This window comes from Argiope bruennichi, chromosome 11 (assembly GCF_947563725.1).
Source record: "Argiope bruennichi chromosome 11, qqArgBrue1.1, whole genome shotgun sequence".
Classification (NCBI taxonomy): domain Eukaryota; kingdom Metazoa; phylum Arthropoda; class Arachnida; order Araneae; family Araneidae; genus Argiope; species Argiope bruennichi.
This window is the reverse complement of record NC_079161.1, coordinates 11,004,462-11,135,997: the sequence shown is the minus strand read 5'-3', so window position 1 is coordinate 11,135,997 and position 131,536 is coordinate 11,004,462. Positions and strand designations below refer to the sequence as shown.

Sequence of the window (131,536 nt, the reverse complement as noted above, 5' to 3'; positions counted from 1 at the left end):
GGCGAACATTAATTTTGGAACAACCTATAAGCGTGCCATCTTTTGGCAATATTTTTGGCTATTAATTGTTGGTATACGGTTAATATTAAACATCGCATGTGCATTTTGGATGCATTTCTTCCAAATGATGGGAATCAAAATTTGACATAAAATTGCAATTCAAATCACAAACCAAATTCCATAGTCGTCACGTTTATATATTTGTGAAAATGCAGACTGACAAACGGTCAATACCTTGACAGATTTGGTATCGATTTTATAGGTATTATCTACTCTTTAAGTGCTAAATCCATCTTCTTCTCTTCGTTTTGCAGTTAGTGTGTTAATTTATATTCGAAAAACTGGATACGCAGACTTTTTTTTAAATAGATTCCGTTGAAAATTGAATAGAACTGTACAAATTTGGTATAAAGATCATATATCAAATTTTGTCACTCTTGCTCAAGAAGTTTTGGAGTTGTCCTAGTCACTCAGACAGACATAATTCTATAAATGTGTGTTTCTGATGTAGGATGGTCTGAAACTTAGAGATGCGTTAAAATCACCAGTTTGACGTTTATTTTTGACGTTTGCAATGCTTTCTCTTAATTAATTCCGTTTACGAGAAAGTAAAATTTCTAAGGATAAATAACTTGGAGTCTATATTTATCCTGGTGATTAGATTTTTTTAAAATTTTTAAATCCTTTTCAAAACTTCAAAAATTCGTAGGTTTTCTATTTACTTTCAAATACACAATTCCCACTGGGAAAAAGAAATTAACGAGATTACGTTTTTAAATTGTTTGTCAGGAATTCTCTTTTCTAAATTCAACTGTATAGTGAGTGTATTGCGATTTTCTACTGAACTGGCCGGTTTTAAATATAACATTTTTAATCTACACAAACACAGATACACTACAAAATTTACAAAAAAAAAAAAAAAAAACATAGGCAGGTAAGTTAAAGTAAACAGTTTGGTGGAGGGATTCCACCGTTTCCAACCGAAAGCATTCGGCGTTAGCGCAAGGGTTGCGAATAGAAAAAATGTCGACCTCTGGATGCAGGTCTCCCGTTCAACTGCTTGTCTGTAAACGCCACAAGGAGGCGCTCTCTGCTCATGGGGGAAAAGAGGGGATACAACTGTAATATCCCTTATTAAAGAATAGTAATTTAATATCAAAAATTATTTCAAGATTTATAATATTTTTCTCCAATTTTCACATGGGCTACTATTCTACTATTCTCTTCAAAGAGACAGCGCAATCAAAATTGAGAGTGAACCGTGTTCGAATTCCTGTAATCATGAAGAAATCGTAATACAGCTGATGACAAGCCTGGATCGCATATTTATTCTTGTGCAAATGCTTGTACCAATGCTTCTGTTTCGGTCTGCCATACAAATTCGAACTGCCGTATTCAATATTTTTAATACAACATATTGAACACTTCCCACTATCTTATAACAATATTAAGTATTTTTGTGAATTTTGAAAACAACAGAGTAGATTCAAGCAAGTCGCATTAAAATAATGGTAAAATTTCTATCATGAAAATAATTTTCTGTTTAACAGTAAAATTATATAATTTATATTAATAATAAAATATAGTTAACGGCATATTATAACGGTAAAAATATAATTTGAACATTTTTGTGAATATTTTATTAACCTCTCACGCATCGAATTATTGAATTTTTAATTTTAAATCTGCAATTAATTGAATGTATTAATTTAAAACAATCAACAATCGCTTAAAAAACACCATTATCTGAAATATCCTTATAACGTTATAGAAATTGACATAATTGCTCCAAACAGGTTGTGTCATCTAATCATAAAGTAAAATAAATCCATTGGTCAAGGAATTAATTTGATAAGTTTAAAACTGCATTTCTAACAGTTTTGAGGTTTTATGAGGGTTACTGAAAATGCACTACATAATTTTGATTCGAGATAAACCCCGTTCTGGCGACCCGTTCCTTTACGGTTATGGTCGTAAATCCTCCAATTGACCCATTGTAAGACCACCCCCGCCTATGGACGTCGATCGGGAGCTTCCTACAAATTGTCGGTGAAATGAACAGACATCAAAGAACACCGGAAAACCACAAGAGAGGGGAAAGAGGGCAAAACGTGCCTACCTCAAGAGGCTTTAAAGTATAAGGATCAGTGGAGTGACGAAGGTAAGCTGTGGCTTACTGGAGAGACATATTTTCATACCCTCCTGTTATCATCAGCATTTTAAAAAGTGTATATATCTTTTACCCTATTAGCACACGATTTTATACGATATCTTCATGATGTAATCCAAAATTTTGAATATCGGAAAGGAGGTGTTTTGAGGTTATTGTGCATTTTCTATTAATACAGAGTATGTATACAAGGTGATTCATATTGAATGGGACAAAATTAAAGCAAACCTATAAGAGCTGTAATTAATTTATTTTGATAAAAATTTATTATGAAACTAGTTAACAAGGTTTCTGTAGATAATCTATGAGAGCCCGTCCATCGTATGGCAACTATGTATATGGTGTTCCAGCTCATGCCTCACTCATGATAGATTATGCTCTTTTAATGAGACCAACTCATCAATTAACACACACTACACCATTGTTTAACCCACGTTCAGTTTTACACAGGCACAACGCATTGATTTTTCGAGAATTCCTTAATATGTTTCACGAATTTTTCAATCACTTCGTTTTGGACTGGTTTTCTTACATAAGTATCCCATGTCCTGGTACTCTTTCATCCTTCGTTCGACATTATGACAGTTCGTTTGATTTTTTTTACCAAATGAAGTGCGAGAAATTCTTTGAACAAAGAAAATGAAGATGATTTCCGTCGTTCGTTTAATAGTTTAATAATGATGGCGACAACGCTTAATTTAGTGACTTTTTGAAGATTTTTCCAATCCCATTGTGGTGAATAGCATATAATCCAGTTAACAACTACGCTACAAGAGTGTACGCTTTTGTATCATGGTTTAGTTACTGGACTGCTAACCAAAAGGTCCCAAGTTCTATCCTTCGCGCATCACATACCGCTTCAATATCAATTTTGTTAGGTACTTGTAATGGGTTTCTTCAATAAGCACTTCGAGTCCTGAAACTGCTTCAGCCGCCGTTCGATATTGCGGCAAATGTCGTGAGAAAATAATCTCTTTGAACAAACAATTAATGAAGATACTTTGGCCTTTTCCAAAACATGGAATCCTTTTTCCTGCAAGGATGACGTCATTTCGATAATGACGGCAGTGTGCCTCTAGCGGCGATTTTGCTACTAGAAGAATTTTTGCTTTTGCCAGATAAAATTCGTTTAATTATAGTATCAGAATAAATTTATTGCAGTTAAATATATCAATTAAATAATTCGCTATATACATCTTTTTTGTCCCATTCAATATGAATCACCTGATGCATTTTACCTTTCAACATATACGACTTCAAAAAGTTCCATATATGCACAAACGTTTCGTGATCGTAGCGCCCTCTAAGGCCCATTGAATTTAAACAACCTTTGCTACCTGGTCACTATGCGACTGATAAGGACAACATTTCAGACACTTAATACTTTTAATTGTTTTGACAGTATACCGTGAAATATTTCAACTATTCTCCCCAAAGATTACTAAATCTTGATTGCTGGAAATTAGTGTGCACGATGCATTATACTAATGAAGTGTTTCAACCATTTCCGTCAAATATTACTCAGTCTTGGCTATTGGAAATTAGTGCACATAATATTTATTAACTGTGCATGATGCTTTACAATCCCTGCTTCCATGAAGTAGAATTATTTGACAGTATCCAATCATATTCGATCTCGCATTTAAGAACATATTATGTAACTTTAAAAACATATTACGTAATTCATTTAAAATACTTCTAACGAACTAGGAAGTTCAAGAAAAAAAATATTTTACGACACATTTTAAAGGAAATTTCCTATTGTCTAACTTAATTCCATGAAAAAAAAAAAAAAAAAAAAAAAAAAAAAAAAAAAAAAGATGTTGCAGATTATATTGAACGAATCTGGGGGCACGGCAGTGCCCCCGCCAAGTCGAGCAAAAACAAGCGGCACGGCCCTACCATCCTTTTCTCGAAGCAGTTCAGGCTATTTTCGATCTTCTATAACTTCGTTGTGGATAAAACTAGAAGCCTGAATTTTCAGTAACCAAGCAGGCATTATATAAACACGGCATATTTCTAATTTCATTAAATTTGAACCAGTAAGAATTATAACTAGTCAAAGTTTGTGAATTTTGTCACTGATTGACTGACTGACTGACTGACTGACCGATCATCAAAACTCTAAGGCACTTCTAGCAGACATAGAAGCTTCAAATTTAGAATACAATTAGTGTTTAGTGTATAAATCAAGGAAAAACTAAAATATGCGTTTAATAATGGACGGAGCGATAAATTTCTCGAAGTTTCGAGCATTATCCATTTTGTCTGCAAATTCGTCGCCAAATCGCCAAATGGTCGCCAAGTTTGGAATCACTGACTCGGCATCCGACAGCATCCAATATAGATTACTGTAAAACGGTTTTTCTTATGATGGCGCTATTATATTGAGAAAAACCGTAGCTGAAGCTCAAGAAGTAGTACCGGAAAAGAAAAAGAGGAAGACTACATACAAAAATAAGAAAAGGACTATCTACAAAAAGAAATGAGATGCCATCAAAAACATAACTTGTAAAAAAAACCAAGTCTCGCAACTCAGTTCTTCTATCGTAAAAAGTTGTGAGATCCATGTAATACCAAGTCAGTCAATTTATTCAGTCCCTACTTAAGGGTCCTTCTGTCTTAAGTTATTACATAATTAGCTAACCTAACAACATCTTATAGTGACCATATCAATATTAAAAATCTTTTATGGTTTAAATAAATAGATTGACTTGGCAATCGCACTAAACAATCTAATTTAATATAATATGTTAATGTAATCTAATTTAATGTAAAGATACATTGTGTTTTCTTGCAATGGCCAAGTCACTCTATTTATTTAAACCATAAAAGATTTTTAATATTGATATGGTCACTATAAGATGTTGTTAGGTTAGCTAATTATGTAATAACTTAAGACAGAAGGACCCTTAAGTAGGGACTGAATAAATTGACTGACTTGGTATTACATGGATCTCACGACTTTTTACGATAGAAGAACTGAGTTGCGAGACTTGGTTTTTTTTACAAGTTATGTTTTTGATGGCATAGACATATTTAAAAAATAAACTAAATAATAAAATAAAAAACTTTGGTTTAGTTCATACAAAAAAAAAAGCACTAATCATTTTTTACAATTCGTGATTACTATGTTTTAAAACTTAGATAGTTGCTAGAGGACGAATATCGGACACTTTAATATCTTTTAAGAATTAAAATCTGTTACAAAAAATTTGAAAATTAATGCAAATTATGTATATCTTGATAAGAAATATTTATAGAAAATAAGACTCTCAAATTTTTTTGTTAAGTAAATAGTAATCCATAGGCCTATTTTACAGAATCATCTCAATTGTGTAGTATAGAAATCTTGGTTAGAATATTTGCAAATTAAAAGTATTTTCACCTACGGAAGATATTCATTAGCAATTGGTAATATGGGAGAACTCAAATAATTTGAACAATAATTGAGAAAAATTAAAAATTGTGTACCGATGTTCAGTCAATAATTTTACAAAAAAAAGAGAAAAAAAACTAGTAAAGGGGGGGGGGGGAATCACAATAGGGTTTAAATCATCTTACATTATAAAACAACGAACTTTTCAAATTCTAACAACAAACTCTTTTCTATAATCTTAACTATACAAAATCAATTATTTCTTTGAAACATGGAACTCATAAAACGAGCATCAGTAAGAGTGAATGGGACTCTTGTTGTCTTTATATCAAAATTATAGATTTCTATCAAGTTTTGAACGAGTTCAGTTCAAAGGAAATTTGGGTTCTTGTCGGTTTTAACTGCGACGAAATGTCGCTAAGAAAAATTTCGCCAATTTGGCGATTACAATCGTCAAACTATATAGAATGTGATTGGCACGTATTTTTGCATTTGAGTATATTTTTATAATTTGGCGAAATTTTCTCTTGACGTTTTTTGGTAGCCTTTAAAACTGACAAATACTTTTGTTTGCGATTATCCAAGTATAAGTGAAAATAATAACTACCAAACATAAGGATTTAAATAAATAAAATTTGGTGCGCAGGTTTAGAACTGACATTGGAGGTTCCAACCAAATTAGAAACAAAATTCCTCAAGGGGTTGATCCTCTGTTGAATTTTATTTTCACTAATATGTGAACGCTATAACTCAATGATTTAATTGAGTGAAATGTATTATATGATCTTTTCTGTACAATAGAAAGCTTTATGTCGAATTTGCCTTTCAATCGCACAGAAAAAAAACGGTAGATACATAATCGTGTTTCTGCTAATTGTTTCTTAATCGCAAGACAGTGAGTGATTACTCGTCGACGATCGTGCTCAATCAATATTCAGCACTCAAAATCGCCAAATAATCAGTATAAGAGCTCGAGTCACAGCTAAGATCGACCTTTCATAACTGTTGTTTGCAAGTGGCATGAATTCAATACACGAATACCAATTTTATTTACTATACTACATTATATTACATAATGTGAGAAGATCATCATGTTTCCAAAAAGTAAATACATTCAAATGAAAGTTAATACAAAAGAAATCAAGAAATAGTCATTGAATAAAGTTTAAACATTCACGAAAATAAGCTTAACCATTGCCAGATTGGTAATTGCTATGACATACCAATGGAAATAGATGGCCATATCTTCCAAAATTATTATCTCGCAAAAATGAATTTTGTATCATCTTAAAACTAAAAACGTTTCTTTAAGGGAAAAATGGACTTTAAATTAAGCAAAAATGGACGAAAATATGAAATTTTACTTTTAGAGTTTTATGACTAAAACATATGTTTATATCCAACTAATACATTGTTATAAAATGTATTGTACAATAAAAGAAATATTTGAAGGGCCTACAAAAAAAATGTACAACTTAATGACTTTTCTCAAAATGATATTGTAATTCGATTTAAATATGAGTGGAAACTACACTTGAAATGTTCCGCCTTAATTTTTAAAGAAATTGTGGTGGTAACATTATAAGCCAGATAACAACTTCCGGTGAAGAGAGTACTCTTTTGTCTAGTGGTTATGTTACTCGGCTATGAACCCTAACGTTGCGAGTTCGAACCTCAACTCGCACATTGGTGACCCTGGTTGATAAGATTGATAATAAAGATTTCTGCCAAGCATTAAAAGAAAATAGGATATGTATTTTATATTTCGAGTCTTTTTAGATAGTTAAAAGTGAATTTTAATTCAGAAAAGCATAAAATTCCCATGAAAATTCAATACGTGTGCATAAAATTTCTTCTTAAAAATTAGTATTTAATTGGAATTACAAAACCATGGACAGTTTTGTTCTAAATAAATTAATATTGAATAATAAGGAAAAAATAATAGAAAAATTAAAAATTAAGTCGCCTGAAATGTATTAAATTTTTAAAAAATTACTTTTCTTCTAATTTTTTAAAAAAGATAACATTTTATTTTAAAACGTTTTAATAAATATGCATACAAAATTTCTTAACCCTAAGTGAACTAATGCACAAAAGTACCTATTAGAGTCCACTGTCCTCTTAACGATATCAGTTTCAGTTCTGCATTATGTTTTCTTTATTTTTAACAATTCTTTTCTAAATTTAGTTCAAAATTTGAGTTTAATAACAATAAAAAATTTTGTAAACTCATCACATTCAGCCGCGTGCTTTCATTGTTGTTAAAATTAAGACTTAAAAATGCATTCTTTAGATATTAATTCTGAAATAGGAATTATACTTCCAATTTTATTTCGTAACATGGGCATGTCTTAATTAGAATGCCTTAAAATTTATTTTGGAGTAACTCGATTCAATTCATGTTTTTCGGTCTTTTCAAATAACAAGGTGACATTTAAAAAATATACATTCCACATTCATTTTTAACAACCCATAAAGTCAATAATCCGGGCGAATGAGCTGGTCACCAAAGGCGGCTGGTACCGTGAAACTTAATACAAAACTTGCTACATTATGCCGCTGGATATATTACGCAAAAATATTTCACTGCTTTAATCATTTCAATTGAGACTCTAATATGATTATACACTTTACGACGCGTTGAACTTCAACTACGTGGGGAAAAAAATGATGTGTTTTTTGTTTTCTTTCTAAATAATTCGAAAAAAGCGACATTTGCTCATAAAAATACCTGAATTCTTCCTATTTTTATTAGTAAATGTCGCTTTTTTGGAATTATTTAGAAAGAAAACAAAAAACACATCATTTTTTTCCCCACGTAGTTGAAGTTCAACTCGTCGTAAAGTGTATAATCATATTATAGTCTCATTTGAAATGATTAAAGCTGTGAAATATTTTTTATATAAATTCAGTATCTCCAATTAATGTCCTAGATTGTTGAAATGATTTCATCTCCTCCCCCCTTCCACCTCCCACAACAACATGTGAAGTGTGCTACAAGATGTCAATTACAATGACATAAATAAAATGAAAACTGCGAAATATAATCTTGCCTTAAAATTTTTCCGAAATAAATTTCTGAATTCACTGGATTTATATGAATTATCTCCGATATCAAAAAAGTCTCCAAGAAAAGTTTATTCTCACCTACAAAATCCTTTTTCAAGATTTCTATAATGAGAATAATCTCCCATTCGAAGAATTGTTTCGTTCCGGAGATTCTTATACAAATATTCGTTCACTATCTATTAAAACTGGTGCTAAGGCATATTTCAATTGTTTGTGTTTCAATCATACGTAGCACACAATGGATCTAAGAGTTGCTCTTCTTTGGGGGAAGGTGTTTTGTCTTTTTAATTAATATGCAGTGGAAAAATTTTTAAGGTAGAATTTCCAACAGAAGTTTTTATGTACATATAGTTAATAGATAAATGTATATAGAACACTAAATCCTTTAATCAAAAATGAAGTATACATGAGTTAAATTTTTCTTGTTGCTGAATTGTTGATAATCCTATCCCTAGATGGCGCTATCTCCCTTTCCACTTTCTTCTGCAGACTGATTTTCAGTATTTAATGAAAAGTATTTGTTAATGATTTATTTTTAAAGAAAACTATTTTTTTTATTTTAATATTTGTAATTTCAAATAGGTAACTGTAAATAGATTTTATAAACTTTATAAACAGGTTTTTTTTACACTAATTTTCAACAGCGTATTTCCCTATCGGGAATGTGCACAGTAAGTCGAGACTGTGTATAAATAATATTTAGAAAAAGTCTCGTAATTATTTTTGTTGTAAATTAAATGGGAGTCCGCGATAGCTTAATATATATATAAAATAAGGCTTAAATATTTACATTCTTAACACGAAGAGATTATTTTGACTTTAATGATAATTGGGGGAGAATAGTTTTATTCTCAGCTTTAGAGAACATTATTGTTTCTCAGAATGAAGTAAGAATGTGTTGTAATGATCAAAGAATTCGAACTCGAAATTTTGAGGTTTAATTTAGTTCAGTTTAGTTATAGTAGCGATCCGTTTTAAAGCAACACTAGAATTATTTTAGGACGGACCTAGTAATTTTCAACTGCGGACAGAAGACGAGGACTACACCCGAGCTGACTTTTTGATCCTGGCGGATTTAACGCTCACCAGACTCACTTACACAGCGGTTCTTTGGTGGAATCGGGTCTTTAACTGGAAAACCTCCGGTTTCGAAGCCGAGACCTTACCACCAGGCCACCGCGGCCCTCGAGATTCGGAGGAATATCCGTGTTTCAGACCTAACTGAATACAAAAAACGCATTTTGGGAATGATGTCCCTTTATCTTTGAACACGATAACTGAAAAACACTTTGATTCGAAAAATACATTTTGGGAATGATGCCCCTTTATCTTTGAACACGATAACTGAAAAACACTTTTGAGAATGATATCCCTCTATCTTTGAACACGATCACTAAAAAACATTTTGATTCGAAAAACACATTATTGGGAATCATGTCTGTCTTTGAACACGATAACTGTAAAAAGTTTTATCTAGACTTCGATTTATAAGCTCAACACTAAATTTTTAAATTATATCAAATTTTGAACAAAATTCATTCAAAAAAGTCAATATGAGGAATACAAAACAAAAAGCCAGGCAGATGAAACTTAATATACAAATTTAAAATCTGAAATGTAAGATGCCTAAGAAATTTGAAAATGAATCCTTCACGAGGTGGGCCGAGACTACGGGTCCGTCGGTTTTATAAGCATCCGTCGGGTTTACAAGCATGTAAACCCGATAACTCAAAGACGCATTGACTTAAAAATGAATTTTGTATGTGATTTTGTGACTCACATTGTAGTTTTGTAACCAATTTTATTTGCAGTTAGTCGGAAAAAAGATGTCCAAAGTACATGATAGCATGATAGATATGATAAAAATTCTAGCTTCACACCAAAAATCTATATTTCTTAATTATAGATGGCCAATGCCGTGCATTTGTGACCTTTCGGGGGGGGGCACCTCGAAATGAGGATGAGATGCTTCCGGCATGCTGGTTGGATCTCGCCACCCTGGAGGATACACTAATAGGTGGGGGATCTGGCTCCTCCCCTCGATGACGGGATGTACTTCCTTCGGGGAGGGTTGTACCGTGGCCGGTGACGGCCCTTAGGACTCAACCACAGTTCCCGCCAATTGCTGTTGAGGCGGTCCGGTCATTCAGTTTTATGGTTTAAATCCGTGTGCCTTCGGGCGGGTCGGAGAGTTAGATGGTTGACTTACCCAAGGTCCACAGTTTTATGCGAAGGGAGTAGGACAAGCCCTTTATAGCGATTATACTCAAAAGTTTTCGAGGGACGCTGGTCTCCCCCTGGGTTTTGAATCCATTTTCAATATTGGTTATAATGATACTAGCCACCTTTAGAGACCAGTTTGATCGCCTAGATTATTGACAGTTTAGGCTGTTAAATAAATATGGGTGCATTTCTTTAAAAAAAAAACCATTTCACTTTATAATCACTTTGTAATTTCACTTTAATTAATTTGTATAATCACTTTGCAATTTCACTTTAATTAATTTGTATAATCACTTTGTAATTTCATTAATTAATTTGTATAATTACTTTGTAATTTCACTTTATATTAACATTGTTTACTGCAAATAACAAAGTGTAATATTAAATAAAATCGGAAATGAAAATCCTACTACGTATTGAATAATTGGCAATAAAAGATTATTAATAATTATTATTAAAAGAAACTAGCATGTAATACGAATTTTTCTTCTTAAATGTATCGCTGTGTTGCATTAGTCATCCCAGAAGCAATTAGGCAAACCATAAATTGTTTTAGACTATTTAATAAGTGGGGCACCTGGTAATAAAAACCGGGATGAGGATCCTTTTGTACCCTGCTTTGCTCAATACCATTCTCTAACAGCAAATTAAAATAATAAATTAATTTTTTATGTTTCTTTTCGTTCATATGCAAAAAATATATGTAATTTTAAGTAAATAAATAAATGCGATTATCGAAATAAAAAGTCATTTCATTAAAACATAATTTCATATTACACATACTCTGTGTTTGACGAGTGTACTCGTCATCGCTCAATTTTTGCGACACAATTTAGAATACGCATTTTCCGAAGAGGTCGAAACAGTTAACTGGTAAGTTATTTAGCAAATATCAAACTAGTGGACTTTTAATGAGTAAAACTTCATTAAAAAACGTACTTATTCTTATATGTCGGAAATCAAATCGGGATTAATATCGATTAATATAAGAATTACTAGCAAACCAGTGGACTTTTAATGAGTAAAATTTCATTAAAAAAACGTACTTATTCTTATATATCAGAACTTATGCTTATTACATAAAAACATTACAAAAAATCATTCTGAAATTATCTTTACTAACAACCAACAGAGGTGATCTTATTGAAACTTTTATTATGTTCGCCAATAACCCCCCCCCGCATAAAATTGTAGATTTTGAGTAAAGTCGCAAATTTATTGCTTAGCATTGTCCAACAATAGTTACGAAATATAAAACTTTCATGTGAGTCTAACATTCTTACTGAATCTATCGTTCGATATGTATTTTGGACGTCTTTTTGACGACCCATTTGAACCAAAATTTGATACAAAATTACAATTGTAGCCATTGATAGATATAATTAATCCTTCTCTGCATGATTTTTTTTTCTGTGAAATAAATCAGGGTGATATAATTCATGCTCTAGATGAAAGGAAAAATGTTTTAAAAAATTCCTAATATAAATATTTAATATAAAATAATTAAAAAACAGTATGACTGAAATATCCATCATCATGCGAATTTACATGTTAACCCTTTAAAGGGCCATTTTTTTCTAGTCATATTCTGTTAAAATATTTTTAGGCTTGAAATTAGAATAAGAAAAGGGATTCATTTAGCTTATTAGACAAATTCAATTTGATTAATTAATTTATGTGGTTCATTATTAATTAAGTAACAAATCAAGACATCATTTTGTGTGAGAAAAAGAACTGAAGTATCTTAATTTCTGTTTTACTGAAAAAATTTGACAGAACTTATGCCAACCTACATCATTTCATACAAATATTGATAAATTTGGTGGGAAGCATACTTTCCACAGCTCTTTTACAAAATCTTCAGTGTTTCTCTCTTCTAAATTTCTCCACTCATTATCGTTTTTATTAGCAAAAAATTCAGATTAGTTATAAAAAATATTCAAGAAATAGCATGTTTATTTTAAACCATACAAAACAGCGGAATGACAAGTTCAGACCCACTAAAATGATTGTGACATTTTTTTTTTTTTTTACAGCAACGTTCTTTATTAAAGCAACGTCCCTTCCGCAATAGTCGTAAAAAAAGTTGCCTACAATTTTCACATACAATTTTTTGTTTACTAAATGTTATGATGGAAATTTCCATCATCATGCAAAGAAGTGTTAAACCATTGCGTTTACATTGTATGTGAAAGCGCAAACCGATAAACGGTGAACTGTTTGACATATTTGTCAATCAAGATTTTCAAGACAATCAAGAAACCTACGTATCGAATTTTGTCTACCTAGCTCTTTGCGTTTTGTAGTTATTGTATTCAAACAACCAGCCAAAATTCCCGTGAAGGAATCTCGTTCAAAATTTGACAGAAATCCACAGATTTGGTCGGAAGTTCAAATATCCATTTTCACCCCTTTAACTCAAAGAATTATCGTGTTCACGAAACAGACTTGCAGGTAGATATAAGAACAAAAAAGTGATTTTCGAATTCAGAGAGGTCTAAAACGAGGAGATTCGTCAAAATCACTAATTCGAATTTTTTAAAGATAACATTCCTCATATGTACTTCGTATTCATGAAAGTAATAGAAATGTGTGTGTGTTTAACATTGATTCACTTTTACAAATGGTAATGTGTAGCTCGAAATATTTTGTTTTTGGAATTCCGATTAGAATTTTAATTAATTAAACTTTAAGCAAGATTTTGACGTTTTTCCACTGCAATTAAATATTGTTGTGGTCCGAAATTAATTTTCCAGCATTTTAAAATTTCCTCTTGACAAATTAAAAACCAAAATGTTTGATTGCCTATCACTTTAAAGATAGCTAGTTTCAGTATTTTTTATATAAAATACATTTCAAATTCAACTTAAAAGTAATTTTAGGAAACAGAAAAAAAATTATTAAAAAAAAATTTTTAACAACATTTAAATACTATAGAATCGGATTAACCAAATTATAGAATTAGAGATTTTTTTTAAATGATAAAGCTTTATATTTTAGGGCAAAAAGCTTGTGAAAGGTAATTATTAAAAATTTTTAATAAAACAATGTCTTAAAATTTAAACGATGTTTATAATACTTGACTTTAATTTGAAAGACAGAATGAAAGATTTTTTAAAATCAAATTTAAGTACAAAAATTATTCTGAAAATGTCTCACAAATTTTGCATCTCCCAGGTGACCTTAGTCAGCTGCCTATTTTTCCTACTTGATAATCTGACCATAGTAAACAAATAATATCACAATAATACAATTTTTAATATTAGTATATTTTCAAGCTAAAATTAGCTATGAAAATATATTCTTTCTCAGGTAGTCGAAATATATTATTTGGAAATACAATTAGCATTCAATCTAATATGAAATGTTGAGTAAAATATGAAATTCTATAAAATCTTCTATTTGAATATTGAATATTCGTATTCTTATTCGAAGGATCACGAATTTAGAATGAAATTTGGTGGAAGAATGTTCACTCTACCATGTAAAACACCTTTGCTTCTCGAAGAACAAAAATCTATCAAAAAAGAATTAATTGCAAATGAGGTCAAAGACTTCTATGGAATCGAATTCGTGTTGAAAGATCTCGAATACTTATTTCTTCAACGGTGGAAGAAAGAACAATATGTTCGCAGTGCGTCAATGAAAGTAAAATGCCAATTAGTGACGGCCTTTCACTTCCATTTTTACCCAAGAACACAACTTCGAATCCTTTGATGCCATATTGTGCTGAATAAAAAGATGCAGACGATAATGGCATTCAGAAGAATTTCTGATGTTAATTCCTTTCATGATAAGCTTTTCATACGGGGCCATTTTTTTTTCAGTGTTCTTTTTTGCAATATTTTCTAGTTCTAAAATTTAGGCCAAACATGTTTCGTTATAGGAAATGATTTAGGAACAAAGTCTTTATTTAGATGGTATTGTGATCCGAGGTATATAAGCAGCGGCATGCCAATCAGAAAATCAGTTCGCAGCCGTTTTTCTAAGTTTCAATTAGCTTTCTTTTCGAACGAAGGGATTAATTTTGCCAACATGCAGTGTCAAGTGGTAAGTACTAAAAAACTGGGAATATTCTTAAATTTATGATAATTTAAATTAGGGAAATCTTAAAATTATTAATAATAAAAATGTAAATCATAATTTTCATAAGAATTATAAAAGTATTGAATAAATTGAAAGCTTATCAAATTAGATTACATGTATGTTCATCTTTTATAATGCATATAATTATGTGAATTAGGTTTAACTGTTTTGTTTGTACAAAATTATGTTGATGAAGGCAGAAATCGCAAAAAAATAAGAAAAATAATGTTTTGATTAGCACGAGTTAACTGAGATAATGAAATCATTTTAAATGACGTCACAATCCCAAAAGAAGTATAATTGCGCATGTCAGAAAACGTCCACGTTGTTATACACAGTTCATTGACATGATGTTTTTTTTTTACACCACTTCCGTACGATGAACAATGGATTCAAAAATTAAAAAAGAAATTATATACACGTTAATGGATTCTATTTACTAATTTAGAAAAATTATATTTTCTTTCCAACTTAAGCTAACTACTTGCACTGACATATTTTGCCAAACATAGAAATAATATGAGAATTTAGAGAATTTCTAAAGAATTAGAAATTCTCTAAATAGATATTTTTTTTTTCTTTAGAGAATTTTGTCAAAAAAATGCTTGTGAAATTAAAATATTTCAACTTAGATAGACTTTGCTTTGTATAAAATTGTACATGTTATCTATTATTTTCATTCATAGGTTTTTATTTTTAAAAATCAAACAAAGCTTGTTTATCTGTAAATTCAGTTTTAAGGTTTAAGAATTTCCAGCGTATTTTTGAATGAACGCAGTTCATTTTAAAACTAATTAATACATATAATTAAATAAGGATGAATATATCTAATAAGTAAGAGCAACTTATATTTTTCTGATCAATGTATATTAATTCTTGAAAACTATACTGAAGTGCATGTGGCTTGCCACCAACAACAGATTTGCAATTCGTTTTACCAACAAGTGATCCTACTCTTTTTGCAAAAATCCCCCACAATTCCATACTACGTAATTACTCTTTTAATAATCTTTGATCTCATCTGAAATCATACATACTACTACGAAAAGTACCTTTCTGTATTTATTTTTCTGTACACAGATTTGACAAATTTTAGAATTAACAGAAATTAAACATTCTCAACTCCTTCGCATACAATGGCGGGTCTAACTCGCAGATCGAATAATTGAATTTTTCATTTTAAATCGGCAATTAAATGAAAGTATGAAGTAATTTAAAATGCAAAAATCACTTTCAAACATTTCAATATTTCGAATGCCTTTTATATTATAATTGGAATTAAAATAATAAATGCCCAAATGAAAAATGCCATCTAAGTAGGAAATCAAGTAAATTCGTAGGTTAAGAGGTTAAAAAGAATACTTTAATATGTCGATTAAAAAATGGCACGTAGCAAACTAAATGTATCAGTACACAAACTCTAGATTGTATTTAGTTTCTAAAAATGTTTAATTTTTCAACAATTTTTAGCTAACCTCGCGAGTTTCATTCTTGAATTCTATTTTATTAACACAATAGACTGCACCCAGCTAACTCAAATATTTAAAATGGCGTATTTTGCTAATATGACATGCGATCAAATGTGCAGCAAATGATTCTAAAGGAAATTGTTAGAATTAATGGCATTAATTCTGACATAATTAACGGTAATGATATAACGATAATAATTTTATATTGGTTCTATCAATAAATTAACAATAATTAATTCAGTGGTACTGCCAAATATAAAATTATATAATTTAGAGGCCATCTCTAATTGCATTTTGTCCAGTTAGAAATAAAATTAAACTTATGAACCTTGTTAACTTTTTGTTTAAAAAAACTTTTGCTTACATCGAAAAATTAAGAGATTTTCAAAGAATTATAGCAAATTTAGAATCTAACTAGAATTAGAATCTAACAAGAAAGCAGATATAAAATCTAACAATAGCTCCTATGATAAACAGGATTTTTTGCATTTTTTTGAAACACATTTTCTTCAAATTTCGGTACATATAGAAAGCATTCTGTTCATCGTACGAAATTTTATGCAACAAATACATTTGACATCTGTTAATCAGTTCAAGGTTTCGACCACTTCGGAAAATGCGTACCTAAACTGTCATAAACTTATATATATTACATAAATGATAAATAATTAATTATAAATATAATAATTAAAAAATTATTCAATGACAATTATTTTTATATAATAAACTCCTCATAATGCAAAATATTGTACTTTTTCCATAGCGAGTATACTCGTCAAAAACATTTAACTGGTTAAACATATTTTTATTTTTTCTGCACAATATTATTAATTATTAAATGCATACAAAATATCATATTTCATACATTTTTCAAATTATACGACAAATATTTTCTTTGAAACTTTTATTATTAACATATTTAAATAAAAAAAATCAAAGTAATTATTAAATCTAAGTTTCATATTTTATGCTAATTCTAATATGATTTTACTCAGATATTTTTTTTTTTGAGCGAACAGGTTTGTGATTGTGAATTTGAAAATGATCGCATCAGAACACATATTTGATTTGCTATTACTTTACTTTAAGAAACGAATATTTTTTCTACTGTTTTATAATTAAATAAATCATTTCTTCTGTATGTCCCAAATTTTCTATCATATATTAAATTTTACTCACGAAAAAATCTATTTAACTTACAACTGAAATTTCGGCCATTTTCATTATTGAGAACGTCTCAGTTTCCTTAAAATGACTTAATTTTAGAATAATTTTTAATAAATTTTTTTCTTTCGTTCTTTTGTTGTTTCCGTGTTTTGAATTCATTATGTTGATGTTCAATCAAAAATAAAATATAAAGCAATAATCGCTAATTCAATGTACTCCAAAATCGGAAATTAAAATGAAATAAATATTTCTTTTTCTAATGTATATATAAAAGATGAAACTGAACTTAAAATGCTTATTTTAAGATGGCATTTATACGTTTTATAAAATTAAATATCAGTAAGCTGTTTGTAATAATGTATAAAAAAATTCTCTCAGTGCGAATGTAAAATAGACACTGTCACCGTTTGTTTAGAATGCATTGCTGTAATTGAAAGTAACAAACAAGTAATATCAAGTAATTTGATGACAAGTTTGCTGTTAGTAGGTTATTCTGAAAGCTGTTGTGTATATGATAAAATCCAATGTAGAGAACGCAGTTTGACTTTAAAATTACATTCTAATATTTACAAATTCTTTGAGAAACACAATTCGTAAGAGAAAGAGATTCTTAAGACGTTAAGAATAAACATAAGTTGCGTATTACAAGAATATGATAATTAAATCATTAAAAAGTTTGAAAACACTAAACGATATTCGTGCGATTCTTTTTGGTGCGAGATTAATTAATTAAAAATAAGAAATCAAACGATAAATTAATAGCACTATTTGAAAGTGACGTCATTTCATAGAAATGCTGAACAAGTACAAATGTAAAATTTTATACACTTTTGAATGATTTTTTTTTCTTGTCTTAGATGTTTGTTTGAATGTACATTTCTTCAAACAGTGTATATAAACGATATTTTTCTGATAATCTCGGAAATTTAGCTTCAAAAGAAATTTAAGCTTGGCTGGTTAGAATGAAGTTCGGAAACAAAATTTTATAAAGGATTAAATTTTTTTAAAAAATTTTTTAAGGTGCTATAAAAAATTTCAAATGCAAGATGGTAGTTTACACTGTTCCCAATCAGAATGGTTTGAGAGAGATTTTTTTTTTTTTTACTTTAATGTGTAAAAGCCTATTCCTTAAAAACATATCGCAAATGTATTGCTCTTTTTCTATCTCGATAGGTAACATTTAAAAAATCTCACTATTATCATATAAAATGCGTAGAATTGACATTGTCATTCTCTTTGAAACGTATTAGTAATTAACATTTTTGGGGAAAGGATTAATAGCACATTATAATTTAAATAAGTCTAGAATTTATTGAAAAAATGGGTTTTATGTCATTCATATTATAAAAAAGATTTTTACATTTAATTTATTAAGTTTTCATAGGAGCATAATTCAATATTTCTATAACTTTAAATGAAGCAAAGTTTGACTTTTAAAAAATTAATTCAATGTAGAAAATAATTTTTCAAAATCAAATGATTCAATTAATTTATTATTTTCATTTGGAATTCATATGGAAGAATTTTTGTGTAATAATGCATTTAAGCTGGAACAGTATTAGTAGAATGTTTGATGTAAAAATCATTCAAAACGCTCTATACAAGCTCCAAATTTCATATAAGGATTATTCTTGTTTAATAAATACTCACAAAGAAAAGATATTTCCATATTCTAATTAATTTTTTTTAATTTATTAAATATTAATATAAATCTAACATTTTTAATCAAGAAGAGGAATATGTTATTGCAAAAAACTCATTTTTACATTGCATTAAACTTAATTTTTAAATTTTACTAAATTTATCAAAATTTAATCTGTTACATTTAGACCGTTCATTCACTATTGAAATGCTTAGTTGCCAGTTTAATGAGGAATATTCTTTCACAATAAAACAGTATGCGTTTAAAAAATTCGTAAAATAGCATTTCAAAAATTTTTAAATTTCAAGAGTTGATTAAATATTTTTCTTTAAAATTTAATAGAAGCATCTCCCAATTTGTATAATTTTGATATTATTTTATGAATATTTAAAAATGATATAGAAACTTCAGTGAAGTAAATTTGTAAAGATTCTGAACCATAAAATAACAAGACAGCATTATCATGCTTCCTATGTTGTGGGCATTAGGTTCAGATTTCCGTTGTATATTCGCATTCCTGTTTTTGTGTGCATGGTTAAAAACATATAAAGCTAGTCCCATATTTTTGTGTGCGTTTGAGCATAATGATAGTATTATAGTTTAAAGGTAAGATCTCGGTTTGAAGGTTGGAGGGTTAAAAATCCGAAATCCTATTTCACTAAATGAATCTTCATGTACGTGAGCCAAGTACTCATTATATCTAACACCATAACGATCTCCGTTGATATGGAGTGGAAACTTGATCAACGGAGCCGATGAGCTCAGTTAGCTTCCTTATCGTCTAACTGAAGTTCAAAATGGTGGCGTGCATCTCAAAATAGCTTTCGAGTTGCTCCGATAACGTATATGTAATATAACTAAACTAAATCTATTTATGTAATTGCTTAACAATTCCAAATTATCTATGTTAAAACCCATCATTGTTTACATTTAAAACCTGGTTTATTTTCAGAAATCAAATATATATCCATAGTCATCAATCAAATTGTTAATTTAAGAATAATATCGCATTGTGTATTTATAACTTTTTCAACTTTTTTTCCCGCTTTAGGTGTTGATTCTATCTCTGCTGGTACTTGGTGCCATGGGATCGTCATACCACCCTTACCATCCCTACTATCATCTTGATCACCATCACCACCATCATCCTCACCACAAGCACCACCACCACTACGTGGATCACCCATTTTATCATTATCTGAAGCATCACCATCACCACCACCACAAAGGATATCCCTACTACTATGACTACTACCACCACAAGCACCACCACGATCTCCATTACCATCCTTATGGTAAATACTACCATTATCACCACCACCATTAAAACTGGCAAAATGAAAATAAATTTGGATTATTTGGGTGTAAGATAAATTTGGTGGAATATTTTTACCTTGTATGACGTAGTTTGCCGAATCGAGCACTTAAAGCTGTTCAATGCAAACTACTATTTAAATAAATGATATCTGTAAGGAATCATTTGAAATGTCTCTTTCTTTGTAAGAAATTATGCTTGGACTCGAGAATACGGTACTGTCTCCAAATATTCATTTCACGAATCTTTTCAAGTGATAAGTTTACTATTTTAATAACTATGGCTATCAATGATTGGCGAAAAAAACGATGATTCGCCAATTTGGCGACGAGACATTACCGTATTCTCAAGTTTTAACCAAGAAAAGAAATAAACTTGATGGAAGTTCCATTGCTCAGAAATGAATTGAAAATGAAATTTTAGCCATGAAAACCGGTGACGGATTTAAGAATTTTTTTGGGCTTAGGCGATGAACATTATTAGGCTCCTTTTTTAATAAATGATCAATTTAATTTCATATTTTAGACCTTTTCATTCGTAAAAGTAATTGGATGCAAAATTATTCGCCTGATACAAAGACTTGTTTATTGCTTCGGAAAATAAATATGTATAATTGTTTCAATTGAATTTCTCCGAAAAATTTATCTACATCTTTTTACCATTCTTTCGGTATTTTTAACAATTAAAATTAATAAATAAATAAGTAAATAAAACGTCAAAATGATGCACCGTTTTGAACGGTGAGTGAGAGGCACCATCCGAGTGCAAAGGTTAACACATTTTTAAAGTGCTAATGATTTTAGTTATTTTTATTTTATTAGCTTGGAGAAAATAAGTATTTTTACTTAATTTTTCTAATTAGCGTATGATGAATAAAATAATTAAAGTAGTGAAATTTTCGAAAAATTAGCTTTTAATATTAGTTAATACTTCCCTTATTTACAAATATTATTAATTTTAAGATCCCGAAACTAGACTTTTCGATGATTGGACTACGATAAGAAGTTGTGAGCAGAAAGAAGAGCAGATTTTACACCTCCTGTTTCCGCGAATAATCTGAATTACCCTATTACTGAATGTAAAACATCTCTTTTCATCTTTCTTGTCAACTATTTTTTTTTTGGTGCGAAAGAAACATCTATTGGCGTATGCGCAAAACCACGGAGGGTTTCCGAAACCAGAACGAACAGTATATGCTTTTAATGGTTATAAAAGGATAACAAATGTTGGATAAATATAACAATAAAAGTTATTATTTGATAGGACTTGTCAAGTGGATTACAACAGATAATTAATTGATATTTAATATTATAATAGAGAATGAGTTGAACTTTAATTAATAATATGAATAAATTAATGTGTACACGCCGCAGTACTAATAATTTAAAATTTAAAAAAAAGTTGCATTTCTTGCATACTTATTTGACGGCCAGATTAATATTTTTAATCGACCTATCTACACCCCCTCTTTAATCTAGTGTCCCCAGGCAGCTGCCTACATATTAGTCTATGTCACTGATAAAAAAATATCACCTCAAAGTAGACAACTCAAATCTGTTGTTCACATTACGCCGGCCCGATTCATTAAAAATAATATATATTACATACTCCAAGGGTTAATTTTAAGTTAAATATTACTAATTCAGTACACAATGTAAAATTCAAATGCTTGCATCTCGATAGGATATGTTAGTTATATTTCAAAGAAATTTACAAATAATAAGTTTACAGATTTAGTCTTGCAATTCCAAATTATAATAAAATATAGCTAATTTTATACAACGCTAAGCCATATGAAAGAAAATTGAAAAATACAATAAATAAATATTACGACAATGAATTTTAAATAAAGAATGCGACTCGATTATCTGTTCAAACCATGCTGTCTGATCTACCGTCAGCAAGGCAATACATTACACATTCGCGGTTGAAATTTAAAGTTATATGCTTATAAATGTAGCATGTAGCAATGCAGATTTAAAATGATTGAATAACTGTGTAATTTCAATAACACCTATTAGTTATATATCAAAAATGCAATTTCTTTTTGAACATAAGCTTCCTAAAACATAATTGGAAATAAAACAATAATTATAACGATATATATATAATTTTAAAGGCAATAACGAAATTGCATACCTTTCGTTTGTCTCCATCGGATTCTTTAATAAGTTAATTCCAATAAAAGCAGAGTCCATAAGTCTTATACACCACACAATCCCTTTAACGATGCATTCTATTTACATGTTATTTACAATGCCGCTAAGTTGGGTTTACATTCAGCTAATTCCAGTCAATACAGTAAAACCACGCATGCGCAAAAACTAAGCAATTAATACTTTTCCAGTTGAAACAAGCAATTGCTATTGTCCCTTTTCTAGCGCAAGTGTAATCTTTCTGAGCATGCGTGATTTTACTAGAATCTTAGGCTGAGAGTAAATCCACCTCTCATTTCGGATTCATCGCTATCACGAGAACACTTTATCAAGAATCCTTCATTCATAATGCCGGGTTTACACTCATCCAATAAGACAACGCATGCGCAGAAAGGGACTGATTTATGTTTCGCACAATTTCATAAGATAGATTCAGGCATTCCATGTTTGGATATAAATTGCCGTTTTTGCGACCCTGAATTTTTCTTTTTCACTGCGTATCGTATTAAAATGATGGATATTTACACAAAGGAACATGGTAAAATAAAAAAAAAAAAGGTGAACATACCAAAATTTGGGTAACTATAAAAAAGAAATGGCAAATAAAATGAAAACACGCACACGCAACCTCACATCATAAAGGACAAAAAATGTCGCAATTAATCTATGATAAGTGATCAATTACTTCGCACCAAAAAAACTGCCAAATTCTAAAAACGCATCCGCAGTAAGAAAAATTTACAATACAGGGGCATGGTGTTGTCCCGTTGGGACAATGACTTGCCATCGACCGAACAGCACTTTTCAGCCTTTCTACGCAGGCGCTGCCTACTTATAACTGGTGGATTGTAAAGCCGGTATAACAACGCAAGACTGGAAATTACCCGACAATAAGGCTGTGGACATGCGCAGAAAAAATTATATTATATCCTATATTTCCAAATATAGTAATGTCACGGAATTTGGAGACAGTTTGATTTAAAATTGAAAAATGCAAGATAAAAATATTACTATATGTTAAGAGCGAGAAATTGGATATAAAATACAAGATCTAAACATGGCCACCAATGACTAACTAATGCAAGTTTCCTCTAAGAAATTTACAGTTAAATCCTAGCGCACTACGGTCACTCCAAAAAATATCTTCTAAGGAAGATTTGGGTAATTTCGAAAGAACCTTCTATTTATATGTCAAAAAGGTGTATTAAACATGACAATGATCTTATAAATTTAAAGCTCTTATAACGATTTCAGAATGAAATAAAGGAAATATTACGAAACGCGAGGCCATAAGAACCTAATCCTTCCTCTTAGGAATTCGAGAAAAAAAAATGTTGTAACATTACGGAATTTCGAATCACACGAATGAAAATTGTAAAATGAAAAAACAAAAAATCGGGTTAAAAAATTCGTCATAAAGAGTAAATGACTCGAACCGGTGTCAACTTTAAATTGGATCGCTTTTCTAACCACTCATCCACAATTTGCACATCAGATTCTTCATTATAAAGCTTAATATTTTTTGTTCAATTATCTTCACTGTATTAAAATGCTAGTCTATTTGAAAGTAATGTGCCATTTCAATAGAATGAAATAATCATAGCATAGATTCTGCTGAAAATGAAATATTATAAACCGAGCCTTCTCCTAAGGAATTCTAAAGCATTTATTGTAATGTTACATACTTAAGAGTCATATGAATAATCATAAAATGAAAAGAACAAAATTATGTCATCAAAATCCCTAATAAAAAAAAATAATTCGCGCTTATGTTCCATTAAATTAGCCAGATACTCTAAACTGCCGTCATTCTTGCGAATATCGGTATGTTAAAGCCCAACTCTTTTTTATTGTATTCTTCTTAAAATTCAAAACAATTTGACGGTGTTGTGCCATTTTAATTGAATATACTAGATATTATATAGATTCTGCTGAATCTATATAAGCATAGACTTTTATCTGAGGAATTAATATAATATAACAGAACTTGAACTTTTGCTTCAACAAAATTAGACCGGTTCCTTGTCTATTAGGTCGATTACAATGCGTTAAAGTTTCGTGTTTTTTTTTATTCAAGTATCTTCATAATATTCAAATGCTTACCTATTTGAAGGCATTGTGCCATTTTAATAGAATGCACTAGTTATAATATAATTGCGGCTGAAAATGAAATAAGAGCTATAAATTCGTTTACGCAAACGTTTCAGCATCTTAAAGTTTAATGTTTCTTATTCAATAACTTTCGCATTTTCAAATACTTGCCTTTTTGATAGTTGTATGCCATTTAAATAAAATACACTAGTTAAAAAAATGATTTATGATAATACTGAAATATATAAAAAAATAATATTGAAAAATAAAATTATTGAAATATTGCGAAACATACATTCATATTATTAATAACTGAAAAAAAAATTCAACTACAAAATCTACAGTAAAAAGGGATGGACTAAAGTCTGTGCAAGTAGGGCGCCAATGTGATGGAATGCAGATTATTATAGTCTGTGCAAGAAGCAACAAGACGTTTGTTTTCGGAAACATTTCTTTAATAATCACATTCACACGAAAAAAACACAAAGACAAGACAAGACATTCAAACGCGCATCTTAACAGAACAGCACACCATCCCATTTTTATTACCATTCCAATGCACTATGGGATAACCTAATCAGGCATCGCCATCTAGTATCCAAAAGAGAAGATAAAAATAATGCAACTGCTTCACTACTATTATTATTATTAATAATTTTTTTATTATTTATTCACTGTATTAATGAAAATTTTATTAAGAAGAGTTTTAAAGCAAATTTCCCTGAAATTTCATTACCCCAGTTAGTTTTTAAAAAAACAGAACCGAGTGTTTACAAAAAATAGTCATTAATTTACACTACACTGACAGTAATATAAAAAGAGCAGTAGTTTGAAAATCGACATTTAAATGCTAAAATTTCTAATAAAAACAGAGAGAGAGATATTTCAAAAACTTTTTATTAAACACTCTTTCAAAAACACAACAAAAATATGATTCCTATACATTTGATTATTTTCGCCAATTTGGCACAACACTAAATGCAATTACTTTGATCCAATGCGTACAAACAAAATGCATTGCAACTAATTAACAACTTCAAGTATATTTTCAAAAATAATGCCCATAAAACATTATTTAACACATTTAACACTTACTTACCTAAATATTTTATCATAACAGACCTGAAATATTTTGCAGACATATACCTAAAAAGGATTTAATATGACTGAATTTTCTTCTATAACTTACTATTTTTAATTCTGTTCTAAGATAGGATGAAATTTAAAGTAGAAATATGTGAATTTAATTATTTAATATAGTGTATTATGTAAGTAACTAAGAATACTGTACCTTACTGTGCCATTATTTTTGCATTTTGATTAATAATGCAAATATGATAAAAAATTAAAACTGTTTGATTATTTACTTTACTATTACTAGTTGAATGCAGATGTAGTTCATTTTTCTGTAAATAATAAAATGTTTCGTGCATAATTTAGCTATGGTTAAAATTTAATACAAAAATGAAATATATTATGGTAATATAACAAATTTAGATTAAGTTCACAAAATTTAAAATTCTATATTTTTTAATCTGAAACAGGTTTTGCCTCTAATATATAATAAACATATTAAAATTATTATATAATTTCATTTATAATGATAATTTTGTTATAACAGAAAATGAAAGTGAAGAAAATCAGATTCATGAAAAAGCATACAATCTTTATTCTATAACAAAATATATATTAAAACAGTATATTAAATCTGCAGCGACAAGCATTCAAAAAGTTTCGTATTTTTTTCCCCCTTGCCAAATAAAGATAAGAAAAATGGCACAAAATGTTATAAATAAACAGATAAAGATTGGTAAAAATGTCTTTAAAAATATTTTCAACTGCATGTATAGTTTAAATACTGACTAGCTTTTAAGTAGTAACTTTGATCAAACATTTTTTTTCCTTCAATAATAATTTAAATTAAAAACATATAATAAAACTGCTTGTCACTAAAATTATTATTATTATTATTATTTTTTTTTTGTGAAGAAATGAAAAGCAATTCTTCAAGAAATACATTTTTCTTTCAGATATTCAACAGCAAAAATAAATATTTCACAAATCTCTTAATGGATAGTTCTGCAAATTGTCAAACCTTGAATTATACAGAAAAAATAATCACATGATTTTTGATCACATTAAATTCTGATAAAAGTAAACACTCATATGATAAACAATCATAATAGTATCATTACAAATTCATATAATTTCAACTTTTATAAAAAATAAAAGTGGCTCCAAGCAATACACTTTAACTCAGTCCTTAACAAGCATTTCTTTTAGAAGAAATTTAATTAGAATATATACAGTCAACAGATATTTATTAAATTTGTTTCAGAGCATTCTCAAAAGAATTTACAGAAACACTGATTATTCAAAACAATTGTTAAATGTATTACTACAAACTGGAAGACAGTATTTTAAATGCAAGAACATCTGCCCCAGTAAGGGAATTATAGATAAAAATTATCAACAACTCACCATGCTTACATATGAAAGAATTACATGTAAGCGAAGGAAGCACCATCCAATCACAAAACATAACATTTAAATCTTTATAACACCAGTAGATACTGAAAATTGTTTTGAAGAGTAAGCAAATGTATCTCAACATTATTCCTTTCTCTATAACAAAAAACTACAGCTGCTTCAGGAGCTTCAAGGATACAATGATAAAAGCTCCTTTAAAACAATTTCCATAACAAAATTCAAAATTATAACAATTGTTCTTTCCAAATACATTCAACATTCTTAATTTATATTCTATAAATATCATCTTATTTCTGCCTAATTATGGCCTTTATAATTGCTAAATTCTATCTATAATAATTTATAATAATAATTAATAATAATTTTTCTGTAATATTTAATAGCTCTATTTATAAAGAGTATAAATTAAGAATATTTTGAACATGAACAGTTTCAAAACAATGTTTTTCAATAAGGAACTTCTGAAGTAAAACATATTTCAAAAGACTTGGCACATTTTATAGGCATGAAACAATTTTTTTATATATTTTTTTAAGACGGGAAGGGAAAATTTCAGGTATAAAATGTATTTTCAACTTAAGTTAAATGTTTAAAAATAACTAGCAAATCAACTAACTTGATTAGTTTTTAAACAAAATATTTGGTTGCATTTTATATCACAAATTTTTCTACAAAATTATTGTTATTATAATAAACTGCTTTAAATTTCTATTCAATCCATATATACAGCACATAATCATATCACACATATTATTATGTAGTATAGCACAAACTACATAAAATCAGTTCTTTTTTTTTTCAAGATTTTTCTTCTAGTAATTTTCATTTAATATCTTAAAATCAATCTACAAAACACTAAATGCTTCAATATTAAATAAACAATTCTCTACACCAACAGAATGATCATAGGTAATTTTTTAAAAAAATAATGTATAATAATGAGAAAATTAGAAAAAATATGCATAATGACAGTAATTCAGCTGATACTAAATAAAATCTTTTACATATAACAAATAAAAAAAAAGAGACAAAGTTAAACTAAATTGCAAGGACATCATTAATACAATTACAGGGATTTAATAAAAAAAATTGAGGATAAAAGAAGGTAGAATTAAAAACATACAATTAAGGAAGCATGAAAATCAATCACTGTATTAAAAAAGTGAACACTTTAAGGTTTTGTAACAGCAATCAATATACTGAAACAGATTCACTGCTGTAAATGTTAAGTAAAGGTATTGAAGTAAATTCAGTATTTAATTCAATTCTGTAGTTTATTTTATCTTATTTTTGCTGTACACTTTAATGTAGGCATCCTACTAACCCTTTTCCCTCTTACTTATCACAAAGTTATTTATTCCATTATCTTGTTTGTATTATATAAAGGGAAATTATTTGTCTTTAGACATTTCCTAAGACACATGATTCCTAGTGCTATCAGTATAATGTTACTCATATTCTACTTGAATTTCTTCTTCATTTCAGATTTTGTTCTTCAATTTCAGAATATACAAGACAACAAATGATCATTTCAAAATTAACAAAAATATAGCTATTTACACTTAAAGCATCTTTAATATAAACAAAGATTTTTTTTATATATCTTTTATAAAACATACATGAATAGACTATCACATAAAAATAACAACAATAATGCATATGCAACAAGATTACATCTATATTCAAAGGCAGAATAAAATTTACAGAGATATTCCAAAAGTAGTTTGTACTATTGAGATAGAGAGAATGAGGGATATGTCATGTTAAAAAAAAAAAAAAAAAATCAAATAGTGTAATTAGAGAAAAGTAAATTGGATTTAAAAAACTTCTTTAAATCAACTCTGGAAAAAATAATGCAGCTCAAATAAAATCACATTAAACATAACAATAACATCCAAATGCACTGCATTTATTTCAACATTAATAGTTGAATTGGATGAATTCAAACACCAGCTCATATTACTTTCAACAAACTAAATGATGATTGTATGTATTACTTAAAATAGATATAATTAACAATCACTTTAACAAATTGTTAACAGATGACTAGCAGCATTTTCTTTAACAATTTATTCAACATGCAATATTTTTCAGATTGAAAAACATAAAATTTATAACAAAATAAAATTATATAAAACAAAATATTTAAATATTAATACAGCTCACTAATATTTTATGATAGATACTTAACAACTATGTACATAAAATAATGCGAGATTCTGAAAATAATTAAATTTTACTCATTTTTAAGACAAATTATATTTCATTTTTGATGAATAACGAGGCAGCTAAATGACTTCATAGGTTCAGAGACCAAAAAAATGTTTGAAACACATATAGAAATTCAGTTTTGAACATTTGCGTTTGGTTACATGCTTACAGCATTTTTGGCATCACCATTTTCAGCGTGAATGAGTTTTCAAAGTCAATAATAATATATTTAGAAGTATAATATAAAAAATTTTATCTATTCAATTTTTTTAAAATGTCTTATAAAAATCGAAATTTTAAAGTTCTATAAAATTAATGATTGTACTTGTTAACATTTCAGTTCATAAAAAAATACCAATACCAAAAAGGATTTTATACATATCAAAATCCTAATTAACTGAAATCCTAAATATTCAATTTTAGAAAATTTAACTAAAATAAGCAGAAGAAATCAGTTTATAATTAAGGTATATTTACTAACTGGACAATTAATGTGTTTCATTGAAAATATTGCAATTATACTTACAAAAGAAAATTTCTTTTTCCATATTTATGATAAAAATGGTTAATAATCAAAAGAATTTTTTAAAACTTAAACAACATAAAAAAATGAATTTTTAAAAGTCTATTAACACTTTTAAAAAAGAATTTTAGCTGCCACAATAATCAGTTACATATATTTAATGATTCATTTTTAAACTTGTAAGAAATAAAAACATTTTTCCAATTAAAGTGATACTATTGTTCATTGAACTCTTTAAATAAGTTACAAAGAACTTGAGTTTTATAAAATACAATAAATAGTTTTGTTGAATAAAAAAGTCCAAGATTTTTTCAAATTTTAAAATATGCAAACTGAACTAAAGTTTACTTATTATAGTAATTTTGCTATATTTACAAAATCAAAGTAAATTTTTTTATTTATGAAGTTAAGTGAATATTAGTATGTAAAAGTATTGCTGACAATTATCATCAAACATTCAGACAATAGCATTGATTCGATGTTTAATATGCAAATTGAGGAACACATGCAACAAGAACAAAAAGCACCACAAAAAGCAAAAGATTGTTATTACATTACGTAACCTGAGATTCAATCAAGGCAGTAAGAAATAAAAAGTAAACAATGGAAACCAAAACGCAAATCATACAAAAGACATCGATTATAGAATATTTTGCATGCATTCGTTGCATAAAGAGAGTATAATATTGCATAAATATCTGTAATGGTTTACATTAAGGATATAATAAACACTGAAAAGCACACCTTTAGTATGAATGTAGTATATACTTATCTTTCAGTATAAAAATTGTGAATTTCACATATATTTTTTATGTAATTGAATTTGTTTCTATTTTGGATAATTTTTAGAAATTTTAAAACATTTGTCTAACTATATTCAAGTATGTTTTTGTCGAAGTAAGTTGGTGTTGCATATTTATTAAGACTTTATTGTTTATTCTTTTTAGACATCAACAAAGTTGAATCAGTACTAAAAAATTTCTTAGTTTCCAAAATACAAGAATCAAGATAACACAATTAAAAATAAAATTTAATATAGTTGTAATGTAAAAATTCTATAAAAAAAGACTAGTATAAAAAATGAAGTAAAATAAATATAGTTGTGAGAAAGAAAGTTCACTCAACTCACTGAGTTCAATTTTTTCAACGTGAAATTGAAAATATATTTATGATTTCAATTAATTCTGACTAGGTAAAATAAAATAAAATCATTTGTAAAAATCCCTAATTTTAGACTAATTAAAAATTTCAGAACAAGTATGCAGATAAATGAGACAAGTTAATTATATAAATTTCTAAGTAATATGTGGTATATATACCTTCACCTAAAATTTATTATTTTTTGAAATATTGATGCAATAATATTAAATTTATTCTTATAGTGCTATTTAAAATTTAAAAAAAGATGCTTCTAGTGTCAATTATTTCCTTAATTCAAGTGCTAAAAACCATGTTCTATACTCTCAAACATGTTAACTGTTCAAAAAAATATACTCTAGAACCTTGGATAGTCATCATATTTGGTGCATAAATACATATTTCTGATAGAACAACAATAACAACAATGAGATCTGATAGGACAGAATCTATTTCAATGTTATGGCTATTGTTTAGGCAGCACAATCAAATATTTCTCGGTCATTTAATGATTGTGGTGGGCGATAATTTTTCAGGATGAAGCTATCTTCCTGGGCACAAGGCTTCTTCATGCGCCTGAAACAATCCAGCTGAAAAACAAATGCGACAGAAAAAAAAAATCAATGATTTCAGTTCTTGAAAACAAAGATATGTGTTATAATTATGACATATCAATAAACTAAGAAATCATAATAAACCAGTAGGAGTAGTATCCTCAAAGCTTTCTCGTATACTCGCTAATATAGGTGTTGTTCCACAGAACGCCTCGCTTGGCATTGGTGAACAATGGATACGAAACATTAACATCCAGCCTGAATTTAATATTTTTACAGAGTCTATAGAGGCGAGTTTTTTAGAAATTAATCCCAAGCATGATGTTAATAGCATCAGAAAATCGAATCTGTGTTTTAGACGCATTTTTTCCAATCAAATGAAACCAAAATCTGACACAGGACTACAATTGTAAGAAATATTGTTGACAGATATATCACCGTACGATATCATTTTCTTTGACCAGTTTAAACGTCCAGTTTTGTGGTTACTTTTAAACATGGTTTCTTAAAAATTATTCGTTTAGATTCCTGTATTCTTCTGTGTTTTTTTTTTCTTTTTTTGGTGCTATTCCAGATTTGGATACAATTTGTCGAAATGTCATATTTTTCTAGATCCCATTCTTTGAATGATTTTGTCACTGTGCATACATATTATTCGTTGTCGACAAAGTTTTTATTTAGTAGACCACTAGTCGCCATTATGCAAAATTCTGCAAACATCTTTTAAAGGTCTCTTTAAAATCTTGAAAATATGTTTTGAATGATTACCTTTAAGTTTTAAATCCAAAACTTTGACGATCATCTCTTTCGAAATATCTTTACCTTCAGACATTTCTTCGAATTTATAAAAATATCAATACATGTTTGTCGTTAACAAGTGGAAAAATTATTCTAAATCAATAAAAGAAAAACACATGATAAATACTTTCAAGAAATGTTAATAAATAATCGTCTGCTAAAAAAAATATTTAATAATATTTTTAAGTAAAATCAAACAATGTCCATATTTGTGGGACAGCAATTTTTAATTTTTACACGGTTTTTTTTTTCTTCTTTTTTTTTTTTTTAACCTATGTTCTAATATTTTTTTTTTTTTTTTTTTTGCATTAAAATAGAATAAATCGATTAAAATTATATCTGAATCATTTCTGAAAATAAATTAAAGGTATTTTAGCTTGGGTTGTCGTTTGTAGATCCTTGTCAATAATTTTGGAACAGGCTGTTTTATGTTCAGTAATCGCTCACTACATTCTTTATTTTGAGAAGATTCATTCTTCATTCGAAGAAATGGAATTAAGAACTGAATTTGTTACCTGTTCCTGAGACACGGTGATGGGATTCTTGAACACAATCCAGGTGACACTTTCATAACAAGGCGGAGTAGTAAGAGATCCGGAATAGGTCCAAAAGGAATGATCAGCTGGAAAAAAAAATTAATGAATGACCTACATATTCTATAAAATATTTTTTTGATGAGTTAGAAATCTCACATTTTATACTCGAGTGATTCTCTTTATGTATAAAACGATAAATTTAAACTCTCCATTGAAACATTCAAGCACGTGCCTTTGCCAATCATTCAATCAGTAATAGGATTTTCACTTTCGCTTTTATTATGTAATACATATACTTTGTATGCACTAAACTACTTTAATTGAATTCAAGTACTTTAACTGGCAAGGTGAATTTTTTTTTTTTTTTTTTTTTTTTTTTTTTAAAGAAATGCACCCCATATTAATTATTTTAGCCTAAAAACTCAATAACCTTGGCGAACAAACTCGTCGCCAAAGGCGGCTAGTATTACAAATGCTCTGAAAAAGGTTTGTTAAAAACTCCATTCAGTCAGAAGAAACAAGATATAAAAAAAATCAAGAAGGAACCCAACAGAAAGTTCAATCAAGAACGAAAATAAGACTTAACCGTCGATAAATGAGTAATCATTACAATTTCAATACGAAATTCGGTGACTATATCTTCCGAAACTATTATCTCACAATAAAAGGTTTTCGTATTATATTAATATTGAAAAAATATTACGTTTTAATGATAAAAATTACATTTCTGTACAATTTTTTAAAAAATTTATTTCTAATAATTTTTAAAATTTAATTTGATATTCAACCTGTAAAATATTTTTGCAGTTAAAATGAAATTCAAACTCATTTTAATTCCCCCATCAAAACATTCCATTGTGTGCTTTTGTCGATGTTTAAATTAAGATTTAAAAAATTGCTTTCTTTGGAACTTTTAACTCCAAATAGCAGCCTCTTCACCTCCGCATTTATTTCGTATTCGATAAAGCTTTTTAATTTACATCCACCATGTTTTGAAGCAGATTGATTCAATTAAATTAATGTTTTTTAGTTATTCAAATAACAAAATGCAGTTAATTTTTTTGTTTTTGTTTAAAGTTTTAATTTAACAAGAATCAAAAATATAATTATCATAAAAGCACTGAAACAAAAGTTATTTAGATATATCTCACAATTAATAAGGGACAAATATATATGTGTAACAAAAAAACAGGATATTTCTTGAAAAGTGAAGGACCCTATGTCTATGAATTTAATAGATTAATAGTTTCACTTTATAGCTATGTCAGAAAACAGTCCCATGAAGTCAAAACAAAAATCTAGAATTATTTAAATTCAATTATTCAAAATTTTCATAAAAGCATCATAGTTATTATACACTAGCCGCTTTTAGCGACCATCTGATCCAAAGTGAATACAGGTTTATTTAATTTCAATAAAATCGATTAGACATAACTTCATGTCGACAATTTCTGTCACACTGTCTGATACTGAAGCCGTATTATTTTAGTAGCCTTATATATCTGTTCAATTTACAAATGAACTATCCAAATAAAGTCAAATTCCATGACATCTTAAAAACGTAAGTGCTCACTTCGTTTGACTTTCGTGATATATTAGCCTTTCTTTTTTCTCACTAGACGACTTCGACGACCAACTGATACATCAGGTTATTGGTTATATTTAATTTCAGTTGAATCGTTAAAATATAACTTCATGATCACGATTCATTCAACTGGTCAGATATTATAGTCATGTTATTTTAATTGTCTTCCACATGCTCTGATCATTGCCTAAATGGATCTTTCCAACGAACAGCAAACCCATGATATCATAACGCTAAAATATATAAATATGATGTTCATCCATCATCTAAATTCGGCGCAATTGTAACCACTTTTTTATTCATTTTGTAGACAACACAAATGCTAAACATAATCTTTCTTCCTTAACTTCAAAGAATGCAAGAAAACACACGATGGAACACTTGATTTAAAAAAACGGTTCGAATTTCATTGCATCAATATAATTTATCGTTGGAAATTAGGCAAAAAGTATTTTTTAAAATAAAAAAAATTGCTAATATTCAGGAAAAATATGAATGAACATTAAATTAATAACATAAAGAGCAATGTTTTAAAATTTTGAAACGGCGTGAAATTCATTTTTGTGTAGTAATATATTTTCTGAAATTATGGCGAAAAAACGCAAAATTAATTTTTTATTAATTAAAATTTCATAAAAATCAATCGCTCCAGTGCACATTTCCACCTTCCAAAGTATGTATGTGCGAAATTTCATAGCTGTATGTCAAACGGTGCGGTTTATAAGCGCCAACAGAAACACATGCAGTGAGAGAGAAAGAGAAAAAGGGAATCTGTTTCATCAAATATTTAATCGCAGGATTTTCTTCCATTGTTGAAACTTGAAGAAGATAGATTCTGTTTAACATCTGTATAGTTTGAAAGACGAGTAAAAGATGAAATTGCAATTTTTAATATCGCTATGATGCTTTAACACTGGTCTCCTTTGAAGAAACAAGAACCTTCCATTAGAAAGGTTCTTGCACGCAATAAACAGAATGCATGAAAGACGATTAAAATAACACAGTTTCAATGCCAGATAACTTGGCATAAACATGGACACGAAATTACATTTTTACAATTTAAAATGGAATTAAAGATAACCAATATCCCTGGCGAATTAGCCGGTATCCAAAAGCGACCTGTTTATATAAGGGTTGTCCAAAATGCAGATACTTGCGATTGTGTCAGAATAAATGCAGCTACAACAGCATCAGGATATGAAGGGAGGTAGGAGGTGCTGCATACGGTGTTCAACAGTGAAAGCTGTTCGTGGTAGAGGAAGCTGACCGAAAATAAAGTCGTGCAATACATGGATGCGTCCAGATCGGAACAACGAGCGGTAATACGGTTTCTGACGCTTCGATTGCCGTGGACCACTCTTGACTGATTTTCAACCCCAAGTTTGGTTTGGTTTGGTTATATTAACGTCCCGTTTGAAGCAACACTAGGGCTATTTATCCAATCCCAAGAGAGCCCTATCAATGCAACACAATACTGCTCTACTCTGGCGAAACTACGAAAAGTAATCAAAAGCAAACGGCCAGGCTTTCTCAAACAGCAGTGATCCTTCTCCATGACAATGCCCGCCCACACGCCTCCCAGAAACCCAAACGACCTTAAAAAATTCCTTTGGGAAGTGTTGGAACAGTCTGGACTTGCCACCCTGTGACTTCCACATCTTTCGGCACTTAAGAGAGCATTACAGGGGACACATTTCCATTCGGACGACGAAGCTGTGTAGGACTTTCTCAAGAATCAACCACCATCTTTCTGCGACAAAAGTATCGACCTGCTATCTAAACGATGGAACTTGTGTTACAACGCCCATGGCAATTTCTTTCGATTACCAATAAAGGTATTCTTTTCATTCAGCTTGTTCGCATTTCATTTGAGCAACCCTTATAATAATTTATTTATTTATTTATTCGAAAATTAAATTTTTACTCTTATTCAAATATATGAACGAACAATTATATTTCATGAATAAAAATTACTAATCTATACTTATAATAAAGCTCAATGTGTGTGTGTGTTGGCGCTCTACAGGCCAGACCGTTTGACCTACAGCTACCAAATTTGGCACATGTATACCTTGGAGGTTGGGAATGTGCACCTGGGGTTCCTTTTTTCGAATTTTTAATTAGAATTTTAATTATTAATTAAAAACTAACTTTCCTAAAAAATCTTCCATTTTCCCCAACGCCAACTTTTCCGCCAAAAAAATCTTCCATTTTCCCCACCGCCAAATGAGAAAGGCTTCAATTTTTTTTTTCTCCCAACAGTAATGAGGCTAGGGTTAAAATTTTTCGACGGATTATTTCAATAGATTCTGTTTATTTTCTTAATGTTTGATGCATTTAAAATTAAACATTGTTAATGAATCGATCTTTCAGATTCATTCTGAAGTACTTTTGAATTAAAATAAAACAGAATGAAGGAAATTAAAAATTTCTAATCCGCATAGCGTTACCCCAACTGGCGTAGAAAAAAATCACGTATTTGCGTTACGTAACTGGGGAAGAAAATTCACGCATGCGCATTCTGTTCTGATTGTTGCCATGACAACCGTTATCAATGGATGATTTAAATTATTTTTGAGTTAGTCGCATGCTTTTGTAAGTAAATTGTATTTATGTTAGTTATATATTTTTTGTATATGCTTATAGTTTTAAGTAGTTTTTTTAAAACCTGTTTTCAACCGTTTATTTTAAACGATTCGTTTTATTTTCTTAGTGTTTGATGCATTTAAATTTAAACATTGTTAATTAATCGATCTGCTCATAATGAATCTGAGAAAATTTTGTTGACAAACTCTTGAAATATTACATAAATTAAAAAAGATATTCTTTAGTGCCCATAAAGTTTAAACGCTGAGTGACTCTATTTTCAGTAATCAGATTATTAAAAAAATGCTTTGTTTCAGTAAAAAATATTATTATATTAATTGAAGATTAATTCTTTCTACTTTAATTTAAAGCATAAATTCTACGGGTGCGAACAGAAAATGAGAGATACATATTACGTTATGACTGAAGGCCTTTATAATATTATGAATGAATTATATCACAATCAAAATTTGAAGTTTTAAAATATTTTGATGAAGAAGATATTAAAGTAAAAATTGCATAAAATATTTAATTATTAAAATTTTAACGAACATTAAGATTGGCGAACCGGCTGGTCGCTAAAGGCGGCTAGTATTTTTATAAAAGTGTGTTTGCTAATTTAATTTGGAATGATTTTTTTCAGAAATTAGAAGGGGGGAAAAAGTATTAATTCAAACTAACTGGTTGAAGGCCAACTGTTTCGTATTCATCCTTGCTGTTTCACTACTGTTCAAGAACAAATTAATAAATTATGACAAAAATTTGAAGGACATTTTCCCGTAAATTCGCTTTTTCATATAATACAGGCAGTAATCTTAAATAATATACAAAGTCTAATCTCAAACTGAATTTTCCACTCAGTGCCCTCCCTTTGTGAGAAAAAAGTTGTAACTGACAGATGGATTAAAGACAGGATAATAAATAACAATACTGGCATGTGTTTAAAGCATTGAAATATAAAAGGTTGGACAAAACTTATCAAACGTCTTGTAACTAACACAGTGTAGATTATCATTTCTAAGATTAAAATTACTGCAAAATAATAATAATAATAATACTAACAATCAAAATACTTTGTTTTAAAATATTCAAGTATTTTTTTTACGTACATTTTATAGTTAGCATCGAAAATTGAGAATTTCCAGTATTGTCAATACTTTATAGTATTCATACAGCAATCAATGAAAAAAAAAAAAAAAAAGAGTAAGAGCTGGCCTTACCGGGATACATGGCAACCGGGTCTAAATCTTCGGGTAATTCAGTTCTATCATCCTTCGATGGAATCTTGGACAAAACATCACACAATTTGTCCATCTCAGGGTTCTTTTCGCCTTCCTGCGTGAAAAATGACAGTCACTTAACATACTGATGACGATATACAGTGAAATACAACGATATACTGCATAGTCTTGCCTCTAGCATGTAATGAAGTCATATAATAAAATAAAATAAAAAAGAGGCAGTAAAATTTAGTAATGTTTTTACATGACGAAATGTTCAATGATCATTGACCAAGAAGCACATATAAAAATACGGTGTACATCTTATTTTGATCGTGAATGGCATGCGCGAATTGTGATCACAATTTATTACGTACATTATTTATAAATTTATTTCACTTATATTTACTAAAAATTATATAATCAATTAATAAATAAAAAGTGTGGTCTCTTATCAATGTGCAAATTAAAAAACACCCCTCTCCTTTTGCCCTCCCTCTTAAATGCATAAGGTTTTCTCTCACTCTCTCTGTATGTGTGTGCGTGTTTAGCCACTGGTTGTATGAAAAATGAATGCATCCAATAATGATAATAACTAGAGTTGAACTTGTGTTTTAAATTCGTTTTTCCCAACCGACTGAAAACAACATTTGCATAGAACTACAATTGTAGTCACAAAATTACATAAGACATTTTATATATTTAAATCATTTTATTTTTGAGTTATCGCGTTTACATGCTTCTAAAAGTACAATTCAATTGACGATTAACCCTTAGTTGGGTTTGGCTCAAAATTTGACAGATGCTTACATAATGGATGCTGAATCTGAGTACCAAATTTCATACATTTAACTACCTTCGTATTGTAATTACCGTGTTAACTTATATTCGAACAGCCAGTCATATTTCTCCAGAATCGACTTTGTTTAAGCCTGGAAAGAAATCTACAAATTTGGTATAAGGAGAGTATATCAAATTTCACTCGTCTAGCTCGAAATGTTTTGTAGTTATCATTATCACAGACAGACATAATGACATCCCCCCTCCCAAATTTAGGGAGGTCTAAAACATGTAGTTTCATCAAAACCGATAATATTACGACTGTATTGTAATCGTTTACGATTACGAGAAAGTAATAAAAGGATGTGATATATCGTGGTACATATTATATCTAAGTAAAATTGTTAATATAGATACAAAATGGATGATATCATCCATGCTTTTTTGTTCGCGTACCATAATACACCATGATGGTTTAGATCTTTTCCTTTAAAACACTTAGATCTTTGACATCTTCATATGACCAGAGGCCTCTTTTTCTCTCCAGTTATGCAAGCACAAAAACTAATGGTAAGTCGCACCTTCGTATTTTTCCACCTATGGCTTCTTTGGACTTTTGAATCATATTTTTATTGACCAAAACTCTAAAAATGCACCATTTTGTCCTTGTTCTAATATCCAGCCAAAAGCAATGGCAGATATCCAGACACTCTCCACGTGGAGATTCTTTCTTTGTTATTGATCCTGTTGACTATTTCATTATATACCGGACTCCCTAAAATTATTTTACTACACTAAGGGGATTTTAATCCCAAGCAACGCCGGTTATATTGACTAATATTTATATAAAATCTAAAGTCTTTTTAATGTCTTTTCAATTTTAAACTTGATGTTGTTGCTTACGGTACTTGTCATAGACAAGTTCACTGAAGAAGTCAGCGATTTCAGCAGAGTTTTAGCGCCTCTTGTTTCAGTAGAGCAATCTAGTGCCAAGAATACGTCTTAGCTACTGATGCGTCTTCATGCAAATGAAGTCCTTTTCACGGGGCGTACTTCATTCACTCATCCACAGATCGCAATTTAGACCTGAATCAAAGAAGATAACTTCTGATCCAGTATCCCCAGTGGTATTGTCTCGATTTGGAAGATTTTCTGGCCCCGACAGATTTATACGCGCACCGACCACCATGTACACGGTGAGTATTCGGCCAACGGGGTTCGAACTCACAACCCAAGGGATGCGATCCAACGCCGGACCAGGCTATCCGGGCCAAATAGACCTTGTTTATTTTTCTCTTGCCAGCATTTGAATTTAAAAAGATATTTGAATACAGGAGAGACTGAAAGAAGGTCTTACCTCCAGGAAGACAGCGATGACAGTAAGGCCAGACGGTGATGGAACTGCTTCAGCACAAGACGGGAATTTGTCTCTGTTCCAGTGGACGAAGTGGAGCTGCAACAAAACACGCACACATTGAATTTTAAAAAAAATCAGGGAAAAAATAGCAAAACACAAAACACAGCTTGCATTTCTATTTAGATGTCAGAATTAAATTGAAAGAAAAGAAAAAAGAACCTCTCCAGCATAAGCTTTTCCGTCCACAGTGTGCTCGGAACCACAGGTATTGTCATTGCCCCAGTGGCTATGGAACTGGACTAACTCGTACGACTCGGACAAAGGGCCTCCGGTAAGCTCTGGAAAAATATCAAATGGACGTTAAATCGGATGCATCACTGACTACGAGTGCAGGGCGTATCAGGAGCAGCTTTAAAAACTTATAAATGAAAGAAGATAGAAAAAAAAAATGCCATTTTCACAAAAAAAGGACAGAACAAACAAACAAAAAATTATTGGTCACATATGTTCGTAATTCATACCGCCAAATGGCTCAGAAGCTACTATATTGACTGTTACATTAAATAAGACAACGAACGGAATAAAAGCAGTCTAAAATTTCTTGCATATAAAGAAATGCGAGAAATTTGTGAGTGGATCATCCGTGCTGGTTTATTATCCTCTTCAAATATTCGTAATACATGCACTGGCTAGCCAGCTTTTTCGTTACAGCAGCCTAATATGGCGGAAGGGCAGGCCAGATAGGCCGGAGTTCTATTCTCAATTCTTTGCCCACCAATACTAGAAGACAATGTTTTTATACCAAAATTCAATGTTATAATACGTATTTTTTCACTCCTTATTGAGTACTAAGCCCCCCATTTATCACACCCGCGGCCCAATTTAACGCAACCGCAGCCCGGTGAATCATAAAAGCAGCTGCCGGTGATGCGCCGGGTTAAAATAGAATACTCTGTACTGGTAGTTTATATAATGCACTACAAGCTTCAAGAATTTATTCGAGAAAAAGTAAGTTAGAGGATATAAACTGTTCACATTTTAACATAAATTCTGTAATGCCCAACTTAAATGCAGGAAACATAAACAAAACGTTAACGTAAATCGTAGGTCTAATTCTTAAGAAAAATGACTCAAACTGATTTTATTTTTCATTGATAAATGATTACACAGATATGAAAAGGTAACCCTAAGATAAAAGTCAAAACTTACAGTTTTTAGTTTTTGAAAAAATTCTTAATAAATGATGCTTCTGCAGCGCCTTCCCTTCCTCATTTAATTGCGATAAAAGAAAACTAGGCCGGATAGTCGCGAACCGGTTAAGTTTGTTTAGTTTAGTTATATTAACGTCCCGTTTGAAGCAACACGAGGGCTATTTTGGGACGGACCTCGTCATTTTGAACCGCGGTCAGATGACGAGGACGACACCTAAGCTGGCACCCCCCTCTCCACACCACACCAGCGGGTAGTCGTGAACCGGATACTCGGAAATGTACTGTACTTGGTAAAGATTTAACGTTTCAGCAAGGATGTATAAAAATCACTTATCCCTTTCTTTGATACAGAAAATGGCGAATATTTAATCTAAAAATAAACTGATCATTAAAATGAAAAGTTCCAAAATGTATATTAAGCTATCGCATTTATATATTAAACAACAAGGTTGATGTCGAATTTTATAAGAAAATTGTGTAATATCAACTCTAATATTTCAAACGAAACGCAAGGAAATGATTTATAAAATTTGATCTTTATACAAAATTTATAGATAAATATCAAATTTTGAGCAAAATACATTCAAAAGAAGTGTGTCTGTCCGCCTATTCAAATATAAGCTAACAAGATAATCACGGAACGAAGAAAGCTAGATGGATACAATCTGGCACATACATTTAACATCTATTATAAGAGTTTGTCGATTTATCTCTAGTATGCGGTTATTAGTATCCGAAAATCGAATTTATGTTTTAGACGCATTTTCCCAACCGATTGAAACAAAAATATGACACTACAACTGTCTCACAAAATCTCATGACAAATTTTGTAAATTTAAGTCATTGTATTTTTGAGTTATTGCGTTAAAAATACAAGTCGACAAATTCATGAATTTGACTAAAAAAATCTCACAGGCGTATGCACTATAGATGTTAAATCTGTGTACCGAATTTTATCCATCTAGCTCTCTTCTTTTTGTAGTTATCGTATTGATTTATATTCGAACAGCCAGATAGACTTTCTCTAAATGCTCAATTTTGATGTAAAAAATATATACCATATTTTATCTGTCTACCCAAAGCGTTTTTCAGTTATCTTTTTTAAAGATGTACAGACATTTTTTTAAAAATGTGTTTTACGAACTCAGACAGGTCTGAAATCTGAAGATTCGTCAAAATCTCGATATCGAATTTTTCGACGATTACAATACTTTCTCTTTACTTATACGAAAAAGTAAAAAACAGTCTTTCATTTTTCAACTCTAAGTAAGTTTATTTAAAATAAATTCTGTTTGGTTTCAGCCAACACCTGTCCAGGCTGCTGTTGGATGTTTACCCACGGGTGCGAGAGAGAACTGATGATTGATCGGAACTTGCTGTTCCTCCATCCAACTTTCAACACGTTTAGCGAGGAAACAAATGTTTTGCTTCGACTCCAATCGGTTTCAACATGGAAATAAAACTTCTGCACTTTTATTACAAAAATCGTAAAAACAATCCCATTTCCAAACTGAATAGGAATTTAAATAAATATTTCCCTTGCGAGCTTCACTGAAAACAGCGTTTTCTGCATATACAAAGTTTAGAAACGCAGAGAATAGTAAAAAATTCGAACTCGAGATTTTGCGGAATTTCCAAGCTTCAGACTTGACAGAGTTCGTAAAACACACTTTTGGCATTGTGTCTGTCTGTCCGTCTACAAATCTGACAAAAACAACTAAAAAACGGTGAATTTAGTAACCAATTTGGTGAATGGTCATTACATCTATTTCTATCAAATTTTGAGAAAACTCCGTTCAGAGGAAATCTGCCTGTCCGTTTGTTCGAATGTAAATTGACAACGACAACTACAAAATGAAGAAAGCTATCTAGATAAAATTTGATACACATGTTTAATATCTATAGTGAAGTCATCTATCAGATTTTGAGCCAGATTCAACAAGGGATTGACCATTTATCGGTCTGTGTTGTCAGAAACATGTAAATGCAATAATTCAAAAACGCGATGACTTAAATAAATCAAATTTGGTATGTGATTTTGGGACTTTAAATGTAGTTTTACATCAAATTTTGGGTTAAATCGATCCGGAAAAAAGAATTTCAAACACAAACTTGATTTCTGATCTGATCAAGAATCGATGATTTGTGGTCAGAAAGTGGCTACATTTTGCAAGTTGAGAAGGCGGACCACAAAAAATGCACAATTGTTCTTATATTACTACTGATTCAAAGAATGATGTAGATACGCTATTTTTATTGAAAAGACTGCATTTCCAGTGAGACTAATTTTCGCCATGACTGTCAATAAGTCACAAGGTCAGAGTCGTGTCAAAAGTAGTCTGACTATTAATGATCAAAGGACTATTAATGACAAAGGACCAACGGATCTTTTCACACTGACAATTTTATGTAACGATGCCCAGAATTAAACATAGAGCAGGAATTAAAAGAAACAGACAGCATTAAAATTATTGTTTTTAAAGAACGCTCTTAGTAAAAATTAGGGAATATGAAAGTAATCAATGTAAAAAGTAAAGTAAGTAAGGGATCAGTAAGTATTTTTAACGGTTTTCAGAAAGTTTTAATTAATCTGTTTAAAATTTTTGGTTCTAGTGTAGATTTGGGGGCCCCTTCGATTGGCGACAAATTTCAGCGACGAAGCACTACTTCTGATTTCCATAATGCTTTGTTTTCATTGACGTTACTGTTGGATTACCGAACTTGGCGTCAAAAAAATCGCCAAGGAGCACCAAATTGTAGACGTTTACCAAATTTCTTAATTTCTTGTTTTAATTCATTCTTGCCAATAAAGTTAAAACTATAATGAGATTTCTACTGAATTTTAACTAATGTTAAAATATTTTTTTTAATTGAAATTAACCTTTTTTGATCATGATATTAAAAAAAAAAAAAAAATGTTTGGTATAATTCAGTTTTAATGGCGACTAAAAAGCGACAAGAAAAAATTTCCCTAAATTATAAAAATATACTCAAGTGCATTATTATTTATTACGAAAAATTTTGAACATGCGAATCACATGCTATATAGTTTGACGATTGAAATCGCCGAATTGGCGAAATGTTTTCTTGGCGCTTTTTGTTTGCCGCCACAAACAAAAATTACCGCTTGTTACCATTTACTTTTGTTGTTTGCAGGGAGGAAATCAATGCCTCAGTAAACCCTACTAACTTGTGTACATGATTCGAGAACAACAGTGGGGTCGGCGAGAAAAAAATGAGCAGGGAACGAGGCCCTTTAGTTACCTATATCAATGCTTTTAAATGTTATGCTGGAATTCAATCCATAAAAACATGCAATCGTGTGTTTTTACCAATCATTAATTCCGCAGCAGGAGTTCCACTTCCGCTTTTATTTCGTCATATATACACATTTGAATTCGCAGTAAACTGATTCTATTGAATTTATGTTTTTCAGATTATTGAACAAAGTGAAATATTTTTTTTTAATACTTTTCATATTAACCATTTAACCGCCTGAAAACTCAATACTCTGAGCGAACAAATCAGGTGTCAAAGGGGGCTAGTTTCATAAAAAGCAGCTAAATTTGTTGTTAATCTAAGTCTAATGTTATAATAAATTTTGGTATTTATTTTCACGGATCCCGGGTTGGCTAGGCGACATTAAGTTTACGCCAAGCTCAATCAAGCATAAGATGCCATGCTAAGATTTCGCCAAGGTTGACGACTTTTTTTTCTCGCTTTTTCCTTTTTGCGATTTATTAGGAAGCCTTAAAAATACACACGCACCTGAATTTAGGACTTTATACATTTTAAAAGATACTTTCCCAAAAAGTTCCAGCGACAAAGAAAAATAAATTATGAGGTGTACGGAAGCGAAAATGTTAATTAAACTGTTGTATCGATACATTATTTTTTTTAAAAAAATTGAACAGAATAATATTTTATTATTTATTGATTATTAATAAATGATAACTCACCCGAATCATTTCCCTGAACATCGACCCGCCATCCGCAGCCCGTGTTGACGATGGTTTTGCAGATGCCGGGCCCGTATTTCCAGGTGAGGGGAGTGTCATAAGATCTGGATTGAATGGATGACGTCACGATGTCCACAGGAGATTGGTGCTGGCCACCAGCCTGGGGGTACTTAGAGGGCCATGTGTCTGGACCTAAGGGGAAAAAAAAAAGAATAATTAGAACATTAACTTCTACTTTTGATCAAAATACAATTAATCCTTTATGGGGCACTGGGATATTCCATCCTATCATTAAAACAGACCACCACCCCTCTATTTTAGCCTTATAAAAACAAGGACCTTTTTACCAATTCCGTCAATGAATAATATGAATAGGTTTTAAAAGCCGACAGCTCATGAATTATTTTTCAATTTTTAAGTTGTAGCGGTTATAGAATTTTTCTACCTTCTCTTTTGATACAACAGATGGCGTTACTTTATTAACATCAAATATATTTCTCATGATCCTTCTTGGGGGTCATTATTAGATAGCATTCAAAGTGAGTGTCGTGTATTTTCGTGTTTGTTTTTGTTTTGTGAAATGAGGAACTTAGAACATCATTAAATAACTGTTCCTGAAATTCATTTATTGTTTTCATCTATCTCATAATAAAGTCAAAGAGTATTGTCCCTCTACAAAGTCATAAAAACATAGTTTTTTTTTTAAATTTTATTTTCCTCAAACAAAAGTTTTATTTCATTTTTTAAATTTATGTTCTCAGGAGCAAAATTTGTTTTATGGCGCACAAAAAAAAAAAAAAAAAAAAAAAAAATACTCGTTTATATTTATGAGCGATATGCTTCGGTTTCCAACTTTTTTTTCAGAGAGTAATACATTTTTTTAAATTAAGATACCATTTATAATGAATAGATTTCTCAAATTTACAAATTATATTTATTATTTTTTAATTTTAAAAATATCAAAATGAACATAAATTTATTGTAATTATTGAAAATTTCACACTTATGATAACTTGATGATGATTTAATTTTGAACTGTTTTCTCTGGACCATAAAGATAAGTGATTATAAACTTGTATAAACATTATAATATAGATAGTTTTAGATAAAAAAAAAAAAACTACAGTTTTATAATGGAAATATTGAATTATTTTTATATATGCTAAATTTTATTTAAAGAAAAATTCCTATGCGTTAACAAAAACAACAATACTGATTGTTTATGATACTTACAACATTCAAATCCATTAAACTAATTGATACAAATAATTAATAATTTTGGAAAATGGGGAAAGAGAGTTCATGAAACATCTTTCCATTAAATAAAGGATAAACCTTTGATAATTAATTAAAAGCAAAGATTCAGTGTTGATTTAAAGCCCTTTCATAAGAATTTTTTTTCTCAGTTCCAATTAAATTCTTATATCTTAATACGTCATAATAGCTTTTCTTTTTAGAAAAAAAAAAATGAATCCGATTATTGAAATTTTGCTCAAGTCATTATTGATTTTCTATTCTCTCCACCAACTTATTCCTTATTTCTGTTTTCTTCCAATTTATTCATTATCTTTTAGAATTACATATGCAGTAAAAATAGGCAGGATTAACTTATGAAACCACAAAAATTCTTTTCACAAAAACTGTGATAAACAATTACATAACGAGATTGTCACACAAAAGTTCGAACAATGAAATTTCCTTACTGCAGGTATATCAAACGTATAATTTGCTCCTAGGAAACATTTCAACATTTTTTCCAAAAGGACCTTGGAAGAAGTGGAGGGGGCGGGGGGTTCTTTTAGTATTTGTGTTTTTTAAGAGAAAAAATATTCAATGGTATTCTTTTGTGAAAATAAAAACAGTGCCTACATATTGTATTGTAAACGAAAGAAATTGAGAAAACTTATTTTACGAATTGACATTTAAGAGAATTTGTTGTAGTAAAGATTTTTATCGCATATAAATGGCAACCAAATATCTTTCTTTTTGGGGGGGGGGAGGGTAATTACTCAGATCTTACCAGATTATTTACCAGACCGAAGTAACAAATACCTCAACATCTCATTTTGAATAGGCTTCTTAATCAATTTTTTAAACTTAGTTTAGAGAGTAATTTTGTAATTTCATGAGAATTAATTTTCTTAATAATTCTGATGAGCTAATGAAGTAAATTTAAAAAAAAAAGATTAATACTAGTTACTTTTAAAATATAATTACAAATTTTTTTTTATCTTTCCGAGATGTGGGAATGCAATAAATAAGTAATATAGAGAGTAAGTGTTGAAATCGACAAAAATGTCAACGTCGAAATTTTGACGTAATTTAGACCTCTCTGAAATCATAAAGATCATATTTCGAAATTACATCTTTCTGTGAAGAAGGGGAAAAAGCCATAATTAGTTAGTTAGGCACAATTTGTTACGCAGTTTTCACACTAAGATTGCAATTTTTTAAAAAATTTTTAGAGGAAATATGTGAGAAATAGTTTTGCCTGTTTCAACGTGTCCATATGAATATGATAACTGGAAATTTCAACAAACATTATGAAAGAGATTTAGCATAGTGCTTATCAATAGAACTGAAAATATGTTCCAAAGTTTGAACCAAATCTGCAATGCTATTCGTGAGTACAGGGAAGCGGGCATTCACATACGCAAAGCTATATATTTCAATCTTTGTATATGATCATTATATGAACATTGCAAAACTTATTTGACCGTATTTTATTGAAAAAAAATAAACAAAATAAAAGAAACTTGGTTTTACTTAGAATATTTAACGTACATATCAAATTTTGGAGCCAATAGCTACAACCAGAAGTCAAAAATAAATAATCGATTATCTTACTTAAACTAATGGAAGTGGTCTCTGAAATTTTCTTGTGCAACCACTAATAAATATCCATTGGCGAACAATAGTTACGAAAGAGTTTATTAAAGTGCGTTTTTTGGCGATTAATCCTGGCGCTTTTTGGCGATTTATCCTCAAATAATACACAAGTACTAGAAAACTGAATGCATATTTTGGATGCCTTTTTTCTGATCGACTGAAAACCAAAATATGAAGCCTAGCAATAATTGTAATGACAAGATCAAATACCAAATTTTATTTATTTAAGTCTGCGTTTTTGAGTTATCGTCTTTATATGTTTGTGAAAGCACAGATGATAGAGAGTCAATTTTATTCCAAATTTAGCAGTTATATACACTTTAGATGTTAAATCTGTATAAATTTTGTTTTAAAATTATGGCATTAACTTACGTTATTATAATTCCTTTTAATGGACTACGTTTAAAATGTGATAGAAACCTACAAATTTAAGCTAGAGACTACAGACTAAATTCCATTCGCTTATCTCAAAGCATTACAAAGCTTTCGATTACGATACTGAAGACTACAATACTTCCCTTTGTGTGCTTTTTATATGAGAAGGTAAAAATGAAGCTTAGCGCCAAATGTAATTTATTGTGTAAAATATAGGGGAGATTACATACCAAATTTCATTCGTTTATCTCAAAGCATTACATAGCTTTTGATTACGATACTGACAACTACAATACACATAACTCTTTGTGTACTTTGTAACGACAAAGTAAAAATGAAGCTTAAAATCAAAAGTAATTTATTGTATAAAATATAGGGGAGACAACAAAGCAAATTTCATCCGTTTACCTGAAATCTTTACAATACTTTCGATTACGTTTACAATACTTTTGATTTGTGTGCTTTGTATACGAGAATTGGTTCGGTTCCGTTTTGGTGTTTAATGGCGCAAAAGTCTTCTATGGCTCTGGTTAAAAATTTGAGAAGCGGCATCAATGCCATAAATGCTTTTAAATGGGAAAAGAAAAAATGCAAAAAATACGAATGTAAATCAGATATAAGAAAAGAATGGAATAACTTTTAAGAAAGTAAAAATATTTGAGTGGTATGTTTCACCCACCAAGTCTTGCATGGTTAAAGACGATGATTTACATAATTGCATACGGTAAGATTTAAAAGCAGGACATTCGATTAAAATATGGTTTACAATAAAATCAATCTGACACGTGGGGCACCTAGATGCCCGTTCCCTAAAAAGGAGATGCTTATAGGTGAAACGTGTGTGTCCTATATGGAGTTGAGTCAGTTTGAAAACCAACTCTCGTCTTGTTTGCCAATGGATTCTAAAACCCGCCGCGCTTGCATTAGGATGAGTTTAATTCGACAAAGTAGAAATAAGAGGAAAGAGATGTTTATATCTAGCAATAAAGTTAATTCCGGTTTAGTATTGCTTACATCCTTCCGCGTCTAACCCCTTAGTGAGACAGAATCGTCGAAAAGTGGTCGTCTCAGTATACTGAAACTGAACAGTATGGGAAGAACAGACCTGATATCAATGGAAGGTTTAAAAATGCGCAATGCTTCGCAACTTTGCGCAGGGGCCGTGCTAATCTTCTCTGTATCATTCCATTTTTAGTACATGTCCTACCGAAGCGAGTATTTCGTATACGCGGAAGTAAAAATAAAGCTAAACATAAAACGTGAATTAGCGTGTAAATATTCAAGAAAATATTAGGGAGAACACCTTTAGTAAATAAAGGTGAGACTAGTCTGTAAAACAAGTTATAAAAAGAATTCATTACACAATTACAATCAAGTAAACGACCCCCTAAACGGTTACATGATCACGATTTCAACACAATACCCCGAACCATTTCAGAATCGCAATTTTCCTCACTGCCAGCTAAGCAAACGTGTCATTTACACACTGAAAGCGTTTCCTCGTACCTTTCAGAACAAGTCCTTGGAAGGGGGTGGGGGGAATCTTCCTTTCAGTAAAAGCGTTCCATAGAGGACTAGCAGTATTCAATTTGTGAAAAGAAAAGCCCCGAGGCATGAAAAAAGAAGAAGCGCTTCTTAAAAGAGAGGAAAGCTCTTCAGCAGACAGCGGGCGAGCGTCGTCCCTTCCTTAATCCCATTAGCTACTTCGCTGTCAAAAGAATCTGCCAACTCATCATCTCGCATCAAAAAAAATTATCAGAATAAATAAGAGTGACAATAAAAATTCGCGCTTTCAAGTCTTCATTCTATTACGAGCGTTACCAATCGCATTTTCCCGTTTCAGACGAATATTTCGCGTTCCTGGACAGTCGTAAGAATAAATGCCACCGTTCGTCTTAAATAAATATTATAATCGCGTTGTAAGATTAAATATAAGCCTTAAGCTTCATTTTGAAGAATACTTTTTTCTCTTCATGGTTCACGGTCTTTCAGTTTACATTTTTTTAAACTAAATTTATACTTTGCAGGAAATAAAATACAAAAGAATCATGAAAAATTTGAACGGAATTTAAATAAATATTAAAGGTTTTAGTAAAAAAAAAAAAAAAAAAAAAAACCATTTATAAAATTATGTCAGAGATTAACATAAATATTTTATTAGATCTATAACTTTTCTCAAGGCCGATTTTAAACCATTAAACAGATAGTGAAATTAATCCAAAAAAGGTACGCAATGTGTGTGTGTGTGTGTACATATGTAGTTAATAGTATCTGAAAATCGAATCGAATCCAACGAATTCGAACCGAAACTTGACACAGTACTACAACTGTAGTCACAAGTTTAGTTAGTTATATTAACGTCCCGTTTTAAAGCAATACTAATTACTTTGGGGGTGAGCTGGTAACTTTGAGCCACGGTCAGATGACGAGGACGACATCTGAGTTGGTACCCCCTCTCCAAACTTCCGCACCACACCAGTGGGAGGAAGTTTAGCCTCGACGGATTTAACGTGCGCCAGGCCCTCTTACATGAATATTCTTCGCTGGAATCGGGCCTCGAACTTGAAACCATCCGATTCTGAAGCCGAGACCTTACCACCAGGCCATACGAATTTCATTGAATGTTTTTACAACTGCATTAAATTCAACGCTTTGCGTACTAATTAACGGACTAACAAAATATTACTAAATATGTTCTGGAAATGTTTTGTGTCATCAATTAAAGGAATGAAGATATAAAATTAATCAAGAAATAGGCTTTTAATAGAGAACTTAATAGATCGCTATTACCAGATGGGCAATAGTTAACTTGCTTACAAAAACTGATGTTCATATTTTCCAAGAATATATTTTCATAATTTAAGAATCAATTTTATTTACTTATAAATTACCTTTTTAATGATATCAGTTTTGTTTCCGCAGAATTTTTCTCTTCATTTTATTAGTATTTTTTTATTTGAATTTGATACACAATATGAGACAATGTTTTTAAATGCTATGATCGAATTCAAACTCATCCATCAAAGCATTCAATCGCATATTGCTGTCAATCTTTAACTATGTTGTAAGATTTTCACTTCCACATTTATTTCGTAATCCATATTGTTACGGATTTCCCTCTATCACTATTAATCCATCGGGTTCGTTTGCTTGTGTGTATTTAGTGGTTGTGTATGGTATGAAGATGAACACAGCACAAAGATCAATCCTTTCAGTAGACGAACACACAACACGTTTATTGACACTACGACACACAGGACAGCACAAAGACGACAACTATCTACAGCATGGAGAAGACAATTATCTTCAGTCGAGACGGGCACACAGCAGCACACAACAAGACTCTACTGAAGACAGTAGCGCACAGCTTAGTTCAGCACTAGCTTGATTCCATCGCTGCTCTGCTAATCTCTGGAAGACCCGTTGTTTACCGTCGATTCCGACTACCACCCCGGCAGCTGCAGACTGCCTCCTTTTATAGGCCTCAGGAGGCGGGGCTAGAAGCCTCTCAACCAATCAGGAACGTTCGAGGCGTATCTCGGTTCCTAATGGAAGGATCGGGAAAATTCTCGATGTTTCGGGTATAATCTATTTTGGCGCCAAAGTCGCCGCCAAGTCGCCAAATGGTCGCTAAGTTTGTCGCCAAGCTCTGGGACCTCCGACTCGACACACGGACTCCGTCCAATACAGATGACTGTAAAACAGTCTTTCTGATGATGGAACCAACTATGCTGGGAAGCAGCATCACAGATTCGTAACAATATGTTACTGCTAAATTGAAGAAAACAATTAATCTGCAGATTAGTTAGCTAATCTGCGCATTAAGTAGGATTATCCGTTAAAGTGCAGAAAACTTTCATTTCTCAAACTACCAAGGTAATTTGCGAATTATGTCGATAATCTGTCAAACTACATACTCGGTACTCGTTAAAGTGAAAATAAGATCTTTTCTGGAATAAAGCAACGTTTCTGTAGGCTTAAATTAAATGTTGTCTTTAATTTATTTTTTAAACTCTAAAGAATCAATTTAAAACAGTAGAACAATCAACGCATTAGTTGATAGAATCAATCATCCATCAAGTGAAAAGCTTCAATATACAAAGAATCAAATTTTTAACATATTATTGCAATTAAGGAAATGGATTTGTGAAATATGTGATAAAATTATGCTTTCTTATTAGTGCAATCCAAAGACTGGCGACATTTTGAGCCGCCAATTGAGGAGTAGGGAAAGGAAACGAGAGAAATAAATGTTTGAACTTTAACGGTTTTCGAGCTTTAACAGTAACATATACACTTTTCAATTTGCAGGTAGCTGATTTAATTTAATTCATAATTTTCAATAACATCAAATGCGAAAGTGAAATGTTTTTAAAAAATATATATTCCAAAAATAATTTAACAGCCTAAAAAGCCAATATACTGGGCGAACAAAAGGGTCGCCAAAAGGCGGCCATTATCTAATCCTAATAATTCTTTGATCTTTGTTTATGCAGCATAAAATACCCTTCTCCGACGTTAAGAACTTTTATTCAAGACATTCATTCGTTATGGCAACAATCATGGAACCAGCAGATAAATAATAAATTGCGTAGCATAAAACCAACAATTACATCCTGGCCCTCTCATCCAATGCGTGAGCTCGATGTCAAACTGACTAGACTCCGCATTGGTCATACTCGTATTACTCACAAATATCTTCTATTTGGTAACCCAGTTCCTCTCTGTTCGAGATGCCAAGTGCTTTTAACGATTCGTCATATTTTTATTCAATGTCCTGATTTTAATTTTCATCGTTTACGGTATTTTAACTCCTCATCACTAGACATGCCATCACTGTTGGGAGAGAATCCTCACAAAAACCTTTTTAAATTCATTAGGATAATTGGTATTTATAATTCCATTTAAACTCCATAATTTTAAATTTGTTCAATATTCCACCGTTTCGTTTTAATTCTAACGTCGATTTTTAATGCATCTTTTATTCTTATTAAAAAATTTTTTTAGGTTGTATTAGAAAAAAAAATTATTAACCATACGTCTGGCGCAGTATAGGCTATTCTGGCTCTTGTGCCAATAAAACAACCAACAACCTAATAATTCTAGCGCAATAAAATTTTATTGCGGAAACTTATAATTATATAAAGAAAGAAATTTAATCCACCCTCCTCATAATAATACGAGGATCGGGAAAAGCACAATAATTTACCCCTCGTACCATTGTCCTTGCCACAGTTGATTAACATGATGGATACAAAATCCGTCACACGCAACCCGCATTGAAAACAAATTAAAACAGAAGAGCACGCGAATTATAAAATTTAAACACCAATAAAATAAACTATTGCATTTGGTTAGCACACATTTCCATTTAAAATGTCATAACAATGGAGAGAAAGAACAGCGGCGCAACCAATAAACATTTTAAACCAACCACCGCGTTCCAATTGAAACATTTTGAGATACTCAATAAAAGTCAAAATGACAGCAGCTCGCTCGGCGAATGGCTCATTATCCGCCGCCAATAAAAGGCCTCTTAAATGTTCTTATTGCATTTCGACGTGAAAAAGTCTCGCTCAACAATGGACAATTAGAGGGGATTTCGGAATGAGCAAAAGGCTTGTTATTTGCAATGGAAGCCTTTATGCTACCGAGAAAGATTTCGATGCTCTGTTGCGCATGTCAGTGAAAATAAATAGAAAATCTATGATTAAACGTAACGTTAACTTAAGGAACAGAATGAAGATAATAAAGTTCCAACTTTCTAAAAAGAAAAAAGAATTATTCTATTCGATTTGATAAATATGAAAATGTTTTTACCTCATTTAAAAATTAAAGTTAACAAATGCATTAACCTATGACAACATTTTTAAATGACCGAAGTTACGACAAAGATTTCAAAAAATCCGCAAAAGCTGTCTTTTCAAAACATTCTCGCAATAAAGGTGTACTTCTGAGCTGTTACACGCAAACAAACAACAGCACGGATAAAAGGATTATTTATCGAAGCCTTCAACACAAAATGGCTGACATCGAATATATAAAATTGAATTTTTGTTTGTTTTGTATTTTATGCGCTGCCGTACTGTTTACCTGATGGCGATAAAAGATGCCAACTTATTGCTTTGAACCTAGAAAATCCTTGTTTCTCACATGGTCATTTGTATATTGGATGCTCACGAGTTGGACAGCCAAGAAATTTGTTTTTACTGAAGACCGAAAAAAAATATTGTTTACCCTAAAGTATACTTGAATAATACAGTCAAAAAATAGAATAAATATTATTCGTATTTCTCCTTTACATATCATTCAATTTCAATGAATGTATTCATTGCCGACAAGAAAATAAATATCAATCTTTCTATCATTCCTAATTAAACAGGACAGCTATTTTAAATTTCAAACGATATTTCCAAAATTATTTCTTCTGCGGCAGCAACGCGCCGGATACAAGCTAGTCGAAAAATGCTAAAGTCGACTATGTAAAAGTCGACTAAAAATGCTAAAAGGAATTTTGAGTTTTTTTTTTTTTTTTTGAACATTTAGTTACATTGTCATTTTATTTATTTATTTGGTCGTGTGACTATTTTAAGCCAAATTTTTGCGCAGTAGCTTCTGAGGGTAAAGACCCCTGAGCACCCGAAGACAGAAGTCCGACTTCTAGCTCATATGAAGATAGCACACACACACACGCCTGCACAACCCCCTTTTTACAGGGTGGGGGGGTCATTCACGCACCTCACAGAGAGAACACAAGGAAAAGAACAACCATGCCCGAACCAGGACTCGAACGCCTAGATCACGGACCATGGACGCCTAGATCACGGGGAAGACACGCTACCCCTAGGCCAGGACGTCGGCGTCATTTTAATTTAATTGAGATGTAAAGCTGACGGCTTTTGATCCAAGGAGTGATATGTCTTATCGTTAAAACCTCTGAATTTCCATCTTTAATGTTTCGAATTATTTTTACATTTTAACACAAAGTCAACGTATTGAAAGCAAAGGGAAATGTTCTTTTTCTATTTTTCTTGTAAACTATCCGCACCCATTAACTATAAAATAATCAAAACCTAACCCGATTGCCTTATGTTTTAAAATGTGGTTCATTTTAAGATTGATTTCGTTACATACTGAAAGAATCTAATACCTCATTCATCGATTCAATCTGTAAATTAAAGCAAATGAATGACACTGGAGTACATACCAAATTTCATTTATATAGTTAGTTGAATTTTATTACGTTCATGAATACTAAAGCAAGTGGGCAGTCAACACCTTTGCTTATTCATATAATTCTGGGAGTAAAATGCAACCTGCCAAATCTCATCCATTTAACGCCTTGCATTATCTAATTATCATTGGAAAGATCGGATTCCAAATCTCATTGTCCGATTTTGGGATTACAGATACAAGTTCGATCACAGACAGATATACAGGGCGGTTATAATTAAACTTCCCCTATAAACAGCATCATAAAACGCAAATGGGTGGACGGATTGCAACGAAATTTAGTATATGGACTAAGCACGAGGTGCGCTCACAGAATTTCGAAAAAAAGTTCCAAAATGTCCACCAGAGGGTGGTTTTTCTGGAAAAACTTTAAATTTAACACAATAAACGACCAAAACGGAATACAGAAACAATATTAACAACACAGAAGAAAAATTATGAGTAATAAAATGTAAAACCGGGAAAAGCTGTCAGTTCTAGGAAAAAATGTCGAGATTTGCATACTTGCAAAGAAGATGATCTTTTATGCAAAACAAGTTAGGGTAAGAAACCTTTGCAGTCGTTGTCATGTTTTATGTCGATGTTTCCGGTTATAATGATGATGGTATCTAGTTGTGATGGTGTTGCAAAGTTGAATAACTTACAGAACTCCGATAACGCTTCATGTGCGAAGACCACAACTGATCAGTTACGATCTGCTGTTTAACACACTGTCCATAGACTTGAAATTTTGCAGGTGAATGAGGGTGATGACATGAAGCACCTTTCCCTACATCGCCCTGGGCACGATTAACAACTGCTCCTCTTGTGCAATTTTATAATAATCTGTTCTTGTTTCTGCAAACTGAACGTACTGTTATTTTTTCCTTATCTTTACTTATGACAAAGCGATCAGAAACTAGTCAATAAATGTTAATATTGTTTCTGTTTTGGTCGTTTTATTGAATTAATGTTTTTTCGGAAAAGGCACCCTCTCATAGACATTTTGGAACTAAAAATTGTTTTTCGAAATTCCGGGAGCGCACCTCGTGTTTAGTCTACACACCAAATTCCGTTACAATCCGTAACTACGTGTCACATTGGAAACTCTCGATTGCACGGTCCATCCTAAAGACAATTTAGAATGAATTCTTCATCATGTATATCGCAATTCACAGATATCATGCCAGCCTATGAACACAATTATAGATAAATGATAATTGCTTTAAAAGTAAATTCTCAACTATAATTTTCATCAAATCCAACCATATACATCAGCAATGAAAAATTCACGCCTTGAATTTTAAATTTCTAGAAAATAAAATAACATTCGCAAAAAAAAAAAAAAAAAAAAAAAATGGAATGGACTTCTATGATGTCTAAAAAGATGTTTTCTTTCTTGATATGTGCCAACACGTCATTTTTTTTTTTTCCTAATGCAAGAGGCAAAGGGATTCCAAAATTAAATCGGAGCTGTGCACCTCATATAAGCATGCACTGACCTCATTACCCAGCTGATTCTGTAAACATGACATAACTATATGATCATCTCCCTGAAATTTTCTCATCTGCTTAAAAAAATGCGTCATCCCCTGCAAAAAAAAAAAAAAAAAAAGCAAACTTTGGGCATGAAAGCGAACTCCGGAGTCCTCAGGTTTCTATTTTCGAAAACCCGCACATTACCGCTTTGGGATTAGTAATATTGCGCTCCAAGCGAATGCAGAGCGAATATATACAGTGCGCGAAAAAAGTATAAGGACAACATGTAATTGCATGAAAATATGCTTTATTTCCATTTCACCTAAATGAACTTTTTATATTTCTTACTTCTGCTGCATAATTTTGTGATAACACTTATACCACATAAAAAACATAAATTTTGTAAAATCAATATTTTGAAGCTAAATTAACATTAAAGGAAATACGGAAAAAATTATAAAGGACATGTTGTAAAATACTTAAAAAATGTTTCAATAATTAAGAAGACTACCTTTTTTTTCAATCACTTGAATAAGCCGAGAGGTCATAGATCCTGAAAGATCTTTTAAAATGTCCACAGATATTTTTTCCCAAGCGTCTTTGATAGCGACGACAAGATCTTGTGTACATTGATACTGTGTGCCGTTTTTATGAACTTCTCGGGCTAGAAGTCCCCATAAGTTTTCGATTGGATTAAGATCGGGACTTCTCGCCGGCCAATCAAGTAAATTTACAGAATTAGCTTCAAACCAGAGTTTTGCACTCGTAGAAACGTGTATCGAAGCATTATACTGCTGAAAAATATAGTCCCCTGAAGTAATTAATGGCGCTTCAGGTAACAAACTTTCACCTAACATATCAACGTACCTGCCCGAATTCATTTTACGGTTGATAAATACAATTGGAGTGGTTCCATTTGCCACAAAAGCGCCCCATACCATAACCGAGCCACCATATTGACGCCTAGAAAACACTTCTTTGGTCTTTCGCAGATCATACTAAAAATAACGAAAACCATCAGGTTCATCAAGATTGAACTTTTTTTCATCCGAAAAAATTACATCATTCCACTTTTGACCAAGGGAAATGTACTTTTTGGCAAAGTAAACTCCTCTTTTCTTGTGATGATTTGTAAGAGGGGGGCGTGACACTAATTTTCCATAAAAAACTTCAGGATGTTTACTCAAAACATTTAGAACAGTCCTTGTTGAGCATGGTAAACTCAAATTTTGTCTAACTTCATTTGCGGTTTCTCTTTTCTCGCAAGCTCTCCTTACAATCATTCTTTTTTGTCAACGAGTGAGAATTTCTGGTCTCCCAGTTTGCTTCTTCATACCATACATCCCAGGATTTTTTAGAAAATTATAAACCACCGTTTTAGATCTCTTGATTCTTTTTGAAATTTCCCATCCACTTAATCCACATTCTCGAAAAGAAACATTTTTTCCTTTTTCAGAGTCAGAAAGTTGAGTTCCTTTGGGCATCGTTTAAAAATTCACACTGAAAGTCGCCGAGTGGGAAATTCTTTTCGCAAATGAATCTTTTGACTCGGAATTGTCATTTTATGCTTTCAAATATGCAAATTTTTAAATAATTACTGGAGAAAAAGCAATGTCCTTATACTTTTTCCGTTTTCATTTAGGTTTGAAAATCAAAATTTAAATTTTAGCAGATTTAAAATTGAAAATTTTAATTACTTTACGCATAAAATATTTTAGTTTTACTTCTATTTTTGCTGCAAAAATTTGCATACGATTCTGTAAACAAGGCTTCTAGAATTGGCGATTTTTCGCGTGTTCTTATAATTTTTTCGGCCACTGTATTTTGAATGCCTCATCTGAGTTATCGCCTAACAACTAAGACCAAAATGTAATACAGAACAGTAATTTTAAAACAAGATTGCTCACCAAATGTCATTTACCTAAAAAGTTGCCTTTTCGAGTTATCATGTTGATCTTATGAAAGCAAACTGACCGATGGTCAACTCATTTGTTGATTTAATTCCAAATACTGATGCGGGTGATTTTAATTATTTCTTCGTATTTTGTCATTAACATCCTCTCTTTGTAAACGAACTGACAAACTCATTTCCTATGATTATTTCATTCCATATTTAATAAAAATGTTCAAATATAACGTTAAGACAACACACCGAATTTCATCCGTCTAGCCTAGTAAGTTTCGTTGTTATCGTCTTTACAGATATAAGTATGAAAACATATTTGTTCGGCTTTCAGGAAGGTAAAATCATCAAAATCTCGGGGCCGAATTTTTTAACGATCACATTTTCTCTTTTTATACTTACAAGAAATCAATAAAAATTTGTACACAAATAATTCGAGTTCGATAGTTTTTTTTTTTTTTTTTGCAAACTGATCCTTGCAGCATACAGCGGTACCACAGACATGCGCGATAATGCAATAACATCTACCCTCATCCATCTGATTCGTGTAGCAGGAAATAAATTATTCCAACGAGGAAGTTACAGTACTAATAAACGTCTCGAGGAACATCATTTCTCGGATTACAGATGATGCAAAGTAATGGCAGTTCGAAAGAGGAAAAAGAAAAAGCACACGCACGCAGAAAGATGTTTGCTTTCTCTTCTGACAATCTCTGTACCAGCTGTACGGCTTCCAAGACTTCTCGTCGATCTCAACTTGAAATTAATTTATCGGAATTAAAGAGCAAAAGTTTCAGAATAAAAAAAAAGTGAAAATTAGGAAGCAAATAATTCAGTTATGGTTAAAAATTACAGAACTAAATTAAATAATTATTCAATTTAATTAAATTCAATGCTTCAAATAAAAATTATTAAGATCAAAGACTTCAAATGACAATGGTGCATCCATGCTAAGTAGTCAAAAGCGTGAATAAATCAAGTTTGAATTTAAATAACAACATAAAGTAAATGGATAAAAAAACACAAATAAAATTTCTCAAAATTATATATTTCAAATTTAGTTTCTGTTGGTATGATTTCTTAACAAAAATTTCTTTCCATATTCTTAAAATATCTTTATAATATTTATAGACAAAGCAAAGATCAGATAGAGTGAGAGGGATTATTTCCCCAAAACTTCCATCATACTCACTAATAAAGGTTAATTTGTGTTTCAGAGGCATTTTTTCCAAACAAATAGAAACCAAAATTTGACATAAAATTATAACTGTAACCACAAAATCACATATTTTATTTGATATATTGATGTCACCGTGTTTATGAGATCGCATTTGCATGTTTCTGAAAGTATGGATCGATAAATGTTCAACCCCTATGCAGATTTGGCTCAAAAAATGCCAACATAATAAATGTTAAATCTGTATTCCGAATTTCATCCATCTAGATCTCTTCGTTTTCCAGTTATTGTGTTAACTTGTATTCGAACAGCCGGAGAGACGTACTTCCACTGAAAGGTTTTCGCTTCAAATATGACAGAAATCCACAAATCTAATGTCAAGTCCATATACAAAATCCAACCTATCTAGCTCAAAGCATTTTAGAGTTATCTTTGTCACAGGTAAACTTTTTCCTAAAATGTGTTTTTCAACCTCAGAGAGGTCTGAAACCTGTTGATTTGCCCAAATTTCGAGTTTGAATTTTTGACGATTACAATACTTTCTCTATACTTCGTTTACAAGGACATAAAAATACATTCCATGTTTCTAAAAAAAATCACTTCCTTTTGAATTGTGGTTTTGCTTTATTTTGGTGTAAAGATCGTATACCAAATTTCATTTTTTTAGTTCTTTGTAACATATACACAGACAGAATACTAAAAATGAAATTTTCGAACACAAGGAGATCTGAAATACGGTGATTTCTAAAATCTCGAGTTCGTATTTTTTTTTTGGGGGGGGGATGATTACAATATTTTAGCAGTTTGTGTTGACAAAAGTATTGTTTTCACAAAAATTCTATATAAATTAAAATGTTTAAAAATTTACTGGTAAATAGTTTATCATTTGGAAATCGCATGGCGACAGAAACGCTTGTTATTCAATTTCCAAACGCGGCATTCCTTTTTGTGAGAACATGATGTTTTGGTTAGGGGGTTTCCAAGCTCGAAATCGCGTAGGCAATAAATAAAGCATAAATGGCAATTTTCATTTTCACTTTTTTCTTGGTTGGAAAAAAAGTTTTTGAGCTCTCTTTGGAACTCTCGTAAACCGCTTTAAACTGGTTAATGATTTAAATTGAATAAGACAAATAATGACTTCAAAATAATAATGTTCTCACATGATAACTTGAAATTTGCGGTCATATATTTCATTTTTTTTTTTCAAGTTATACGAGATGACTTATCATAATGAGATTTTTTATACACCTGTTATTTATCTATTTTCGAAATTATTTAAAAATTACTTATCTATTTGTGAATGGCGCATAATAGCAAGAGTTTGTAGTGTGTATATACACGCACTAAACACATTCCGGATTTTTGACAGCAACTATCAAAATAAATGAATTGGACTTAAGACTTTTGCATTGTCAGTGTAAACATCATTAAATGCGAACTGTTATCATTTGTTCAAAGAATGATCTCTGCTCTTTGTTTTTTTAAAATTTAATCTCAAGATTTTTATGAATATGTTATCTTCAAGGTCTTGTTTAAATGATCTTCGTGTCGGTAATATCAATAAACGTTTATGCTACCAACTATGCAAAGAAAAAATTGCGGTATCTTTTAATAGATATTTTTGTATGCGTTCTAAATCCGTCTATTTTGAATATGCCTTTTGAATACGATAAAACTGAAGTAGAAGTTTTGGGTCAGATAGATAAGACGTTAGCTAAACTTTGGACTGGCATTTTGCTTAAGAAGCAAGTCACATTTTCTCATTGACTCTAAGCTTTCAGGAAATGGATAAATTGTCTATTTAAATAATCGCACACTTCTGGGCACTCGCGTAAATCAAAACTTCAAACTACCCGCCTTTCAAAATGTTTAAGAAAACTTCTCTTAAATGCTGCATCCGGTCTACAAGAAACAAGGAACCAGTGTTATCCATTGGATCCATTTTCTGATAAAGAGCCCCGTCCCCGGTCAATTCCGTTGCTTTTATCAATAATCTGAGCTTCTGAATTTTAGCCCGGGACGCTATAAAATGCGCCTTCTGCATTACTGGCAGCGTGTATATGACAAATCCAATAAATACATGCATTAGAAACTTGAAAATAAATTAACAATAAAATAGTTAATTATTAAAATATTTTTGGCTATTCTAAGTAATTCTTAGAAGTAATACGTATTCTAAGTAAATAATTCGTAAAAGAATATTCTTTAAATGCTAGTTTTAACATAACATTTATAGACTGGCGTAAATTGAATTGAATAAAATATGATGAAAATTTAGCCAAAACGTTACATAAGCCAAACTATTCGATCTAATTTTACTAAATTTGACACATAGTTGCTTCAATAATTTTTTTGAAACATTTTAATTAATTTTTAATTAAATCGATTTTTAAGATTTTTTTCTGGTGACGTCGAAGCATATTAATGCACAAAACAAATTTTTCTCCACTTTAGAAGTATAAAAATAAAATCTGTAGAATTAATTTCATTGCCGTACATTCTTTCTCTAAATTTTAATAAATTTTTAAATATATTTTTTAAAGTGATGAAAGCAATACCTCTCCTCATTTTAGTTGCTGGATTTCAGCTCAAGCACGTTCAAACAATTTTTAATGCTTTTTTGAAAAAAATATACAAGTTAGTGAGACGCTCTCGTTAAGATAGAATTTTTAAAAATAAAGATAGACGAGTCAAGTATTCATTTTAATCACACTAGAAACTTTAAAGTAGGCTACTTTTTTAAAAAACGAATCCAGTTTTATATTATATATATATATATATGGTGAATATTTAAAATCTGGGCAACCCATGGCAAATCCTGGTCAAACAGTTGAAATTTAGAATTATTCCGGTGAATTTATGATGACATTTTCGGCTAACTGCTATAAATTTTCTCTCTTTAGTCCGAAGGCTTGCCAATTTCAGAACCAAATCATAATTTTTCTTCATTGATATTACGGATAATTTAAACAGAAGCTAATTTTGTTAGCCAGTGATTTATAACAGATCTAATATGTTTGGGTTCTTCAGATCTAAAAACTCTCATAATTTAAGTTTAAGAAACTTACAATGGTCTTTAATTTTTTGAAATTACGCTTGTAACGATACTGATATTAAGTAAGAGGCAAGAAAATAAATCGGGATAAAAAAAAGTTTCAAATCGAGGTTCAGTTATTTTATTCGTACTATGACATAACGAATCCACGAAAACGAAGAGAGCTAGATGGATAACATTCGGTACATGGATTTCACATCTATGTTAATTATCAAATTTATACAACTACGACAATTATCCAATTTTGAGCCAAATCCACTAAGGGTTTGATTATCCGTAGCTTTGTATTTTCAGAAAAATGTAAACACAACAACTCAAAAACGTAAGGAAATATATAAAATTTGGTGCAGTACACTCCCGAGAATCCGTACCGCGACTATCCGGCCTAGTTTTCTTTTATCATAATAAACGAGGAAGGCAAGACGTTGCATTCCATTGCCAAGGCATCGGAAGCGGGCGTCTGCTACGATCCTCCTACGTGTGCGGAAAATGCAAGTTGTGACAGGAAAAGAGCAGCGTTCTGCTCAATGTTCATTGTCGTCTATAATTCAATCTATTAAGGACTTTTTCAAAAACTAAAAACTGTAAGTTTTGACTCTTAGGGTTACTTTTTCATATCTGAGTAATCATTTATCAGTGAAAAATAAAATTAGTTTGAGTCAGTTTTTCTTAAGAATTAGACCTACGATTTACGTTAATGCTTTGCTTATGTTTCATGTATTTAAGTTAGACATTACGAAATTTATGTTAAAATGTGGACAATTTATATCCTTTAGCTCACTTTTTCTCTTATAAATTCTTGAAACGTGCAGTGCAATATATAAACATATATAAACTACCAGCACAGTGCCTTCTGTTTTAACTCATCACATTCATGATTCACCTGTTTCGACACGGCAACTGCTATGATTCACCGGGCCGCGGCCGCCACGTTCAAATCCTATGTGGCTTGAGATAAATGGAGGGCTTAGTATTCAACAAGAAGCGAGAAAAAAAACGTATCATAACAGTGAGTTTTGGTATGAAATCTTTGTCTTTTGGTATTGGTGTGTGTGTGTGGAGGGGATGAGTTCACATAACTCCGGCCTATCCGGCGTTTTCGTTATCCGGTCTGCCCTTCTACTACATTAGGCCGGATACTCGGGAGTGTACTGTGTGTGATTTTGTGGCAGATATTGTAGTTCTATATCCTTTTTCGGTTTCGGTCGATTGGGAAAAAACGTGTCTACAACATAAATTCATATTTATTAGAGCACGCAAGAAAATTTTGAGAAGATCACTCTCACTGGTTTAGAACAGAGCTCTTCTGATCTTTGCCTTAATATCCCCATTCTCAAACCTTTTAAGAATGTGCACAATCCAACCTAATAAGTCTTCCTTCATTGCTTACCGATGTCATGTTTATAAGATTAAAAGAGATGCACTAAAAAAGTGAATTCTAAAATATACACAAGCAAGCATTAAAACCGAAGCTGCGATTAATTAAGTTAATAAAGTCTTTTAAAAAAATGTATTTGAGCACTTATGAATATACCGAAGTTCTGCGATGCTTTTGTTTATAACAAATATTTTAAAAGATAGATAGAATACTATCCTTATTCTTATTGGAATCTGGAATATTTTTTAAAAATCATTTTATCCGGTTATAGAACAAAATAGTGTATATGTTACCGTTAAAGTATGAAATCCTTTATTTTATAGAATACCTAGTTATTCCATGAAATAACTGATAGTGTCCGTTAAAGTGTAAAACTCTCTTGTATTTCATGGTTTAACTAGTTATTTCATATAATAACGATCTGCAGCCCGTTAAAGTGTAAAATAATCTATATCATATATCTCGCACGACAAATACATTTACCTTCCACCCCTACTGCATTTATGCTTTTGTGTGTTTGTTTTAAAAATAAAAAATGTTTTTGTCTTAGAAATAATGTTCTTTGTGATTCCAAGTGTCATTTTAGTAATCCTTGTGATAAGAAATGATTTTATGGTACGTTTCCATAAATACCATTTATACGCTGCATAAATTAGATTAATTGCTTCTTTTTCATTTTAATTGTCTATCATTAGTTTAATTTCATTTTAGATAATTTGTTTATTTTACACTTTAACTGTCTCTCATTAGTTAATTTATAGAATACCTAGTTATTTCATAGAATAACTAGTTAAAGTGTCAAATGAATAACATATTACACACTTTAACGAACACGATCAGTTATTTCACGGAATAACTAGGTATTCTATGAAATAACTGCATTATATACTTTAACGGTAACATATATAATGAAAACGAACAAAAAATAGGGTTAAAATACTTTGTATTATTTCTGACTTAAAAGGATTCATTCGAAATATTAACCATTTGCACTCAATCATAAATAACTCGATGCATATTTATTCATCTAATACTAGGGTTTGTTTATTGCGAAGAAAAAAAAATATATAATTGTTTTAAATTAAATTTACCTGAAAATTAATCTATATAAAAACGCCTCACTTAAACGCCTCACGTCTTTAAATATCAAAAATGAAAAATAAATAAAGCGTCAAAATGATGCACCGTCTTGAATGGTGAGTGAAAGGCACCATCCGACTGCAGAGGGTTAAATTTCTCGAAAACGAAAAATCCGTATTGCATTATTTTATCGCAATAGACGGCCGATACAACATTGTTGACGCATGACTTAATCGGTTAACGCCACTCGACCCAATCAGTTCCGTTGACCAAATCTAACGCCTTGTTTCAAGTTTCCCGCATTCGAACTTTTTGGCCTACATTATTTAAACCTGCTACGTCATTCCTAGTTCTATGCATCGCTGCATATTAGATAAGCAATTTAAATATATATAATTTGTCTCTCATAATTAATAAAAAGAGGTATAAAACACAAAAAAGTCATTATTTTGTTTTTTAAATTAACATTCATTTTCAGTGAAGAAATTTTTTAAAAATTAATTTATTCTTAATTTATTTTTTCTTGCTGCTATCTATCATAAAATCAAATTTCTATTAAATTACGATTTCAGGCTAAAAGCAAAAATGGCAACGTCAAATAATATAAATATAAGTAAAATATATTTTGTATATTGACACATTTTAAGTACAGATATGATATTTTTACTGAAGACTGACAGTATGTTTCAATTGTTAGACAAAAACATATTATTATTTTATTTTATTTAACAATTTAATTATTCATTATTTTATTAGGTCAATGAGGAAGTAAGCTAGTAAAATACAAAGCTTTTGTTTCATCCTATATTCATATTGTCTTAAATATTACTACATCAAATAACAAAATGCTATTTATATTTCTTTGCTTAACCCTTTCGTGGGCCGTGGGAAGTATGCTTCCCACCAAATTTATCAATCTTTGTATAAATTTGTGTAGGTTGGCATCAGTTCTGACACATTTTTTTAGATAGACAGAAAATTAGATGCTTCAGTTCTTTATCTCACACAAAATGATGCGTCTTGATTTGTACTTAATTAACCAAATTAATTCATTAATCAAATTAAATTTATCTAATAAGCTAAATGAATCCATTTTCTTATTCTCATTTCAAGCCTAAAAATATTTTAACATAATAAAACTAGAAAAAAATGGCCCTTTAAAGGGTTAACTAAAAAAAAATCAATGCATTATAACACAATGTTCTCGGAGAAATTACTTCAATTGTAAAATTTTACATATATTCCTAAAAACAGCGATAAAATGACTATTAAAATACTTTTTATAAAAGTAGTGTTTTTTTAACAGCATAAAATATGATTTAGAGACGAAATCATAGTTAAATTTGACATTTATGCAGACAAAACCTGTTGAAATTGCACCCTTTTCATCTTTTTCGCATTGTGACCTATTTTTTTTCGTCCGACGGGAAGCCGGTATCTTGTATGCATTTCCTAGATAATTTAAGAAGACTTCCTCAAACGAGAATAAAAATTAACCGCAAAAATACTGACTATGATATGAACATTCTATAAATAGTTATACATCAGGAAACAAACGCCTAAGGTAATAATAGCCTCATGAAGTAATTCAAATACCTTTAAGTAAATTTATATTTTTATTTTCTCGTATACTAAGTAGAAAAAAAGCATTGTAATTGTTAAAAAAAAAATAATCGAACTCGGTGTTTTGACGAATTTCTATATTTTAGACCTTTAGTTTAGTTATATTAACGTCCCTTTGTAAAGCAATACTAGGGCTATTTTGGGACGGACCTCGTCATTTTGAACCGCGGTCAGATGACGAGGACGACACCCGAGCTGGCACCCCCCTCTCAACACCAAACCAGCGGGAGGACGTTTGGCACAGTCGGATTTAACGTGCAACAGACCCCCTTACACGACGGTTCTTCGGTGGAATCGGGTCTCGAACCTGAAATCCTACGGCTTACGAGCCGAGACCTTACTACCAGGCCACTGCGGCCGAGTTTTAGACCTTTATGTGTTCGTAAAACATGTTTTTAATAATGTCTATCCGTTTATCTGTCTGTGACAAAGTTAACTCAAAAACGCTTTGATCTGGAAGGATGAAATTTGGTATATGGTATTCAACCCGAGTTTATAGATTCCTATCAAATTTTGAGCAAACTCCGTTTAGAGGAAATCTGTCCGCCTGTTTGAATTAAGTGCATACGATACTATAAAAAGAAGAGAGCTAGATTGATTCGTTACACATATTTAATATTTATACTGTACACACTTGTCAAATTTTGAACCAAATCCAACAAGGTATTGACCATATGCCGGTCTGTCATTTAAGAAGCATGTAAACGCGATAATTCAAAAAAAGCAATAACTTAAAATATATTAAATATGGTATACGATTTTCTGAGTATAAATGTAATTAATTCTGTGTCAATTTTTTTTTTTTTTTTTTTTTTCCTCAATCGGTTGGGAAAGACGCGTCTAAAACACAATTTTCGAATATCATTAATCCCATCTCAATGGTCAATAGCGAAAAGAACCACTTTAGATCGCACAATATATTCAGTAAAAATTCAGAATTCACGCCAAAGATTAATACTTCGTAGCGACTTTATGCCGAAGATATGAAAGGCAATCTCTGGGATAACTCCTTTATTTAAGAGTATGCGAAAAAGCTTTGGGAAGGCCCGATGGTTCATTGCAACTGTTATAAGTTAATCAACTATTATTTTTTCCTCTAAGTGTGATTTAAAAGTCAATCCATGTAAAGAATAGTTAAATCGCACTCACAGACAAAATTAAGAAATATCTCACAGCTGGCATCAAACGAGTTAAACAATAAGGAAGTCATTCAATTCTTCAAGTCAAATCAATATCGATCTAAAAACATCTTTATTTTGTAACCCTTTATCACATATCGCTATCCATGTGACGTAAATGAAACAGAAGTTCAGATTCTTAGCATCGAGGAAACGAGCATCCGATTTCAACTCCTTTGACTTGGAGCCGCACAAGGAGCTATTGATGGTTCATTATGCGATTTAAACTGACAGCTATACACTGGCTCTGCGATTTTTCAATGTTAAGTGACTGCCAAAACGGATTAAAATGCGCTTTCATTGAATCGTGAGAATATCTTATCCTATTGAAGTTCAGTGAGCAGAAGATATTTTGTTTTTTAATAAATAGTATTTCGACACATTATTCGCTACAGCATCATTTTTGAGAAATTTCGCCCACCCATCTTTTGATTAAATTAAATTTTATTTTATTTTATTTTTTGTTATACAAAGCATACAGAAAGTATGATAATCGTCAAAGAATTCGAACACGAGATTTTCAAGAATCTCTGCGTTTTAGAACTGGTTGAGTTTGAAAAACCCATTTTTGGAAAAATGTTCGTCTGTCTGTGATAACTTAAAAATGCTTTAAGTTAAGCGGATGAAATTTAATATATGATCATTATCACAAGATTTCTATCAAATTTTGAGAAAATCTATTAAGTGGAATTCTATCTCTTTGGCTGTACGAATATAAGTGAACCCTTTAAAGGGCCATTTTTTTCTAGTCATATTATATTAAAATATTTTGAGGCTTGAAATTAAAATAAGAAAAGGGAGTCATTTAGCTTATTAGATAAATTTAATTTGATTCATTCATTAATTTGGTTAATTAAGTAACAAATCAAGACACATCATTTTGTGTGAGATAAAGAACTGAAGCATCTTAGTTTCTGACTTACTAAAAAAATGTGTCAGAACTGATGCCACCCTACATAATTTCATATAAAGATTGATAAATTTGGTGAGAAGCATACTTCCCACGGCCCTAGAAAGGGTTAACAAGAAAATTGAAAAACGGAAAGAACTAGATGGATAAGATTTAAATAGACTTAACTTCTGTCAAATTTTGAGTCAAATTCAACAAGTGTTGTATGTTTGTAGGTCTGTACTTTCAGAAGCATGTAAATGCAATTACTTAAAATCTCAATGACTAAAATATATGAGATTTGGTATGCAATTTTGTTGCTACAGTTGTAATTGTATGTCCACTTTCGGTCTCGTGCAATTAAAAAAAATGCGTCTAAAACACAAATCCGATTTACAGTTATTCGTTGATGTTGTTGTTTTTTTTCCCCGACGCAGATTCTATGTTATTAACCCCATGCCAGGGATTAATCGCCAAAAAATTCGCCAAGGATTACGCGGTCGTTTCAATAAAAATACTGAATTCAAGCCAAAGGTTAGTATTTTGCAATGATTGTGCGCCAATACCAGGCGTTTTATGTTTTTCTTACCCAAGGTTTATAATTTTTCTGCGGGAAGGAATAACACATTTATTAGAGAGAAGGCGTGAAGATTTCTCTCTAACAACGAGGAATGGATTTTCTTCTGTTCATTTAGTACCACAATTTTTTTGAAAAAATTGCTCGATTCCAAAAGAAAGGTCTTTATTTTTTTATATCTTTTTTAAAACAACAGCAAAGTTCTAAAGAACAAAGAAATATGTTGTTTATAAAAATATGTCGTTATACGAAAGGTTTGCTCCAAAAAGGAGGTAGCTCCAATTATTCAAGTTTGCAGAAAACCGGCAGGTAGCACCAGGAGCTACCTCTATAGTGCAACAAACTAATGAGACAAACAGCTACATCGCTTGAGTTAACGCGAGAACTAACGATAGGAGCTATATCTTTCTGGCACCAAACGAACAAGTTTTTGTTTTACAACATGATAGTACATGTAACTCCAAATTCCCCTAATTGGAGCTACATCCTTTCTGCAGCAAACCTTTCATATGTTAATAAAATAAATATGTTGTTTTTCCTGTTTTAAAAATGATAACCATAATAAACCGAGTCGCAAGTCAATTCAACAAAGCTTCTCTTTAAGAAGCTTTATGCGGTTTCAAATTAAGTTAACTATTATGATATACCTTGAAGTGAATAGAAAAAATGTCAGATAACATTTCGGAAATGATGTTCCCACGCTTCCCGTATAAAATATATTAAATGCATGCTACCACTCCCTTAGAAAAAAAATATCTCAATACATTTTTAATGATAGCATTGCAAAATTAATGATCACACTACGCGCCATCATGAAAAAATATTATATTTACTGTCTTCTTTAGATGTGAACAGTTTTAATAGTTAGTATTACTAAATATTTTTGTTAATCATAGCGTTTTGTAACAATGACAAACTGCCAAATCATAAAAAAAAAAAAATAATAATGAGATTTATTTTCGCGTCTGTTGCCATGCAATTGTAAGGATTTAATTGGAAAAATGTTAATTTTAGTTATTGCGTTCTATGAAGAACAGAAGTTTTTTTTTATATAAAAAATATTTGGTTATGTCATTTTCACAATTAAATCTGGCTATTTCATATTTCGATTTATATAGTTTCTACATTTATCACTTCCAGTTAAATGACAACACTAACTCTTTGCGGGAAATTAAAAAATGTCGATTCGAGAACATTTTTTAGCGACAATCATTCGAATGCATATTTTTTCGAAGAAATCAGTGTGGAATCCGAGAAAAATATGTTTTCAAAGCCATATAAATTCACATATAATAATTCCACATTTAGTTTTCCAAGAAAAAATTCAATTACTCAAGAGTTGAAATACATTTACCTTTTACAATGGCATAACATTTTTACACGAGCAAAATGCGGTTATTTTGCAAATAGAATTATTGTTTGCTTTCAGATTATTTTTTTAAAAATTAGATCATAAAATTAACTAGAAAAATTTATAACAAAGTATTAAGCGTTCTAAATTAATTATGCTTGAAATTTTTATTTAAACGAACTTACCTATCAGTAATCAATCAATTGCAATTCTATATAAATATTTCCTAGAACTGACTGATATAACCTAAATAACAGGAAACTAAGAGAATCGTTGGACACTTATTTAAAAAGATAAATTAAAACCACGAAAAGCAGTTTACATCTAATATAAGTGATTTACAACAATGAAAAAATTATAAGCTAAACAAGTAATAGTGAAAAAATTATAAGAGCAACTGATTGGAAATAAAACTACGAAAAGTAATTTATACAGAAGTAACAGTGAAAAAAATAATAAAAGCATTGGGTAAAATGTCAACACCTTTTCCACGATACTCTCACAAGATTCAAATAGTATCATAAGAAGGCGTTAAATATTAAGCAACAAATGATTAAAGTACGCCGCCTAATATAAAAACTATTTCAAAAATTCATTTTAACAAAGAACATAATACTGAATTCATATTCTTTAGAATACAATATAAATTTTTTACATTAAGTAACATAATGGAATGACCTGAAATAATTGTTATCAATATTTAAATCAAATTTTGATAACAATTATTAGAAATTTCTAAAACATTATTTTAATCAATCAGGTGGATTTTAAATTAAAACACAGCACTTTTCTAAACTAAAAATATTCAGAATAAAGAATTGCAGAGAATGCTGATCAAAAATCGCGGAAACAGTCTTTCATCTAAATCTGTATGAATTCCCGATTCCTTTCTATAACTTCTTTATTATTCGTCTTTGGATTTCAAAGAATAGTTTTCAAAAATTTGGCTAATCTAGAAAAGAACTTTTCAGACATGGTATCTAACATTTGTGCTTTCAAAACACGAATGACGATGAATTAGACATGAAACTTTTAGTCTGGAGACTAAAAATTTAATGTCTAAATTATTTCAGTCTGACTCTCTTCTAAAAAAATCATTTTATCTACAAATAAAAATAATATCGTTTTATACATAGGAATTTTCCAAGCACTTTTAAATGCGGATTTTAAATTATTTAGATTTAAAATATATTTAATAAAAACAGTTTTTTAAATACACTTTTATAAATACATATTTGGAAATAGAAATGTTTAACTTTTTCTAAGTTTTTAATTTATTAATTTATCACTATAAATGTTAAGGAATTTTGAAATAGATATTTTCCAAAATTCACGAACAGTTATCCTACCACCGATACAAAATCAAGTTTTAATTAAAGATAATTGGTAATTACTTTTAATTACAATAATTTTTAAGCTCAAAAAATATTGAAATAATTTAGAAATACTGAATAATTCCTGAGAACACAAAAATCTAGAAAATTTCGAAACACTATCAAAAAGTGAATGGAAAATCGATTAGAAAATCGAGTTTAATAAAAGAATAATCTAAACATTATCTGAACTCAATTAAATTTTCAAAAATCACAGATGGTTTTGTATATTTTGAACTTTAATTCATTCTAATCATATTAAAAGCAAATATTACTTCGAGAGCTTGTACATATCAAATATTAAGAGGTATTTTAACCAGTTAACTATTTCGACCTCTTCGGAAAATGCGTATCTAAATTGTGTCGCAAAAATTGAGCGAAGACGAGAATACTCGTCAAACAGAAAGTATGTGTAATGTGAAATTTATGCTGTAATGAAATCCTTTTTTATTTTTTTATTTCAATAATCACATTTATTTATTTACTTAAACTAACATACATTTTTTGCATATGAACGAAAAGAAAAATAAAAGATTAATTAATTATTAATATAATATAATTATATTTGCATAATAATCTTTTATTTGTTCCTTTGAGTTCGACTTGGAACCAAAATGTTTTAAACATCTTGAAATTTATGAATATGTTTGAGTTTTTTACTAAAATTGTAATCCAAACAGCAAATTGTCAATACTCATTACTCCAGACGAATAAACTCGTCATAACGCAAAATGTTGTAATTTTTCCATGACGAGTAAACTCGTCAAAAAGCAGTTCATTGGTTAAATAACAATAGAGTTTACAAATCCAAAGGATAACTTCCCGGTGACCATTTCTTCCCATTGCTGGTTTTGCATCTGATAAATTTAATTAATTAACCAGAGCGTTGCGAGGGAATTGCGTTTAAATATTCGCCTGCTGAATATTCTTATTTAGGCGATATGTAAATTTTAGAAAATTCTTCTTCAAAAGGGAAAAGAAAGAAAGAAAATGTAATCGAATCGCGAGATGGAGAAATGCAAATCAGTTGCTTTATATGATCAAAGATGCAGGAGAAGTGAAAAAAGAAAAAGGCACAATTCGATTTAGCTTCTTCCCCTAACAAGAGAAGTCTTCTCTCCCTACTATTTTCCAAAAGAAATAAAATGAAATTAACATAAGTTTCATCTCTTCACGTTGCTACTGTTCATTTTAAATAATGAAAGAAAATGTATTTGCGCTCTACATAAAAGGCGAGATGATCTTTTGACCTACAGCAACCAAATTTAATACAAATATAACTTTGGATAAAAGGTGCACGTCTGAGAAATTATTTTTTATTTTGAAATTTTAATTATAATTTTTATTAATTAAGAATGAAACAAGATTTGCATATTTTTCAACGGTAATTATTGCACAAGAATGGTTTTTGCCTCATTTTAAAATTCAAAAATCAATCTTTTTAACGACTTTAATAAAGATGAACACTTTTTCCATAAACTCAATAATCTTTAAAAAATATTTAAAAATATTTTTAATAAATGCGCGTTTTTCTCCCATTGCAAAAAACTTTAAAGAAAAAAAAGTTTACTTTTTTTATTAATTATTTGCGCAGTTTTTATAAAGTTCTATTTCGATAGCACTTTTTTCTTCCACTGAAAAAAAAAAAAAAAAAAAAACACCTAAAGAATAAAGTTTTTTTTAATTAATTATCTGCGCAGTTTCTAATAAGGAATCAGAAAATGATGCTGTACTACCATAAAATACAACATAAAATTATATTACAGGCGACTTGAATATTTAAGTCCCTAGTGATATTAACACATCATGCGACTTGACTTTATTAAAAAAAAATAGCCGTAAAAGTACTAAAATAACATGGACTAAACATCTATCAAATTTAATGTTCAAAAATACTTTGTTGGGAGAATCGTGAACATCACATTACGCACAAAAAAATTTATATGAAATTAAATAAAATCAATATTTCCGGGGAATTAGTTGGTCGCCAACTGCAATTCGTATTTAATAAAATATTATTATAATAAAGGAATAGGAAAAAAAATCTATAAAAACAAGATTTTGAAAAAACATTCTGAAAATAATTTCTACGTAAGTATTTTAAATGGTACGTAATTAAAAAAGTTTAATTAATTGAATAATGCTGGTTTATATATTAGCACTTTACACTTAGATCATAATTCACCATTCAAGACGGTGGATCATTTTGACGTTTTATTTATCTATTTACTTTAATTTTTATTGATAAAAATCCCCACAAAGTTGTAAGAAGATGATTACTTTTTCGGGGAAATTCAACTTAAAACAAATATATATATTTATTTTTCGGAATATTAAACAAGGTAAGTATTAGGGAGAATAACTACACATCGAATTACTTGTCCGGGGGCAAAAGGTTAAAAGCTACGACCAATAAAGAGAGCATATAATTCTTTCTTTATAGATCATATTAAAGTTCGCTTTTTTTATTATTTGAGAATTTTTTTAACCGGATTCTGGTGAAAGAAAAAACAATAAATGATGTCAATAAAAGACTAATTCAGTATAAAATGTGGATTCTAAAATAATGCAAAATCCATACAAAAATATTTCAGCTTAAAACTTATTTTAAAATAATTCTCATATAAAATTTTATACCAATCCCGTAATTCTTCAAAACCGCTGCTTATCTAAAACATTTACTATTTATTCTTAACTGGTTGGCCAAAAGCCAAAAGAAAGTCAAAGAAAAAGTTCTATCATAGCTCAAAGAATAGATGAAAATGAATCAACTAGTTTAATTTTTCTTATAAGAATGCAACACAGTGCAAAAAGTTTGCTCGAAGCCAAATAAATGAACAGTTACAGTTAGCTGCAAGCGGCAAAACGAGAAATAAAATTGCACCAGCAGAAAAATGCAAAACGAAAAGCATCAAAACTTTGTATCCATGCCAGAATCGGGAGCCAACAGGGAAAACGAGTTGAACTTCATTTAATTTTAACCGCGGTTGCGTGACGGACGTGTTGATCTTTTGCGTTTCGAACTGGAGCAAAATGTAAAACTTTACGACACGGTTGACAAGTATTCAGATAAGAAGGGATGAAAGTTTTAGAAAGTATCACTCATTCTGTCACCGGTGGATTAATAGGTTCTATTCCCTTTGGACTGATTAACTTTGAACTTGGAATTGATGCAATTTATTTTATCATAAAACTACACTGTATAAAGTATATCAAATAGGTTTTAAATATAAGACGTGAAATAACAGAAGTAGCATGCCAAAATATTTGGCTATGGCACGGTGATATTTTTGGCAAACAATCCAATAACGTTTTCTTAAATTATAGACTACTAGCCGCCTTTGGCGACCAGCCGGTTCGCCAATCTTAATGTTCATTAAAATTTTAATAATTAAATATTTCATGCAATTCCTACTTTAATAGCTTCTTCATCAAAATATTTTAAAACTTTAAATTTTCATTGTCATATAATTCATTCATAATATTATAAAGGCCTTTAGCCATAACGTAATATGTATCTCTCTAATTTTCTGTTAGCACCCGTAGAATTTATGTTTTAAATTAAAGTGGAAAGAATTTATCTTCAATTAATATAATAATATTTTTTACTGTAACAAAGCATTTTTTTTATAATCTGATTACTGAAAATAGAGTCACTCAACGTTTAAACTTTATGAGCACTAAAGAATATCTTTTTTAATTTATTTAATATCTCAAGAATTTGTCAACAAAATTTTCTTAGATTCATCATGAGGAGATCGATTCATTAACAATGTTTCATTTTAAATGCATCAAACACTAAGAAAATAAAACGAATCGTTTAAAATAAACGGTTGAAAACAGGTTTTAAAAAAACTACTTAAACGATGTACTTAAAACTATAAGCATATACAAAAAATATATAACTAACATCAATACATTTTAATTACAAAAGCATACAACGAACCTAAAAATAATTTAAATCCAGTCCGCATCCGTTGATAATAATTGTCAACACAATGCGAAATTCAGAACACAATGCGCATGCATGAATTTTCAACGCCAGTTGGGGTAACGCTATGCGGATTAGAAATTTTTAATTTCCTTTATTCTGTTTTATTTTAATTTAAAAGTACTTCAGAATGAATCTGAAACATGGATTAATTAACAATGTTTAATTTTAAATGCATCAAACATTAAGAAAATAAACAGAATCGTTTGAAATAATCCGCCGAAAAATGTTAACCCTAGCCTCATTACTGTTGGGAGAAAAAAAAACTGAAGCCTTACTCATTTGGCGGTGGGAAAAACGGAAGATTTTTTTGGCGGGAAAGTTAATTTTTAATTAATAATTAAAATTCTAATTAAAAATTCGAAAAAAGGAACCCCAGGTGCACATTCCCAACATCCAAGGTATACATGTACCAAATTTGGTAGCTATAGGTCAAACGGTCTGGCCTGTAGAGCGCCAACACACACACACACACACACACACACACACACACACACACACACACACATTGAGCTTTATTATAAGTATATAGATAACGGGTGGGACTGGCATTCGCAAAGCTTCCTCGTATATTCTTTAATAAATAACACTAATTATTACTAAAGAATAAACGAATATAATTTTTCTTCTAATATTCCACCATCTCCTGTAAAAAGATATGGTCCATGGTTAAGATAAAAGACGCCTTGCATGGTATTAGCATACAATAGTTACGAAATATCAACGTCTGATATGAATTTAGCATTTTTAATTATCGTGTGATTCTTGGCGAGTTTTTTGGCGATTAAATCCCAGTCATTCGATTAATAGTATCCGAAAATCGAATTCATGTTTTAGACGCGTTTTTTCTCAGCCAATTGAAACAAAAATGTGATATATTTAAGTCTTTATGTTTTAGAGCTATCGCGTTTAAATGCTTCTTAAACTATACTCTGACAGATGTTGGATCTTTTACCAAATTTGGTTCAAAATTTGATTGATACGTGCAATAAAGATGTTAAATCTGTGTACTGAATTTATCTATCTAGCTGTCATCGTTTTATAATTAAAAATGCTGATTTATATTCGAACAGCCGAACAGACAGACTTCCTCTGAATAGATTTTGCTCAAAATTTGATAGAAGTTTACAAGTTTGATGTAACAACCATATAACACATTTCATCCGTCTAGCTCAAAGTGTTTGAGTTATCTTTATCAAAAATAGACAAAAACAGGTGGACAGACAGACATTCATCAAAATCTCGAGCTCAGATTTTAAAACTGAAACTGAAACTTATTATATTCATTTTGACTCGAATCTTAGTTTTGTAGTAAGACTCTGACGAAATTAAATACCGTGGAAAAAGGTTTAAAACTCTTTAATTAGTATTATTATTTCATAATGAATTTATATGAGGAAACTTCAGTTTTACGTCAGCTCTTGTATTCTTTTCTATTAGTGTTCCCTTTTTAAAAACATTAAAAATGTTAACACTAATTAATCTCACAGAAAATAAACATAATAATTTAGTAATTTTAATTGATAAGTAGAAACCAAGTTTAGCTGCCACATCATAGAGTAAACTTATTTTGATCTTAATAATTTTAACTTCTAAAATTAAATGCTTAAGTTCGGAAATTGTATATAATATATTATGTCTTAAAACATCGTTTAATTGTTTAGAATTTATGTTTCAAATTATATTTATCTTTCAGGTACAAAAAAGAGAGCGAAAAAAAAAAAAGAGGAAGGGGGGGGGGAGGTTGACAACGAACTAATAAAATACACTTACATTATTCAAGGTATCTTATCATTTATAATACATATATTTTTAGCCCCTAAACTTACTGCTGTGACTTAATCTACAGCAGCTACAATGAAACTAAGCAATACAATAAAAGATGCACATTTAATATGACAATTATTTCAAAAAATAAAGATAAGCTTATACAGCTTGCACGTTTCATAGTAAATGTATCGTAAAATATAGTACAATAGTATCATAAAAGATTTAATCTAATTTTAATTTGTCACAATCACAATCTGAAAGCGATAAGAAAAATCGCCATGCTTTTAATAAAATACAGAAAGCCAGACATCATAAATTGGAGTTACTAACACATGCATGGTACGCTTCATATATGTTAAACAAATTTAATTCTAGATTTCGCAACACATTTAACATTTTCCCTCCCTTCCTTTGCGCAAAACCACCAAAATCTTTTGTTGAAAAAGCACAATTCAATTTCATCATGTGATTTGGACGACATTTTTCAAAATTCCATTAATTTTTTATCTATTTATTTTCAACAGCATTTTTTTTTTAAATGTCAACTTGAACTTGAATGCATTTTTTAAAATTTTTTCAAAGTTCAAAATGTGCAAAACTGACTTTTAACAAAAAAAAAGTATGAAAAACAAAAAGAAAATTATATTAAGACATAATTAACAGCGATTACGATGAAAAAATGGTGATTTTCAAAAATCCTAGTAAAAATTATTATCATACAGAAAACGTTACTTTAATTTTTTTTAAAAAAATTACAACAATAAAAATTGATACTAAGTTTTGATTATAACCATTGCAATTTCCAAATACAGAAAGAATAGATTTTCATATTTCTTTTTTAGAGTTCCCAAATTTCGGAAGAAAAAAAAAACTTGAAAGAAAAGAAAATTATGATTAAGTTAATACTTGATCACTAAAACGCAAAATAAATGAAAGTTCCGGCACTAAGGATTTCATTCAATCAATTCTACAAAAAGAACAAACTTTTTAATAAAGTGCGTATACCACACATTTAAAGCGCCAACACCAAAAACGCAAACTAAAATCATGTATTACTTCATGAAACGAAAAAAAAAAAAAAAAAAAAAATATTCAGCCTCAGTTAGAATTGTTCTGTCATGTCACAGTAACATAACCCATTCAATCAAACGCTGCACCTGTGTTTCAACTAACATGAGATTCTGCCCACTGGAATATTTCGAAAGCTTATTTTGATAAGGAAAAATATAAAAGAATTTATCATCATTTTAGCGCTGAAGTTGGGTAATATGTTACGAGAAATTGCATTTCTACACGAATTTCTGTGGATTCTGAAAATACCTCATTAATGAATTGGTGCGCTCTATTTAAAGACAACATTCTTCAATTTATCAATCTGAATGTTTTAATTTTGATTCTTAAAAACAAGATGTCTGGATAGTTGTAAAGTATCCATGGAAATTAAGAAACGTTATAAATAGCTACTATTTTACACCATGCTTTATTTAAGCATTGAATTCTCTAAATGATACATCTTTGAGTAGAAATTTCAATGCTTAATTAATAGCCTTTTGATAGCAATTTCAAAAATAAAAGATTTTTTTTTTTTCAAATGTTAAAAGCCGATGGAATATCTAAATTATTACATATATAAAAATGACAATAGTGAAAAAAAAATTTTAACTTATTTTTTATAGTTATTTATTCGTTTCGAGAGTTTTACTCGGCATTCAATTCAATAAAATATCAAAGCACTTTCAAAAACCAGAGGAAGTAGTCTCCGCAAAACTTTCTCGCATATTTTCTAATAATTATAAATTTGTGTTTTAGACTCGTTTTTTACCCAACCTATTGAAACCAAAGTTTGACACCGAACTACAACTGTAACCACAAAATCACCTACAAAATTTGATACATTTCAGTCACTGCGTTTTTCAGTTATCGCGTTTACATACTTTTGAAAGTACAGACCGACAGATGGTTAACCTCTTGTTGTATTTGACTCAAAATTTGATATGTATCTACACTATAGGCATTAAATCTCTGTGCCGAATTTTATTCACCTAGCTCTCTTAGTTTTGTAGTTATTGTGTTAGTTTTGTATTCGAACAGCCAGACTTCCTCTGAACGGATTTTGCTCAAAATTAAAATAATTACAACAAATTTTGTGGCGTAAAGATCATACATTAAATTGCATCGGTCTAATTCAAAGTGTTTTTGAATTATCTTTGTCGGATAGTCAGATATTTTCCAAAAAAAATGTGTTTTAGAGCCCAGGAAGGTCTAAAGCATGAAAATTCGTCAAAATCTCGGATTATTATTATTTTTTTTTTTTTTACGATTACAATACTTTTGCTATACTTGGAATATGAGAGAAGCCACACTTTATAGTTCGTGGACCGTGAGTCACAAAGTTTATCATTTCGCTCAGTTAAATTCCCTGAAGTATTTAAGAGTAATTTATATATTTGTCCAGAAGCTAATTTCGAATGCAAATATCCGTTGGAGTAAAATTTATAATTAAAATGAATTTTATTTAATTTTTTAAACAAAATTTCCAGAAAGAAATTGAAATGAATCCTTGGTTGTGTTTCGTGACACAAATATTTTTATATTCGAAAGTTTGCATTTGGTTGCAATAACTACTGCCATTTATCTATATGAAAATTTGACAAATGTTCTGTTTATCTATATGAAACTTTGATAAATGGTCTATTTAACCAAATGGAAATTTAATAAATGTTGTTTATTTTTTTTCCGTCATTTTTTTTATTTCTTAAACTTTTTTATACATCGCTGATTCGGAAATTTTTTGTCTTTATCTCAATTTTTTAAGTTTGTTTTTGTTTCAATATTATGTTTCAATTATTTTTAATTAATAATTCTATAACTTGATCATTTAAAATTTATTATTTACATAAGGATATCAACCTTGGATGATGGGATTAATTTGTATGACCGATATGACATTGAGAGGCAGAAACGAAAAGAATGACTAGATTTTTACGTTTACACGATAACACTGTTTTCAACGATTGTTCTGATTTTCATATCAAAATAACAACATCAAAATGATGATTTTATCATAACAAATGAACAGCAATTACAGCAAGCGAATCCGCAATGCAACATTTTTTACAAACTATTCTGATTTTCTATCTTATCACTACCGTTCAATGATAAGCGCTTGTTTTTGAATTAATTGGAATTTTTTTGTAGTATTTTTTAGCATTAAGAAACGGTTTCAATAATATAATTTTTGCGCTATTACCTGCGTTTCATTATGCTTATCCAAACAGTTTCAAGTGAATACTTCGTTCAACTCGACAAATTTGCAGAACATTCAAGCCTCCTGTGACAGGATAATTGATTCCGAACAGATCGAAACTATTCTGTTCGAGGAATTGATTATTGTTGCAACCGTGCTCTTAGAAGGCATAATGTAGCAAGTTTATCGCAATTTATGTACAGAGTTATAATGAAACTGTATTTTAAGAAATCCATATTCTAATAGGCTCGTTCAAGATTTTTCATCATATAATAAATGAAACCGTATTCCAAGAAAGCTATTTTCTAATTGATTCATTGAAGTTTCTTCATCATCTAACAAATGAAACCGTATTCTAGTTGACTTGTTTAAGTTTTTTCATCTTGTAATAATGAACAGCGTAAAATCAATATCATGAAATCAGAGGGTCGATTGTATTTTAAATCAGCAGTTTTCTCGCATATATTTTTATGTCAAAGTCATCTGAAATAATGTTTGCAAATAATTGTCACATTTTTCGGTAAATTTATCCTTGATATTTTGAAATTAATATTATTTCTACAATCCACATAGCTGCATCTGTGTATGAAAAAGAAATTAAATTGTGTCCTTTTGGAAGTTGATAACATTAAGTAAAATCAATTTTATTACAACAATTTAATTTGTATAAAATGTTAGCAATTAATTTTGAAAAAATTATTGATTTTTTTTAATTAATTATTATTTTACAGAAAACTAGTAATTTCTGATATCTACAAGTACATATGACAACAGCGATTAATATTTTAAAAGTAAAAAAAATTCTTAGAATGTTCAAGACAATGAATGCTATGGAGGAATTGCCACATAAAATAAAATAAAAAATATTAAACAGAAAAAAATTATTGCTCCTATTTTAATGTATAATGTCTAGCCTGTATTAAATTAAAATTTGCGAATGATAAGAATCTTGCAGAAATTTAACCACTCAAAAAATACTGCAAATCGATCAGCAACATCTCAAACCACAGCACGCGCATTTTTTTTTAAAGCAAAATATGAATTAACAACTATTAAAAATAAAACAATAAAAAGTTTGAACTAAGGTTCACAAAAAAATCATAATTAATCAAGAAAAATCAATATTTCATTAACATTTAATTCATTTAATAATAAATTAAAACAGCTTAAATTATATTAAATTTCAATTATTAATTTTGAAAAAAATAATTTTTAGGAGTGTTTAAAGTATTTTTTCAAAAATATATAATTTGTAGTAAAAATGTATCGATAAATTTGTGTTTTATTTTTATATATTTTTCTAATTTTTATCGCAAAAAATCGGTTGACTTTGATTTGAATTTTCGCAACGGCAATCCACTAAAATTTATGAAAGATAAAACTTATTATTCCTAAATTTAACCACTCTTAAATCTAAAATAATAATTAAAAAATCTTTTATTAAAATCTGAAACCAAAGAAGCGCATTTATTTTTTTAACAAAGTATGGATTAAATAAACTTTTAAAAATAAAATAATGAAAATTTTGCAACAAAGCTATATTAAATTTCTTTTTCCATTAACTACTATAAAAAAAAGTAAAGCCACACACACGCACAAGCGCCCGCAAAATAAATAAAAATCGACCGTAAACACTAAACAAAAATGATGAAAATAGGGAGAAAAAACACGTTTTCATTCCCGCTTTAATATTAAAATTCCTCCATTTCCATAACAACATTTTGCCAACCACCTGTCAAATTTTGAAGGGCAAGGAACATTCATTTCTCTCCTACTTCGACGACTACAGGGATGAGCGGGAGAGAAAAAGCAGTCTGCCTTACCGTTGTGATGTTCATATCCCCAGTCGGAAGCCATCAGAGAAGCCGTCAGATTCGGATGCAAGGTGACCTGAAACTGGTTTGCCTCCTCTTCTCAGCATCCTCTTGATCCGACGGACCGCCTTCCCACCTCCCGCGGCGCATGCGCAATGCCTCCTGACGGGGGGGGGGAGAAAATCATCCCGCGAAAGGATTCCACAACTGGACGTTTTGATGTCATTTATTGCTCCCCAAAGATGTTATCTTTATTTGTATCTCAAGCAGGTAAGCGTTTCATTAGAAATCTAGCCGCTTTTGGCTACCAGCTTGATCGTACAGTTTATTTACGTTTTATGCAATGAAACGCTTAACACTAGGTTTACCAAGAGGTCGTTTTGACCTCTCTGAGAAAACTTTTCGTTAATTTTCTTGAAGAAAATTATTGTCGTATTTTATGAGAATACTTTAATTAATTTCTACTTACATTTATAGGAAATATAATGGCAAATCTTATCTTTTTCTTCTTTTATTTTCGGCGGAATGCATATAGTATACCTACTTTCACCGAAGGGGTCATTTTGACCATTCGAATAAATATTGTTGAGAATACATACATTTATATTTAAATATGCAACTGCTTCATAAGGATGCACATAGATATAGGTATAAATATAAAAATAAGTATGTGTTTGTAAAATGTGCGTATATAAGAAGCAAGAAGACGAAACCGAAATTCAGTCAGATAGAAGCTATTATAGGCTGTTAGTAAGAAGACATGTAAGTCAATATTTTGGTAGAGGAATAGATGGTCTTGAAGACCTAGATTATAAAATAAACACTTTTTTTTAGTAAATAAATAAAGAGGAACTGACTTTTCATCACATTACGCCTCAACAAATATTGAAAATATAAAAGTTTTTTTCTACTTTAACTTCGTAATAGATAAGACAATTTGTATTTTTTTTTTTCTAATTAAATACCGAAAGGGATCATTTTGATCCCTTTAGTAGAAATAGGTATATGCCAACTCATGGTAAACCTAGTGTTAATATAGAGAGCATTTTTTTTGTTTTGTTTTTGTTCCCTTTATTCGACAGAAAAATATGAAATTAATTGAATCAATATGTTATATATACTACTATAGGAGCAAATTAAAAATGTACATACTACGAAATGAAAACGGAAGTGAAAATTCTATTTTGGAGGCAATGCCAAAGAAAACAATATTTTTAAAATCTAATTTTAATTTTGATAAAAAGCACGCGATTCAATGTTTTGATGGATGGATTTGAATTTAATCACGACATTAATATCTACAATTAAACTGTGCATTAATTTAATCAAAATTATTAAAATTAATGAAAAATTATACAGAAATGAAACTGATATAATTAAAAAGGTTTTGCGTTTTAAGAAAATGCAAAAATCACTTTTGAGGGAGTTTTGGAATTTTGGTGCGATTTCTCATTTGGCGACAGTTAAGCCTATTTTTGCGCTCAATGAAACGTTCCGTTTGACATTTATTTCTTTTACATATTGTTTTTTTTTGACGGAATGGAATTTTGGAACTCTCTTCAGAGTTGCCATAAATTGCAGCTCCATTATTTTGCGAAACGTTGAATTAAATACAGCTGTAAAAACGTAAAATATGAAATATATATAGTGATTTGTGCATATTTGACTGTTGCCATTCGGCAATAAATAAATAATAGAAGCATTTTCTGTGCCGTTAGCATTATATATCATTTTCAGTATAGAAAAGTTAAATATAAGAAAAATTGGAACAAAAAGTTAAGAATAAACATTTCTATACATGTATTTGGTATACTTATTTTATCGAAATAAGTTACAGAAAATAAAATAATGAAGTAAAAATCTATTTCTGAAAAATATGTTTTAGTAACTTTGATTAGGCATTACATTTTGTATTGGAAATTTTTACATTCTATACAGTCGAAATATCAGAGAATTCAGACATGATAAAAAAGAATGAGCTTTTAATATATGTATGTAATGATATCTCTAAATCTAAATCAAATTCTAATTAATTTCCTCATTTAACCCACATTAACTTCCATTCTAAAATGTTATCTTATTTCCTGATCCAATTCCACCTTTTTTGTTTAATTAATGCTACGAAATTTCTGTAAAAATAATTAAATCAGCAATTCGCGCGCTCTGAGTGAAGGGATAAAAATGTGTCGATCTAAACAAATTCTTTTAAAATATCCCTATAATTCCCTTACCTAAATCGACACGTGTAAAGAAATCCTTATCAGAATCTCACAGTATATAATCATGGGGGGAAATATTACGTTTGCTCCTGTGCCGTGCTTTCGACGTATCTCGTCGCTTCTTGCTTGTACTCAAATTATGCCTCCCGGGATAGAAAAAAGCGGAGTTTTAAAATTACAAAAGTGTCTTCTTTCTTCGGTCACGAAACTACTCAAAAATTATAGGTTTACATTTTATATAATTTTAATAATGTATATATATTTAATGATATACAACAGCAAAAATCTCAAACAGCACTTTCTGCAATTTTTAAAACTGTATACTTTGGCAGAGACTTTTGACTCTGTCGTCTGTAATAATATTTATTTTTATCATTGGGTTCACAATTTATGATCACGTGAAAGATGCAAAGAGCAACATTGAAACAACTGCACTGCATTACGCAATAAATTCATAATAATGCAATAATGTTTTCCAAGGATATTTTATAGGTTCTTTAGTACAATAACGAGCCAAGTTTCCTTTCTGGAGTCAAATCTTGTTATTAAGGGGATGGTGAACTTTGAAAAAAAAAATCGACGAAAAGTTTTAATAAGTTTCAACTAAAATAGCATACTTTAAATACTAAAATATACTTTTCGATAAAATAAATATTTGAAGTGCACAGGAAAAAAAAAAAACATTCATTGACTTTTCGCAAAACAATGTTTTAAATAGATTAAAATACTACAAGTGGCTAAATTTTTGAGGAAATTAAATAAAATTAATAATGAACTAAACATTAAAAGAAAGCTGTGCATGCATTTTTATGTTCCATATTCCCTTAAGTAGCTAAAAGTCAATTTTAATTAAGAAAAACACAAAATTCTTACGAAACTTTAGCACGTGTGCATAAAATATCTCGAAAAAATTAACTTTTAATTAGAATAACAAAATCGTATCCAGTGTTGTGCCAAATAAATTTATAGAGAATAATTAAATAAAAAGAAAAGAAAAAAATTAAAAATGAAGTCATTTGGAATATTTTGAAATTTCTATAATTGATATATTTTTTAATTTTTTAAAAATAAAATAGTTTGCTTTAAACGAGTTTTTTTTTACATATATGACGTATTTATATTTTAATACAAAGTGCATAACAATTTTCATCATTCTAAGAAAATAATTCGCAAAAATGCTTAATTTTTAATGCTCCATCATCTTCTTAAAGATGTGCAAGAAATGACCACATGTCAACTTAGGTTTCGCTAAAGGCAGAATTTCAAACATTAATTTTTATGATAAAAAATGACGAGTTCGCAAATTGTACAGACTAAGTCTATGGCAAAGGATACCGAAATGATCTGATTGGTTTAAGCCTTGGCATCTTTTTGGTAATGTTTTGCACTCATAATAGTGTAGTTTTCGCTTATTTGGCTCAAACCTTGTACCTTTCATTAGTTTTATGGAAGATACGAGTGAATATCAACACGATTTAATTTTTATTAATATAATTGTTTTCTCTAAATATTACTAGTAATACTACTAATACTAATTAATAAAAATAATAATAAATATTACTCATAATACTAGTATTACAAGTAACTAATTTTGTTTATGCACAGACGTATAAAAACTTAATGAAAGTAATGACTCAACATATGATGCAGCAATTAAATAATTCTTATTTTTCTATGATTTTCGTGCCTTTATTAGATAATTTATGCAGTCATTGAAACTTGTTGCTGAACGTTTGTTACTTTCCCAACAACTACATATGGGGAGATGATTATTTAATGCCCAAAACGAATAAATATGTAAGATTTAACGGAATATGTGATTTCGTAGCTAATTTATTTAGTTATATCAAAATAATATTAAGAAACACACACAAAAATGTTTTTTTAATGAATTGTAATTTTTATATTTCCTGAATTTAGGTTTCAGGATTTGATTTTTTCTGCTGTATATGTGTTCCAGATTAATATTACATGTAAACCGTAAAAAATGGGGGGGGGGGGGATAAATTCACAAATTTTATTTATTTTTATAAAAATATATTTCGGTATGGCATCTTTTTAGCAAAACATTACCAAAAAGATGCCAAGGCTTAAACCAATCAGAGCACGTCGGTATCCTTTGCCATAGATTTAGTCTGTACAATTTGCGAACTCGCTAAAAAATGCATTTTAATTCATTTCTGTGACTTGATTTACTCTAATTCAGTTATTTTTTCAAACAGATAAAACTGTACGACGGCGGTTGTTTTAATCCAAATAAATTGAAAGTTAATTTATTTTAAAATACAAAATACAATTGCTCGAATGCAGCCAAAATGATAAGATTATGACCACAATAGAGTATAGATAATTTGGGTTATCTAACATTTCAAAATCCCTCCCGGTTATTGATCCGGATTTCCGAATCCCAAATTAGATCCAATATCTGAAGTTAAATGGATGCTTTAAATAAACTAGGATAGTTACATAAACTAGGATAATAATTAGTTTGAAGAAGGAAAAAAATTAATGAATCCATTAAAATGCTTGCAATGATCGGTTTTGGATAAAATACTAATGGAATTTTTAAAATAGAATATATATATATATATATATATATATATATATATATAAAACCCTAAAGTAAGTGGCATAGAAATCGAGCTTATTAATAATAGTTGAATGGCAACAGTCAAATATAAACAAAATATCATATGGATCTTAGATTGCTTTATCCATTGAACATATTTACAGCTGTACTGAATTTTTAAAAAAAATTAATGGAGCTGCAAAATATTATTAGAAGTTTTCTGGAGATAGTTCGCCATGTCACCAAAGAGGACAGTCAGTCAGAGGAAAGAAGATATAAAAGAAATCAAGCAATAGGCTTCAAACAAAAAGTTGAATGAAGTGCAAATATAGGCTTAACCATTGACAGACAAGCAATCGTTTTAAGAAGTAAGATTAATGTACGGTTTCTCGCCAAGCATGTCAAAATCGTGCCAATCATCCAAAAACTCTCTAAAAGTCTGCAATCCCGGGTGTATAACAAACATACTAACAAACGACTTATAAAGTTGCAATAAAAAATTGTCAGCATTATATTTGGCGAGAAATGACTCCAAAAATTTTCAACTTTGGTGCCCATATATTAATTTTAAGTCTAGCTATAATCGTTATAACTTGCCGACAAAAATTAATATTCATATCTTCCAAAATAATTATCTTATAAAAAATGCTTTTCGTATTATCTTAAGACTAAAAAAAACTTTTTAAAATGCTATAATGGAATTCAAACTCCCAATCAAAACATTCAAGCACGCGCTTCTGCTAGTCATACTTTCAGTAACAGGTTTTTCATTGCTGCTTTTATTTCGTAATATATACATTCTGTAATGTGTTGTAAACTGTTTTAACTGAATTCACGTGTTTTAGTTGTGTTAAATTACAAAGTGAAATGTTTTTTAAAGAAATGCATCTCATATTAATAATTAACAGCCTAAAAAACCCAATTGTTTTGGTGAACAAACTGGTCGCCTACGGCGGCTAGTTATATAAAATTTGTTAACAGGTTGACCGTATGTTGACCAGTATATTCGCATATGCAAACACAATAACTCAAAAACGCAACGACTAGTTTGGTTTGGTTATATTAACGTCCCGTTTGAAGCAACACTAGGGCTATTTTGGGACGGACCTCGTAATTTTGAACCGAAGTCAGATGACGAGGACGACACCTGAGTTGGCACCCCCTCTCCACACCACACCAGCGGGAGGACATTTGGTCATGACGGATTTAACGTGCAACTGACCCCCTTACACGACGGTTCTTAGGTGGAATCGGGTCACGAATCTGAAACCCTCCGGTTCCGAAGCCGAGACCTTACCACCAGGCCACCGCGGCCCAACGCAACGACTGAATAAATGCAATTTGGTATATGAATCGTTTTACAAAATTTGTTAATTCTGTGTCAAATTTTGACTTTAATTGATCGATAAAAAAAAGCACCCAAATACGTATTTGATTTTTTTCACTCGACTACGAAACTAAAACGTTCATGTGCGGGACTATGGAAATAAAAATCTGAATACTCACGACCGCCGCTGGTCTTACTGAATTTCTGAGCTTTATCAAATAATTTCCGCACATCTGAATCCATCCGATCCTCCCGCAATTCAGATAACTGACAATAAAAGAAAACAATATCCTGGCGAATCAGCTGATCACTAAAGGCGGCTAGTAAGTTAATATGAATTAATCAGTTCATAAAATTTCATTTATTTTTATTTCATTTAAAAAAATACTTTTCAATTTGGCGCCTGTCCAACTATGTCATTTTGAATAAATGGGAGAAATACTCAACTTACAGAAAAGTCACAGAAAATATAAACTGACTATTAGATATGAAATCTGATAAAAATTCATTCGAAAACAATATTTCACGACACATTATAAGGTTTTATTGGGTTTTCTCTTTTTTCGTCCATAAAATGACTTCCTCTTCTTTATATTGAGTAAATATTTGACTTCCTATAAATCTGTTTTTCTCCCCAAATACATCTTCCTTATTTTGGCGTTCGTCCAATAAACACAACACAATACAATTTAACACCTGAGAGCGTGTGTGTTCAAGCATCTTTCTCCTATTTCTTTCGTTGTCTTTTTGTGATTAAAATTTTTAAAGAAGAAGAAGGAAAAAAAAATTGATATCGCACACTTATAAAATGCATAAACGTTATTTAAATTTGTAATCTACAGCAGGTCATTAGTTGATCGTAGTGTTTTTTATTTACTAACAATGCAGAATAATTTTTTTATTTGAAATATTTCTTTTATCTATTGTCTAATATAAAACAATTTAAGCCTTGCATTACAATTTTGATTAAGTTTTTGTGAATTATAATTAACTTTTGAAATTTATCTAATTCATCTACTATCAGTTTCTTTTAAATCTAATTAAGTTATTCATGGAACAACTTTTTTATATTCAAAAGTAGCTCTTTGGCTTTTGTATTTATTTAACTTCCTATTAAATGACTCATTCTATTCGGAACATTTGCTATTCCTTGCTTTATCTGCTATATCTGACCGTTTAAATCACTTTAAAAATGAAGCCGCCTTTTTATTCCAAAAGTAGTCTGAGGGTCCAAATAATAAATCATAATCATTATTATTTTTTATTCTTAGTATATTCTTGAATTTATAAAAAAACACTTCAGTAAAAACGAAAATATATAAACTTTCGAGTAATAAAATGTCTAAGCGCATCAATCAGAAGCATGATTAATGAAAACACTTGTTACGAGAGAAAAAAAAAAAAAGTAATAAATAGCTAAAAATTATTGTTGAAAAATAATTTTGTACGTTTTTTTTATGATAATAAAATGTGAATAAATTAAATTATAATACAACCTATTTGATTGCTTTTTGTCGAATAATCAATTTGTAACAAACATAGGAAAGAAAATACTACTAAAGTATATAATGGAACCCAGAAGGTATTTAAGCAATTCCTTAGCTAATTTTTTTAAGCGCCAGGGGTAATTTAAATAGAAGACTAAGAAAATTCAATTTTTTTGTTATTTTTTTATTGAAGAACTGTAATGGAACTAGTTATTTCGAATTTTTTTTCTAGCTCATTAAATACATATTTTGCATGATTTTAATTTTAATTTTTAGACAATTCGAATTATTTTCCTTTAATTTCGAATCAACTATTTCCCATTGTATTAAGATTTAATTTTAATACTAAAAATGTTTTTATATTTAGATTTAAGAATATGCCACGATTCTTCATCTACTAATTTCAAGATACATTCGATAACCGTTAGTTTTTAACTCCTTCGAACAGAAAGACGAATCTAACTCGTGAATCGAATCATCGCATTTTTAATTTTAAATCTGGAATTGAATGAATGTTTTAGCAATTTAAAATGCAAAAATCCCTTTAAAAGGCTTTAATATCTCAAATGCCTTTACATTATTATAGAAATTAAAATAATAACAAATTCCCCAAATAGGATGTATCATATAATTACTAAGTAAAATCGCATATCAAGGGGTAACCATGTGAAATCGAACATCATGACTAGTTAGTTCTCATTCGAAAAAAATTGAAAGATATAAAGGGCAGCATTTTTTTCTTCTTCATTTTAAACGGGTTTGTATAGGATGGAAAAAAAATCCATAATAAAAACTCTCACATTTGAACAAATTTCCCGTATGAGTTAAATTCTATAACTATACAGAATAGACGATATTAGTATTCAAACACCACCGACAGATATAGTTGCGCCGTAGCGACCCGAAGTAACAGAAAATAACAGCATTAACGGACGGATACACGGTCGGTGAATGAAATGTTAAGTGTAATAAGGAATTTTCGGAAACAACTGGGATTGCTCTCGAAAGGTGCCTTATTATTATTACACGACTACGCTCGCCCACACATGGCCTCGGTAACACGTCATTTAGTACAGCATTTTCAAAAGAATTTATTGGAACAGTTTCTTTACAGCCCGTATCTCGCACCAAGTGATTTTCCGCTCTCCAGACCGTTTAAGAGGCACCTGAGAAATCTCTATTTCAGAACCGATGCCGGAATTCAAGAATCTGTAATTATGTGACTTCGCGACCTGGAGCTTGATTTATTATATCCCGGTTTCGATAGATTGGTTTACTATGGACAAAAATGCTTCAGCAACTATGCTGACTATATGGAAAAGGATTATATACTGATATGTTTGTTAGTCTCTCCGATTTTGTGAATGAACCTTTTTTCTAAGAAGACTTGTTATTTTACTTTTTGAATTACTTATGTATATATAAGTCAGGCTTCACTTTACCTTTTGAGAGGCTCTTGATTTTCCCACGCTGTGTCTAAAACGTGCCAAGCCCACAACGCAGCACGCTCAACTTTTTCTATTTTCTACCCTATAAGTTTCCCACTCGCCGTGATTCAAATAAAGAACAAAGGGCATTTTTTTTTTAAATGTAGCATATTCTGTTACAATCATGGATGAATTTTTTCCCGTTATAATCATGGAATAAAAAGCTATTATTTAACGAGCACGTTTGTTTCTCTTTTATCGAAAATTTTTTTTTATAAAATGTGCCTTTTATTTTCTTGCATGACTTACTTTATTTATTTACTAGCTGATCCACGGCGCGTTGCTGCCGCAGAAGAAATAATTTTGGAAATATTGTTTGAGATTTGAAATAGATATCTTGTTTAACCCCTTCTAGGGCCGTGGGAAATATGCTTCCCACCAAATTTATTAATCTTTGTATGAAATTATGTAGGTTGGCATCAGTTCCGACACATTTTTTTTAGAAAGACAGAAACTTAGATGCTTTAGTTCTTTATCTTACACAAAATGATGTGTCTTGATTTGTCACTTAATTATTAATTAACCAAATTAATTAATTAATCAAATTAAATTTATCTTATAAATTAAATGAATCCTTTTTCTTATTCTAATTTCAAGTCTAAAAATATTTTAACATAATATGACTAGAAAAAAAATGGCCCTTTAAAGGGTTAACTAGGAATAATTGAAAGAGTGATATTTATTTTCTTGTCGGCAAAGAACACATTCATTGAAATTGAATAATATAATAATAAAGGAGAAGTAGAAATAATATTTATTCTAATTTCTGTCTTTATTATTCAAGTATACTTCAGGGTAGAAAATATTTGTCTTCGTCGTCAGTAGAACCGAATAAATTTCTTGGTGTCCGACATACAACTGGCCATGTGAAAAACGTGGATTTTCTAGGTTCAAAGTAATAAGTTGGCAAAGTTTTATCGCCGTCGGATGAACAGTACGGCGGTGCATAAAGTACGAACAAACATTCATTTTTATACATTAGATATAATAATTGTACTATGCCTATAATCTTCACGCAAGTGCTAGCAATAAATTGGCAAAGTTTTATCCTAAACCGATTAATGGTACGGCAGGGCATAAAATACAAACAAAAATTCACTTTTATATATTAGATTTGCCCTATTTATAAAGCACAAAAAAAAATTGACACAACAAAAATCAAATTAGATTAGAAGTTTAATCCCTTGACCCCCTAACTTCTTAATTAAATTATACACTCATATTTAGGACATTTACTGTTATTTCAATCCCTATAATAGTAAAAAACGGCACTTGAAACATTAAACCGTTTCTTAGTGATTTTTGTGCTTTTAAATTAGTTAATTTTCATAGTCACAGATTTAAATACTAAAAATTCCGTCATTTGATGCACGTGTCATTTTAAACGAAGGGGTTAAATTTCGCAATATAGATGTCATGCCAAATATGATAAGGCAGGCACTACAATCAGCTTCAACACATGTGGAAACGATGACGTACATGTACAGGGTTGATGAGGAAATGAGAGTGTTAGCGACTTCCTCTAAAAAGCGGGTGGGTCCACCATCATCATGACATCGTTTTCCGCCCTAGGGGTTAATTATTGAACGATTGCCATCTATGAATAATTGATCGGGGCGGCCGTTTTTCACGCGGTATTTTCAGATCTTTGAGGAGTCAATAATGCACGATATGCAAAAGATGACTGGCAGAGATTTGGAAAGTCGCTATTTCGGCACTGACGCTTTCAGTTTATGAAAAAGAAAATAATTAAATATCCACGGATGTATGAAAGGAATGAAGTTTTCAGATCATATTTCTATTTACTGAGAGAGTTTTAGGAGGCATCCATTTATGAGACACTACATGAAATCTTCCCCGATAAATTCTTCCTCTTCACATTCTTTACAACAGTTTTACAAACAACAGCCTCAGAATTTTTTCTCTCGTTATAGCATTTCCTTTATAAAAAAGAAAAACCTTGAACAATTTTTCCAGAAATGGCCAAAATAACTAGCGGGAGTCGTCTCTCTAGAACTTTCTAGATTACTCTCTGAAAAAAGAGAGGCCGCGGTGACCTGGTGGTAAGGTCTTGGTTTCGGAACCAGTGGATTTCAGATTCGAGACCCGATTCCACCGTAAAATCGTCGTATAAGCGTGTCTGGTGCACGTTAAATCAGTTGGGGCCAAGCGTCCTCCCGCTGATGCGATGTAGAAGTTTGGAGATAGAGGGTGCAAGCTTGGGTGTCGTCCTCGTCATTTGACCGCGGTTCAAAATGACGAGATCCGTCCCAAAATAGCCATAGTGTTGCTTTAAAAACGGGATGTAACTGAACTCTGAAAAAAGAGTTATCCATGATCCTCCGTCAAAAATTTTGAACCTTGGGTAAGGCAGAGAACGCATTGCATGGCATTGAAGAACAATAGTTACGAAATATTAAGCTTTGGCGTGAACTGAGCATTTTTACTAAATAGTCTGATCCTTGGCGAGCTTTTCGGCGATTGAGTCCCAGGTTAACAGTATCCGAAAACCGAATTTGTGCTTCAGGCGCGTTTTTTCCCAACCGAATGAAATCATAATTTGACACAAAACTGCACTTCTAATTACAAAAATCACTAAAAAATTTAAATTTTTTTATATAAATTTAGGCCATTGCATGTTTCACTTGTACTTTCAGAAACATGTAAACGCGACATGTTGACAGACGGTCAACACTTTTTCGGATTTGGCACAAAATTTGACAGATATCTATACTATAGGTATTAAATCTTTGTACCGAATTTCATTCATCCAGTTTTCTTCGTTTTGCAATTATGTTCATTTATATTCGAACAGCAGACTTTCTCTGAATGGAGTTTGCTGAAATTTTGATAGAAATCTACGAATTTGTTAGAATAAATGTGGGTAAAGACAACATACTAAATATCATCCGACTAGCTGCTCAATGAGCTTTTGAGTAATCTTTGTCACACAGGTATTTTTCCAAAAATGCATTCTTCGAACTCATGCAGATCTAAAATGTGAAAATTTGCTAAAATACCGAGTTCGATCCCCCCCCCTTTAACGATTGCAATACTTTCAATTAACAATTTTATGAGAAAGTAAAAATGGAGAAGCGAGTGTTACTTACAAATAAACAAATTAATATTTAGAAACTGATTTACAAGCGGACATACACATGCAGAAATGAATCAGAACAAAAGGACAGAATTATTTAGAGACAGTAGGACAGAATGCAATAAAAAATATAAATATTATTTTCTCGTTTACGTAGGATAATAGAATGAAAGTACTGAAATTGTTAAAAAATTAGAATTTGAGATTTCGTAGAATTTTCAAGTTTCAGTTCATTCTAAATTCGGGAAAAAAAAAAGGAAAAAAAAGGCTTTTGGAACTATGTCAGTTTATTTGTGAACACGATATCTCAAAAACGTAACGAGACAGACGATTGGTTATGATCTAAAATATAAAACCTATAATTAAAGATCAAAGATATAATTTAAGATCTAAATCTATCTTTTCTAATAAATTTTGAAAAAAGATAAGGAAAAAAATGTGAATGTTTGCTAATCAAAGCAGATTTCAAAAATTCAAACAAGCACCTTTTTTTTTTTTTTTTTTTAATTTGACTTCTTTGCAATCTTAATCTTTATTATAGGAACTTGAACCTCCAGAATGAAACTTCCTCTAAAATTTCGTTCTGGCGGTGACTTCGCCGGAGCAATCACCAACCTCAACATGTCCGCAATAAACTGGCCATTTCCTGGAATTTTTGGCGCCAGAAAAACTATTTTCATTTCGCCTGAAAGCAGCTTTAATAACGACAGCCTCTTCGGACATGCCTCTTTCTTTATATTAAAAAAGAAAAATGCTTTGTTTGAAAAGGGCAAAATATAATGCATTTATCCTCTGACGAAGAGGAATTTAATTTAAAAAGAAATAACATGGTCCCAAGAAAATAAGAACAGTGACTATTAATTTACCTCAATCCGAGAACGGCCGTGCTGCTAATGATTTATACTTTATCATATAAATCATATGGTATATATTAGAAATAAATAAAGACAAAATATTAAATAATATTTACAAATTCCGACATTTTAGATCTCTTTCAACGCGAAAAAAAGGTTTATTATTATTATGTTTGCATGGCAAATCTGTGAATTGAGAACGAAAAAATGCAAGAAACTAGGAAAGAATAAATCTGGCACTTGGCTCTGGCCGGAAATGCCCTTTCGTATCACATTTTCAAATAAATACTCCTCCCTTTCGTTCAACAAGAAAAACAAAATAAATACAACCCTTGAAATAAACTAAAAAGTCTCAAAAATATATAATTTGCCACACAGTAGAATCTAGCTCACCAAAAATTGCACAATATTTACAATGGTGTTTTAATTACGTATCTCATCATTAATACCTACATATGCATCAAATTTTGAATCAAACCTACCAAAAGGAAAAAGAAATTTCATACACACAAGCTCAATTACTTATTACTTACTATAAAAACATATATGAAAGAACAATATTTATAAATATCTTTTGGTACATTTCGGGTTTAAAGGCGACCAAAAAGCGCCAAGAAAAAATTTCGCCAATTCAGCCATTTCAATCTTCAAACTATATAGCAAACTATATTCGCACGTTCAAAATTTTTCATAATAAATAATAATGCACTTGAGTATAATTTTATAATTTGGCGAAATTTTTTCTTGGCGCTTTTTGGTCGCCTTTAAAACCGAAATGTACCTAGCTTTAAAGCGCACTTGTTGCCAATCACGGAAATAATAATAAATTAATCATTGAATTGTTTTAATTAAGCATAGTCACTAACATACAAGGAAAATAAGCAATACTAGTATTATTAACTTTTTCAGTACTGCATTTGCATTCTTTTACTCGTTTTCACAATTTTTCTTGGCATGAATGCGAAGGAAACATTTCGCATTTAAGACATTCCATTTACTAATACAAGCAATATCACAAATTTAATGGAAATAGTCGCATCAATTTCCGTTTAAGTAATCGTGACTGTAGAAAGTAAAGGAAATTTAAAAAGAAAAAAATATTACAATCAAAATAGTAGCATTTCGGGGGGGCGGGGGGTAAAAGAAAGTATAAAAATGGTTCGAAAGAAATCGAAGAGAGAATCACAGCAAATGGAACGATCCCTAATCCCCAACTCATCTCAAATAGATTTATGGAAAATATTTCATTCGTACAAAACATATTAGTAACAGCATGTAGTACAATTCGAAAATACTGCTAATTCAGAAAACTTCCAAGAAAATCTAATAATTAAATACAGACACGATTTTTTTTTCAACGTTACTACAAATAGTTCCAATTACATAAGTGAAGTAAAATTTTATAAACAAAATTTACGATATAGGGCTTGAAACTATTTAATAAGTTTTCTTCGATTTTGTTCACAAGTTTTAAGACAATCTTTGAAATTTAAAATTATTTGGCGTCATTAATATTAATCACTTTCATTAAATATAAAGTCTAGCCTTTATTTGTCAAAGTAGATTTCAAATTCTTGTCATTTTTTCTATAACACTGTTTTCGACTGATTGCTCTTAACTTATAACTGCATTTATTATATTTTAACTATATATATATAGATTCAGGTATTTAGTTCTAATATACATTGTCGAATTTCGGCGCAGCGGGGATTTGCGTCGACCAGAAAAATCAAAATCAAATCTACACAGATCATCACATCTGTTTATCTACCGTACATAATATAATGCTAACGTACACGGTGCAGAAATTGCTCTTATTACATACTGTCGAATGGCAACAGTTAAGTGTAAACAAATAACTATTCGAACGTTTTGAACTTTTTACAGACGCACTTAATTCAATGCTTCGCCGATTAATGAAGTTGCAAAACTTAATAAGATGTGCTCTTAATAGGACTCATCAAAAACACTCTTCATTTAGACAAAAGAACCTCTTAAAGAAAAAGTGTTAAACAAAGTTTAATCTAGCATGAATATAGGCTTAATTATTGTCAAATGAGTAACCGCTATGACTTATCTATGAAAAATGATGACCATACTTTTCAAAACTATTTTCGTGAAAATGATTTTTGCAGCAACTCAAAAAATTACATTTCTGATAATATCAATTTTATTTCCATGTTTCCTTTATTTTTAATAAATTCTTTAAATGTCATAAATAATTTTCAACAGAAAACTTGTAATGTTATGGAATTTAAATTCCGTTATAAAAATATTCACTCTCATACTTTTACCAGTATTAGTTTAGTTATATTAACGTCCCGCTTTAAAGCAACACTAGGGTTATTTTGGGACGGACCTCGTAATTTTAAAACGCGTTCAGATGACGAGGATGACATCTGACCTGGTACCCCCGCCCTTTATTATGCACTATAATTGAACATCTGCTCCTTTGCTTTTGAACATTTGGCAAGACCGTTGTTGGCGATTTTTAAAAATTGCGCCAAGCAGGGGGTTAAACTCCGGTCGTACCATTAAATATTTTATGCAATTCCAACTTTAATAGATTCTTCAGCAAAATATTTTAAAGCTTCAAATTTTGATAGTCATATAATTCACTCATAATATTATAAAGGCTTTCAGTCATAAAGTGATATGTATCTCTCTAATTTTCTGTTACCCCTCGTAGAATTTATCCTTTAAATTAAAGTGTAAATGATTAATCTGCAATTAATATAATAATATTTTTTACTGAAACAAAGGATTTTTTTAATAATATGATTACTGATAATAGAGTCACTGAGCGTTTAAATTTTATGGGCACTAAAGAATATCTTTCTTAATTTATGTAATATCTCAAGAATTTGTCAACAAAATTTTCTCAGATTCATCATGAACAGATCGATTCATTAACAATGTTTATTTTAAATGCATCAAACACTAAGAAAATAAAATGAATCGTTTAAAATAATCGGTCGAAAACAGGTTTAAAAAAACTACTTAAAAAACGATGTACTTAAAACTATAAGCATATACAAAAAATATATAACTAACATAAATACAATTTCATTACAAAAGCATGCAACTAACCTAAAAATAATTTAAATCATCCGTTGATAATGGTTGTCATGGCAACAATCAGAACACAATGCGCATGCGTGAATTTTCTTCGCCAATTACGGTAACGCAAATGCGTGAATTTTTCTACGCCAGTTGGGGTAACGCTATGCAGATTATACATTTTTAATTTCCTTTATTCTGTGTTATTTTAATTCAAAAGTACTTCAAAATGAATCTGAAACATCGATTCATTAAAAATGTTTAATTTTAAATTCATAAAACATTAAGAAAATAAACAGAATCATTTGAAATAATCCGCCGAAAAATGTTAACCCTAGCCTCATTACTGTTGGGAGAAAAAAAAACTGAAGCCTTACTCATTTGGCGGTGGGGAAAATGAAAGATTTTTTTGGCGGGAAAGTTAGTTTTTAATTAATAATTAAAATTAAAATTTCAAAAAAAGGGACCCCAGGTGCACATTCCCGACCTCTAAGGTATACATGTACCAAATTTGGTAGCTGTAGGTCAAATGGTCTTTTATGTAGAGCGCCGACACACACACACACACACACACACACACACACACACACACACACACACATTGAGCTTTATTATAAGTATAGATAGAAATATGTAAATAAAAAGCAGGAGATTGTAATCGTTTCTGATGTGTCTGCCAGAAATCCATTTCAATGCTTTCTTCTTTCAGTGTGCTTTTATAGATCACAATATTAATGCTTAGGACCTGGCTTATCTATGTCAAGCTACATAGATATTTTCTTCGCCTTATTATTCCCCGTTCTCTTTGGAAATGATCAATGATTTCAAAATCCCGTTTCATTTAGAATAATGCAGATTTTAAATAATTAGAATATCATCATAAAATTTAAAACTCTTTCATTAAGAAAACGAACAAAAAAAATGATCACAGATGCCAGGTGTAGGCTGTAAATAAAATACGACATTTGCAGTATTTTGTATAACCCATCAAACTTTCTAAAACTTCGTAAATCAAAAGATTCCAAATCATACTAAATTGCTGATGTAAAATAAGTTAACCCTTTAAAGGGTCATTTTTTTCTAGTCATATTATGTTAAAATATTTTTAGGCCTGAAATAGGAATTAGGCTTGAAATATTTTTAGGCCTGAAATAAGAATTAGGCTTGAAATATTTTTAGGCTTGAAATTAGAATAAGAAAAGGGATTCGTTTAGTTTATTAGATAAATTTAATTTGATTCATTAATTAATTTGGTTAATTAATAATTAAGTAACAAATCAAGACACGTCATTTTGTCTGAAATAAAGAACTGAAGCATCTAAGTTTTTGTTTTGCTAAAAATTTTTGTCAGAACTTATGACAACCTACATAATTCCGTACAAAGATTGATAAATTTGGTGGGAAGCATACTTCCCACGGTCCTAGAAAGAGTTAATCAAATAACAATTAAAATATGTTATTTTAAATTGGAAATACTCGTGTGCACTATAAACAGAACTTAACTAAGACAATTAAAATAACACGCCTTTAATGTCGGACCATTTGGCAGAATCATGGTTATAAAGTTATATTCAAATTATTAATATCTGAAATCAAATATAGCCAATATTCCCTGCAAATCAGTTAGCGACTCATTATAAATATATTGTAGACTTAATAAAAAGTATTTCTTCAACAAAATTCGTGTGAAAAAACTGAGATATCAAACAAGAACTATTCGTTTAAAATAAGTAGATCTCCGATTGCTCCAAAGCAAAGTGATCGTTTTCAAGTAGTAACACAGAAAACTGAAAATATTCTTCGAAATCAATTTTCCTCGACTTATTTTCCTGCCTTTCTCGCTATCATCGTTCCAAATATGGCCCGAGAGAACCATTCGAAAGACAATAGAGTTCGTCACGCGTTTTTTGAGTGATGTTCCATTGTCGTCGCAACATCGGAACACATAAAAACGCCAATCCTCTGCGTGTCTCGGTGGCGTTCTCGCAATAATTCAGACGATTGTACCACGGACCGGAGCAGGAAGAAGAAGAAAATCTTACAAAGCTTCACGAATGCGAGTGACGAGACACACATAAAATGTTCGCCAGCGAATAAAGAAAGAAGAGAACTGCACAATGGCGCCTAGAATCTGATCAGTGTTGCCATTTTGAATTGTAAATTATAGTGTCATAAGAATACACATTTTAAATCGTCAAAGGAGTGTAAAAAATCGTTTTTTTTTTTTTCCCCTTCTTTTTATTTTAGGCAATGATATTTTCTTCTTCTTATTTTAGGCAATGATATTTTATAGTTCAATCTTCCCTTCATACTGTTTTTGCAAATAAAGAGGAAATTCTATATTGAATTGGTAAATTTTGAAAAAAAGAAAGAAAGAAAGAAAGAAAAAGCTTAAAAAAATGCTTTTTGCACTAGTTCCAGGATTTTAAACTCAAAATTCTGACATCACTTTTCTGGCATTTAAATTACTGACATTGAATGCATTTATTAAAATTCTATAAGTTAACAATACTGAAATATATGAAAGGAATCAATCAATAAAAAAATTACTAATTAAACTTAAATTTTTAAAAATATATATACATTTCTATAAAAGTGTATAATTCAGTTATTTCATAAAACATTATTATATTATAGGACATAACAGATCCTATGTATTGACGTTGCATGCCATAATGATTACCTATATGACGGCTGTTAAGCCTAATTTGGCGTTGGATAAAACTTTTTGTTGACCTCAGAATTGGATTTCGTTTACATTTCTTTACTAGGACTGAATGAAAGTTATTGGTGACATCGCGAAACATTTTTAAAAAATATTTTTTATTCCATTAATTAATTACGAGAAGCGTTGAATTAAGTTCAGCTGTAAAAACATTCAACATGATTATTTGTTTACATTTGACTATTGCCATTCAATAATAAGTAATGCCAATTTCTGCGCCACATTTTTTGCATTTTATATATTCGATGCGTTGGTCGCAAAAAAATTCGGCTAAATTCACATATCAATTAAAAAAGAGTAGTTTGATTTTATCGCAATGTTTATATGATAAAAATCGCAACTTCGGGTTTAAAAAATACGAACTCTTACAGCATTCACAAATTTATAGAAATAATAATACAATCGCATTGATAAAATCCCGCTCTGCTTGAATTTCCGATGACAAAGCTTCAGAAAAGAACCGAGCAAGATAAAATTTATAACACTGTTTACTTCGCTACCCATAGAAGACTGACTTTGTTTCAAAAGAACTTTCAGAGAAAACTGGCCCACAATTGTGTTTCGTTAAAGGAAAACCTCCAAAGTTAGCTAGATTGCAGCTAATTATCAATCAATCCGCTGTTAACTCCTTGATACACAAATTTATTAAATTTCTAATGAGATGATACATCTTATTTGAGACAATAATTATTATTTTAAATCCTAAAATGATATAAGGGCACTTAAGATAATGATTCGTTTTTAAGTGTTTTTTACATTTTAAATTACTAAGATGTTTTCACTCAATTGTCACAGTATGCGAAGGGGTTAATATGGCATAAATGTTTTAAATAATGTTGGTTAAAAGCACAGCTAAAAGATAGATCCTATAATTGTCAGCTACACTAACCCTTTAACGTACTAAATTATTTGAGGGCGCGTAAAATGCGACTTTTATTATGAATATATCTAATAAATTTTGGTTCATTAAATTTTCAAATTAACCTATCAATCTGATTTAGTAGAACTATTTTTATTAGCTCAAAAATAATCTGAAATAAGATGCAAATAATACATTAGAAATAATTTGATTTAATTTTAAAATATATCTTTTTCTATCTATACTTCTCAGCCATAACAGTACCTTAAAATGCTAGGCTTAAATCTAAGTCTAAAATCTAGATCTAAATATACAGGTAATTAAAATTACTTATATCATTATATAATGATTCTAATACTTTTATTTGTTTTGTATTATGTTAATCCAAAACATAAGATTTTTTTCAGTCTCTGATTTATTGGATCTCTTCCACTAAAGGAGAGATGGTCCGAATCACAATAACATGCTGGATATAATCTGAGGGCTTTCATTTTTTAAATGAAGAAAATAATTGAAAGCTTTTTATTTCCTCGACTAAAGCATAGATAAAGTATTGTAATGGTCAAAAGATTCGAACTCGAGATTTTGACGAATCTTCATGCTTTAGACCTCCTTGAGTTTGGAAAATATCTGTCCGTCCACGACACAGGTAACTCAAAACTGCTTTGAGCTAGACGGATGAAATTTGGTCAGAACCAAATTTGCAGATTTCTAACAAATTATGAGTAAAGTCTGTGCAGATGACGACTGTCTGTCCGGCCGTTCGAATATAAATTGACAAGATGATTACAAAACTAAGAGAACTAGATAGACAATATTCGGTAGACAGATTTAACATCTATATTGCAGATATCTATCAAATTATGAACCACATCCAACAAGGAATTGACCATCCGTCAGTCTGTACTTTCAGAAACGTGTAAACGGGATGATTCCAAAACGTAGTGACTTAAATGTATCAAATTTGGTATGCGATGTTATGACTACAAATGTAATTCTGTATAAATTTCGGTCGCAATCGGTTGAGAGAAAACACGTCTAAAACACAAATTCGATTTTCGGATCCTATTAATCGCATGGCACGGATTATTAGCCAATTTTAAATCGCAAGTTTAAGAAGCGCCATTCAACGCACGTATGATGCAAGATGTTAAACGGTACTTTTCCGTTAGCCGGACGCAAATGTCGCCAATTGTGAACCAAACGCGAATTTGGCGTAAGAAATTTGGCGAAATTCTACATTATTTGGCGATTTTTCTCTTGTGCCCGGTTAACGGAAAAGTACCTGCTAAACTTAAAGTGATCCACAAATATCTGAAGATAGAGATTAAATTTCAAGATGAAAGGATTAAAGATTTCGAATATGTATGCTAATCAAGTGAAATCTTTTTATTTTCTCGTATACAAAATATAGAGGAAGTATTGAAATTGTCAAAATAAAACTCGAGATTTTAACAGACCTCCACATTTTAGACCTCCTTGAGTTCCAAAAACACATTTTTGGAAGTATGTCTGCCTGCTTCGTATTCCTGTTTGTGTCAAAAGTAACTCGGAAATGCTTCGAACTAGACGGATGAAATTTGGTATACGGATTTTACACCAAATTTGTAGATATCTGTCAAGTTTTGAGCAAACTATGTTCAGAGAAAGCCTGTCTATCCGGCTGTTCGAATATAAATGACTATAGTTGCAAAACGATGAGAATGACCAAATGTTGAGCAAAGCTCAACAAAGGATTGAATATCTGTCTTAACTTTCAGAAGAATGTAAACTCGGTGACTAAAGAACGCAATGATTTAAATGTTTCAAATTTGCCATGTCAGTTTGTGATTGCAATTGTAGTTTTGTGTCAAATTTTTGTTTCATTCATTTAGGAAAAATGCGCGACTTTATTTTCGGATACCATTAACCGCATGCCAGGAATTCATTGCCAAAACACTCGCCAAGAATGGCACGACAGATTCAGTAAAAATTCACACCAACGTCTAATATTTCGTAACCATTGTACACCAGTGCTATTCAAGGCATTCTCTACCCTAAACAAAGTTCATGATTTGTTGCAGGTGAGGGATAACAACTTTATAAGAGATTATGCGAGAAAGTTTACGGGGGACTACTCCAGCTGGCCTTCTTCGAGAGTGCGCATCCTATCTTAGGAGCCTTTACATGATGACCTACGAAAAGAGACAGGTAATATAATCACTGAAGAAGCTGTCAATGTTTTCTTTTGTGCGTGTAGCTAAGGAAGGATGAGGCTCGACAGCTGACAGCTATAGTTTCCTCAGAATTAAGAAAGACGATCGATATAATCACTCCAGCTGCAGAAAAGGAAAACGCCGGTAAGCTTTTTGGCATACAGAAATCCTTCTCTTATAATAATGTGAAGGTGCAGAGAGCAAACAGAGAGAGATGCGAAAGAAAAATGAACTGGAATCTACTTTAAGGTGTACGTACACACTACAAGATTTTTTTTTAAATTTTAACTTTAAAAATCCAGTTTTTTCACAGTAGGTCATTAATATATATTTAAACTCATTTCAGTGAGAAAAAACCATACTACACAAATTATTAATTAATTAATTAAATAATATTTAATGAGCTAATGAGCCTATTTTTTGAAACATGACATCTTAAATTCTAATTTGTACAGATACGCAATTTAGTTGGAAATGATGCCTCATATTAGTCTTCATGTTCTTTGCCACAATCAAGTTATAAAAATATATAGTTTTTTTAAAACAATTTATTCATCAACGATGAATACAAAAAGCGAGATTTTTTCTGCAATTTAACTTTTAAATAGCTATTAAAAACTTATTTCTATAAATATAACTTTGATTGAGGCACAAAACATCCACTGTTTCATGCATATTATTTTGATATATAAATAACTGTATTTGGTTTATTTCTTGTTGAGTTATGATTGTTTGAATGAAGCAACATATTGTGAAAATATCATTCTTCATAAAATGAGTTTTAAAAAAACCGTAACTAGAGTTTTTAATGAAAGCACCTCAAGAAAAATAATTATAACTCGAGAAATATTTCGAATATTAACAACATCTTGGTATCGTTGGAAAGCTAAAGGATCAGAAAACATTATTAAGCAATAAAAAAATATTCAATATTTTGAAGGATTTTCGAAGTTTCAAGTGTGTACATACACCTTAAGGATTACAGCTCATTTCTCCCTTTGTATTTGTGATATCAAGTTAACAGTTTGCCTTGATTTCATGTCATCATGGTGAGACTTATTTATACAGTTTATCTAATAACTACATAAATAAATGTTCCGTGAATTTTAAGATACAATTAAGAGTAAAGCTTTGAAATTTTCAGTTCCTTAGATATTTTTTTATTGCAAAAACTATACATCTCCGACATTGTAGCCTGTTATATTATATTATATTATATATAATGATAATTCAAATTAAATTTTAAATGATTTCCTCATTTTTATCTTAAATCGGTTCGTGATAACTTCATTTTAAAATGCATACTCATTTTCTGATCCAAATCTCACTTTTTTTAAGCAATTATTGCTAACATGCGCTCTAGAAAACGGATGACTGTTGCCATTTTTCTCACTCTAATCAAGGTATAAAAATCCCTAACATTTACCCCTTCTTTTCAAACATACCCAAGATTCCCTTTCCTAAGTCGACACGAGGCAAAGAAATCTCTATCAGAATCTCTTACTAAAATCACTAAAGGGAAAAATTTGGTCACTTTGCACTTCTCTTCGGGTGCGAACTCACGCGTCCCGCCATTTCCCCTGTGTTTAAATTATGCCTCCTGTGGTACTTTATTCCAAAAATATCATCTTTCGTCCAGGCATCTACCAAAATTAGTTGCGTATTTTAATATATATAACACATTTTTTAGCAGTTTCGTGGCTGAAGACAGAGAAGACACTTTGAATTTTTAACTTTGTTTTTATTACATCCCGAGAGGCATGATTTATGTACAAGCAAGTAGCGACGAGGTACTCCAATCTACATCATAATATGTACAAGAGCGAAAACAGACAGAAATAATTATCACCAATGATTATATAGTATGAGATTCCGATAGAGATTTCTTTACGCGTATCGATTTAGGTAGGGGAAATTAAGAATATTTCAAAAGAATTTGCGAGCTCGACAAATTTTTATCCCTTCACTGAGAGTGTGTGAACTGCCGATTTCAGCAGTTTTACAGAGCTTCTGTTGCATTAATTAAATAAAAAAGGTGCAATTGGATCAGGAAATACTTTAGAATTAAATAATACAGGTTAAAAATTAGGAAATTTATTAGCATTTTATATTATATTATATATATAACGTTATTTTAGAAAATTAAGTTTAAATTAAAATTTAATTTTTAGCTTAATTTAGCAAATAGTAACTTCATTCTAAAATATTATCTTATTTCCTGATCCAATTCCACCTTTTTTTAAAAAAAAATTAATGCAACAGAAGCTCTGTAAAATTGCTGATATCGTCAGTTCCCACACTCCGAGTGAAGGGATATAAATTTGTCAAACTACGCAAATTCTTTTAAAAGATCCCAATTATTATCTTGCCTGGGTCGATACGTATAGTGAAATCCCTATCAGAATCTCTTTGTATATAAGCACTGGGAAAAATATTTTCCCTCTCGTTTACGCTCTTCTGCTTTTGTGGTGCGCTATGAGTGGATGTGTTTTGTCCGCGCCTTTTGTACATAAATCATGCCTTCCGGGATGAAATAAACCGAAGAACGGATTTTTTTTCAGAGCAAAATTTTTCAGAGACACTTTGTACATTCAAAATATTTATAATTACGAAATAAATAAAAAAAAATTGTGTCATTAGTCGAAAATTAAACAAATCATTTTTGTACTAATACCGTGCAATTACTTTATCTGAGGCCGCCACCACCACCACCACCAACAACAACAACAACAACAATAACAAAAAAAAAAAAAAAGAGGATATTCGTTGGAAGTACGTCTCATATCTCTTATCTCAAAGGGAAGTCCTTACCATCAGGCAACAGAAGTTTGTGTTAAATATTGTACTGAGGTTTGATAAACTTATGCTGTCCTTTGGGTTCAACCAGTCATTTTCAATCAAAGTTAATTTAACATAGATCTATTAATGTCCTGTTAAGAAGTTACGTAACTTCTGAAATTCTGTACAACTAAATACGCCAGGGGACAATACGATATTTCCAAAATTAAACTATCAGTTAATCGATTAATTTTTATCAAATATTTCGTACTCGAAAGTGTCATTTAATGGCAAATTCGCAAAAAAAAAGTTTGATTTCGTTATTTAAACTTCCTAAAATGATTAAAAATTTTAAAATAATAAACTAATGAAAAATCAGGAGTCCAAAACGAAAGTCGAAAAAATGAAAGGTGCATTCTATAAAAATGAAAGTGCATAAAAAATGTCATAAAAATTTAATGTATCGACATATTAATCATTTTCGGACAGATCGCTTCTGCTAAATTTATTTGTGACTGAAATCTTTATAACAACATTACAAAATTTATCACTGCGAAGGCCATGTTAGTGATATATTTTTTAAATCTTATCATTTTATTCTGAAATGGTACTGAAATATTTTAATATGAATAAAATTTATTAGTTAAATATACCACTAAATGAAAACAAATTAACTCTATACAATTAAAAAAAATGTAATAATAAATTGAAATTAATAAAATTGTAAACCATTGTTCAAAACTAAAAAAAAATAAAGATTTTGTTCCGTATCTGTGTAGTTTACGAGACGAATCAAAAAGTGCAGTTATAAAATAAGATTTATTTTATATAATGTATAACCAGACATTTACATTTTTAATAGCGCCATGATGTCACGAACTGATCACCATTAAAAAGTTCATGTACACGGTAAGTAGAATTTAACTAGGACAATTAAAACAACACGACTTGAAAGTCAGACAATTTCGTGGAATCATGAACATGGAGTAATTTTTTTAAAAAATGTATCTGAAATCAAACACAACCCACACTCCCAGCGGGACAACTGGTCGCTTTAGACGACCGGTGCATAATATTTGCAATTTAATAAAATATATTATAAAAAAATCCTTTTATAGGCTCAAACGTTTTTGTTTTTAATTAAAATATCCATTGAGTCCACGATATTTTTAAAAATAACCAAGAGATAATTTTTTCTGAAAAATATTAATATTTGTTATATTAATACTACACATATTGGTCACAAATGTTGAAGTATAAGAACGATTTTCTTCATTTGGCCAAAATGACTTGAACTATTTGTTTTTTAGCATCATTAAAGCACTATTTTAAAATCCATAACAAGCATAGTTAAAAAATATATTTTAAAAAAAGGGAATTTTTTTTTATAATGGTACAATAGTACAAAGAATAGTACAATGGTAGAATAGTACAAAAAGACAAAATCATGATTAATTTTCAATTAATTTAAAATTTCATTTGTGTGCTTTGAAAATTTTGATAGTGTTCTTCCTGTCTTATATAATAAATAACAGAAGTAGTCTCTTTAAAACTTTTTCGCATACTCTTTCATAAAGGTATTATACCAAATAATATGAAATATTAATCTTTGGCGTGAATTTAGCATTTTTATTGAATCTATCGGGCGTTCCTTGGCGATTTTTTTGGCTATTAATCGTGTCACGTTAACATGATTCCTCTTTAGTTAAGAATTAACAAGCAAATATATATAGCAAAGTCAAGCATCGAGTGCAGGAACGCTATATTCGAAGCATTGTTATTTGATTGGCGCAAAAAAGTGAATTTGGAAGCATTTGATAGACATGAAAGACTCTTCGACTACTGTTACTGTTAAACTACCATTAAAGTATAGAAAAAAAATTAGTCCTCTAGTTTGAGTTTTAAAAATTTAATGAAGTTTGTTTTTAACAGATTAAACGTTTTAAATGTTTCATTTTGATATCTCATCAATACGTTAATTTTTTAAATAAGAAATTGTTTTTTTTAAAAAAAGGTCAAAGTTTTTTTGTTTTTTTTTTTTAACTGGCAACTGTACAAATTTCTGCATTATTTATTCTAACATAAATCAAAAGAAGATCCAAAATATTGTATTTAAACTGACGTTGCGTGTAATTTTACCTAAAATTTTACGGTTTTTTCCTTCTAAACACAGATTCTCAAAATATTGAAAATCCCAACATTTTTTTATCTAATTTTCAATTAAATACAATGACTAAAAACAACAGATTAGAAATAAAGAGAAGAAAAAAGCTCTTAGGAAGAACTCGGAGAGCTGGTGTCATATTTTAGTTGTGTGCATTAATTATCCTTCCTAATCCTTTCTCCTCAAGTTCAATATTCAATTATATGGCTTTGCATTTCGTACTGCGTCGCCATCTAGCGAGAAATACTGAAATAATAAGATATCTGAAATAAGTTTTTGTGGCATTTCATAAGATTTTGAAAATTAAATTTTTTTAAAAGATGATTAAATATGCGTTTTCGTTTAGTAAATGTAAGGGCCATTGGTAAGAAAATGAAATCAAAATTTGTATTTTCCTATGCATAAAAGTAAAATTTTGAGTTTCATCACACAACGTTTGGATTTGACAATTCATTTATTTCTCACTATTAATGCTTATAGATAAAACATCTTAGTTCCGCAAAAATTTCCAAAATTCAGTGATAAGATATTATTGGGAGTAAAAAGAACTGATATAGATGGAAAAATTGTCAAGTTAAATTATTAAAAATAAAAAATTTACAAAAATTAACAATGACTATTAAATACCATCAAATCATTCCAAGATAAATTATTTAAAAAAATACAAAAATAAATAAGCTATTAAACAATATTTTACTATTACTTTTTCAAATTAATTTTTTAATATTGGTAATTGATTGCATACTTTGTAAATTTATTAATTTGTTTTTAATTTTTTTTTTTTACAAAAAAAATGTCTGTAAAATTTAGCACAACTTCAAATGCGAGTAATCTTATTAATAAACTTTGCTTTTCATTATCTTCATGCATTTGTCCTGATATTATTTCACAAAATAGTCTTTATTCCACTTAAATTAAAGAAATGATTCAATAGTGGGAAAAAAAAAAAAAAAAAAAGAGGAATGAAATTTTAAAGAAAAATAACAAGAATCAAAATTGGATTACCTTATTTTACATATACTAAAATTTAAATAATTGAATTTTTAAAGGTTAACTTTAAAAATACAAAATCTAGCTAACATTAGATAAAAATTATTTAACGTAAAACTACAACAATCTATTAAATCTTTATGTTAGTTGGTACAAAGACTCAAAAATTAAGCTATCATGGGTAATATGGAATATGTAGTTAATTTAAATATTACAAAGCAGCAAATTGAATTTCATAAAAAAATATTAAAATTCACCAAAATATTTAATTAGAAAATGCAATTTCTTGAACATTATAAAATAAAGCCATATTAAAGTTGCATAGAAAGTTATCCATAAAAAAAAAGATAAAATATTTTGAAAATATTTTACACTGAATATGTAAGTGATTTTCTTCATGCAGTGCCAAGCCAGCATAGTCATATTAATCATAAATTTTATTTATAATTTTTTTCTATAATTGTAAATTTTAAAAAAATAAAGAAATGAATGAAAAGCTTTGTAATATGGAAAAATCGGAAAAGAGCACATTAACAGAAAAATAAGTTATTTTTCTGCTAATTGAAATTTAATTGAGTTAAGTTATTTAGATAAGGAGAAGATAAAAACAATTTTTGCAAGAAATTCAGACAGTTCCGATTGATTTAAAAATTAATAACATTAGAGTTTTTTTAGAGAAATGCAAAATTCAAAATTATTCTTTAGTAAGTTGAAATGAAGTTATTTATTTATAAGTTGAAAAGATTAATTAAATAATATTGCAGGTGATTTGCTTTTTAATTAGATGGCTTACAATACAGAGCTATAAAAATTCTAAAGGGCAAAGTTTTTGTAAAATGCCTATCCTCACTTAGAAACTACATCTCACCAGTTAGATATGAAAATGACACAAATCTGCTTTCTCTTTTTAGCATATTTGTATTTTTGAATTTATTTATAAAAGTGTTTTAATTTCTTGGTATTTTACAAAAATGAAAATTTGTGAAATGGAGCAATATAGAAAAATTTATTAACATTGATATTGAATTTTTAATACAGCTGCAGATATTGTAACAATAAAAAAATAAAATAATAAATAAATTTCATTATTAAAATTATTATTTAAAAATAGCATTTTTATTAAGGGAATGAGATTTGCATAGCTGCTTGGTAACAGACATATTTTCAAAGGCTTATTTTTCACTGCAAAAACAAAATATATAGTTTGTAAAAATTTATTTTTAATGACATACACTATTCAATTTTTCAATATTTTTTTTAATAATTGGCAAATATTAGTTGCTTTATTCATTTATTTATTTAGAGGAAAAATTTAAGGCATTGCTGTGTTTGTATTGTAACTGTTTGTTTGTAACAAAATTTGGAAAAGATTATAATTCAATATTCTACAAATTTAGATTTGGAAAAGTAAAAGAAAATCTGAAATGTTGGCTATGTTGTCACAAAATCATACAAGAAACATATACTAAATTGACCAATATTAATATCAACTAAAAATTAAATTTTGTGTCTTATTGGCTCTAATAAAACTTAAAAATGAAGTAAAAAAAGTAAGTCTCTAGATCTTATGCATTTGGTAAATTTTGATAAATTTCTGTCAACAATAATTTTGGAACAATTTTGTGTTAAAAGTATGACCAAATTCACTTAAATGATTATTCTGTTATTTTTTAAATAAACCAGGACCTGAAAAAAAAAAAAAAAAAAAAACTGTCTCATATGCATACTTGATTTTTCTTCATATGATAAAATGAAATAGAAACTCAAGATTACAAAACTCAAAACAACCACTTAAAAAAAACATTAATTCTAACAATGAATGAAGAAGCTATTTTTTTTTTTTTTTTTTTCCTTTGCTTTACTTTTCAAGTGACAAATAGAAAAAAGAAAATTTGTTTCTTCAAACTGCTCAAAAAGTAAAAGACAGCTATACAAATACAAATATTACAGTGGGACTGCAACATCCCTAGCTTATTTCAGTACATAAATTTATTTATTTAGTTCTGTATTTACTATTTGAATCCCTCGCCAATTTAATCTTACTATCCATACATTTTTAACTGAAAAGTAGGTTAAAGATTTTTTGAGGAAATTTTTTTTTTCCCGGTATCTTAAAACGGCTTTATCCCTTTCCAAATACTAAGTTTTTCCTTTGCCCCAATTTCCTTTGCCACCTGCATTAACAACGCAGTCCTAGTCCTCAGCCAATAAGGCATGTAATTAAGAAAGGAGCTGAAAACCAAACAACACAAGCAATAGGAAAAATGAGTTTTAAATGTCTTTTATTGCCATAAGTTTTCCATGGAATGAAATTAAATAATGAAGGAAAATCAAATAATTTAGTTGCAATAATTTTTAACTTTATTTTATAAATTTAAATAAATTGCTTTGCAATTTTTTTTTTTTTTTTCAGTTTTTACTTGGGAATGTTGGAATGTCAGAAAGGATGTTTGTAAAATCTCTACAATTCCAACATTATTCTATACGAACCTATTTAAGGTCAAATTATTTAAAGTTATAAAAAGTGTTTTGATTTGTAGAAAAAGGCTCATACAACTTGGAAGATTTTTTTTTTAAGGAAAATACCAAATATAGCAGTTTTAGTGCCACATTTTGTTTTAACCACTCAGAATAAAGTGCAGGAAGACAAAGGCAAATTCTTAAAAACAATTAGTAAATACACTGACATTGACAAGTATCACAGCGCATAAATAGAGAGATAATATCATAAATTATTAATTTTTCTTTCTTTTCCTTTGTATACCTACAAATTTTTGAAAGTATTATAATTATCAATGTTTTCATTTTGAGATTTTTAGGAATCTCCACATTTAAAACTTCTGAAATTCCCTTGTTCCCTCTAAAAAAAATATTAATTTTTTTCAGTTGATCCATGTATATACAAATATATTAATACAAAAACTGAAAAAGTTAAAGAAATGAAATTAAATATAAGATATCAACACCAAAATTATGAATTTATCAAATTCTGAACAAAATATGTCAAATTAAATTCTGTCTATTTATCCCTCTGTCTTTGTGTAGCTTGATAGTAATTAAAAATGAATTTAAGATTAATGGTCTTTTCACTCAAAATAAAATTAGAAAAGTATATTTTAATTTCTATATTTTTTTATTCACACCAGTAAATAATAACTTTATTGCTACATGTAATAATTTCAATATATTTCTCACAGAATGGTCAACATTTTTATAAATGAGACTAAGGATTGTAGCTACATAATTGTAAAAGTTCATTTTGAATTCCTTTATTTATTACTAAAATTTAGTAATTTATTAATTAAAATTTCTGAATTAAAAATAATTAGCATATTAAAAATTAACAATAAATGTTCATTAATCAATTATTAAGTTATTAATATTAAAAACAGACAAAAGTTTATCTAAAAATTATTATTAATGCAAAGTAGAAAATGTTATGCCTCTAACAAAAGCTCCGCAGTTTATGAAATGCATACACATCAAATATAAACAAGAAATATTCAAATAAAAAACTGAAACTGAATGCAATTTTGTTATCTTATTTATGAATTAAATAGAATTACATATCAGAGCTCCCAGTTACCAAAAAAAAAACTTTCTTCATCCAATTTTATTATCATTAAAAAGAATATTCTCAAATTATTTTACAGGCAATAAAATCTTTTTTTTAACTAAAAAATTTTCTTTATAGAATTAATATTTTGGAAAATGCATTCAAAATTATAAATTTCTTCTCTTTATGAAGAATTAAATAAGATTTTAAACTGTGTGTGTGCAAAAGGCAAAGATTACATAATTTTGAACACACACATACATGTAGAAAAAGAAACCAATATTTTAATCAATAAGAAAAAATTAATTAGTTTTGAAAATTTTGAAACCAAATTCAAGTGAAACTGAATTTTTAGAAAAGGATAGCTTTTATTATTTATCATCTGAATTATGTTTGAAAGAAAGAAAGAACCTTTATTACTCCTTTATCATCTGAATGAGATGAAAACTGTATTGATGACAGACCGTTCAGAGAAAGTTGCTTAAGATAAAGGAGAAAGTTCAGAGTTACATAAGATGTGACATAACAAGATAACAGAATAAATCTGATAAGGTTTCAAAGAGCATCTATTAATTCTTGAAAATTTAGGTCACTTTTTCCAAGATTAATGAAATCAGCTTATGTGCTCACCTCAATTCCCAACGAACACACATTTATCACATTTGATAATTTTATTTTTTATGCAAAAGAATTTGTTCCATAAAAAAAGAAAAAGTTTATTTTTTTTAAAAAAAAAGCATGTAAGTTGTGATTTCAGAAAAAAGAGTTCATATTTTCAGTCCAGCTTAACTGTTATTATTCGTAAGTCATTGATAATTAGTAACTATTATTTTTAAAGAATTTATAATAATAATTCATATAATTTAATTATTTACACATTTCCATAAACATAGAAAATTATTATTTAATATAAAGCATACATTTTATAGAATTCATATGATAATAAGCTATTTAAAACTCGTTTTAAATCAAGATTTTCTAAAATTGAAGTCTGAATATTTTTTTTTTCAATAAAATTTAATTAAAAAGTAAACATGAAACATCTAAACATTTGTTTTTATTTCTCAGCATCATAATATTATAAATTACAATGCATAAATACAAAAGAATCCATGTGTATCAAATATTACTTTATATGAAGAAAAAAGTCTTCTGAAACAATTACAGGATAGTAAAAAAAAGAAAAAAACCTCATATTAACAATCTCGTACAGATCTCGTTTAATTCTCTGAATGATGAACTGGCTCGATTCATTTTCCATATTTATTATTAAAAAATTTGTTATTCATATGAACATTTTCTTAAATATGCATGAATGAAGTATTTTTAAGTTTCTGAGATATGATCAGATAAAAAAAAAAGTTGGATTTATTCACTTTAAGGTCTAATTTTTTAAATTGAAAGAGATAAGGTCTATATAATTAAGTGCTGGAAAGATTAAAAATAAAATAAAACACTTTTAATCATGCAAACAAAAAGTTAAAAAATTCGATCATCTATGCTGAGAAATAATGTAATCATATAGCATATGCATATTAGTTTGCTACAGAAATATGTAAAATTCAAGTTTAAGTTGAAAGAGTTGGTAGAAAAACTAAATGTATATTGAAAAAAAAAAAATGTCATTCTACATAGGAAAATTTTTTAAATAACTTTTGTCATAAGTTAATTTTTTAAGCAATTTTTATTTCACAATTTTAATCTTTCACTAATTTTCTTCATTTGAAACTACATGCAATGAATCAAATGAAAGTTTTTTTTAAAAAAACGTAGAAATGCTAAACTTCAGACTAAATGCAAAACACACATCTAATATTCAGAAAATTCTATTTCCTTGTAGACTTCAATAAACAAATAATTATGTATACCATTTGCCACCTATATGTATACACATCTATCAAAAAAAGAACAATTTCTGAAGGAATAAATATCTTCTGCTTTATTTAATACCTAAAGGGAAAATATCTGAAAGGTTGAAACCAAAGCTATTGAAAAATAAGGAAAACTTATGCTTTATATGTGCAGTTTCTGCAATATATGAAATTTTTCAAGTTAATAAAAAAAAAAAAAAATACATAATGCAATACTGCACTTACCTTTTATGCCGTAGCCCCATTCAGTTGCTGGGGGTAAATCTGCGGGCCAAACGCAAACAGGTATTGAACAAAAATTCTGATCTAATGAATTTAAGATAGGGAAAGTAGGAATTGTGCATGCAAGTTTCGGGTGATAAAAGTCTGGATGTAAAATTCTCAAACTTTTAGCCCTGGAAGACGATAGAAGTATTTGGCGGAAACAAGTACTTAAATGGAAGACTCGCATGATTTTTACTAATGGTCGGCAGTGCTCAATAAAAGAATGAATAAAATGCCATGCATTACGAGGGGTTAACTTACGCGGGCTGTTTTCTTCGAAGATTGAATCACATGACAGTCATCTGCCGGATTAACCGTGATTAATACCGAACTTCTTGACGAATTTATCGTATTCCGATTTCGTAATCCCATAACAAGGAAGTTCTGTAAACATCAACAAATAACCACGAGGATTTTCAACTCTTTCAAGCCTCTTTATGTATATTGCACATGCGTAGAATACGTCATCCAAATGGACCTTGCAGCTGGAGGTATCCTTGAGTTTTTGATTGGTTGGTACTCTTTACGTGGGATGGATCATGATGAATTCAAATGATTGATAGAAAAAAAATGGATAACTGTGCAGCGGGGGAAAAAAAGCGGGGGTCTTTAAAAGAAACTAGAAATCACTAGTTTTAAATGAGTTCAAGGGCGAATAATTTGACAAAAAGAATAATGAAAATTTTAATCTGATTGTATAGAATATTTGAAAGAATATTCTGATAAATTAAAATATATAGGAGGAAAAAAAAAACCCAAACAGAAAAGAGTGTTTTAAGATCAATATAAATCAAGACTTTTCTTTTGTACAATTATTTTGAACGTATCAAACCTATGTAGAAAAAAAGCTTAATTTCTTGTATATGAAAATGAATGTTTTATTACGCGAGATACAGAAAAACAGCATGGTAAAATATTTTAATAAAATTCCAGCATACAAATTTGTGAATTTCCAAATATAAGCTTCAGGCTTCCATAGTTATTTACATACTAGAAGCAGATATTTAACTCACGAATGCAACAAATTAGTTTTCTAGGAACAATATAACAAATTCTTTTCCAATTAAAAGCTAAGTACAATTTAGAAACATAGCAGCTCTCTACTTCTATAACACTGTTATATGTTATACCTAATATTTATTTCAAAAAAATAACTCTAACATTATTTTTACATTTATTTTAAATTCCCTGAAATCGATGCAAAATGTAAATCTACAAATTAGAAGAGTGGCATTATTATCAGTTTTCCTTGATATATTGAATTACTGCACAAAGTTATTTGCTTCACAGTTTTTCAACATTATAAAAAATAATAACTTACTATTAGTAAAATTCTTTATTCTCCCCTCCTTTTATTTATTTATTTATTATTATTATTTTTTTCGTTTTTCTTTTCTTCTTATTTTGGTTACATTTGAAAGGTCAGTACAACTGGTAAAACATTTTCATGAACATACTAATTTAATTATTTCATTATAATCAGACATTTGCACTTAAACAGATACTGGAAAACTTTACAAAAAAGGAAGTAGCTAGCAGAACATGAAAAGTTTCTTATTCTATTCAACTATTAATGAATTTTTATGGAAGAATTTAAACAAAAAAGGGTCATGAATAGGATTTTATGATCCAAAGTACTTATTTTTTCAATCAGAATACATTACTAAGAATAAAAAAATATATATTTTAATAAGAAATTTTATTTCTTTTTAGAAATTTATATGATCTAAAAGTTTTAAGCTTTTATAGTCTTTAGATTTATTTTCTATTATAAAACAAAATTTGAGAAAAATTAGTATATATTTCTATATACCTAGTAATTCTACAAAAAAAATAATAAAAAAAAAAAAAAAAAAAATCAGGGTTGCAGTCATATGCTAGATGTCACATTTCTCCATTAACATAGAATGCTCAACAATATTATCATATCTTCACGATATTGCACAGTGTTCAGAATATCAAATAATGTTTTGGAGATATTGTAAGGCATGTATTGTGCTGTTAAGGGTATGATAGCTGTTATGATCTTACATTCTCAGGCAAAGCAAATCTCAGCAAGAGCTGATTTACAAGGAATATATTCTCTAAATACAAATATATATATATATATATATATATATATATATATATATATATATATATATATATATATATATATATATATATATACAGCTAAGATCTTTTATTTAAACTTTTATATTTAATCTTCCATCACTTGTTGACGACTAATGAAAGTTATGTACTGTAAAATCTCGTTTAACGCGCAGTTCCAATGACGCGCAAAACAAAATGTAATAAAACTGACTCTTAACAAGCGATGTTTCGCAGAACGAGCGGCGAAGAGACGCCCAGGCGTGACACATTGAATTACCTTGTATCAGTCTGTAGAGAGCACTTGTTTGAAGGAAGATTTTATACCTATATGGAGGAAATTTTGGCTGGATAGCATTGTCGAACACGATAGTGAGGGGTTTGAGCAAGTGTCGGTGGAGTCTTAATCCATTAGATTTTTTTTTCAAGCCAAGATTATGGTGCTAGATGTGGATAGCAAAGACACCGATGAGGTAGTGAAAGAACAAAGTCAGAATTACCAAAGGGTGTATAGTGTTGCATTCTGTTTCACGGCAAAAAAAAAAAAAAAAAAAAAAAAACATGGAGGAGATTTGGTCAGGAGAGAAAGAAATAATAGACGCAAACGCAAGAGAGCAACAATTTTCCAATGAAATAAGGGTGCAGTTGAAAGCATGGAAACTATTTCATCGGATATTCAGAAGCAAATATAATATATAAATTCTTTTAAAGATTTTAAGCTTACAATATTTTGAACCATTTGTGCAATGTTCCACATGGGATCTTTCTATTTTCGTACATAAATTTTCCTTATATAAAGGACATAAGGAGTCTATGAAAGTGGATAATATTTAATATTTTAATCAGAGAAAGCCAAAATATCAATGTTAAATTCAAGTAACATTACTTTAAATTTGTAGATGCTTTTATATAAAAAATTAAAGAGAATGTATAAAGTTTATTTGAGACTTTAAAAAAGTTGATCCATATAATAAAAGAGATAAACAATGAATGGATCAATAATGTATTTTTGTACAAATATCTAAAACTTAGCATAATTAATAAATTCCAACATTTAACAGAAATAACAAATAAGTTATATAAATAATGAATTGAATTTTTTTTAAATTTATTCCATTCTTAATTTGTAAGCTGAAATTACTATTATAAATAAACTCTTTGTTTAGGATATTTTTCTGTGTGCATGTGTGTGTTTTTAAATCATTGAAAAGTAACAAAAAATGCATTAAATCATTTTTTAAAAAATCTATCATATTTTTATAAAAATTCTTTCAGCTACTATTTAAAAATATTTTACCACTTTAAAAAATCTTTATTTTCTACATTCCATGTTATAAAAAATTATCTCATGAAAATACGTCACAAAAATCATTATGCTTACTTTCAAATATCCATTTTCATTTTAAATCATCCGTCTTAAATCTTTAGTATTTTGTAAGATTTCCTAACTTATATGATTCAAGTTAAATTTATTAACATTGTCTTTATCTTTAATTGATGAAAGAATTTCTAAAAGAAAGCTCTTGGACAGTAGATTTTTAAAACTACACTAAACTTTAATAAGAATTAAATTTTTATCTTTATTCAAATATAATGTCAAAATATTCAATAAAAATTAATGCATTACAGGCAATTTATATATATGTATATATATGTAAGCATTATTTTATGTGAAGCAAAATGCAGTTTCAAAGACAAAGACAGAAGAGACATTTTGCATTTTTAAATTCGCTTTAATCCATCCTGGGAAGGCAGGCATAATAAATTTACAAGAAGGAGCGGACAAGGTATGTCCGCTCTCTGTGCGGCACAAAAACCTTAGAAAGTAACTGCAGCTAGGAAGGAGGGGAGGATCTCGATTCCTTTAATTTTACAAAATAATCAAAATACATATTTGTTAAACATATATAAATACTATTTGCTTATAATCTATAAAAGTGGACACATGAAAAAGAGTCTCAAACAACACAGAATTAAATATTACTTCCACATTCTTAATAATACTGGAAAATTAAATCTAAATTTATGACAAATAATACTAATCAAATTATACAAATATCTACCAATATAATAATTTTATCATTCAGATCTCTATTTTGACTGACATTTATTTTGAATTAATTTCAAAATTCATAAACTTTCTCTTTAGTTTTTGTTAACCTCAGGTGTCTGCTATCTATATAATATCAAGATAAGTGAATTGAAAAACATAGACATCTTTAAAAAAAATATGGAAAACATTCCAGTGTTGTGTAACTAGATTCTTTTAAGCTCTTTAAAAAAGCAAAAGAAATGAAATTTCTTCCTTGCATTCAAATGTTAAAATTCATTTTTTTCTGTTTATCAGTCTTAAACTCCAACTTTTTAAAAATTTCTTCTTAACAGAAAATTTTACTTGAAAATACTTGTAAAAATCCATAAAAATGCTGTTTTAATCAATTTAAGATTAAGCAACTGAAGTACAAATCTCAAAGAGCTTATTAATAAATCATATCAGATGGACTAATGACACTTCATATATTTAGCATTTCTGAAAGCTTTAAGTGAATTAGAATTTTGTTTATTCATTTGTGTATGTGTTTTAACCAGTCAAAACTCTTTTTTTAATATTCTTCTACTCTCTCTCTCACTATTTAAATGTTTTATTATTGGAATTAATTTTAAAAAAATAGTCAGGGTGCATGGTAAAAAATAGTTGTAAAAATTAAACACCTTTTAAGCACTTTAATAAACAAAACAAAAGAAGTGCTTTTTAGATCCACATATTTTCTAAGCATATTATATTTTCTGTTTTATATTAATGCATAGTTTTATAAAAAAAAATCTTAGAATTTATAATAAATGTATTAATTCATAATTCTTAATTATTAATTAATATTTTATTATTAAATATATTCTATAATTTCAATTACCTGCAGATAACATCCTACCCTTTCTTCTGTCAGTGCAGAATGGCTCTTTTAGGGTGAGGGGAGCAAAAAAACTGATTAATTATTTAATAATTATGTGGGTTGATGATGTGGCTCTCTGTCAAGGCAAATATTTATATATTTTAGGGGAAAATTTTCTTCAAAATGAAATTTGTGATTTCTTTCCTATAGATTACTTTTTTTTTTAATTCACTAGAAACATTATGAGATTTATAATACATGAATCACATAATGTTTCTAGAATGAACCTAATACAGTTCACATATGGAAAACTGAGTTTTGAACAGTTAACAATAAAAGCTTTATTAACATAGTCACCAACATATTGGAATACAAAATATATTGCTACTTTTGGTCAAATACACTAAAACAAATCACAAGATTTAAAAATCAATCTCGAGAATATGCTTTTAAAAGAAAGACAGATGCTTCTAACATGTAAACATTATTACAACTGCAATGGTACATTTCTCAAGCTGCTTATGCATTTTACAAAATAAGGTAGATTAATAAAAATTGCATCCATTCAACCTGTGTCAACAGAATAAGTTTCAGTATGAGTAAGTTCATTAGTTAAGTCCAGAATAAGTTCAGTACATTTATGCAGAAAAAGTTTCAGTAGATTTTGAATTGTTAAAATTTATATGAGTACTAAAATGGTTCAGAGTAGGCTCATTTTTGAATACACAATAGAAAGTTGCATAAGATCTGTATCATATAATAAAAAGCTTGATAAAATGTATTCAAATAGCCCTTTTCAGCCTGCACTAATATCATTAGATTCTGCTATCACTATGAGCTAGTTTATCATATTTTCCAATAAGACATAACAAGTTAGCCCTTTAGTGGTAATGTCTGTTTTGTAATATCATACTCAATTAATTATCATTTGAAAGCCCTTTTTCTGTAATGTGAAATACACCATTGAATATCCAGGAATAGACAAAACATTGCACATTAGCACCTAAATATGCTTACATATAAAAACGTGGAGATAAATGTTGTAAGAAAAATAAGATGTTTAAAGGAAGTTGATGAGATATAAAATATCTAAGAGCTTTTAATGATGCCATGCACTTACGGTTAGTTAAATGAATAAGACTGAAGTACAATCAAGCATGGTCAGAGAGAAAGAGAATTATAGGTAAAAATGGCAAATGCTGTTGAAGCAGTTTTGAAGGAAGCAAAGCAATAAGAGGATTTTTCCTACTTTCTAAAAGTAGCCATCTCCAATAATTTAAACAATTGAAAACAGTTGTAATATCATATCTTTTTCTGTAAACTTTTTAGAAAGTAGATTTACTATCTTATCTGTAGTGTATTCCTTTTATCTACTCCTCACCCTCCCCTCAAATAAAAATAAATTATTTTATTCTTTTCTATACAATTTTTTCTTTACAATGCCATCATCCACATTAAAAAAAAAGTACTTACAGTAAACATCATTTAATTGATAGGCCCAAGGTTTCTTCACATAATGCAATTTTTAATATGATTATTTTTTTTATTTTTTTTGCCAAAAGAACACATTTTTTTCCTTTTAGTATGCAGAGATGTCAAAAAAGTAAATAAAATAGTATTAAATGATGCACTTATTGAATTTTCTCTCTTAATTTGATTATCTTTAATATTGATTATTTTGTTAGAGTTACATGCTTCAGATTACTACAGATGAGAGTATTATAGACTTCGAAGATGTTAACAAAAAAATATTAAGAGATAATTTGAATCTGAATTAAAAGATAAAAACTTGTAAACATACATCAACAGGTTTATAATGAAAATGACAACTGAATAAGATACATATTTGAGAAAATTATGGTAAAAAAAATAAGAATAATTGTTCACAACAAAAAAGAATATTCAAGATAAATCCAAATGCATAGAAACTAAATAATAATCACAAATTATCAACTATATTCATCGTTGATAATTTTTGATTTTTCTCCAATGTTAGATTTTTAGACAAACAATTAATGAAAAATTATTAGGCTCGTGCCTTTTTTCTCCAAACTCAAAATCATTAGATAAAAGAACACTAATTTTCAGCTTCTGTGAACTTTGTTTGTATGGATTTCGTATATTTGTCAACTATTATTTCCTTATTTTATCAAAATTCTTCATTTTAAAATTATTAATACTCAATTCACAGAATGCACTTCCAAATTAGAATGGAAAGCCTAATTTTGTTGTAAAAGGGCAGGCTTTCAAAATACAAATCTTTTTCAATTACTTTATTTAATCTGAAAATTAACAACATGTAATAATGTCACAGAATTACAGATTCCTTTTTAATTTTGTTATGAGTGTCATAATGTCTTTTAAGACTTCCTTTAGCACTAAAACATCTATAACATATTTCACACATATAAGGTTTTTCTTTTGTATGTGTGAGATAGTGCTTTTTCAATATTTTTTTTGTTCTGAATTGACGATTACAAAATTCGCATGCAAAAGCTTTTATATTTGAATGGGTGAGCAGATGATCTTGTAGAATACTTTTCCATGTAAAAGCTTTATCACAAACATGACATATGTGTGGTTTAATACTGACATGAATTCGCGCATGAAAAAGTAGTCCTCTAATTGTTGTAAATGATTTATCACAGAATTCACAAGCGTGCTTGAGTTTATGCATTGAAGCATTATGTTCAACAAATTCTGCCTTCGATGCAAAACAAATCCTGCATTCTTTGCATCTAATTAATTTCCTTTTTTTGACTTTGCAGTGCTCAGAATCTTTCATGCAAAAACGTCCACAATCATAGCACTTTTTTACACCAAATGTTAGCTTTGCATGAGAAAAATAGTGTTTTTCAAGTGCAGATTTTTTCGAAAATCTTTCATTGCAGACAGCACATTGGTAAGGATTTTCACTCATGATCAACTTTTAGACAAGAATAATATCAATCATTTAACCCAAAAAAAATCTTGCAACTCACCATACTTATTTTAATCAGTTAAAAAAGAAAATTGCAAGTTTAGCAGTATACACAGAACTAGGGTCTCAATCGCAACGTTTATCCTTACGGGATGGGCGAATCCATCATAAACCGTACTCTTCACAGGTAGGTACGTTTGAGTGAGAGGGGCAACAGGGCTAAGCGTTGTCTTTTAAATGTTGAGTTGTAGCTCAACGCTTTTCCCGATTCAGTTGAATCGTTTTTCGATGAGCACAAGGGAAAACTTATATATTATTGCTTATATATTAAAAGCATGCCTCATATTGAAACCAACTCAACATGGAAAAATAAACCGAATCTTCAAATCTTGGTCAATTAGTGGAAAAAGATCAAGATGAGGTATTAGGAACAACAATGTAAATGATTTCAGTTTCACTTCAATAATCTTCAAGAGACATTTGTAATCTTGTTATTAACATGAAATGAATAATTTCCTATTATTATATTTTTAAATAAAAAAATGTATTGCATTACTTATGTAGGAGTAGTAATTTTTTCTCAACATAAGCTAAAAATCTGCATTAAATCTGAAGGAATATTTAACAAAACGTTAATGTTTTAATGCTACTATCCTTAAAAAAATAATTTAAATTATTTTTAAATAACTTTTGTATTTTAAAATTACTATCAAAATAACCTCTCACAAAGAATGTTCAAAATGCTTCAAGAATAAAAATGCTCTTACCATTGTTCAGCATACATTTAGTATTAATTAATAAATTTATAATACCAAATATCATTCGCGTAAAGAAATACTTTACCTCTTTTTTTTTTTTTTGTATGAGGATATAGAATAAAGCAAAAAAAAAAAAAAAAAAAAAAAAAAAAAAAAAAAAAAAACTAATACATGTAGAAGCAATTATATGTAAATTTAACGTTTAATTGCTTAACGTTTATTAATTAGTATTTAATGCATTTACTATAATATAGAATAATATTTTATTTAATGTAGATTGCTCACGAAATATATGGTATAATAGATATTTTTAATTTGCATAATATATATTTGAGAAATCATTTTAATTTGTATACAAATGTATGTTAGTTTAACTACGAGAGGTGATCCAAAAAAAAGTTTACAAGACAAAGGAAAAATGCTTTATTAACAACAGACACAGGATACAAATATTAATTAAAAGACATATGTGGCGATCACTTCTCTACTTAATCAACAAACCTGTTGAGGCATTTATCAAAACTGCTGGACCAATTTGAAAACTTGTCTTGGTAATAATCAAGTCCCTGGATATTGAGCCAGTTCTCGACGCCTTTTTGAACATCACCATCTGATATCAACCTTGTTTCGGATAAGTGTTTCTTCAATGCCGGGCAAAGGAAATAGTCACTGGGAGCCAAATCGGGAGTCCCAGTGTCTATTGGGGGTGGGTGGGGTGGCTCCAGACCTCCCACCTAAAAGATTCCAGCAATCTCTCTGTCCGCTTCAAAAGAACGATACCATTTCGTCACCTCTTTTCTATTCATTGCTTCGACCCTCGTACACTTCAACGATTTGTCTGTAAATGCCCGAGGGGGACACTTTCTTGGCCCATAGAATTCGTATCACGGCTCGCACCTCCGTGCAAGACCACTTCTCTAGACGTCTTGTCATTACTGTTGCTGTTTCAGATCTCAGTACTAACACTATATGCTCAAATAACCGGTCTAAGACAACTAGCGCCATCTGTCTCCACTCTGGGTAACAATATTTCCATCCACAATTTCTACTTTCCAAATCCTGCTGCTTGTAATTTTTTTTTTTTTTTTTTTTTTTTGATCACCCCTCGTACATGCATTTAAGACATTTAAAATTTTGTTCCTAGCAACCGCGTATTAGAAACAAACATATTTGAAGAAAAGGCTTAACTAATTATGTTTTTCAAAATTTTTCATAAAAACTTCATCGATTTTGATGATACGTTTTATCATTATACACAGAGTTACTAAATTTAGCACAAATATATTTGGGGAGACGAAATGTGCAATTTAATGCAACCCAAAAATATTAACGCACACAAACAGTGTTATATCTAACGTAAATTATCTTACAATTAAGAAAAAATTTCATTTATTTTATTGTTTCGTCAGTTGCGTGTCTTTATACTGTTAAAAAATAAACGTATGGATCTTAGATTTCATATACGTTTTATAACCAAGATCTTCCATATATATTGATGTATAAAACAGTAGTTTTCTTATATAAATACAAACATGAATACTAGAATTTTAAGCATGAGATTTGGTGTATTTTTATAACTATATAATGTTTGTTAAATGATTTTTATTATATGTATATTTGACCATCGGAAATTCTAAAGCTTTGGGTATATTTAATTTCAAATAATAACAAATTTTAATTCTGTTATTAATTTTTGTATTATTAATTAGCTGAAATGTACGTCTAAATGATCCAGTTTTATTAAAACAATTAGAATCGTTTATGTTATCTATTTTCAGGTGTATGTTTTAGAAAAGGATTTCTCTATTTTAGATTGCTTTTTATAATTTATTGATTTTAATTTCAGAACTATATTTATTATACTTTGACTGTGAAGGTGTGATTCAGAGGGTTGATATGATTTCCAAACTTATATTTTAAACTTGCCTCCTTTAACGACCAGTTGGTTCCCCGAGATTAATGGTTACCGGAAATGTCAACTGTTTCCTGAACAATTTTTGATATCCGTCTATAAATCTATACCTATCGATCTATTTATCTATATATAACTTTCAAAAGCCTTACATTGTATTTTTTTTTTCCATTTTGTTTTGCACTTGTCTAATTTTCTATTTTTCTGTCTATATCTTTATACATTCAATCATATAAAAAAAATGGCAAAAATATTTTTAAATGGAAGCCCTTTAAAAAAAAATTTCAGTATTGTTCGATTCTGAAGTTAACCCTTATATGTAAATACAAAAGAAAAAAAATCAAAAGATTTATTAACAAGCATATCTGATACTGAAACCTCCCAGTATAGAAAAATAAACCTAGACTTCGTATTCTGGTAACAATAATAGAAGAAAAAAAAAAAAAAAAAAGCCGATATGAAATATTAGTAGCAACATTGAAAACGGTTTTGCGATTTTTTTTTTTTTTCAACAATGAAATATATATTGTTGCTAAATACGTTAAAAATATTTCAAAAAACTTATTAAATATAGTAAGAAAAATTGTATGGTAAAAAATTTGGTATCGTTAAAAAGATAATTTTTTAAAAAAATTCATGCTTTAAAAACTATTTTTCTATTGTGAACTTTTTAAAAGTTGCCTCAAATAAAGGCCAATATTTAGCTTACTTTTTAATTGATTAAAATTCTAATTAAAATAATTTTAAAAATCGCTCTGAAAAGCATATTTCTACCCTCTAAACTATATATTTGCCTAATTTGATTGATACATGTTAAAAAGACTGGTTTGTAGAGTCAGCACATACAGAAACAGACATAAGCTTTTCCCTTATGTTTAAGTATCAAAATTTAGTTAAAACACTAATACATTTTCTCATCGAACATTCTTGCCAACAACTGATATGTTTTTAGCCTCTTTGTTTTTCAATAAGCTAAGAATGATTTATTGGACTTTTGACCTGTACGGAAATGTCCGGTCTCAATACCCCTCCCGTGCCCCCCCCTTCACTAAATAGACAAAGTAGCTATAAATTATATGTTACAAATACATAACAGCTTCCGTAAAAATATTAAGAGAATTCTTTTATGCTTGTTAAGATTCATGGCAAGGCGGAAGAAAATTTAGCCCTGTATGAAGAAAATATGAAAGAGTCCTCATGAGTGTCGCCCTATTGGAACGTGGGAAGCAATCGACTAAAGACCGATCCTGCTTAATTCTTGGTCTTATACTCAAGAACGTGTCTGACATTTTCGATATTAAACACCATTTTTATTTACTTTATTGTTGTACGTACACACTAGAAGAATTTTTTTTAAATTTTAACTTCAAAAATCCATTTTTTTCTCAGTAGGTCATTAATATATGCTTAAACTCATTTCAGTGATAAAAAAACCATTGACTGATGTATATGGCGCCAGAACTTCCATCAAATAAATCTAAATGTAATCGCGCCATTCTAACTCTATTATGTGGTTCAGTTATTTAATAATCTGCATCTAAAATCTATTTCTAGCTTTCAATAAATCGAAGATATCATAAAACACAGAATAACATTTATTGACGAACACGAACACAAAGCTACATCGTTCTACGTTACATCTCTAATTAGGCATTACAAATTCTGAATCACAAAGTAATAAAAAAAGAAGCGTATCAAAGTTCAACAGAAACTGCGCATGCGCCGGTTTTCTGATCACTACAGCTGGAATAGGGGAAAGGCGTCTCTAGGACGGAACATTCCGGCCCCCGTTGGACAGTTGTCCAACACTTTCTTCAAAAGGGAGTGGACAGAGTCTGTTGATACTTCGCCGAAAAATTCCTTTAGGGGTTCTGATGTCTGCGACACGGACTAGTCCATCTGTTCCAGGATATGTCTTTTCAATTCGGGCCAAGTTCCATTCCATGGGGCTCTTGCTATTATCCTTCAGGAGTACCAGCTGTCCGGGTTTGATGTTCAGTTGAGGTAGTTTCCATTTAGCTCGAGACTGCAAGGAGTTGAGATATTCTTGGCTCCATCTTTTCCAAAATTTGGATCTAAGAGACTGGATGAGAGACCATCTAGAAGATAAAGAAATGTTAGTCAAGGAATCACTGGGTTCTGGTATTGACAACAGTGGTGCTCCCACCAAAAAATGGCCAGGTGTCAAAGGTTGAAGATCAGCTGGATCAGCAGAAAGAGGACACAGTGGTCTTGAATTCAAAACTGCTTCAATCTGTGTCACCAGCGTAGTAAGCTCTTCAAAAGTCAACACTGTCGATTTAGTCACCTTCAACAAGATCCGTTTCATAGCTCCAATATTGGCCTCCCATAATCCACCGAAGTGAGGAGATGCTGGAGGTATGAAGTTCCACACTATACCTTCCTTGGAACAAAATCTTTGCACGGTATCCGATTTGCATGCTTTTAGCAGGGAATCCAAAATATTTTTTGCGCCCTTAAAATTAGTGGCATTATCACTCCATATGATTGAGGGTTTTGACCGTCTAGCAATGAATCTCCTAAGACAAGCTAAAAAACTCTCAGTAGTCAAATCAAACACTACTTCAAAATGGGTAGCTCTGGTACTGAAACATATGAAAATAGCAATGTATGATTTTAAAGTCACTCTAGATCTTTTAAGATTAGGTTTAGTAATTATGGGACCAGCAAAATCGAGTCCCACCTTTTCAAATGGTCGAGATGGGATAACTCGGTCCCTGGGCAGGTCGCCCATCATTTGGTTAATAGTTTGACTTCTAGCTTTAAAACAAGTCAAGCATCTATTTATCACACGTCTGACTCGATCTTGTCCCGAAGGTATCCAGTATGATTGGCGAATAAGAAAAAGTGTCGTCTGCGTGCCTGAATGTAAAGATATTTTGTGAAAATGTTCTATAATCAAATCTGTGAAATGGTGCGATTTGGGTAAAAGCAATTGATGCTTCTGGTTATCTGACAGATTTGAAAATTTTAATCTTCCCCCAACTCGAAGCAGCTCATCTTTGTCAAGAAATGGATTTAAAGATAAAATTTTACTATTCTTCGGAATTGGATGCTTTAATTGTAAATACTTTATTTCAGACTTAAATTCAGATCGTTGTACATACTTTACTAACATCTTTGTAGCATTTTGTATTTCGATAGCACTTAAATAATCTTCCTTTCTATTAGAAATATTAATTTTACAGTTATTAATAAATCTTAAACACCATGCAGTGATTCTAACTAATTTGTCAAATGAAGAATATTTTATAATTAAATCGTTCTCTGAAGGGCACTCTACAACTGTTGAAGTTAAAATAGCTCCTTTGCAAAGCTCGTAATTTTCTATGTTTTCAATATTTAACTGTTTTGACAGTTCCAAAG

The 131,536-nt window shown here is 29.8% G+C and overlaps 3 protein-coding genes and 1 pseudogene across 4 annotated transcripts in view; 1 reads left to right on the top strand and 3 right to left on the bottom strand.

Moving 5' to 3' along the window:
* The first annotated feature begins 14,825 nt into the window (after nt 1-14,825).
* LOC129957096 (uncharacterized histidine-rich protein DDB_G0274557-like) lies at nt 14,826-20,620 on the top strand. Its single transcript, XM_056069240.1, has 2 exons — nt 14,826-14,891; nt 20,257-20,620. Exons 1-2 carry the CDS (start codon nt 14,877-14,879, stop codon nt 20,530-20,532), a joined length of 291 nt encoding a protein of 96 aa, XP_055925215.1. The 5' UTR covers nt 14,826-14,876; the 3' UTR covers nt 20,533-20,620.
* A 5,026-nt stretch (nt 20,621-25,646) lies between these two features.
* Nucleotides 25,647-117,947, bottom strand: LOC129956902 (carbonic anhydrase 1-like). Of its 2 annotated transcripts, none has more exons than XM_056068914.1 (7): nt 117,539-117,947; nt 45,715-45,906; nt 40,764-40,882; nt 40,545-40,640; nt 38,408-38,522; nt 32,996-33,102; nt 25,647-31,718 (listed from the first exon to the last, which is right to left on the bottom strand). In XM_056068914.1, the coding sequence occupies exons 1-7, from the start codon at nt 117,762-117,764 to the stop codon at nt 31,602-31,604; spliced, it is 972 nt and encodes a 323-aa protein (XP_055924889.1). In that variant the 5' UTR covers nt 117,765-117,947; the 3' UTR covers nt 25,647-31,601. The 2 variants fall into 2 exon arrangements, with proteins under 2 accessions (XP_055924889.1, XP_055924890.1); XM_056068915.1 differs by lacking the exon at nt 117,539-117,947 and adding an exon at nt 84,085-84,196.
* Nucleotides 50,104-50,197, bottom strand: LOC129957972 (U6 spliceosomal RNA; annotated as a pseudogene).
* An 11,788-nt stretch (nt 117,948-129,735) lies between the features above and the next one.
* The window catches only part of LOC129956901 (uncharacterized), a 6,208-nt gene continuing 4,407 nt past the window's right edge, over nt 129,736-131,536 (bottom strand). Inside the window, exon 2 of the mRNA XM_056068913.1 lies at nt 129,736-131,536. This exon is cut by the window's right edge and continues 1,292 nt beyond it. Within this exon, the coding sequence (XP_055924888.1) occupies nt 129,915-131,536 (1,622 nt within the window). The 3' untranslated portion in view covers nt 129,736-129,914.

What these genes read in the sequence shown, in the direction of transcription:
- LOC129956902 (XM_056068914.1), bottom strand. Translation starts at nt 117,764, where the DNA reads ATGCGAGTCTTCCATTTAAGTACTTGTTTCCGCCAAATACTTCTATCG. An exon ending in GAAAAGCTTATGCTGGAGAG is followed by an intron (nt 40,641 to 40,763) that starts GTTCTTTTTTCT and finishes GTTTTGTTGCAG; the next exon opens with CTCCACTTCGTCCACTGGAA. An exon ending in CCCGGTTGCCATGTATCCCG is followed by an intron (nt 33,103 to 38,407) that starts GTAAGGCCAGCT and finishes TTTTTTTTCCAG; the next exon opens with CTGATCATTCCTTTTGGACC.